This window comes from Gavia stellata, chromosome 7 (genome assembly GCF_030936135.1).
Source record: "Gavia stellata isolate bGavSte3 chromosome 7, bGavSte3.hap2, whole genome shotgun sequence".
NCBI lineage: Eukaryota > Metazoa > Chordata > Aves > Gaviiformes > Gaviidae > Gavia > Gavia stellata.
This window is the reverse complement of record NC_082600.1, coordinates 26,928,932-27,051,922: the sequence shown is the minus strand read 5'-3', so window position 1 is coordinate 27,051,922 and position 122,991 is coordinate 26,928,932. Positions and strand designations below refer to the sequence as shown.

The 122,991-nt window shown below is 48.6% G+C and overlaps 7 protein-coding genes across 9 annotated transcripts; 2 read left to right on the top strand and 5 right to left on the bottom strand.

The window, feature by feature from the left end:
• Positions 1 to 5,447: 5,447 nt before the first annotated feature.
• Positions 5,448 to 11,355, bottom strand: PGF (placental growth factor). The gene is made up of 7 exons (XM_059819840.1): positions 11,290 to 11,355; positions 11,078 to 11,117; positions 10,200 to 10,396; positions 8,659 to 8,735; positions 6,915 to 6,944; positions 6,762 to 6,824; positions 5,448 to 6,002 (listed from the first exon to the last, which is right to left on the bottom strand). The coding sequence occupies exons 1-7, from the start codon at positions 11,353 to 11,355 to the stop codon at positions 5,981 to 5,983; spliced, it is 495 nt and encodes a 164-aa protein (XP_059675823.1). The 3' UTR covers positions 5,448 to 5,980.
• A 10,674-nt stretch (positions 11,356 to 22,029) lies between these two features.
• EIF2B2 (eukaryotic translation initiation factor 2B subunit beta) lies at positions 22,030 to 28,044 on the top strand. The gene is made up of 8 exons (XM_059819685.1): positions 22,030 to 22,192; positions 22,904 to 23,024; positions 23,583 to 23,731; positions 24,515 to 24,678; positions 24,962 to 25,057; positions 25,947 to 26,084; positions 26,776 to 26,842; positions 27,771 to 28,044. Exons 1-8 carry the CDS (start codon positions 22,030 to 22,032, stop codon positions 27,926 to 27,928), a joined length of 1,056 nt encoding a protein of 351 aa, XP_059675668.1. The 3' UTR covers positions 27,929 to 28,044.
• Positions 28,045 to 29,274: 1,230 nt separating this feature from the next.
• On the bottom strand, positions 29,275 to 49,270 carry MLH3 (mutL homolog 3). The gene is made up of 11 exons (XM_059819581.1): positions 46,016 to 49,270; positions 41,916 to 41,986; positions 40,817 to 40,921; positions 38,678 to 38,750; positions 37,955 to 38,026; positions 36,828 to 36,936; positions 33,347 to 33,506; positions 32,115 to 32,138; positions 31,833 to 31,914; positions 30,365 to 30,516; positions 29,275 to 29,744 (listed from the first exon to the last, which is right to left on the bottom strand). Exons 1-11 carry the CDS (start codon positions 49,233 to 49,235, stop codon positions 29,673 to 29,675), a joined length of 4,140 nt encoding a protein of 1,379 aa, XP_059675564.1. The 5' UTR covers positions 49,236 to 49,270; the 3' UTR covers positions 29,275 to 29,672.
• A 2,107-nt stretch (positions 49,271 to 51,377) lies between these two features.
• Positions 51,378 to 53,206, bottom strand: ACYP1 (acylphosphatase 1). The gene is made up of 3 exons (XM_059819527.1): positions 53,117 to 53,206; positions 52,477 to 52,662; positions 51,378 to 52,022 (listed from the first exon to the last, which is right to left on the bottom strand). Exons 1-3 carry the CDS (start codon positions 53,204 to 53,206, stop codon positions 51,807 to 51,809), a joined length of 492 nt encoding a protein of 163 aa, XP_059675510.1. The 3' UTR covers positions 51,378 to 51,806.
• Positions 53,207 to 53,589: 383 nt separating this feature from the next.
• On the top strand, positions 53,590 to 55,778 carry ZC2HC1C (zinc finger C2HC-type containing 1C). The gene is made up of 2 exons (XM_009809451.2): positions 53,590 to 54,822; positions 55,512 to 55,778. The coding sequence occupies exons 1-2, from the start codon at positions 53,590 to 53,592 to the stop codon at positions 55,776 to 55,778; spliced, it is 1,500 nt and encodes a 499-aa protein (XP_009807753.1).
• Positions 55,779 to 59,374: 3,596 nt separating this feature from the next.
• Positions 59,375 to 84,826, bottom strand: NEK9 (NIMA related kinase 9). Of its 3 annotated transcripts, XM_059819395.1 has the most exons (23): positions 84,638 to 84,826; positions 84,173 to 84,202; positions 83,236 to 83,413; positions 80,141 to 80,196; positions 79,180 to 79,250; positions 77,198 to 77,303; positions 74,426 to 74,557; positions 73,350 to 73,460; positions 72,689 to 72,753; positions 71,723 to 71,773; positions 70,433 to 70,625; positions 69,046 to 69,190; positions 67,896 to 68,096; positions 67,472 to 67,518; positions 66,471 to 66,626; positions 65,970 to 66,078; positions 65,237 to 65,398; positions 64,687 to 64,857; positions 64,403 to 64,462; positions 63,637 to 63,827; positions 63,238 to 63,402; positions 62,336 to 62,548; positions 59,375 to 61,925 (listed from the first exon to the last, which is right to left on the bottom strand). In XM_059819395.1, exons 1-23 carry the CDS (start codon positions 84,824 to 84,826, stop codon positions 61,803 to 61,805), a joined length of 2,925 nt encoding a protein of 974 aa, XP_059675378.1. In that variant the 3' UTR covers positions 59,375 to 61,802. The 3 variants fall into 3 exon arrangements, with proteins under 3 accessions (XP_059675378.1, XP_059675380.1, XP_059675381.1); XM_059819397.1 differs by lacking the exon at positions 84,173 to 84,202; XM_059819398.1 differs by lacking the exons at positions 84,173 to 84,202; positions 84,638 to 84,826 and having other exon boundaries at positions 65,294 to 65,398; positions 83,236 to 83,318.
• A 4,658-nt stretch (positions 84,827 to 89,484) lies between these two features.
• TMED10 (transmembrane p24 trafficking protein 10) lies at positions 89,485 to 105,724 on the bottom strand. The gene is made up of 5 exons (XM_059819570.1): positions 105,500 to 105,724; positions 101,039 to 101,159; positions 96,489 to 96,562; positions 92,232 to 92,358; positions 89,485 to 91,756 (listed from the first exon to the last, which is right to left on the bottom strand). The coding sequence occupies exons 1-5, from the start codon at positions 105,722 to 105,724 to the stop codon at positions 91,635 to 91,637; spliced, it is 669 nt and encodes a 222-aa protein (XP_059675553.1). The 3' UTR covers positions 89,485 to 91,634.
• Between the last annotated feature and the right edge of the window lie 17,267 nt (positions 105,725 to 122,991).

Sequence of the window (122,991 nt, the reverse complement as noted above, 5' to 3'; positions counted from 1 at the left end):
CCCGGGGCAGCGGAGCTGCCGGGGCGGCGCTGATTGGCTGCGGATGAGATCATCATCCCCTCCAGCGGGGGGCTGCGCCGGGGGCGGGGCGGGGCGGGGCGGGGCGTGTCCCGGCCGGGTGTGTCCCGACCGGGGTCCCGCCGCCGCCCCCGCCCCGAGGCAGGTTCTTCATCGCTCTCTTAACCTGGGGCGGGCGCCGTTGCTCCGCCTGCTTTATTATCATCGTTAGTCACCATTAATTGTCCTTAATTAATACAGCTCCCGTTCATTAAGTACTGCCTTTGCTACCGTATTTCCTTCCCCCCCCCCCCCCGCAACACGTAATTAGCCGTGTTTTAAATAGCTTTTGCTCTACCTACCTCTGGAAGGGCGCACCCGTTCCAGCAGCTCCCTGCAGACCTATTTGGGGACGCCGAGGGGGGACCTGCCTCTTCCGCATGGCCCCGTCCCAGGGCACTGATGATTCTTTCTGATTTGCCCCTTGCAAGCGCCTGATGCTGCCCCCCAACCCTGGGCTCTCGGCTGGCCCTTTTACCGACTCTTGCAGACTCATTTGGTTTTACAAACTTATTTCAAATATGCAGAGCCGGGAACGTCAGCACAAATGCATTAAGGTGCAGCAATTTTGCACAGTCAGGATCCCAGCTGGTGGTTAACAAATGCTTTGTGCATGGAAAATACTGGTCTTTGGCTTAATCTGGAAGCACGCATTCCTGGCCTGGATTTTTCTTGGAAGGCCAGGTCTGCAGGGCCTGCTAGATCACCACAGTTATTAGCAACGGCGCTTTGCTGCATCAGGAGTGCTCAACCAGTTATGGCTGAGGCCAATTGGTTTGCTGCATCTGTGGGATGCTCACTCCAGGTCCAAATAACTTTCTTTCTGGAGGGGTGGCAGGGGACCTGCAAAGGGAGAAAAGCTGGAATGAAATCCCAGTGATACCCTAAGAAAGACTGTGCTAAGATCAGTTGGGAAGGGGGAGGCATCTGCATCTTTGTCCATCCCTTGCTAACCTATGGGCATGTCCCATAGTAACAGGAAATGTTTCTAAAAAGGTGGTTTCACTTCAACAGGAGCTGGCCCCGTGCCGTGCCATCACAGCCATGCCAGCCTGGATGGGCGCTGCATTCAGCCCCTGCTGGAGCCGGTACTTGCTATGGGGCTGGCCCCAGCCTTTCCCAGGGAGCAACCACATGGCGTCTGAGCCCGGAGCAGAGTGAAGGCCCCAGAGCCAGGCCAGGTTGCCCAAGGGGACACCCATTTGTGGCTGACCCGCTACTTCGTACCCTGTGCACACTGATGGCAGGGGATCTCCCCCAGCTCAGCTCCCCTGGGCAGCTCTCTTGCGCAGCCCAGTCTGTTAACAGAACAGGAAAAGTCAAGCCCGTGCTCGCAGCTCAGCTCAGCGGTCACCACCCAAACACTTGCTTTCTTACAAAGGCCATTTGCTTGGGAGTGTGAAAGACTAATATTGTACCTAAGAGAGCAGGTCTGGTAGGATGCAAAGGGGTCTGCTTTGTGAGACAACCTGCTGCCCAAACACGATCCATGTGCTTGGTTCTTTGGTTTCTTCTCAAAACACTTCCAGGCTCCTTTTTTCCACCAATCTCTGCCTAACAGAGATCAATTTTTTCTGCCCAGCCTGTTCATCCCCCCCAGTCTCTAGGGCCTTTTAATTCCCACCAGAGCCCGGGGACTCCTCCTTCAAAAGTCTGAGCAGGAAAGAAGGGAAGCAGGGCCTGGGATGAGAGCAGGGATGCTGCTGGCACCCACTCACCTGCCTGACTTCAGCAGATCTATGTGGGCCTCTGGCAGAGGACAGAGAGCACAGGTAAACTACAAAACCTAGTGTAAGGTATCAGTAGAAGGGTTTGGATATTGGGGTGATGGTGATAGAGGGATGTGTGAGGAGCAGTTGCTGGGAGGGGAACAAAACCTTGATGAGTTCATTGCCAAACACCTCCTTTAGCCCTTGCAGAGATAAACCAGGTGTTACCCAAAGTCACATCAGGACTGTATTTAAAGAATTTTATTGCCTCACACAGTTAAAGCAGTGTCCCCTCTGGACAGGAAGGGAGAAGCTGGAAAATGGTGGTTTGACCTCCTTTTGGGAGCCCACAACGGAACTTTGCAGAGCCGAGCGGGGCCGAGTTTGGGCAATGCTGGGGTCGCTCAGACCTGAGCAGTCACTCTGCGGGGCTAGCAAGGTGGAGGGGACAAGGGGCAGCGCAGAAGAGAGTGAGCCGAAGGCATCAGCAAGGAGAAGTGCCCCAAGGACTGGCCTGCAAGGAAGAGCCTTGCAAGGGGAGAAAATGTGTACCTGCCCTGAGGCACAGCGGCCCTTACCCGTGGGCTTCCAGTTTCCCATGTCAACGCTAACTAGAGGATGTTAAATTTGGGGTGGGTTTTTTTTTTCGATTAACCTGCTGAAGAGTCCGTGGCCCTTGTGAAGTGGGAACTCCCAAAGCAAGACCAGCATGGATGAATAACAGGGAGGGAAGTGAGAGCTGCCCTTTTTCTCACAGCCTGAAATAGATGCATGAGACTCTCTCAGACTGCTGACGTTGCTGGGTGCAACAAGCAGAAAGATTATGCACAGCTTTGTGAGGATGCAAAATGTTGTAAGTCACAAGTGAGAGGTTAGGCCCTCAGCGCATCTTTATTTGCACAGAAACATGTGGGACACCTGTGCCAGCATGTGCAGGGAGATGCAGTGGGGAGGCAGCGGTCTGCTGGCATCTCAGGATTGGGGAAGCCAGAGCTTAACATCAAAGCTTTAACGTCAAGGCTTCATCAGCTACGATGCTACATCTCTGGGCTGATTGCCGCATCGCCTTTTCAGTACACCCCAAAAATACATGATGTTTTGTTCCTAGTGCAGCCTGGAGCCCAGCTTATGTTTTGTCTCCCCTGTAACTCTCCTTCTAAACCATCTTGCTGCAGCTCTGGCTCCTAAACCCTTATTAAACAAACCTTTGCTCTGCAGGGCTGGGAGACACAGGGAGCCCGGGGATGCTGATAACCCAGTAGCGTCTGCTCCTGCAAGGCAGCTGCCCGTCTGCAAGGGGTACACAGGCAGGGAAGGACTGGGGATGTGGGAGCACAAGAGCTGCACTGTGGTTACTGCATGTCCATGGAGGACCAGCATGGGGTTGTTCTGCTCCCTGCTGGCTTTGGGGCCAAGGTCTGTTCCGGTCCCTTTGCAAGGGAACAAACCCACCCTATAGCCCCGCTCTGCAGCACTGGGGGACATGGGGGTCTGTCGATGTAGCTGACCTCATTGGGGCGCTCAGGGGACACATCGGCTGTGGCGAGGGAGAGCTGACAGGAGCTACTGGTGTAAGCTTCCAAAAAAGGCACAACTGGGAGCAACACAGAGGGGGGACGGGCAGACAGTGGCTGGTCCCCTTGGGAGTGACCATGGGTGGTGGCTACAAGCCCTGAGGCCAGGAGCCTCACTCTCCCCTTCAGGGCAGGAGGCCACCCCCCTGACCCTCATATCACCATTGGGTGCGATGTCCTGCTGGAAGTCCCTGCCACCCTGGGATGAGGAGGGTCCCGAGGGGTCCCAGGACTCTCCCCTCTAGGCAGGGACATGCAGGGGCAGGGAAGGGAGCCAGCCCTCCCCTGGGCACGTGATGCCTGTAGCAGCCTGGGGAGCATCACGGAACTGCTAGGGCTCATTGGGTTCCCCTCACTGGTGAAGCCTCAGTGAAACACTCTCCCGGAGCTGGAGGAGCCCTGACACCTGGAGATGCAGCTCCCAAACCTCCTGTGCTGGTGGCACCTTCCCCTACTCCTGCCCTGCCCCAGCTGTTCCTCTCATCACTGCCACAGCAGGACAGCCACATACCTCCCAGGCACCCACATCACTGCCATCCACCCCAACACCGCCTGCTACAGGAGGAGCAGGGGATGAGGCCGCACAGAGCACCCAGGGGGCTTGGGTGATGCAGGGGGAGAAACAACACGGGGTGTCCATACAAGGCAGGTGCCTCACCCCGCGGGCTCTGGGCAGAGCTGCCTTGAAAACTCTCAGTGCTGAGCAGCAGACAAGGAGGCAACACCAAACACCAGGAACAGCTGTGGTGCCACATGGCCCCCGCGCAGCCTGGGAAGGGGAACAGCAAGTCCCGGTCACCCATGAGGCACTCAAACAGCTGTGGAGGAGCTCCATGGCATGTTGTTGAGGCAGAGCCCACATAGGCTGTGTCCCAGGACACTGTGGATGCCACAAGTGGAAATGGGGTCCAAAAGGGATCCAGCAAGCTCCTGGAGGATATATCCAGCTGCACAGGTGCAACTCGCACAGTCTGCACCACGCTGCATGGTGGCAGTATGGAGGTTCCCATCACCTCAGCACCCACTACTGACTTTCCCTGTCAGGGTACTGTTGCCACAGGGCCTGCCCTGTCCCCATGTCCTTGTGCCAGCCCTAGCTGGCACCAGCACTGTGGCTCTGAGGGACCCTGCCCCAGCTCCAGACTGCCCCCAGCATGCTGGTGCCCCAACTCCCCATTAGGGTTTCCAGCTCTGCACTGCTCCAGGGTATGGCTTGCACAGAGCAGCACGGGATGCATTTGGCAGCCAGCCCCAGCCCCCCTGCAGCAGGGGCAGGAAAGGGGAGAGGAAGAGCCCCAGGGGCATTGCTTAAGGCAGGCAGGAACAAGGGCTGGAGCTGCCCCCTGACCTGGGCACAGACCTGGCTGAGCTACAGGGTCTATCACAGCCCCAGGGAGAAGTTCAGAGCTGTGCAATGAACCCATCCAAACCTCCCCTTGCCATCAGGGCAAGCCACAGGAAAGCAGGAAACAGCAGCATCCGCAGCCATCCTGATAAGGGCCACCAGCCCCCCTACACACCCCAGGATGTTCCCAGTAAGACAGGTCCCCCAGGCCAGCCTGCCCCTGTGCCAGGTGAATGAGCCCCAGTGAGGTGTTTCTTAGGTGGGACCACAGGCAGCCTGGTCCCCACTGTCCTAACTTTGCATCAGCCCAGCCAGGGAGAAGGAAAGCCACAGGACATGTGGACTGGGATGGGACCAGGAAGGAGATGGTGAACCAGAGGAGGTACCAGCCCCACACCATGGTGTGAAAGAGGCAGTTCCCCTGAGGGTCTCCCAGTACCCACCTGAGCTCCAGCACATGGGTAGCCCCAGCCTGGGCAGCAGCCTGGACCTGACCTGCTGGTTGCCCATCTCCAGCCCCACACCAAGAGCAGCAGGAGGTGGTGCTGGGGAGAAGCCCCAGGCCACTGCAGGACTGCCCTCCTCCAGCCTGGGTGGGTGGTCATGGGGAAAAGCCCTGCCTGCAGCTGCCAGAAAGGAGATGGGAGAGCTCGGACTGCCAGCTCCTGCATCTGACCACCAGGTTTTATTGAGCAGGGCAAGACTGGGATGTGGCTGTGAGTATGTGAGGGGTCCTGGCACCACTAATTCCCTCCCCTTTGCCCCCAGGAAGGCTCCCTCCCACCCTGGCACCCTCCTGGGCTGCCCCATGCCAAGGCTGGGACAGATGCAACCCTGCAGCCTTGCCTGCCCCAGGTTTCCTTCCTCCCCAGCTGCATTGGCCCTGGCAGGACAGAGCAGTTTTGCAGCTGCAGCCCTCCAAGCCATCTCCACTCGCCCCCCACATCAGGCCATCCCCAGCCTGCTCCAGCAGCATGTCCACCAGCTCTGCTCCTCGTTGCCCCCAGGATGCCCTCAAGCACCAACGCACTGCTTGAGCTCCTCATCTTCAGCCCCAGGCCTGGTCATGGGTCTTTCTGTCCTGCTGCTGACAGTGCAGACAGGGCAAGGGAGTCCTTGGTTCTGGGATGCATTCCCGCCAGGGCCAAGCAAGAGTCCAGTTGGCTCTTTCCTGCAGGAGTCCTGCTCCCCACTGCTACTTGGAGGGGCATGGCTCCGCAAGTCCCCCACACCGAGGGGAAACGCAGCTGGCCCAAACCCAGGCAGCAGGAGCGAGGTCGGGGGCAGAGCGGAGGCTACCTGCGTGGTGTGCCACATCTGCAAAGAAAGCACGGCATGAAGTGAGTGCTGCCAGGATGGGGGGACACCAGGACCTCCAGGCTCACCCACTCTGCCCCGGGTCCCCCCTCCCTGTGCCCGGCCTCTCCAACACCGAACCATGGGGTAGGGACTGCAGGCAGCCTCTTCACGGGGAGGACAGAGGATGATGGGGCTGTAGGTGCTGGCTGAGCCCCGAGCAGCAAGCTTCAGAAAAAAAAAAATGGGGAAATGCAACAGGAAAGTGCTAGCCATAGGCACTGTACCCCAAAAGCATTCACAGTAACAGTCCAGCCCGTGCTGTTACAGCAAACAGTTCGAGAGAGTCAGCTAAGTGTAAGGAGGGAAAGGGTAGAGTAACCCAAACAATGACTAGCCAAGGACTGCAGGAAGGACATGGCTGGCAGCAAAATGAGGCTGAAACTGGAAATTCATGGATCCAGGAAACGCAGCATAGTCTGTGATGGTGATAGAACTACACACCAATTCACCCAGCCCATCCATCCCCACCCTGGGTGGGACTGGCCAGCTTTGAGCAGCTGAGCCTGGAGACTATCAAGCACCTATTGAGCCTTCAGTAAAAGCTCTGTTTCCCCACAGCCACCCACTGTCCCCTCCATCCTGGTTTCTCCTGTGTCTGCTCTGCACAAACCCCTCACTGCTCATAGCATCAGTAAAGACCTAAAGGCTTAATGAACATGCTCATCCCAAAGAGGTGAACCCAGAAGACACCACCCATACCTGCCCCTGTTCACTTACAGTTCACAGTCTTTACGTCTCTTCTTGTCTTCTCTTCTCTTCCCTCGGCCCTTGAACCTCCTCCTTCAAAAGGAAAGCACCACAAGAGAGGCTGATGTGTGGGAGATGAGATCCACAACCCCAGATGGTAATGCCACCCTTGATGTTGCTTACCTTCCCAACCTCATCAGGTCCTGCCGGGGCCTGCAGGCAGGAAAAGGACAGAGTGAAGCAGTTACTTGGGCAATGCTGTCTGTTGAGTTGCTGGAGGTGGTTTATTGAGATGCCCCAGTGTGCAGTACAATCTACCTGTTATTATTCTTGCTTAAAACAGACCCAATAAAGACCTCCCTCCACGTTATCAAATCCTCAGCCAGGAGCTGACTGCAGTAGGCAGAGAGAAGGCAGAGACAGCAAAGGGGCAGGGGGTGGTCAGCTTTGTTGACTCCCCTGGGAATGTGACATTTTGCCCATGAGGCCAGGAAGCATAGGTTCAGTTTTCAGCTGCTCTCAGTGACAGCTTTCATAGCTCAGCTGGTTAAACAAGATGCAACATCCCAAGTAACACATGGGATTTGCTGCAAAGGCTCAGTAGTGGTTCTCTAACAGTCACAACATACTTGGCTTAAGCATCTCCTATAGGGGCCAAGACCAGGACATCCACCACACCTATGCTAAACTTCAAAGGGAAGTGATGTAAAGGTGTGGAAGGTGGCTTAGGGAGAAGCTGAAAGGTGCTGCAGGAGAAAGAAGTTTACACAGATTCAAAGGCAGCCTGCACAAGTGCTTGTAGGAGATCCCCTGGGAATTACCCTAGGTAGGAAAACCGCAACAGGCTCAGGAAATTCCCTGCATGGAAAAATAGCTGGAAGCAGGAGGGGAAGTAAGACGTGCTTCTTCCTACTCCCCTTTCTGCATCCACTGACAGATGCTCCAGAGACAGCGCAGAGCTGGACAGTCCTTGGGTCCACTCCAGCACAGCCACTCTTACAACTGCAGGGGAATACCGACCCTGTGATCCTCAGCCTCTTCTTCCAGGCAAGGATCATGTCTAGCAGCTGCCCAGCAGAATACTCATTTCCCAGTTTTTGCAATACTAAATTGCCCTGGGATTGTGATAGAAAGCAAACACCAGGATCCCCATGAAGGCAGTGCTGGAGAGGCTCCATGGCAGGGAACAGCTGTGGGCAGCACCGGAGCCACTCCCTGCTCCCACAGCACTGCAGCCCCTGGGTAGAGGCCCTGTCCTGCCTATGCTGACATTGCTTCTGAGGCACAGTGAGCATCCCAAGGGGTTAACTTTGTGCCAGGAGTCTGTGGCAGGTTGGTGCTGTGCATCCATCCTGGACCAGCACTACATATCCATGCCAGGTTCGTGCTGTGCATTTCAAGCTTTCATTTGTTGGCTTGGATGTAAAGCCCCAGTCCCCAGCGCTGGATAGGGCAGCCTCCCTGAAATGGAGGCCCAAGGCCCAGCTTTCACTTGGGCCAGGTATGCCAAGCCACGGAGCTCCCTGCTGAACTGCTGCCTTGGGCACGCTGCCCCACACCTAACACTGGCCTTGGAGCCACCACAGTCACGTGCCAAGGCGGCCGCAGGGATGGGGAGCACAGATGTCCCTGCTCACAGAGCCAGGGTGCCACAGCAGCTCCAGCCCTGCAGACAGCACGGGGTGCCTGACCTGACCACACCACACTATGCACCCCCTTGACTGTGGGGAACAAGCTGCAGAGGCGCAGTGCAGCCTGCAGCTGAGCAAGGTAAGCACCGGCAAACCCCAGTGCGGAGACAGTGCTGTGGGGTCCCAGCACAGCTGGGGTGCCCACAGGGCATCCTTGTCCCACATGCAGAGTGTGCTGGCAGGGTCACCCTTGCTGGAGGGGCACAGGGGTGCAAAACGAGCCTGGGGGTCCCTACCTGCACTCACACTGCTTGTGCTCAGTGAACGCCATCTCCACATACGGTGCCTCCCCGTTTGGCTTTATCTTCAGGAGCTGAAAGAGGAACAAAGGTTACTTCCCGGCAGGAGGGGGCTGGAAGGGCTCCTGCAGCACTGCCTCGCCACCCCAGCTTCTCAGGCAGATGCGTGTCTAACCTGTTCCTCGGGACCTCCAGTAGCAGAGACTCCACCTCCACATGCAGGCAGTGCCGGCCAGGCCTGGCTACCCCAGCAGCTTGGGAGGCTCTGCTAGTGCTGCCCTGTGTCTTCAGGGCTGTAAGTTAAGTCCTATGGTCTTGGGATTTCCCAGCCTTAGAGGAGATTTTTCTCTCTCTGCCTTTGTGGAGAGCTTTTACATATTCAACCACTTTGCACATCTCCCTTCTCTGATGGAAATATCCCCCTAGTCATGTTTTCCAGACCATTCCCATTGCTGCTGCCTCCTCTTGGCACCCTTTCCCACAGCACAGAGCCTGGAGTTGGTACCACAGTGCCTCCCCAGCCCAGGGGGTGCAGGATTTGCCCTGTCACATGTCAGTCCACAGCCCAGCTCAGAGTTCTGGTTGGACATCCAGGGGCTTCATGGGGCATCTTCATCGCTGGTGTGATCCACACAATCCCCCGCAGAAGTGCCTAGCATTGCCACCCCACGCATGGCAGTGGGATCCCTCCTGTGGAGGGAGATGTGTGCTTTGGGAGTTGCCTCCCGTTCACATCAGGCTCTTGCTCCACCTCAGTCAAGATTTTTTGGAGACCCCCCAACCTGCCTTTCAACACACTTTCAACCCCTGAGGGACCAAAATCACTGGTGATGTATTGCAGGCACTCTCTAGTCCATCACCCATGGCAAAGTAGAGCTTTTCCCTGCTCCCTGCAGCAGCAGCAGGTTGATCTCCAGCAGCACAGCACAAGGGCTGCAGTGCGAGGAGAACGGCTGCCTGGTGCACGGGGAAGAGCCGATCGGCAGCTTGTTCACAGCCAGGATCTCCCACCCCACTTTGCACAGCTCCCACAGCGGGGACTGGAAACGCAGCTGGCGCAGCCCTTCACGCTCACCGTGCCCCCAGCACACATTCACTGTCAGCAGCACTGCGGGCATCTCCTGACACACGAGAGCCTCACTTCTCCCTACAATTCAGGGGCAGCGCCTGCTTTGCCCTAGCAGGCAGAGTCACGGGCAACTGGGACACCCCCAGCCCCACCGCAGGACTGGCAAGGCCTGGAAAGGTGACGGCAGTCAGCAAGATGGACCACGCAGAGAGGAGAGGGCAGGGAAGCAGGGAGGGAGGCCAGTACCACCAGGGGTGTCGCTTGGCCTCAGGGACAAGCCCAAAGAGCAGGGCAGAGAGACCCTCCTGGTTTGGCATGCATTTGAGCAGTTTGAGTAAACCCCCTCCCCTGTTATCCATGCTGCTATGATGTCCGGAGAATGTGAAGCTGCAAGTTCACCCTCCCGGCACTTGGCAAGGAGCCCACCACCTCCCTGGTGCAGCCATGGCCCCGCAGCGGCAGTGCTTACCTGCATGGTGACCGTGCTTGTCTCCACGGGGACACAGCGGAGACCCTCGTCCCCACAGCAGCCTCCGCAGCGCTGCAGGGAGACGCACGAGGGTCTGAAAATATACTCCACCTCGTTGGGAAACTCGGTAATGACGTCCACCAGCTGCTCCAGAGGCCGGCAGAAACTACGATTCCAGATCTCCCGAAAGCTCAGGACTGCAAGAGACCAGGGCGAGGAGCTGTAAGGAAGCGCCCCGGAGAGGCTGAGCCCAGCCGACCCACTGCGGGGGCAGATGCAGCAGCCGCGGTGGGGTCCTGCACCCAGCGCGGGGGCACAGGAATGCAGAGGACCCCCTTGTGCCCCCAGTAAGCCCATCACCGCACTGGTGCCGGGGCTCACACAGCCACCACATCCACCCCGACGGGCTCCTTCTCCACCTGCCCGCCAGCACCCTCTCCTCCTCCGCAGGCACCCTGCTTGCCCCCCGCACCCCGCCGCGGCGGGGCTCCCCCCTCTCCCCCGCCCTCCCTCGGCGGGCGCAGAAGCCCAACCCCGCAACGCAGCAGACAACCGTGCCCTGGGGTCTCCCAGCGGGGAGAGCAGAGGGGAGCCGAAGCGGAGTGTTCCTGCCCGGGACCCCGCACCCCAGCACCGGAGGGGCGGTAAGCCCGGGGCAGGGCTGCGCGCCGCTCCGGCCGGCGGCAGTGCTCGGTGCCGCAAGCGCCCGGGGCGGGCTGGGGGGAACAGGCTGCTCCGGCAGAGCTCCCCGCTGCTCCTCCGGGCATCGCCGCGGGGCTCCGGGGGGATAACGGCCCCGGGGGGTACCGAGCCCTCCCCCGGCCCTGCGCGCAGCCCTCCCCGGGCTGCCGCCCCCTCCCAGCCGGGGGCCAACTCACCGGGCGGCTCAGCGCTGGCGGTCCCTCGCGCCTCCGGGGCCTGCAGGGAGGGAAAGGCGGGTGCTGGCGGGGGCGGCACGGGGGCACCCGCCGCCGTCCGCCCACCCAGCGCCGGGAGGAGCTGCCCTGGCGGCCACCGCCACCCCGGGCAGCGGCACCGGCGGGGCCGGGCTGCCCCCGCTCCGACCCCCCTCCCGCACCCCGGCTCTCACCGGGGCGGGCGGCGCCCCCAGCGCCCCGGCCACCAGCAGCCGCAGGAAGGCGCCGAGCAGCCGCATCGCCGCTCCGGCACCGACCGACTCGGTGTCGCCGCTATCGCCCCGCCGCCGCCGGCATGCCGCGCCGCCGCCGGGCCACCGGCCCCGCTGTGCCGCCTCCGCCGCCGCCGGGCCATGGGAGCGCGCCCTGCTCCGCCGCCGTATTTCACCGCCGCCGCCCCGCCCCCGCCCGCCCCGGCCCCGCCGCGGGGCGGGAGCAGGTGCCCGGCCCCGGCGGCCGCGAGGACGGGCGGTGCCGCCGGGCGCGGTGGAGCCCCCCGCCTCCAACGCCGCGGCCCGGCACCGGCCGTTTCCCCATCGGGCTGTCCCGGGGCTTCTCGGGACCGGCCCGTGACCGGTGTATCGCCGGGGGGCGGGGACGCATCGGGGCTGTGTCGGGGCTCCTCGGCTCGCTGGGCTCCCCTGGGTGCTGTCCACCTCTCCCGGGGGCGGTGTGCGCTGCCCCGTGCCTGTCCGTCCACCCCGTGCCCGCCCGGCTGCCCTGTGCCCACCCAGCAGCCCCTTTCCCACCCATCCACCCCGTTCCCCTGCTGTGGCCCGGTCCCCCACCCAGGCACCCCATGCCCATCCATCCGCCCCGTTCCCCCCAAGCTGCCCCATGCCTGCCCAGCCAGCCCCTGCCGCCGGAGCCCTAGCAGGGCGTTTCCAGCCCCCTCAGCCCCACGGATAACATCCCGGTCCTGTCCGCCACGGAGGGCCCTCCACCTTGGGAGGGAAGGGGCACAGCAGTTCCCTGGAGCAGGTCTGGGGCCAAATCCTGCCGCCAATGGTAAACCCAAAGGAGCTCTGTGGCCTTTTCTGTTCTATTTTTAAGCCCCGGTGGCCAGGGAAGCTGGAGCTATGGGAGGTGGGAAGGGAAGAGATGCCAGCGGGCAACACGATCCCCCGTGGGCCGCAGGTCCCAGGGAAATAACAGGCTCTGTGTCCCTGCCAGGATTCATGTTTCTGTCCTCCTGGGAGAACCGGGAGGCTGCTCCAGGGCTTCCCGGCCCACCTCTGTGTGAGGTCTGTCCCTGCAGCATGAGGACGCCAGTGGCTTGTCCCCAGCCCCGTGGGGTCTGTCCCCAGGGGATGCGGGACATGCCAGCCGCCTGTCCCCAGCTCCGCCGGGCCATGCAGGTGGCAGCGGCTCTGGCGTCAGCGGGAGCTTCCAGGCATCGGTACTGCCGAGTGAGTGAGGAAGCTGCTGGAGCGGGACCTGGCAAATGAGCAGGGAGATGCTGCAGAGATAAGCACACAGAAGTCCTGGCCCTGCCGCAGGGTGGGGGTGGTGGGGGGGTGGTGGTGCGGGTGCGCTGCAGTTCATCACTCAGTGGTACAGCACGGCGGCTGCCAGGGGCTGCTGGGGGCTGCCACAGCAGTGTTCGGTGCCTGTTCACGCTCTCGCCCCTGGCTGGGCTGCAAGGAGCAGGCAACATCACTGCTGCGATGGCTGGAGTATGCCTGTGCTCTCCCTCTGCCACCCCACGGACCCCCCTGGGCCAAGGGGACACCCCACCTCCCCAGGGATGGTTTTGAGATGGGGAGCGAAGGCAGTGTTTCCTCCCACCTGACAGCCCGGACCAGAGGCCGCCCTGAGCAGCAGCTGCTGCCAATTCGCTGGACAGACAGAATCCTGTTATTGCGAAGACCGTGACCACACAGGGCCTCACGCCTGTCCTTGCAGGAAGGTCCCTTGGGGCCACTTCTCAGACACAAGGCCAGCCTCTGGCACTGGAGCAAAGGGCTCTCCCCCAGGAGCCGAGTGGCTGGGGAGACCAGCCCTTAATTGCCGAGTGCAATCCTGTTCCTGGTCTGAAGCTATTTCCTCAGAGGCCTTGGGCAGAGTTTACATTCCTGGGATGCGCATCCCCTTTCTAGACAGAGCAGAGACAGGAGCAGAGAAATACTATCTGGACACTGGTAACCTGTGACCAGCAACATCCTCCTGCAAATGGGAGAAACATCCAGCTGGCTGGGGCCAGGCTGTTTGGTTTCCCCTCTGCTGTGCTCCTTCCCCGGGGGCCAAGCCTACCCTTCCCCAGCTACAGGACAGGGCTAGAGGTCGATGCTATAAATGCACTGGTGTGCGCCTTGCACCACCTCCCACCAGGCTCTGGGGAGCAGAGCTACTGCGCTTTGGGAACAAGGGACAGAGGAGGCTCAAGGGACCAGCCAGGGACATAAGGCAAATAGAGACGTTTCCTTAAAAGGCAGATGCCTCCCCTGTGGTGAGCTCTGTGTGGTGACTGCGGGCTGAGAGCATCGCCTGGAATATGCCACTGCCGGCCTGTACCACCTCCCTGCCCCGCTTGCAGTGCTGGGGAGGGAGGCAGGTGGGGAATGGTGGTGCATCCCCGCTGCAGGGGAGCCCTGGCAGTCTGGCGGGGACAGGCAGCTCTGGCACCCAGCTGCACCATGCCATGGCACAGCCCTGCCAGGGAGCAGGCTCACCTCCGTGTCTCTCATACTTTCTGGGCGAGGGGCAAGAGCAGGGGTCCTGGCTGCCCATGAGCACTGAAGGAGCCCAGCACAAGCAGCCACTCTCCCCCATGAATCCTCACCCTGCTCACCACAGGTGAAGTCCCTCTAAGTCCCCTTTTCCATAAAACAGCCCCATTTGAGCATCAAAATCTCCTCATCGGCATCCTCTCCCCTGCAAAATCCCACCTTCAGCATCTCAGATTAAAAGATCCCAACAAAAACTCGTCCCTGTGTTGCTCTTAAGCCCACTGTAGCCAGGACCTCCTGCGTCACCCCCTAAGCCCTTGAAGAACACCCCTGAAATCCTCAGGGAATTATATTTGTGCTGCTGCTATTGAGGACACCAGAGTCAGTCTGATCAGGGCTGAAGAAGTGCCAAACTGCTCATGCTCCAGTGCCTGGCACAGCCACCTCCTCAGGCTGCTGCTGCTGCTGCTCTTGCCCAGCAGGCAAGAGTCTCCCCAGCAGCTACCTACGTCCTGCACTGTGATGGGACTCCCAAGGTCAAAGCAGCACAAAGACGTAAGGCTCTGGACTCCTTGTGCCCACCCTTCATTCCAGAGTGCCCATGTTTCACCCTCAGTGTTTTGTTTGATTGCTTTCCCCGGCCCTCTGATCCGAGTCTTAAGACCCTCCTAAGCTCCCCTATCAGTGAGCGTGGAGGGCTTGGTTCATAACTAATGCTGAGATAAACCAGCTCAATCTTCTGCAGGTTGTGTCTCCTCAGTGGGGACGGAAGGCAAAAGGCAGAAGGCTGGAGACTGGCTGGTTGGAGCTGCATGTACCTGCATGTGAGAGTGGGAATGGGGATGGGCACGGTCTGGCAGGGACTTCCCCAGCACCAGCCTCTCTGCATGCGAAAACCCAGGCCTCTCCGCCAGGAGACTCCTGATGATTTCCTCCAGGAAACATGGGGCTCTCCAGTGCCCTTGCAGGCAAGCAGGGCTGCACCAGTGACCCCTGGATGGTCAGCATTGCTCCTCAAGGAAACAACCTGCAAACAACCTGCCTGGGCTTCTAGGCTCTGAAGGACTCCCCAGAGCCATGCTGTGGCAGCTCCGACTCTGAGAGACGCCGGCAGCCGCACATCCCTCGCTCCTGGCGGCTGGTTGCTGTGGCGTCAGTGCCTCCTCCCAGCCCAGGTGCACAGGGGGATGTGTTTGCCGAGGGGGAGGCTGACAATAGGGGGAAATGGGCCGTGCCGTGCACCCCGATGGCGGTGGCTCGCGGCCCCGGCCGCTGCTGCCCGCAGCAGGCAGAAGCGTCCGGCCTTAGTCAGCCCCGGCCGCACGTGGCAGGAACTCTACTGTTTGTTTTGGTTCCTCGGGAGGGGAGTTCGGCCTCCCCAGGGACCTGTGACTGAAACTGCAGGCACCTGATGGCCCAGCCCCGTGCCTGGCGAGAGCATGGTTTGGCCCCCGCGGGTCGCAGGCACCGGGGCCAGCCCAGGTCCGATACGAGTTTCGGAGGGGCATGGGATGGGCACCAGGGCTGCCCAAGAGCACTCAAAGCAGGAGACCTGGGTGAGGGGAACCTGCGGCAAGCCTGGCTGCTGCTCCCAGGCACAGCTTAAATCCCCCATGGGTGCACGGACAATGCTACCAAGGAGGAGGTCCCTGAGACCACCAGACCCAGGCCCTGGGAAGCCATGGCCCTCAGCACAGTGCTCCAGGAACAGGTCAGCGACTAGATGACCCAGTGCCACTCAGCTTAACGCTTCATCTTTCAGTGCAGGCCTAGTTTAGCGCCGAGGCTGAGCACAGGACAGGGGACAGTCAACTACCCACCAGGCAAAGCTGTGGGCAGGTGGCAAAGTGATGCCAGCAGCGGATGGGAGGGTTAACGATGACCAGCCCAGTCTCCCAGCCCAGCCATCAACCAGCTGTGCCCGGTGGGGAGGTGATGGAGAGCACACAGCGCCGGGCGCAGCGCTCAGTGGCCAGCCAGCCAGGTAGCCTCACGCAGCAGCGACTGGCTGGGCCATGGGTGTTTGCAGGAGAACACAGCCCTGGAGCAGGGCGAGGCACCAGAGAGACGAACCGCAGCCCCAAGCATACGTGGGTGCCTACAGGTAAGCGTTGCGTCAGCAGCCTTCACAGGGTGCGCAGTTACTGCGCCAAAACAACAGCCCCTTGCACATGAGGTGCTGAGAGTCCAGAGCAGGAAGCGGAGACACAGCACCCGCAGCATAGCTCACCCTGCTCTACCCGAGCTCCTCTCCTGAAGCCCTGGGCGGGAGCAGAGCCCCCAAACCCCAGAAAGCCTGTGGGAATTTTTCTCTGGCAGCTGCACAGCGCTGCACTTGGGAAAGCCCAAACAGGCTGCGACCAGGACAGACTGGTGCAGCAGCGTGTGCGTGACCCTCCACCACTAGCAGAGATTAAACACCCCAGGCCCACACGGAGCAGGAGGGATGGGACTCTTCCAGCAAGAACAGAGCAGCCCCTCTCCCCGGGAAAGCGACAGTGGTTACTTTTCCACTGGGAAATCAAGCCTAGCCTGCACATCTATCATGTTTCATCTCCCCTGGGAAAGGGCAGTGAGCATTGAATGGAGAGGAGAGGTGCACGGGCACGAATCACCCACTGCTTTGCCGCTGCCCCTCGCCTCCCAGCTCTCCCGGCCCAGCCAGCCAGTGAGCCGGGGCTGCCAGGCTCCTTTCGGCCCCGCCAAACTCGAACCCGATCCACGCCCAGCCCAGAACTTCTGGCTGCTTATCATGTGGATGCAGTTCTCCTGCTTTTAGCTGTCATAATATTGACACAAAGTAAAATAACAGTGATGGCGAGATTCTGCCTGGCTCTGGAAGGCAAACAGGCGAGGAGACGGGGAGCAGCAGGCTCCGCTATTGTGCGGGACAGGGCAGCAGCCTGGGCTGCTTCCAGGCTCTGCTCCCCAGCATCATGCCCGCTGATAACGGAGGGGGGGACGTGGGATGCGGGCGGAGGGGGGATGGAGGCTCCGCAGCACACTCTCCCTGTCGAAGAGTGAACGTGTGCATCGGCAGGGCTTCATCCCGGAGGCTTTCCCAGAACGTGGGCGGAGGAGTGGCTCATCTCTCCCTTTCCCTGAAACCTGGCAGCCGCTGAATAGCTGCCATCACCCCTAGCAGACAATGAGCAAAGCGAGCCCAGGGCCAGCTGCAGCGCCGGGAGCGCGTGAGCAGAGGAACTGCGGCGAGCTGGCCGGTGACCAGGAAGCAGCCCAGACTGCTGGTGTCACAGACCCCTCAGTGACCACAAAGTGGCCAGGCCGTGCTTTGTCTCGCCCCAAGGGCCTGGCTTCCTGCAGCCACGCCAGGTTTGCCTGGGGGCTTCTCTGAAGCCATCCTGGAGGGGTGGGTTCCTGGCATCACCTCTTCCCTGGCCCAGCCAATCCGCCACGCATCCTCTGAGCGGAGACAGAGCCACGGACAACACCTGCGTGGTGCCACCGAGCTTTCTAAGCCAACCGTGCCTTTGGTGGCACTGAGCAAAGGCAACGCCTTTTCTGGGTATGAAGGCCTGGCGCACCATTAGCGATGCTGGGGTCGGGACCTCCCACCCGGTGTCGCACCGTGCTCCCTCATCCCTCACTAGGGCTTGTTTTCCTACATGACATGCAGCAACTTCCCACACTTCCCTCGCCTCTTCCTGACCAGCTCAGCCTTTGAACTGCCTGCCTCCAGCTGCCTGCATCCCGAGAGGAGACCTGGGGAACTGCCACATATGAACGAGCCGACGAGTGAGGCTCCACATCCAGGGGAGGCATTTGGACGCCAGCTTCCCATGCCTCTCCTGGGAGCTGGGAAGGGTGAGGGGCAGCCCAGCCTGGGCTGCTTCCACACGAGCCCTAGAAAAACCCTCCCGCTTCCTGGCCTCGGTCTCTATTTTTAAGGCTCCAAAAAGGAGGGGGCGCAAATGGTGCACTTGCTGGCAGGAAAGATGGTCCCTGGGCTGGATTCAGAACCGCCTACTCATTTCCCGTAGGGATCACGGACTGCATTGGTACTGCAAGGGTCTGGCTATGGGCTCGGCCTGCCCACGGGTGCTGCACTGACGTGAGGATGAGCCAGCAGCCATTTTCCAGGGAGAGACAGGCGCGTGTACACGCAGGCTGCTGAGCAAGGAACTGCATCAAATCCTTCGCTAATCTGAGGTGCTGAATCCGTCCTGTTACTCCCCATAGCAAGCCCTGCCTGTTTCTCCTTGGCCGCTCAAATAGTTAGGGCAGCCACGCTTCCCTGTGGACCAGTTTAAGGGACAGTTGTTACCAGGGTCATCAGCAAAGATCAGCAGAACACGTGCCCTGGTACCTGCAGCGTCAGCTGTGAATTTCAAGCATGCTAAAACCGCCGATGACTCAGGCAACTTGTGCATGCGCCTCCAGACCCACAGAGCTGAGCTTTCCAGCTATTCACGTACCTGCTTTTGATCACCAGCTGTTTGTTTGGGTTTTTTTGTCTTCTTTCCCTGGAAGCTTGAGTTTTAAATATGCATTCAGCACTCAGTTCAGCCCATCATTTCCATCACCTTCACTTACTAAGTGACCTACTTTCTCCCCTGTTGCACGAAGAAAACACCAGTTTGGGGTCCCTCAGCCCTTCAGCAGATTAACTCCTGCCCCTTACAGCCCTGCCTCCACATCTGTGGCTGTAAAAGCTTTGGGCTTGAGTCATTCCCTCTGTTTTTTATCTCAGGCCTTTGAGCATGGACCTTCCAATGAGCAATCATGTCACACCAAAGATACTTTTGGTGCATCCTTCTCCTTAGACCGTGCTTCGTGTTCCCCCCACTCCCATGTGCTACACCATCCTTAATTGCTCCTCAGTCACTCGTGCCCAGCGGGTGGCTTAGGCAATGGTGATGACCCTATGCTGCTTCTTCCTGTGTCACCTGTCCAGTCTTCACAGTCCATGCTGTGCTGACAGCCTGCCCTGTTGCCCCTGCTGCGCCGTGGCTCCGCTGGCTCTCGCCTGCTGGCTCCTTCCCTTCGCCTGCACTGAGCGTGAGCAGCTCGCTTTGCGTACCCGGGTGTTGCAGACGAGTCCAAGTACTGGAGTTCAGCAAACTCTGATTCCCCTCCCTGGCATTTCATCCAGCCCACTTATCTGCCGAGAGTTTTTAATCCAAACAGCCTCCCAGCACACGATGTTCCAGTGCTCCTGGGCTCTACCCAGCCTGTCCCGCCTTCTCCTCCCTCACACAAGCACTTGGGGTATCACATTCAGCCCCCAGGGATGCAGAATTCAGTGGGTAGAGGGGAGGCAGTAACTCCAGCAGCCATCCCTGACAGTACAGAGCAGGACGCCATCCTGTGCAGGCTGGCAGCTTTCTGAGGAGATGAGCCAGATTTCAGCTCCTCTGCAGGCCCAGAAAACATGCTGCCTTGCTTGGCCAGCCCGCTCATCCCCTGCTCAATTCTTTCGCCCACAGCACCAGCACCATCTGCAGTCGTGTCGGTCTCCTCGCTTGCTCATGCACCAGATGAGAAGCCACAGCAACCAGCTCTGCCCCAGGGGACCTGGATACACCTGGGAAGGGAAGGAAAGGGAAGGGAAGGAGGGTGTGCTGTGCAGGAGGCAGGTGTTTATAGCTGTGGCAGGAGAGGGAGTTCCTACTCTGTAACACCCAGCAGCTGTGGACCACCAGGTGAGTCTCCTTCCAGCTGCCCAGGGATGCACACACGCGCTCCCCACCACATTGCCTCAGCCAGCACAGCCTGCAAGGCAGCAAGATTTTAGCCAAGTACACGCAGACACCAAGATGTGTCTTTCCAGCTGCCCTCCCCACATGCCCCACACACCCTGTGCTGCCACTCCTCTTCCCCACTTCCTCCTTTTCAGTCCTCCTGGGCAATCCTTGCCTAACTCACTGGGTCCTGGCAGCAGCTGCTGGCTAACAACAACCAGATGTCTTGTAGCCACAGTCCCTCCAAGTAGCCAGAGCCTGGGGTTTTCCTTTCAGCTCTCCAGAAAGCCACAGGTTCTGGCTCCGCTCTGCTACATGGGGCTAACAGCTCCCAAAATCCCCATTCAGATGCTTTCATTCATGAAATACAAGGCATCAGACCAAGTGCAAGACTCTGCCCCTCAAGGGACACTGGACTGCAGGCTGTCTTTGGCCAGCTGTGGCAGCAGTGCCTGGCAGAAAGTGCTGTAGGGAACAGGGCAGAAACAGTGCGAGCAGGGAAAGCCTCTGCAGCCTGGCAAGGCACTGAGAAGAAACTGCCCTGCAATAGTTACTGGGACCCGAGCAGGGAATGTAAACAGCCCAGCATCCACAAGGAGGTCATAACCTCAGAGTCAGGTTTCCCTTCCTCTTCTCCCTCCTGCCTAATCTCCAAGAGCTGCTCTGTTTACTAGCAAGATAAGTAAACAAATAAAGGAAAGCTCCAAAGCAATGATTTTTTTTATTTTTTTTTTGGCCAATTCACTGCATGCCCCGGTCCCAGGGTGCACGCGTGGGAGCAGTCTCTGCATGCCATGGCAGCTGGCACACAGCAATGCAGGGGGACGGCCAGCAGCAAAGGCAGCAGCCGATGGGTGCAGGCAGCCCTCCCCTGCCTTGCCTGCAATGTAGCCACACAGAGGGGCAAAAGGGAGAACTGCATTACCCTGCGCAAATGTGGAGCCGGGCAGGCCCTTCCCCAGGGAGCCTCCAGTTTACACAAGATGGAAGAAAACAGACACCTAAAGCTGAGGAGAAGGGGCAGAGGAGGCAGCAGGGAACACAATGTGTCTGGTAAGCACAGCGGTGTCCAGCACAGCCGAGCAAACCCTGTTACCCTCTACTGACTCTCTCCAGGGGCAAAAGACGAGACAAGCTCATCGAGGAGGGAAACTGTGACTTCCAGCCAGAGCAGCACCACCCCCCAAGCACATCCAGGCAAATCCAGATGTGTGACCTTTTGCTAGGTGTTCAAGGGATGTGGTAAGCTTCCTTCCCCAGGCTGGTAGGTGCTCTGGCTTCCAGGCACACAGGGGCACTTGGGGAAGCAGCAGGAAGAGAGCGGGGTGGAAGGACTCTCGGCCCAGCCCAGGCTTTGGGTGAGAAATCACCTGCAATACGTCCCAAGACCCAGCGCACAAACTGTTGGTATCTTGCTGGGGACCCAACAGTCCCTGGATGGCAGCTGGCTGTAAGACAAGTCCTAAGAGGATCAGACAAGCACAAAAAAGATGTGATGAGCACCGAAGGCACTATACGCCCCCGCAGGAAGCACCCCCTGAAAGCTTCCAGCATAAACCAGTTTGCTTTGGTTTCCTAATCTAAAATAACAGGACACAGAGCAGAGCCACAGAGTAAAGCAGCGCCACAATAAGAATGACACCGTGGCTCCTGCCTGCTCCCTGGACACACAGCTCCAGGAACTAGACACAAAGGAGCTAAATTCCTGCCTTATCCAGGGCCGGTTCTGGCTTTGCCAGCAAGAACAATTGGACTGCCAGGAACTGCGCCTTTCCCACCCCATTTGCTTTGGCTCTTTGCATCTAGAACACTGCACAGTCCAAAGTAAATCGCTGCATACGGGCTCTCCCTGCTGCTCGGCACAGACCCGGCTCCCTCCCCCCTGCCCTGCAGTACAGATGCTGCATTCCTTCGCGCAGGCCCTTCCTGACACTAGCCCGCAGCACTCCCCTCCACAGAGGCGTCAACGGCGGGGTGCAGGCCAGGCGCTTCCCCACGCGGAGGTAACCGTGCTGTTCCGTCCGTGCCGGCCCGAGGGACCGCACAGCACACACCTCCCGAGCTGTGCCGGGGAGGGTCACGCCAAGCCCGGCGCCGACCTCAGGGGGCCCCTCCCTAGGGAGGCTGCCCACGCCTCCCGCTCGCCCGGCTCCAATGCCTTCGTACCCCACCGGACCTCGCCCTCCGGCACCGAGGCCTGCAGCGGCGCTCGGCCACCACCGCCTCTCCGTGACGCTTTCCTCCGGGCCCAGCCCGCCGCCGTCCCACAAGCCTCCGCGCGGTGGGCTGAGTCCGGCGCGGCAAGCGGGGTCAGGGGTCACCGCCCGTCTCCCGGGTTACGAGAAAACAGCCCCGCAACGCGCGGCCCCCACCAGCTCCTACAAGCCGCAGCTCACCCGCCAGCCGTACTTCTCATTGGCTGCGCTGCCGCCGGGGGGCGGGAGCACTTTGGCAGCCTCCACCAATGGAAAAGGGGGACGGCGGAAGTGGAAGTGGTGCGTGCGGCTGCGGAGCTCAACCGTTCCGGGGTGCCGCCGCCGCCATGCCGGGTGCTGCCGAGCGCGGCTCGGAGCTGTCGGAGCAGATCGAGGCCTTCGTGGCACGGTTGCGGGGCGGCGGGGAGCGGCCGCGCTCCGAGGACACGGCGCGGCAGACGCTGTCGCTGCTGCGGAAGATCATCGCGCACGGGCGATGGAGCCGGGCCGGTGAGGGCCGGGCGGCGGCGGGCAGGGCCCTGTGTGGCGCCGGGAGCAAGGCGGCGGCAGGGCCGGGCGGCGGCGGGCAGGGCCCTGTGTGGCGCCGGGAGCAAGGCGGCGGCAGGGCCCGGCGGCGGGTAGAGCTGTGGGAGGGCAGTGGCGGTGGGCGCCTCGAGGCCGTCGGGCCGCGCAGCTGCTGGGCCCGGCGCTCCGGTCGCGGACCATGCAGGCCCGGTGCCGTGCCGCTGGCGCTGCGGCCCGGGGGAGCTGGGAGCCTCGCTAGAGCTGCCGGCGGGTCTGGGTTCCCAGTACTTGTCCCGCCGCACCTCAGCCCTTTAACGGTCTGCTGTGCTTATCGGTATCGTCTGTGGAGTTGCACGAGTCTCCCCGCATCAGCTGTGCTCTTTCCTCAGCGGCGTCAGCCTGAGCGCTGACCATTCCAGCAGCAGGTGGTTTCCTTTTTCACTAAACTCACTGCTTATGGTTTTCCCTAAGTTTCGAGTCTGCATTGTGTCCAAGTGATAGTACTACAGAAAACCCACAGGAACCAACTGCTCTGCGAGTGGCTTTCTGCTCGCATCTCTGTACTTTCTGTCAGTGTTGCATTACCGGTGCCAGAGCCAGCCTCTGGCCGTAGGGCTGTGGTGGGGTGGATGTGTTGGTTTGACGCTCGCATGGGTTCACTCTGGGCAGCAATAACCAGGGCCCTTCCTCTTTCAGGGGAGCTCATGGATCTGATCCGGACAGAGGGCCAGAGGATGACAGCAGCCCAGCCATCTGAGACGACCGTGGGCAACATGGTGCGGCGAGTGCTAAAGGTCATTCGGGAAGAGTATGGCAGGTGAAGTGCCCCTCTCTTGCTGCCTGTACCCCTCCTAGGAGCCCAGAACGGCTCTCCTACACAGTGTGTTCTGCTGCTTCTGTGAGACCCCTTTAGTTTCCATCATCCCCTTTTCCCACCTCTCCTACAGAGGGATTCAGCGAGTTTAACATTAAAGGAAACCTGTCATTTTCAGCGTAGCTGATGACACTTCCTCTAGTGAAACTCCACTTGGTGTATGTGTTGTGGGTACGTGAGAACAGTCTGTGCCCTGACTTCAGGCTGTTCGCTCCTTGCGTTCGCAGGAGGGTCCATCCCACTGGAGCAGTAGCCTGGAGCCCACTCCTCATCTCTGGGCTGCAGCATTTGCTCACGACTTAGTAAGGTGCTTCCTGGCAGAGCTTTGGGTGTCTTTCTGCCAGAGACAGCTAGAGAAGCTCTTTGGTGTGGCGTGGTGTGCCTCCTGTGTGTGGTTTTCCTTCCTCTCTGTTCACATCCAGGTGTGCTGTGGGTACACTAGTCAGCCTGCCCGTGCCCTTACACTCGCTCCCAAGGCTGAAGGGCTGCTTCTCTCTGCAGGCTTCACGGGCGCAGTGAGGAAAGCGACCAGCAAGAATCCCTGCACAAACTCCTCACTTCCGGAGGACTGAGCGAGGATTTCAGCACTCCTTATCCTCCCCTCAGAGCTAACGTTATTGAAGCTATTAACGAGCTGCTAATAGAGCTAGGTACAGATGGGTCTGAACTACCCCATGAGTGGAGCTCCTTATGGGATGGGACTGGTGCTTCCCCCTCCTCTTAGGTGGAAAGAAAACAGCAAGGATCTGGGAGGCTTAATATGAAGGAACTAAGGAACTGAAGTCCTGCTGCTCCCAGGACTTAGTTTAAGTCCTCTTTGGTTTACAGGGAGATGGGTGGAACACTGTGGAGGGAACAAACAGTATGGGGGTCTATTGGCCTATGCCTTTGGTCTTCTGGGAAATCTTGAGTTGAGTCCTCTGAAGAAGAGTATCAAAAATATGTCAGGGTTGGTCCTAATCCCTATGCACATATAACCTGACCCTTGTCATAAAGCACTGTGATACATTTTTCTTTTTCTGCAGTGTTGTGACAGATCAGGCACCCGACTCTACTTCTGAGGCCCAGGTTGCCCTGCCTCTCCTTTCCACGTGGTTCTAGTGCTATTGAACTGTAAAACCATTGAATTTCTGTCACTAGTTGTTGTGTGGTTGTGGTGGTTATCTGGAGTCATGCTGACACAATCCACTCCCCTCATGATGGAGTTTTCAATACAGCTATTTCTATGAGTAGCTAGGGAGCACAGGGCATTCAGGGGCCAGCTTCTTGGTCCCTCTCCACTGGTAAAAAGAAGGGGGAGAAAAGCTGCTCCTTCACTACTAGTGCTCATAGCATCACTTTAGTAAAAAATGATCTTGTTGGAGGACAGTGCTAGCAGCACAAGTGTTGCTTTTCCTGGCTGCTTTTCCACCCACAGCTTCCTTCTGTTACAGAGGGCACCACTGATAACATTGCTATGCAGGCTCTGGAGCACATCCACTCCAATGAGGTGATCATGACCATTGGCTACTCACGCACCGTTGAGGCCTTCCTGAAGGAAGCTGCCCGCAAGCGGAAGTTCCAGGTCATCGTGGCGGAGTGTGCGCCATTCTGCCAGGTAAGGCCCGGGCTGGCTGTCTTCTCCAGGCACTGCATTGTCCCATGTGTTCTTACTGAACTCTTGTCTCTGGTGGCAAGCTGAACATTATGGAAGTTCCTCTGCAGCGGGGAGATTGAAGAGAGCTTTTTATCCTACCCCGTGTCCTTCAGTTGGAGGGCTGTATTTGTGCGCCATTGCTTGGTATTTTTGTGGCTCAGACAAGAATTGAGTGCTAATATCTCTACAACTGCACTGCAGGAGCTATGTCCCAGGGGATCAGTTGGATTCTCCCTCTTTTTAGGGTCATGAAATGGCTGTCCGACTATCTAAAGAGAACATTGAAACTACTGTCATGAGTGATGCAGCCATTTTTGCTGTCATGTCTCGAGTCAACAAGGTAAGGAGGGAGGAGGGGAGTTCATGGCAGGTTGGGTGCTTAGGCCTCCCAAACCAGCTGCAGGTCCCAGCAATGATGGATGCATTTCTTCACTGAAGACTCAAAATTGTAATAGTCCCTATTTCAGCTGGGGTGGAGATTCAGTGTGGAACCCCAAGTCAGTACGATGACTAACTGCATGATGATAGGTTTTTCTGCCTTAGTGGCTAACAGGCAGAACAGTTACAAGAAACCAAGCCAGGAGAGCCTCAAAGGATTAACCTCAGTTTTTAAAGAAGATGGAACAAAAAGCAGCATTTCCAAAGGGGAGAAACTCCACTTGCCTGGAACATGGGATGGGTGGTGAAGGGAATCACCAAGGTGTGTCTTCTCAAACAGACCTGTTCTGTACTTTTATAGAGATGGAGACTTGGCACCCTGAACTAAAAAAAAAGTAATACTTTTAACATAATAAAATCCAGCCACACCACTTCTTATCTATATGTTTTAAGCTGCTTCACATTATTCCCAATTTACAGCAAGGGAATTGTTGCAGCCAGCAGTCAAGTTACTTGTACAAAGCTTACTTTGCAGGCTTGTAGAACAACAAGGAACACAGCCCAGCTTCTGCTTGGTGTTCCTTGCAATAGAACATACATTTGTCCTCTGATGTTCTCTGTGCTGGTCTCACCATGCTGGAGTCATGCTCTTGTTAGAGAGGAATGTCTCGGTCCAGAGCCAGTGCCAGATGAAACAGATCAAGCATCCAGCTGCCCTATAACTCCAGCCTTTGGTTGGCTTGCTGTTCTGACAAACTTCTCCAGCTCGTCTGGTAGGGTCCGAGCCAGGAAACGTTCCTTCCCCACTTTGCCAGTGGAACATGCTATCTAATGCTGATTTGCCTTTTAAGGTCATCATTGGTACAAAGACAATCCTGGCAAACGGCGCCCTGGTTGCTGTGAGTGGGACTCACACTCTGGCACTGGCAGCTAAACACCACTCCACTCCACTCATTGTGTGTGCCCCCATGTTCAAGCTTTCACCGCAAGTAAGTATAGCAGCTCTTCGGGGTGCACCTGCTCTGCATAGAGATGGGGGGTGATTTTATGCTTGTGGAAACTTAGGGTGCAGAGCACCACCTGTCCCAAGGTGACGCTGGTAAATGAGCCATCATCTCCCCCATCTAGCGCTGTTACTTCAGATAGGAGATCCTTACCCAAATCTGGCACACATCAGGATCTCCTTGACGCATCCTCCTCTGCCACGTGTGCTGAGTAAGCAGTGCACTGGGTGTAAGGATGTAGATCACTGCCTACTAGAGACTGACATCACCATACTTGTTTTTCTTCAACCACAGCGGATTTCAATTTGTATCTTTAGTATTGAAAAATGTACTGTCAGAGGAGGTAGATAGAGATGCTCTAAACTGTTTCTTACACTCAGTACTTTTTCAGTATTGTCAGATAAAGTGGGAGACTGAGGAAATCACTTCTGTGCTCCAGTTCCTTAGGCTTTGCAGAAGGGCAGCCAGGTCATAGAAGGCTCTAAAAGCTCTGAGGAAAAACCTTTCACCTGTAGATGTTGCAGAGGTTCAAGGCATAGGCATTATTAAACACGTAGTGTCACCTGGCAAGTCATCATTTTCTGCTTTAGTTCCTTCCAGCACCCAGGATCTGTTTTCACTAGGATAATGAGGCAGTCTCTTTTTTCCTGACCTTCCTATACTCTCTCTCATTCAGTTCCCTAATGAAGAAGATTCATTCCACAAGTTTGTATCACCACAGGAAGTGCTGCCATTCACAGAAGGTACTGGTTCTCCTTTATATAGGCTGGTCAAGCTGGTTCAGGCTATAATTTTAAATTGTTTTTTAAATAGCTCACATACAATTTAAACATAAGACTGTCCTGTAACCCAAGACAGAAAATCTTTTCCTATTGTCTTAAGCAGAAACTAGTGCTGGGAACCATCCTATTTCATACATAACTTTCTATTACAGAAAGTTCAGAAAGAAGATTTCCTTTGAACACTATCTTGCACTTCTGCTTTGGCTCTGAAATAGTCAGTGTTTTATTATAGGATTGTGATAATGGTGCCAGGCAGGTGGCAGTTTCTTGTGGGACAGAACAGGTGCCTAACACTGAGGGCAGCTTCCTTTCCTTCCTACAACTCATGTTAACTTCTTGAAACTTTGTTATGTGATCCACTTGTTGAAACCCAGTATTTCTGAAATGGGCTTCCCACACAAACACCTTCTTTAGAAAGGTGTCAGCTCCCAAGCCCATCTTCAGATCGTAAAGTCTCTTTGAAGCTCTGTTTCTATGTGACAGACTTTGGAAATTAAGATATCAGGTTTGGCACTGGTTTTTGGTTTTGGCCTTCTGAGCTTTTGTTGAAATAACAACTTCAGCAGTATCAGGATTCTTGCATTCTAATTGCATACTGGCAAGTTTTCTGGCAATTAATAAATCCACACCAGAGGGGATTTGGGGTTACTGTCAGTAAAAACTACCAGAAGAGAGTGCTGCCACTCATCCAAGATTGCTGTATACCTGTAATTCAACAATATCAGTGGGGAAGTTGGATGTCCCAGTAAAGGATTCGGGATGTCCCAGTATTGACTTTAGGGTGGCATGCGCTTAGCTGGTTTCTTCAGAGGCTCAGGAAGACGTGCAGAAGGCTAAATATACTTTCTTTGAGTTGCTGTGTCTAATATTGCTGCTATTCACTTTACAGGGGAGATCCTGGCAAAGATCAATGTTCACTGCCCAGTGTTTGACTACGTCCCTCCAGAGCTCATTACGCTCTTCATTTCTAACATTGGGGGTAATGCGCCTTCCTACATCTACCGCCTCATGAGTGAGCTCTACCATCCAGATGACTATGAACTCTAATGCCGTGAAGCACATCACTCCACTTTTCTTATCTTTCCCTTGAGAAAGATACAACAGCTAATTAAAGTGTATGTTGCAAAGGCGGGTTGCTGTGGGGAATCGGTGGGGAATTTGCTGAGCACGTCGTCTTTCCTACCCAAAAGCAACAGAAGGCAGAGCTCTTGTCCAGGTATTGATCCCTGTGCTGTGTTACATGCCACCTAGAGCTGCTAACCCACTTTGTTTAAAACAGCAAGGCATGCGTGTAACTCTCTGGGGCAGCTAAGCTGTTACTTCAAAGTGTGCTGCAATAAAGGCTGTTTACAGTGATCTCACTGTTAAGCATGTTTTCTATATACAGGTAATTTGTTTCTTTAACTGGCAGGATTTTTTTCCGGTTTAGTAAGTTGCTTCCACCTATGATACAGTAGCAGGCTTTAAGGTCTGCTTTTACATATGAATGTCATAGAAAGCCATTGGCAATTGTCTTCAAAATGGATTTTTTTGGTAGAATTTTCTGACAATTTTTGGTAAGTTACCAAAATACAAACCAGCTTTTTTTACAGTGCTGTAACGGAAATTCCATTCTTGATGAAAGGGAGACCTTCACAAGTCCCATCAGCTAGCTTGTCTACCGTCCTGTCAGAAGGCAGAGCTCAAGCTCTTGCTTTGCTTGTTGTAGTCTGAGGGTCTTTCCTCTCCTGAACTACTTGAGTTACTGTAATTATTCTTCTTGGGTGGACATCTTGTCTCATTTGGAAAAATTCTTGATTTTTGTGAGGGGCAGCGTGAATGTCTTGGAAATCTCAGGCTCTTGCGGGTCAGTCAGACCACTTTTCCTTAGTCCCTTTTATTAATGTGTGGCAATACACTATACCACAGTTAAGGCATCAAATGAGAGGAGTTCCCACTCCTTGTTTTGCTTTTGATTCGGCAAATGTCAATATCTATCTGATTTGGTTTTAAGTAGGATGTCTGTGATTAAACAAAGACGTCATCTTCTTTTATCGTTCTGAAATAAAGTCTACTCCTCTCCTCTAGACTGAAACACAAAATAGAACTGGAACCTGTAAAATAAGTTTGCCTATTATAAAAAATGCCCTGGGCTATTTAGTTATTTCGGTGGGGGTAAGTTTCTGTACCCTGAGAACATGGGGCTATGCTAGAATTTAGAAATATTTCGCTCAAGAATGCAAACTGCAGGGAGCTGGAGAAAACAGCTGGGTGTGTCATTCATTGCCTAGTCAAATAAAAAGAATGTTTTTTGATCCCGAGTTGGCCTATATGTACTATGAAGCTGGTTGGTCCTTATTCCAACCACTGCCATGAGCCCAAGAAAAGAGTTTAGTGTTAATTTTATTAATAAATATCTCTCCATTTTCAAAGCATTATAAAATACATTAATTAAAAGTCTTGTCTCTACTATGCAGAATCATGCTTTGCTTGCAGAGAAAAAGCACTTTAGTAACTGTGAGTGGCTGTAACTTCTTGCCTCCAGTAGTCAAGCACTGACATAATGGTGCAGGCTTACAATATAATTCCATACTGTTTAAGATGCTTCTCCAGGCTACGAGGGTGGCTCCTCTGGCCATGTTCTCCTGGCTGGTCTCTGCTTCTTAGGTCAGTACTCAGAGCAGAATGTCATTTACTGCACTGGCTCAGAAACTTAGCTCCACACAGGGTATTGTTGTCTAATAACAGGGGGAGGACCTGCATCACACCAACACTTCCAGTCGTTGCAGCTTACAGTCTTAACTTTTTTTGATTAGGGTCTTTTTTTTCCAAATAGGTGCCATGCTTGCGCCATCTTCCGCAGTCTAGCCAAATTAGGTTTATGCTGGAGGGAGAAAAATTAAGAAGCACTAAATCATAACTAAGTAAATGAACTTCAATGCCTCCATACTCTTTGCCCTGATACAGTCATTCCCAAGTTTTTTTAATATCTAATTCAAAGTCACACCTTTCAACAGGATCCAATTTCATAACAATATAGCACAGTAATAGCAAAAGGGAAGGAATAATGATTTTTTTTTTTTAATTTAAATGTTGCTATTTCTTTGCCTTTTTTTCCTCATTTTATAGCATCTTAAACTTTGAGGAAGTAGGCATTTGTTTAATTAGCATCTTTGCCACTAGTAGAATGTCAGAATTTACATGTTTTCCAAGTTTTACACTTAAAAACTGCAAACACTTTAAATATATGCTTAATTTTAAGGACTTGTGGGCCCCATTAAAGTCAATGTGACCGTTCAGATGATGGTTAAGACCCTTGCTAAAGTGTTTGCAGGACAGAGGTTTAATGTTCTAAAGTTTTATTTTATTGGTAACACCTATGTAAAAATTCAAGTAAGATGCAGCCAGTGGTGATGGTTTCAAACTGGTCCATTCTAGTTCTAACACACACATACAGGACCAGAGTGTGGATTATCAGAGGCTTATCTGTGTCCCACACAGTACCTGCTTTTTCTGTTGTAGATGGTCTATGTCTGCAAGAGGCATCATGGAAGGTCTTCCATGAGCACACTGGAAGGGCAGCTGGCAAGATGACAAAGCTTCAATAAGCCTGCAGCTCTCCTCCAAAGTCAAATGCTCATTAAACTTAATAGCTCCTGAAAAAAAAAGATACAAATTCTTGCATATGCTGCCAAAGAATTCAAACCACCCAGCATACTTCCCTCCACAGCTATGGTTTTCACAGAGAACAAGGCAGGTCCCAAAGATTAGCTGGAAGGCTGCAAAGGCAGCCCAAAGGCTGCAGTATGGCAGACTTAGGGCTTAGCTTAATTAAACACCCTGCTGCTGGTTAAGGATCAGCTTTCCATGGCCTAAACTTTTACCTAACCCAAGTCTGATGGAGGGTATCATTATTAGTTTTTGGCTTTTCAGATGACATTGCAAGAGGCAAATGGGCTGCTTTTTTTTTTTCTTTCATGTGTGTGGCAGCTGAAGACACAACCAGTTTACAAATGAAAAAGCATTAAACCAAGATGACAGCTAGTATCAGTTCCATAGGCTTTATCAGTTCAATGTGCCTGCCACTGACAGGTATCAGTACCAAGACCAAATACCAGCTCTGCCACTAAGTCCTTTCTCACAAGTGAGCACTTAATGGCATCCAGAGGAAATCCAGGCAGAACATTAAGGAGTCATTTCAGAGGTGTTTGCAGTTTTTAGCCTTCACAGATAGACAAGACCATGTGCAATCTGTCTTTCAGCCATGGGACTTTCTTAGATATAAAAAAAAAAATATGTATTGTCTGCCATTTGTAGAATGCAGTGATGCTCTGTGAAAATAGATGCTTTTGGTTCACATTTACCCTTTCAGCATAATTTTGTTAATACTGTATATGGCACAAGAACTGCCACAAGAGGCTAGAGCTACTGCAGTCTACACCTGTAAGGTCTGTTCATCTCCAGGTGCTGGAAAGCTATGGCCCCTTAGGAGATGTAAATTCCTACTGCACTCCTTCCAAAAATACTTGAAAGGTCACAGGCACACTTAAACTAGCACTTCTGATACTTACATGAAATATAAAATGCTTTTTGGGAAAAGCATTTAAGTCTTCTTTCCTGCTTGCTTTCAAGCAGATTCCAGCACCTCCCCTTGCCCCTTCACAGAGCTGTTATTTGAATGGTTTAGAGCTCACGTGGATGAGTGCATTTCAGAACTGTATTCTGTGTTTCATGTGAGGGTTGGAAAGTACGTTAGGCCCATACATTAATAAGTCAGTGCAGTATTGCTTGTCCTTCATAGTGCTGTCCATGAAAAGACCATTATCTCCTCATCCCTATGAAACACACAGTCTGTAATCCTGGAATTCCTGCAAACACATTCTGAAACCAGTGCCCCAGGGAGGATGCTGTGTAGAGAAAGAAAGGTTAAAAAGAAAAAAAGAAAGAATGAAGAAAAGTCCAGTTTCCCTACCATGACAGGCCTGGGAAGCTAACACCTTCAGAAACGTCAGAGGCAGTGTCCCTCTTGCTCCTCCTCCTGTGGTCTGCACTAGCTAAAAGTAGTAAGGGAACATCATCTTACTTTCCATTTAATAAGAGAAAAAGGAAGAACTCTAACACAAAGGAAATTAAAAATGAGGAAAAGCTAGTGGATTATCTAGTCCTTCTTGAGGCTTAACACACTTACTCTCTTTGGTTCATGCAGTAAGCTTTGCATTATTATAATCAACTTCAGAAGCAGACAGCAACTCACCTCAACTTGTTCTTGAATAAGCTCCTGGAAAGAAAAAGGTAATATCATCAGTTGCTATTTCTCCCTTTCATTGCCCATACCCTGCTTTGTATAATTTACTGTGTAATTGCCAGAACCAGGAAAAATTATGCCATTGCTAGTATACTGACCACAGCGTGAAAAATCTAGGTGCAAGTCCTGACCTCTCACAAGTATCTTATCAGACTTTAGACTAATCACTTGGTTTCTCTCTGCATCAGTTTCCTATCTGTAGAATGGGTATAAATGGAACTCTTATATCTCAGAGTGCAATGAATGCATGTTTTCTTTAAATAGCTGCCCTTTCTTCTTTGGATAATAGTCCATGTGGACTTGATTTCTGATGTCTACAATGCAATGAATTCATAATCAATCATGAATAGGTGTTACCAGTCCTAATTAAAATAAAAAGGACCGCAGAATAGATCTGCCAAAACGCTCATGAGATCTTGAGGCGTCAGCTAAGAATGAGTGCTCAGGAGGCACAGACCTGATTCCCTCCTCCGCCACTTTTAGTACTCTTTGCTCCCAAACCACCAGGAGAGTGCATTTTGAGTTCTTCCCGATTATAGCAAGGTTGGAAAAGAAAATTTAATCAGATGAATCATCTTCTCTGTTTCTTCTTTTCGTATCAAAACAGATGTATGGCAAGACTGGACTGACTGACAATGGCTCAGCCTAGTGGTTGAACATGGTACTCCAAAACCAATTTTTAAGGAGTCCTTGAAGCAGTTTTGATTGTGGAGAATTGTTTACAATGGAAACTGCAAGTAATCAGTTCAGCAATTTCTTCCTCAAACTGCAGAACATCTGGAACAGCAGCTTTTAGAAAGCTGCACTGCTCAAGTACAGATTTCATGAAAACAACTTCAAATCCTAACAAATAGTATTTCTGTATCAGCAATATTAATCATTTTACTGTTCATTCAAGCATTTACTGTTCATTCAAGAATTCATGAGCAGTAAACTTGAAACATCTGCACTATATACTGTTTTTCTTAGCTTCTCCACTAGCCCAAGTCTGAAACAGTCTGCTATCATTTCTGTTATAGTTCAGGGATTTCAGTTGTGGGACTGTTTAGCTACTAAAAGGGATGGCACCCACATATGCCAAGGGACTTCATTGTCTCCCTCATAAAAGATACTGTAATACCCTGGGGTAGTAACACAGAACAAGACCCAGTATCACAATTTCACCCATATCCACAGCTGACCTCCACAATGCTTTTAGTGACAGGTTGTCTTTTCCGCCGTAATTCATTGGCTTCTCTTTCTATAAAACACAGTGGCACTTTCCTCACTAGAATCAAGGAGCTGTTGGTCTCAGGAAATGATAATTCAAGACCCAAGTCCTCCAAATTTTTATAGCAGCATCTGAGGAAAAAAATTACCAGAAATAAGACATCAACCACAGTAGCTATATCTCCACAGCATACGTAAATATTTCTGTAGTCCCCATATATGTTTCTTCCTGCAATAGTTCCCAATCTCAAAATCCATGCATCGTGAGATTCCAAATAATTTTGCCCTCCTAGCCTACATTCAGCCATGTTTTTGCACTCCAGTCAACTGTGCATATTTCATGTTCCACAGCCACAAGATCTAAGAGTTCCTGTATTATGTGGAGAGAAGCTTTATGTCTAAATTTATAAATCTGTCTTTTGTAAAGATGCATGAGGTGTCTGGTTCAACACGTAAACACTCCAAATACTGAAATTATGCAGCATAAAGACTCCTTTAAGTCTAACCTAAAAAATTGTGATTTCAATTGACACTTAATAGTAAATACTTCTGGTGGAAAAAATATTGTAAGAAATTTATGCAGGTTTAATGAACTTTATATCCCATTAAGCAAAGAGAACCCAGGAAAGAACAACCTCTAGTTAATCTGACATATGTCACCCTGTGGATGGAAAAATACACACAAAAACTGGACTTCACAGTCAGATGAGAGCTTGTCTTCGAAACGAAAACAACTGTAACAATATATAGTTTATTTTATTAACTCAGGGACTAAAACAAAGTTGGTGAAAGTCAGTTTTAGAAAAGAGATTATTTGAACAAAAAAGAAGCTAATCTAAACTCACTAAAATCAATCATGAGAATAATTAGCCTCCATATGGAGATGACTTGTGTAATTCTACCCAAAAAAAGAAGACATGTATAGCCTTCAGCAAGGGCAGAGAAAGACAGAAAAAGCCCATTGTGGTGAAATGACAGAATCCAAGCAGCTATTGAAGTCAATCAAGCCTGTTTTTTTAAAGGGGAAAAAAAGAAGTTCAAGAGAGTCAACAGAACAATGCATTACTACAATGCCTAGTAGACAAATAACAGAATCAAAGCTGCAGGTGAGCCAGAGGTCCACCTGAACTATTAAACAGCAAGCATAGCTGAAGAGAAAGGTTTTTTAGGGAAGTTAATTTATTTCATTACATCAAACTTTACCACAGAATACAGTCATACGCTGCCAGCAACAATAACAACAGACTTTAGGTTTTTACATAGTACTTTTAATTCGTAACATTTTAGTAAGGATAGTCTCAAAGACTGATTGTAAAGAGACAAACTGCCAGTAAATACTGATAAATTAAAAAGAGCAACAATAAAAGCACCAGTAAGCCAGCACCAGTATATTCCAGCACCAGTAAGCTTCTTGAATCAATTCAGTAAGCTTCTTGAATCAATTCAGTAAGCTTCTTGAATCAATTATCTTAAGCGATAACTGAAGATCACAACTGGCATCCCACTTCTGAATAATTTAACCAGTGTCCTTAAAAGAAAGCCATGCCTTTCTGATTTACTTTACCTTACTGATTTTTTTAGTAAGTTTGTGAGATAGCTGATGAAGAAAAGTACGTCACAGAATTTGTTTGGTCTTTCAAAAAGCCTTTGATGCTGTCTCTTAAAAGTGGCTAGAAATGCAAATGCAAAAAGTTGTCATCGATAGAGAAGTAACATTTGTCATGGCTTAGAAACTACGGAAAAAAGGTATGCTGGCAACAGTTGCTCAGTGTTCAACATGACATGAGTCCCTATCTGTATCTTCATAATTGTTTATTAATGATGTGGAAAAGAAGGGGCATGGTCAAGCAGGCAAATTTGCAGAAAACACAAAATCATTTAGGTTAGCTGAGACTAAAGATGATGTTGAACTCAATCAGAACTTAAAACAAGTAGAAAAATGATGAATGAAATCAGTAGGATGAATGAAAAAGGTATAATGAGACATGGACAGAAAAACTGAATTCACTGCTCCTAAAGACAAATAAATGCAAATTATCAGGAATAATTTGATCTATTTGTACATTTTGTGGGCTTCTACATAAACAGCAAAAATAAAAAAACCCCACAACTCTGTATTTCATTTTCATGACCATTCAATAAATAAGCAGCTCATGCAAGCAGCAGTAGCCAAAAAAGCAGACCAAACATCAGCTGTGGATATAATAGACAGAAAATATGGGCACGACTGCCAAGCTACCGTACAAATCAATGGGATACCCTCACTTGGTACATTGTATTCAATTTTGGCCATCCAGTCTCAAAAGAAGATATATCAGAAATGGAAGACATTCAAAGATGAGTGCAAAAATAATTCAAAGTTGAACAAGAGTCATTACAAATATTGTGATGATAGCAAGAACATCATTAAGAGGTGGGAACAACAAAGGCGTCCAAATATTACTGAACTACGAACAGCAATGGTTACGTTCTCACATTTTTCCTGTAAGGCAGGTAGAACATAATAGTGCTTCACACTTTCCTTTGGAATTTCTGGTATTGGCCACTGTCACACAAAAGAGTTACCAAATGGATACAGCAGTGATACTGTTATGATTGGAATACATCCAAAAAGGGCTTTATACCAAACAAGTGTATCCCTGTAATAGGCAACAATCTTAACAAGGAGTGATTTAAAAGCTGTCAAGCTTGCCACAGGCATCACAAAAAAGAGCAGTCTGAGAATAATGAGGTAGTCCTGCAAATGTTAAGATAGAACTTCACCTGAAAATGAAGAACAATGCAGGGAAAAACAAAAAATGCATGTAGCAGGTCTCAGACAGGGATTTTAGGGAAAACCAGTTTGATTAGTGTCCAGTAGGTCTGTAATAATCCAACAAGAAATCTGCATCTAAACCCTTGCAGTACAGAAGTTGACTATCCTAATAGTAGCTAGGTCACCATTCTGAAACATTTGGGAAACAGTGTTCATTAGTTACTCTTGGCAAGCACCTAGGATTAAGGAATGCATTTTTGAAGGATTCACAATACAAACTTTCCATACCCCATCCTGCTCTTCTCAAACAGTGCCTGTTAAATCAGTGACTAGATCAGCACTATGGGCACTGCACTCTAGTGTGCACTCCCAAGTCCTGAGCCCCAGACAGCAGGATCTGTTGAGAGACTGCTTTGCCACCCTCCTGGCCCACACATGAAGGTTTACTTTCCCAGGGAAACCAGAGCACATTGCAGAGGCACGGAGATGGCACACCACAAGTTTTGTCTTGACATGTCGTGACAACGTGCCTGAGAAGCAAACCTATTTTTCTCAGCACAGATACAGCCAATTGGTCTCAGCTCAGGAAAGAATCAACAGCTTCTTTCCTGAGCTTCATGGTAATCTAACAATGTGTAGAGATCTTCCTGGTCCACAGAGCCATCCCCAAAAGTTTAGAGCCATTGGCCGTTACTAACCGTAGAAGTCTTCTTTGTTCTTCTGTAACTTCAATCTCCAAAGGGGGAGAGATGGAGGAGGACAGTAATTTCTTCTTGTCACATGCTGCAGCTTCCTTCTCATAGGAATCTGTGAATGAATCATTTAGAAGTATCCTCTCTTAGAATATTTACGCAGGCACTACCCTTAATGACCCTATGGTTTGGCATGTAATCCTCTGTTTGGATTAAACAGTGACCACAGAATGCCTTCTCCTGAAACTTGTGGAGGACTGGGAATGTCACAAACCAGACATCTAGTCTCTGGGGAAGGATTGGTTAATGCCACTTTGTTTTTTCCCACCAGTTCCAAAAAAGAGTCACCCTAAATAGCAAAAAAACCTACTGATATATTTAGTACCACTCACAGAGAGCAATTTTTCCACAGAAAAGTCTGATGTAAATGGCATTAAAATACTATTCATTAAGCACTTCTCCCTTCAGTCTTTAACTTTTTTTAGTACCTGACCAAAAGGAGCAGAGTTCCTGGAACCCTCTCTGCAGGAACTGCGCAGTATTTATTGATGAAAGAGAAGGTCAATGATTTTTAAGTACTTGATGGATGGCTGTTGTGCTTTTTAACACTGAAACCAATGGCTAATGAGCTTACAGAGAAGACCATTATCCCTTTGCAAACAGTTTCAGATTGTGGAAATTTTAGGCTTTAAGCACAGTATTCACCTAAAAAGGAACCAAATGAACTATGCTCTTTACTCTGCATCCCATGTCTTATTCTTCACAGCATAACCACATAATCTTATTGATGTTGTTCTATTTCCTCTTCATTGTTTTTCCTATCAGTCTTCCTGCTCTTTCATTATGTCAGGAGTATTTTAGTTTGATAGTTCTGTGGGTAGGGAGTGTATCTTCTATTTTTGGAAACGCTGTAACAATTTTCAGCTGCCAACACTATGACTGCTACAGATACTGCATGTCTGCATTCTCCTTGGGATCAGGACAAAGATGAGAAATGAATATCCTATTGGTTCCATACATCCCAGATTTATCCTTATGACAAGTTACGTTAGCAAGCTTTCCCTTTCAGATAGCTTGCTTGTGCTTTTCTATGCATTAATTATCTTTCTTTCCAAGACCATCCGAATCCATACCTGCAATAAGCTGCTCCAAGCGGATCCGTTCATGAGCTGCATGTTGGTCCACCAAAATCAAGAGGTTTCCATCTAAAAATGTACCACAAGAGATGAGAAATAGGCAACTTTGTACTACACAACTGCACAGGTTGGAAAGAATGACCACTCTCTAGAGGCCACATTTAGGAGGTAACTATCAGCCAGTTTTACAGAAATAAAGTGAGGAGGAGTCTGTCTTGGCAGAACATAAAGTCACTACAGAACAGAAATTTAGTGATCCAAATTGGCATTTAAATTAAGGTAATTAGATTGAGTCAGAAACTCTTGTCTATTGACATCTTCATATAACTTCAGAATGAGAGCTGAAGTCACCCACAAACTGTTCTGTTTAATAGTCTTTAAAAATGTTATGAAAACTACTGGTTTTGAATGCCTTTTTTGTACAGCTTCAGCAAGCTTCAACAATGAATATGTCCAGACACTGTGAACAGAGTCTGAAAGATGTTAGTAATTTGAGTACAATCTATTTTTATAGCACTAATCTGAAGGCAGTAGGAACATTCAACAACGTCCAAAATAAAGATAAAGAAGATCCAGGAAATTTCAAGTGAAGACTAACATTTTCCTCTACTCACAATATCATCTCGAGGCAAGAAGAGAATACAAACAGGACAGTGTTCCCTCTGCAGTCTTAACTGCGCTTGACAGCCACCTCAAATTCATGTTAATAACGATTCTTACCTGCCTTTTTATCCATTTCATTCCTAGTGTTGATTAAACAAGCAATAAATTTATTGTCCACTTGCTGAAGAACCTGTAAGATACTCAAAAAAATCATTACCCACTAGTAAAATTATTTTTAAAATGAAGGTAATCAAAAGAAGATGACAATCAAAATGGATCAAGCACAACAAATAGCTAGTAGGATGATTAGAGGAGTGGAAACCACATCTTTTCTAATCCCCAAGGCTTGAAGAATTTGGCCTAGCAAATTCTGAGACTGAGAAGGTATATAATAATTCTTTATAAATACAGTGGGGGGCTACATATGGAAAAGGCAGCAATTATTTAAGCTAAAAGACAATACTGGCAGAAGGTCAAATAACCATAAATCGGTCATGAAACAGTTTAGTCTAGAACTAAGAGAAAGTTTCAAAATATCCAAGAAAATAATTCCAGATCAATTTTTTCAAAGAGAGTCATAAGGGCAAGAGCTCGAATTGTTCTAAGGTGGAGCTGGAAATTTACAGAGTGGATTAAATGCTCATGTAGAAGCCTCCTTGAGTTGGGAATTAAAGCTGTGCACAGCGACTATGAGTATTCGATTTGCTGATATCACCAAAAGAGAATGTAAACAACCTTTTTTAACCTGCCCTGTGTTTAAGGACTTGTGCTGATCATCTGTAGGAGCCAGGAAGTATGGGGTTTTTCCTCATTTTCTGATGCAGAATTTGCCTCTGTGACTTGATTCCACTTTCTCCTCAAACATCAGAAATCAACCAGAGGTACAGGGAATACTGAGCAGGGATGCACAATGCTTTCAGTACCTTATTGTTAGATTTAAATTAACAGATGTGGTGTTAGGGAGGAATTTCTCCCCAAGTCACATAGATAGAGCTCAGTCTGAATTCTCTGTCTCACAACATGTGCATTGTTCACCTCCTAGGTAAAAATGAATAGATGATCCTATTTCCTTGCAGGAATGCAAGATATTAATGATTCTTTTTATTCTTTTCCTGTGGCATGATGCAACATTTTGTGCTTTTTGGTCTTTTCTAAAGAAATTCTCAAAATTGCTATAGGGTACTGAAGGCAGTATTTAGCTTCTTCAGAGATGGGAAGTGATAATTTCTTCTAGCTTCACCTTCTTAAAAACATACAAAAGAAAATATTACGCAGGTAAAATTAAGCACAGAACCACTCAGTAAGTTTTAAAGAACAGTTCTTACGAGGAGTGAACAGAAAAATGGTACCTTCAATTTTCCAGCTTTCCTCTCCTGTCTTTTTGAAACATAATCTGTTTACTATAATAACTTTATTTACTCCTGTTATTCTTGCAGACACAACATAAGTAAGGCAATCATTTGGATCCTTGTCCACCCTGGAGATCGACATTACCATGCCCCACACAGTCAGAACCTGCAATTTCAAAGTCAGCAACCCGATTGCACGAGAATAATGCTAACTGCGCCTGTAAGCCTTTTGTCATTGGGATGCAAGAGAGGGAGAGAATCCACTTCGGCATTTCTATCCAGGCAAACCATCAAAGAACGTAAGTTGAAGCCACACATTTACATCAGTTTTTAAGCTAACATTCAAAACATTTCATAAAGAAGTACTGAAACAGTTAAACTTGATGCTATGATGCCATTTTTAAGAACCACTTTTCAGAGCAGACATATCTTAAAGTGAAATTTCAAGTCTTTCCATGAAATCTGGGATTTGCTTTTGAAACCACTCTGCTGAAGAATTACATTTCTAAGGCCAATAAAAATGGAAGGTACAGGACACAGATTTCAGAAGAATAAGAACTAAGCAAATGCCTACTACAATAAATATAAAAAACTCCCCACTGAAATATAATTTAGTTAATGGTGTTTCTAAGCAGCAGGGCTGCCTCTTGATTTGATTTTACCATACAGTCAAGGAATTTTAGTCACTTGCAGACAGCTGATTAACCATGAGATGATACTAAGATCTGGTATGACATATGTGTCGGCCGGTATCACACAGCAACCAAGAATTTTGTTTGTGCTTGTGAAAATCAGGGATATGAACTGTTTCCCTGGATACCTCTTTCCCACCAGGCAGATATATCAGCAAATCCCATCAGCTGAGTGGGAATTTGGGGGTGAAAACTAGTAATAGATCATATTGTACCTGCATTGAATGAACCATGTCTTTGGTAAAACGATAAGGATACAAGATATTGTGAATTTTCACAGCCAGATTGTCAGCCTGACTGCTGGTCACATCAATGGCAATCTGTAAAAACAGAATTACAAATCAAGCAATAAAGGATATGGCAAAACCCCCAAACACACAAAAAATACCCGCAACAAACCAGCTTTAAGAAAAACTGGAAATAACTCTGTATTTTGACAAATGAAGATTTCTACACAAGAATAGCACTAGCTAAAGATACCATCTGGCAATCTCTTTGCTTCCATCCTCATATACTTTCCCATCTGGATATTACCTGCTAACTTCAATGCATTCAGCTGATTTCAAGTACCTATCAGAAAACCTGAAGTTAATTATCAGCCTACGTGAGCTCTCAATGGATTGCATTACAAAAGATGTATTACCCTGAAATGAGTCAGAGTACATGTCACAGCAACAACTGAACAGAACTGTTCCTTTTCAGAAACTCACCAGCAGGTGGTTTACTACTCTGTCTCTATTGTTTGCAGGTGGAAATGGTTGCATACATATGTTTACACACACACAACATGATGATTAAAGATAATGCTACCTCATGACAACAGAGGAAGTTTTTCTAAAAGCTCCAACATTGTTTCCCTCTCACATGCTATAATCCTGCCAGGCTATAAAAAAAAGTATAGTAAAATATACTTTTAAGACCCGTTCCATCCCAGAGAAGTAAGCTCAGTTATTTTATCTCTGTCCACAAAGAGGACAGACACTGTGTTATACTTTTGCCATCCTTTAACTTTTAATTTTAAGATGACTATCTCTGTAGAGGGAAAGACAGCTTACAATAATGTTTTGCTTTTCAAATGGCATAAGGCAAAAGATTAGCCTGATACCTGCTTCTCTGACTTTGAATAAATCCACAACAATGACTTACATATAAACAGTCTATAAAACCACATAACTGCCAGGTCTACAGTCTAATATATTGCTGAATAACTTATATGCAACTGTTACAGTATTTGCAATTTTGGTCCCCATGTCAGAAAATTACAGAAGGTTAAACTGACTCCTATTTTAGCATGAGATGTGAGATAATACTTACCTCTGGGCAGGGAACAAAAACAGGATTATCCCATTCTGAAAGCAATGACTGGAGAGACTCCCCTTCAGCATCTAGGAAAGAACACATAGATAATACAGGGACTACCACCATCCTTCAGTAGAAGGTACATTGGGTACCTCTACCTCACCCAAGTATTATTTTGGGTTTTTTCCATCAAAAAAGGGGAGAATGTAGAAATAAATAACGGAACATGAGACCGGGCTTCTCTATTGTCTGCTTTAACTAGGAAGGACCCTGTGCAGCATTCTGACTCCTAAACATGCTGCAGCACAATTCAACAGGCCCTGGAAACGGGGCGGGGGGTGAGGGGAAGGAGAGAAAGAAAGACCTGTTTAGCTACCCACTCCTCTGGACAAAGCCACATACCAAAAAGATGATTTCATCCTTTCCACTGCAAAAAAAAATTGTGAGGATTGAAGTTATTTTTCACATTGCAAGGCTGGAACGAGTACAAAGAATGGAGTAGGTAATTATTCTTTAAACTACTGACATAATCCAACAAAGAACTGGGTATTTCATCCTGTAAATAAGTATCCCCTAACCTGCCTTCAACCCTAAAAGATTTTTTTTTCCAGTTCTAGATTTGAGATGACTCACACAGTCCCATTGTTAACAGACCTTGAGTAATTCTGGGTTCCTGTTGGGACATCTGGGAGAATTCTTTGATTTTTTTTTTACCGCGGAACACTGTGTCCTGGAAAGCGGGCCCTACCTCTCAGATCCTGGCTTGCTAGAATCTTCTCTTTTCGAGGTCTAGGAAGGAAGGGTAGCACAATCTCACTTCTAAAGGGATGGCACCTGAACTGAATCCCTAAACACAATATAAATTTACTGCTGCAGAATTACAGAAAGCTATACAATTATTATATTCTCATAAACAAGCGTGTGCTAAGCCCTGTACAAATTAGAGTATCCCACAGATTTTGCAATCTAACATTGAGAAATAACAGCACATATGTAAAAAGCTGAGAATTATCAGACACACTTGCATCAGGAAATGTATTATTTTAAAATATTACCGTGGCTGCTGCAAGACTGTCCTTCTTAAAAATTGGCTGCTGCTTTAATCACATAAGAATTATTTCCAGAATTAGTGCAACCAGAAGTGGTATCCCCAAAGGAAAGAGGAGGCATATAGTAACGTCTGTCAGATATCAAAACACTTTTGACTTCCCTCTGTTAAGATGTGGCAAAACTGTCAGTCTATCACCACTCCTAGCAATACTTAATACAGTTATCAGGAACTTGTAAAACTGAAAACTACAAGTCAGTGAGACCACATGAGATATTGGAGTAAGCCTAACAACATGTTCCTGCCCACCCAGAAATGACTGAATGATTTTACAAACCAGCACTGTTATCAAGATTATTAAGAAAACTGGCTCAGATTTCCAGCACAGTGGTAAACACTTCACCCTTCCTTTGGTACAATTCAGACTTCTATTCTTTGTGAAATAATAATGAATTAATAAAGTTCCTTTCTACTAAGAAATTAAGGGTGTGCATTCAGGAAAAGTGGCAGAGTGATAACGCCAAAGAAAACCAGCTGCATGCTGATAAGCTCAGTATGAAAAGGCTCTATGAGTTCCTAGTCCAGTCCATAGACTTCTGACTGTTGGCTCCATTCCAGTAAGGACCAACGATGGTCCTACCCTGGGGACCCAGAATTCTTTCAAGAATCCAAACTGGCAGCCCAGCACAGGAGAGTAACTCAGCATCCCGTTGTCACAAAACCCAGAATAGAGGACAAGATGGCCTGATGTGATTCCTGGCAAACTGTGGCAAATTGAAGAATGCTGCCTAATTCAGACTTTGACAGAACTTTTATAGATATTGTCATGGAAAAATATTAACTCTCAAGTTCACAGAAGCATCTATCATCTATATGAACAGAAGTCCAGTATTTTATACATGTAATAAACAAAGAGTCATCTCCCTGCTTCTTGTTACAGGGAAAATCCTTGTTCAGGATATACATTGTTCATAAAGCTAGGATTTTCTTGCCCAAAGGCCAGTGAGAATTCAAAGCTGGCAGAGATATTAATATGATTTTTCTGACAAGTTACATCAGAAAAGGTGCTGAGGATAATAATGTATCTACTTTATACATACAGGCCACATACAATTACCATACTTGAGTTTTCATTTTCACTTGCCTCAATTAGATCATTAAAATATATTGGTGTCAGTCAAAAATGTAATAAAAGTAACAAAAAATGCAAACATAGTTGGCATAACAATGAAGACCAAGTTGAACTGGGATGTTAACCTACAACAAATGCACAGCATTAGATTATTCAAAAAGGCATCTGATGGTGAAATGAAGTTTGATAAGTTTTCCTGTAACAATCAGTTTAATCAGTAGAAAGATGCCTAAGTCAGCGTAATTTCCCTAAGTTTGTGTATGAGATGCTGTTCTTAATAAATCACGGGACTATGAAATTCTAAGTCAACACCATAGGGTTACTGACACTACTCTAAAAAGCAAAATGAAAGCATACATAGCAAGTGAAGAAATGATTCCACTCCTGGGTCTTAAGAGCAGTCCAAAACAGTGCTCAACATCAAGACACGAGTGCCATGTTAGGACACAGTTGTGTTTATTCCTATGACTAAGAAGAATTAATATCCTTTGCTTGAAAAACATGTGAAAGAACATGTTTGTTGAACTTAGAAAATCTAAGATCTATAGATGTCCAAACACCTTGTGAAGGTTTGGGAGGTCCGACCTTCAACCTAAGAAAAGCAAAAAAGCTGCAGTAGACATCTCACCAAAGAATAACACCACTGACAGAATTAAGAAAGAGTGGCACCATTGATACGATGGAGAGTAACACCAACGATAAGGCTAAGAAAGAACAATGCCACTGGAGGTAAAAAGATGTGATACAATATACGTCTTCAAAGACTACAGACTGACTATACATCATCTGAAAGCATAAGAGTACGTGAGGTATTCTCTGCATGAACATGAATGCACTATCCAAACATTTTGGACAGAAGATCAAGCTCCACATCTCAGCGCTATGGCTGGCTACCAGACAGCACTGTGGGCAAACGAAATTGGTAAACCACTTCAATGGAACACAATAAATATTAAGAATTATTGGCATCAATTATTATACTTAAAAGGGAATAGCTTAACAACTGAAACACCTATTGCACCAGTGTTTCTATGACTGGTAATAAAGAAGGAAATAACAGACAAAAATTGAACAATCCAGAGGCTATCATGATTAATTAGACAAATATTTCACAGAACTATCTAGAAGAAGTCCAAACTACTTTTTCAAAACAAATTATGCAGGAGAAAATATGGTCTACATGTGGAATGGCTGCATCTTCACTCATAAAATCTGCCAACAGACAGAACGAAGAACAACTTTGAACAAAGATATATCCATGGAAGGGAAAATGACCAAAGACACTATTCTGCTGAGCCAGATCAGGCAGACACAGAAAGCCAAACCTGACAGATAGATCAATGAAAACTCATGAACACCACACCGCTGACAAACCAATACAATGTAGCATCCTGTCACCCCTAGAAATGCCCCATCATCAAACCACCAACAATGCTGTACAAAGCTAAGTGTGAAGGAACAGACTTCCAAAATCTGTGGGAAGGAGACCACACATTCTTAATGAAGAGTTAGATTTTTGTTCATTTTTCAAAGGTTGTTTTACATTTTTTATGCAGTTAGGACAAAATGTTAAACCACAAATTTTTTCTAGTACACTTACTTTAAAGTGTGTCCCTCACTTTTTATATGACAATTATACATAACTGTGATCACATTAAATGTCATGATGCCCAGGCAGCCACCTGTTAATTGACAAGGTGTTGGCATTTCTTTTTGCTGTCTTATTAAAAACTATCTTTTAATATCTTGACTGTTAATGTTTTACTGTCTCCATAGTCTCCAACACTTTCCCATTTTCCATACAGCTACTGCAAGTAAGGCAGTGGATATTTCAGTATAAACTGTCAGGTGCTGTCACCAAGGTATTTTATGCACCTAACAGAACACAAACGGTTTTTCTCATCCCATGTTTACAACAACCACCACCCCTCTTACCATTCTCTGAGACAACATTCACAGCCATTGTTGTTATATCTTGAATGCAGGCAGCTTGAAATCCTTCAGTAGGAGGAGTACCGTAGGTGCTCAGTCCAGTTGCTTTATTGATGTATATTGTCTTACCCGATGAAACATCGAAATCTTGAAGCCAGTCAGAGCAACACAAATCATTCCTGGGATCACCTGTGCTTGTGTTGTCTGCAGAGAACTCCAAGTTACTTGGGAAGGTCATATGTGGAACCTCAGTATCTTTCAAATTTTGTTCTGATGATTCATCTAACATACTTTTATCATTACAGATTATGTTAGTACAATCTTTTTTAGCAGGTAATGATAAAGCACTGCTTGAAGATACTGTGTACTCCCCTTCTATGCTGCTGAGTGGTGATGAGCTGACAGTACTTTTCATGGACTCTGCTCTTGTACTCTCTGATTGCCAGCATGCACCTCCCTTAGAAATGCTGTAATTACATTCCCTCATTTTTTCCACTGAGTATTTATATGTTTCACAAGCATTGTAAAAAAAATCATTATTTGAAGAATCAAGATCAAAAGTGTAGTCATCTTTTCTACTCGAATCTGTTTGTAATTGTTCACCAAGTTGTTCTACTTCTTTGTGGTCACTTTTCATTCTGGACAGTTTGGATGATAATGATCCTGGAGATCTTTTACAACTTATATTGTTTTTACTAACATGAGAGTAATCAGACAACATCAAAGGACTCTGACAAAGGGCTCGTTTGTCCTGTGAAGTTTCTCCACTACAGAATAAAGTCTCTTCCAAAGAACCAAAAACTTGGGTACTATTACTAGAATCTGTATCTTCCAAAGCTGGGAGACCAAATTCACTCTGCTCGGACAACGGAGTTGGTAGTGTACACTTGACTCTCCCATAATATCTCCTGAACTTTTCTAATGAACCCAGCTGTGTGGACAAGCTCAGCCTCTTAGAGGGCTGAGATCTTGGCACAGCTATTTGTCTTCTAGTGCTTTTTATAACTTCCTTATGAGGAATACCTGAAGAAGTTGCCAATGACAATTCTGTAACATTCGATGTCTCATAATGTCTTTCACTGGTGGCAACAGGCATAGCTATCTCCTCACTCACCTGATTTGACAAAGTTTTGTTCTCTAACCACTCATTACCATCAGCCATGCATACTTCTCTGGTGTAAGGAGGTGTATATTCTTTATTTGTATTACTGGAAATATCCTTAGCATTTAAAGACTGAATCGGAAAATTCACTTTGTGGCCAAAAATATTCTTGGCATTGACAGGGCCAGGTCTACACTGCATGTTTAATGCAAGATTTGTTTCTGTTTGTTCACATTCATGTGGGGGCTCATTTTGCATAACACGTGTTATGAGGCCTGTAGAGCACAATTTTAACGGTATTGAACTAACAGGCCCTCTTCCAACATCATCTATCACTGCAGCTGCTTCACTGTGTCCTCTTCTTGCATTACACAATCTCATCAATGAACTCCCAGAGACAGTCTCAGGCCCCATTGCTGTTTCCGTAGGGTCTTCTCTCTCAGACAGCGACTGAGTAACATCATTATTTAAGATACGGACCATACTGCTTTTCTGCACTACTTTGCCTTGCTGGCTTCCCACATCTTTTATGTAATTCTCTGCACAATGCTGCAGGTCACCACAACTGTCTGTTTTTCTTGTTTCTGATCTGGCTCCTCCACTGAAAGAGGAACAGATATTTTCTGAAGATTTCAGGTAAGTATCAGACGCTTTTTGGGAACTGTTAGTGTCTTTTGGCTCCTGCTCTGAGATATTTGATATAATGAAATCAGAAGCTGTGTCATCTTTGCTGGGCAGTGGAATCTCCACTTTGTTGTTTCTACACGGATCAGATGGTTCAGCAATCTTCTGATTTGGGGTGATTTCAGTTTCTTGTAGATTTTTATTTGGCTCTATAAGGTTCAAAGATTTTTTTCCAGTCACGTATTTCCTTTTTACATCTTTTGATTGCAAGTTATACATTTCATAGGAATCCACAATTTCATCACATGCTTTCTTAAAACTGTCTTGGATGCTCTTCTCTTCAGAGAGTGAGGGCTTCAGAGCTGGAGTGTTATACAAACAAAAGTCATTATCTTCATTAAATTCTCTGATGTCCTCACTACACGGTTCAATAAATAAACGCTCTTGTTTCAAAAATATTTTCACTCCTTCCTCTACACAAGTTAGAAGAACATCCCAGTTCTGGAACTCGATTAGAGTTTTTGCAGGTTCCAGACACACATCATAGTCACTGTACGCACAGGTCACATTGAGAATAAAGATCCCATACAACTCTGGGCCACAACGATGGCGACCAGGACTTGAACTAGCCTGTCTGCTCACAGGGCCACTTCTTGCCTTGCAAATGACACTTTCTTTTCTTAATAAAAAATCAATTAGTTTATGTAGTCTTGTCTTTAAAACAAGCCTTCTATTCACATACAAGAACTGCATATTCTTATTGTAATGTCCTTCAGTACTGATATAACCACTTAGCCCAAATCCCCCAGACTTATGGTTTATTTCTCGTAACTTCTGGGATCTGCCCAGTCCATAAATTTGACAAAACCGAGAGTATACATCTCTTGTCTTAGGGAGCTGAAGCACCATAGAACAAGAAGCATCGTTCCTTAAAGAAAGTGAAACAGAGGGATGCATCAGCGAAATAGCCTCTACTTTCTGTCTCACTCTCTCAAATTCCAGCACAGGATCCATACACTTTCTCCTCACCGGTAACTGATGGAACAGATTACACACGGTCACTGTAGTTCCACCACTTGGTCTGCTCAATTCAGCTTCACAGACTTCCAGTGCTTGCCCATTATGAAATAGTTTCACAAATGTTTTTGCTGTCCTGCTGGTTTTAGACGAAACTTCCACTACGCTGGCCATGTTGGCTATGCTTGCCACAGCCTCCCCTCTAAAGCCATAGAACATGAGGTTCTCCAAGTCTCCCACTGAGCTGCACTTGCTGGTGAAGTACCGCTTTCCCATTGCATTTAAGTCCTCTCTCCCCATCCCAGAGCCATTGTCCACCACCTGGATCTTAAAAGCTTCCAGATCCACCCTGATAGCTACACATGTTGCTTTGGCATCGATGCTATTGAGGACAAGCTCCTCAACACACTGCCCCAGTGAGTTGATAGTCACTCCAGAACGCAGCCTGGCTCGCACATCTTCCACCAAACATTTGATCATGTCAAAATCAGGTAGATGAGAAACTCAAGAAACTGCAGGGAGCTCACTCCTCCATGTTTCTTAAAACAACTCCCTGGGTAGAGAGAAAAAAAAAAGAGGAAAAGAAAAGAAATACAAATTAAAGGCCTGAAAAAACTTTCATTTATCGCATTTACCCTCATAAATATACTTTTGTTAGTTTTCCTGGTATTAAGAGGCTTTTTCTGTGATTACTTTCCTGCTCAGGCTTTGACTACCAGGGTAAATGGTCAGAATCTGAGTCTATGCTCCTTACTAACAACATATGTGATTCTCAAACTTAACATACCTAAACCAAACTCCAACCATGATCACAGAATCACAGAATCACTAAGGTTGGAAAAGACCTGTAAGATCATCAAGTCCAACCATCAACTAACACCACCATGCCCACTAAACCATGTCCTGCAATACCTCATCCACATGTTCCTTGAACACCTCCAGTGAGGGTGACTCCACCACCTCCCTGGGCAGTTTATTGCAGTGTTTCACCACTCTCTCAGTAAAGGAATTTTTCCTAATATCCAGTCTAAATCTCCCCTGGCACAACTTGAGGCCATTTCCTCTTGGCCTGCTGCTAGTCACTTGGGAGAAGAGAAGAGACCAACACCCACCTCTCTGCAACCCCCTTTCAGGTAATTGTAGAGAGCGATGAGGTCTCCCCTCAGCCTCCTCTTCTCCAGACTGAACAACCCCAGTTCCCTCAGCCGCTCCTCATAAGACTTGTGCTCCAGACCCCTCACCAGCTTCATTGCCCTTCTCTGGACACGCTCCAGCACCTCAATGTCCTTCTTGTAGTGAGGGGCCCAAAACTGAACACAGGATTCGAGGTGCGGCCTCACCAGCACTGAGTACAGGGGCACAATCACCTCCCTACTCCTGCTGGCCACACTGTTTCTGATACAGGCCAGGATGCCATTGGCCTTCTTGGCCACCTGGGCACACTGCTGGCTCATATTCAGCTGGCTGTCAATCAACACCCCCAGGTCCTTTTCTGCCAGGCAACTTTTCAGCCACTCATCCCCAGCCAAGGCTAAACTCAAATGATAAGGCTAAACTCAAATGATCTGCAAGCAAAAGGCTTCTGCCTCCCTTTGTGTCAAAAATATATAGAAGGTATCACCAAGAAGCAGGCACAGAGCTCCTTCCCCTCTTTTTCAGCTCAGTCTCCTCACATAAATCCACAATGCTTCATTCTGGCCAAGGAGCATCTGCTGTGATTCATCCAAGAAAGGAATAAAGCCGACTTGGGAATGGGTGTGGGATGCCGAGTAAGCTGTTTATGTGAAAGAGAACCCACTATTCTCCAGTCCTGTCCTTGACGACTACTGGTTTCCTACTGGTATTCGAGGGGACACCTCTGCGCCCCTCAGGCAGCGCTCCCCATGCAGCTTTGCAAGCGCTGCTCGCCCTCTCTGGGGATCCGGTGCCCCGCGGTGTGACAGGTTATCCAGGGGCTCCCTGGCCCCAGGGGCAGAGGAGGGCAGCCGAGACCCGCGCCCAGGCTCGCTACCGCACGCTATCCCCGCGGTGCGCAGGAGGAGCGGACAGGCTCGCCCTCCCCCACCGCCCGGGCCCCTGCCCGCTCCCTAGAGAAGCAGCGTCCGGAGACAAGCGCCCGCCGGGACGGGGCGCTGACAGGAGAGGCGGCCCCGCTCCACCGGCAGCGCGGGGCGGTGTGTCCCCACCCCGCCCCGCTCTCACCCCCTTGGTACCCGCTGCTCTGGGGACGGGGCGGCTCCACAACGGCCGCGGCGCGAGACCAACCGTCGCGGCCCGCCGGGCCCGCACGCGGCTGCTGCAGGAGGGCAACGGCAAGCGACGGCCCCGGCAGTGAGCACACGGCGCCTGCGCAGCTGCGGGCGGGAGGCGGTGGGGACGGGCCTGGCGCCCGCAGGCAGCGCATGCTGGGAGCTGTAGTTCCCGTCCCAGGCCGGGCCGCAGCGGGACCAGAGCAAGGAACGGCTGCGGGAAGCACAGCATCCCCCGGGCCTCCTCCCTCCCAATGGCACCAGGGGCTGCTCCTAACACCGCACGGTCCCGCAGGGACAGGTATCGGCAACAGGATCACACTCGAAGGGCCCAGTCCACTCAACCCCCCTACGACACACCCTTTCCACACGAGAAGCTCCAAGCAATTTTATTCTAACGAAAAAATAAAGTTCGGAACAAAATAAATTGTTTCTGAGGCATTTAGAGCACAGAAATAATGTTTTTAGCAATATTTGGTATTGGCATTGATTTCCTTCATGTGAGTGCAACACTATACTCATGTACAACCACTCAAAGCCCACTCTGCACATACGTTCAGAAATAAAGAGGCGGTGTCCCTAAACAGCCCATTTAATAAAGATAGCACAGGTCGTCCTCTACCTGCCAAAATTCTGTGAAAGGCTGAGAGTTAGACTAACAGTACAACGAATGAATAAATTAGAAATGTAATAAAATAAAGTTCTCTAGAGCTTAATATTGGCTGACTGAATGAACGGGGAAGAGGGGAAATGTTCTGTGAGGGCAGCTCATGCTCCAGCTTTTGCTTATTCCTGGACAAAGTTATTTCAAAATCTGGAAGTCCTTGTGCTCCAGCGCCGTGATCTTCTTCTCATTGCTGAACTCAGCTCGGCTGATGTGGGACTGGGGACTTCCTATCTTCCTGAGCCATTCCTGCAGCTCCCGTACCCTGGCAGTTGGGCCCTGAATTTGTCCTTGCACGGTGCCATGGCTAGTGTTTTGGACCCAACCAACAAGTCCTAGTCTCTTAGCCTCCCCCTGAAAAGACAAGGCAAAGCAAAATGAGATTAATCCAAACTGTAAGAGAGCTACAGAATGACATTCACCAACAGGAGTCAATTTTATAGGTAAGACACAGACCTCCAAGGAAGTTCCTGTGGCTCAGGCAGCAGGGAAGTAGCAGAGGATTCACCTGACTACTCATTATATTCTTTCACATGAGAAACTGGGGCCGAAAGGCACTTTTCAGTCGTGCTTACATTAACACAGCAAAGGCCACCAGCAGCACTGAGAGATGCCAGCCCCCATTCAGAAGCGGCCAGAGCCCGGGCCATAGCCACGACCCAGGCCGTCCGCGGCTCAGCCCCACCGAGGTGCCCACAGGAGCCACCGCAGCCCCGGCAGCGCTGACAGAGGGCACCACGCACCCCAGCTAGCAGGCCGCCCCTCAGGAAAGGGCGCGCCGTGGGACCCGCCACGCCACGTCCCTCACCTGGGTGTACTTGCGGAAGAAAACGCCTTGCACCTTGCCGGACACCTCGTAGTCCACGGAAACCAGGCCCTCGCCCTCCGCCATGGCGGCACCGCCCGCCTCCTCCTGCCGCTGCCGCTGCCGCTGCCGCACACCCCGCTGCGCCTGCGCGGCGCGGCTCGCGCTGGGGGCGTAGCCTCGCCCGCTCTTGGGACCAATGAAGAGCCAGGACCCTCAAGGGGCCGGGGAGGGGTTGGTCCCTCATTAACCGCCTCCGGCCAATCGCCCTTACCCGGCCATAGAGGTGGGGTCCTCCAGGGAGCGGGGTGGAACGGGGGCGTTGCGGAGAAACCATCGAGAGGCCGCTCGCCGGCGAGAGCGGCGCAGGAACTGGCCTTCGCGTGCCTGTCTCTAGGCAACAGCCGTCAACACGGCGCCCGGGGCGGCGACAGGCGGGGGGCGGCGGGCAGAGCTCCGCGCTGCCCCGGGGCGAGGGTGGAGGGCAGGAGGAGGAGGTGTCGGGTCTCTCGGGCGATGGGAGACCGATGAGCGAAACAGGAGGCGACGCAGCTTGCCGAGGAGGCCGGGCGGAGCTCCGGCCGCAGCCCCGCAGGTAACCCCCCGCGCCGCCGCCCGCAGGGCCGGCCTGCGGCCTGGGTACCTGACACACTTCGGGAGATGCGGTAGAACGAGCCACGGGAAGACTGTACTGAGCTTTACCGGACGCCTGCGCGTCAGACCTGTGTGCCATATTGGCGGATCTACAATGCCAAAACTGAAGGGACACGTTACGGGAAACACCCTGGGGGAGCATAACAATTTCCCTGGCAGTACAGCTTATTTCTGCTGCTACAACAATGAGACAGGGCTCAGACCGAGAGCGAAATAAAAGCGTACCTTATTTTTGGCTGCCTAAACGATTGGGGCTGGAAGAGGCGTCATGGGAGATCCCCAGATGGAAGGAACATAAAGATTTACCGAACCTAGAAAAGTTACAAAACCTTTGCTAATATTTATTATAACCTGTCATTGTAGCTGCTAGGTGTAGACTGTTAGGAGACAAATTGTCCAGTTTTGGCTAAGATAGCCTGTAATGACTTTGCTTCTAACCTCAGGCTCTTTCTCAGGAACTGAATGGCTTTGTTTCCACCGGTGGATTCTGTGGTGGCAGCTACTAAGCTTGTTCCCAGTTTCCAGCTAGAACACCAGAAGAACAACTTTCAGCATGAACTCATACCTGAGAAAGAGAAAAGTTTAAAGGATCTCTATGCCCGAAAGAGCCGAAGCCATTCGTATTGTCTTTCTGCAGAAAGCAGTCAACATAGCTCCAAGCATGGAGGCTACTGTTCAGCTGAAATGCAGAGCAAGTATCTCACGAGCCAGATCAAGACTCTGCCAGCTAAATCAGTAGCCAGATGTAAAGAAGGAGTGGACCGTGCATATCCCCTGAAACCAATTTTTCACCACAAGGGTGTGAGCATTCCAGCGGTCAACAGAGGACAGCTCAGAAGTTCCCCATACATGGAGGAAGTTCCAAATAGTAGGCCTATCTCAAAGAGCAAAGGGAAGCCTCCAGCAGGGAGGTCTCAGCTAGCTGCAGTGCTCTCTCCTTGTACAGCAGAGCCTAAACAGTCAGCCTCACATCTATACAGGAGAGAGCTGGCCTACATCCTAAAGTTGGAGGCAGATGGACGGAACCTAGAAGAGGAAATTCGAAAGAAAGAGGCTCTTCTCAGAGAGAAGCTGAGGAGAACAAAGGAGGAGCTTAGGAGGATTCAAAGAGAGAAGGAGCTTGTCAAGGTAGAGGAGAGAAGAGACAGAGAAGCGGAGAAGACCCATGAGCGAAAGGCCACAAGGCACCCTGAAGAGAAAACCTTCAGAGTTGCAGTCAGGCCAGGTGATGCTGGGGGTAACTTCAGTGGGGCGCAGTCTGCAGAGGCCACTATCCCCAAGCCTGGCAACACCCTCTGCCCTCAAGAGCTGGCTATAGGGAAACTCAAGAAGGAACGGCTGGTGGCCAGCAACAGCAAGATTAGAGACTGCATACCCATGGAGCGTTTAGCCTCTTGTTCACAGCTGGCCCTAAAACATAGCCCTTCTCCCTCTGCCCTCTCAGACCAAGACTCTGGTGCCCACCTGTCCACAGAGGTGCTGTACATGCAGGCTGCCAGTGCTCTGGAGCAGGGTGGGCTTGGACAGTGCAGCTTCTGCGGACGTAAGTTTCTCTGCACCAGGCTTGAGAAGCATGTGAGTATCTGCAGCAAGAGCCAAGGCTCCAAGAGGGAAGTGTTTGACTCCAGCAGGGCCAGAGCTAGGGGCACAGAACTGGAACAGTATCAGCAGTGGAAGAGCTCAGAGAGGCCTCAGGTAATGTGCAGTCCCCTTGCCTCCCTCGATCCACATCTACTCACGTTCCTTCCATCTCAACATCTAATTCTGTCTGAGATGCAAGCACCTTCACGTGTACACAGGGCTAAGGGATACTATCCAGTTATTGCCTCTGAAAGGTTCTTGTCAAATGGATGAATAGATCCATTTAAAATCTAATAGATGGGGGGGGTGGGGGTCCTAACTGACTTGTCTTTGTAATGTGTCAAGGGGTGTACTCCTGGAGAAAGCTCACTCCTTGCTGTAGTCAGGATGCTCGGGATGCAGACTGGGTCTGCTGCAGTAAAGCTCTGTGACATTAGGGGCTGCAGGGAACTGACTGAAAATCCAGGTAATAACACAGGCTATTAAAACGAAGGCAGTGGAAACATGCAGCTTTGTTCCTGCAAAGCAGCTATAGCAACCCTCTCCAGTTCCTTGGCCCTACTGCTTGCTTTTCTGGTTATTCTCAAGCTCTTTCTAAGTATTGAAGTCTCCATCAATATTTCCTTCAAATCCTCCTTGGTGCTGCTCTTTTTGATCCCCTTTGTGGGACTCAGCTTCTCAGGGAGGGTTTTACATCAACAGGGAATGCCCGGACAGGTGACGTGAGTTGGACCCTGTACATAAGATTGAGAATAGAGGCTGACAGTGGTGCCAGTTGTTCTGACCGCCTTTCCCTTCTGCAGAATAAGCCACCCAGAAGGAACAACTGGAGACAGAAGCATGAGGTTTTCATCCAGACCCTGCGCCAGGCCCGCCAGGTGCAGCAAGTCCTCTCCAAGGGAGGAAAGGTGTCTGACCTGCCCCCATTGCCTCCCATCGAAAACCCAGACTACGTTGCCTGTCCCTACTGCAGACGCCGATTTGCTCCCCAAGCAGCTGAGAGACATATTCCCAAATGCAAAACCATCAAAAATAAGCCCCCACCCCCACCACAGAGCAGGCGCCACTGAGGCAGTGTCCAGCTGTACCTAGTGCTGTAATTCCCTGCCTGTTTTCTGCCAGGTTTCCAGCCACAGACTCTTGTGCTTTCCCTAGTCTCAACACTGGCTGTGAGCGTTGAGCTTGTATGTACAGCAAGTGAACAGCTCAGGACGTATAAGCAGAATACTAGAACTCGTGCACCTTGAGCTGTGCCCTGGGTTGCCCCACACAGGATGGCCCTCCAAGGGCTGCTTCTCCCATGCAGTGAGCTCAACATGGAGTCTCAGTGTCGGTGTAAGGCTGCTGCTGTTCAGTCAGCCGAACAGCAAAGAAAGGCTGTTGCTAGAGGCTGTCAGCAGGACAGCAGCAAGGAGCAAACCAGCCATCAGAAAGGCGCTGTTCTTCAGGATCATATTTTGCCTTTAAGTTAGGGAGGCTTGGGCTGCTTTTTTTTTTTTTTTAATAGTGGTGTCTGATGTGAAGAGAGCTGCTCTCCTTTAGCTCATCAGTGGCTACAAACTCATTTTTTTCCTTCTCCAAAGGCAAAGAATAGCGCTGTTCACAAGAAGAGCTGGGCCAAACAGAGCATCTGCCTCTTGTTTGCTTTACTGGTCTGTAGGTGCAGATGTTCACCCCTGAACGTGCTAACAATGACAGTGGTTCTAGTTGGCGTAGCATTTGTATTGTAGCTACCTACAAAAGATCGGCGTGTAAGGGGTTCCTCTTCGCCCCCCCCCCCCCCCCCCCCCCGAAAGGACTCTACATTCTGCAAGACTATTTAGCATTTAGACAAGGCATTTGGAAAAGTCAGAGGGAGGGGAGGAAGCTATGTAAGCAGTTAACTTTTTTGCAGCCCACAGACTGCTGTGTTCTTCCATCCTTGGTATCTGTGCTAGATGACAGGATCCAGAGCTGCTGCTTGGTCATTGCTCATGCTCTGTCCTATTTGTTGTAGCACCGCTCAGATGAATAATGAAAGCTGTTTAGGTAGGTTTATTTCACACTTGTTCTGCAGCAGCGTTTATTTAGATGCTTTTCTAGAATGCTGGTGACAATCCTGGGGCTACGTCTTACCAGCTGAAGAGCTGTAACATTCCCATTTAGAAATCCAGTGTGACATTGTTTGAATTAGAAAAGGAAAACTGGCAGGAGTATTATTAAACACTTCCTCAACACAAGAAGCTCAGAATCAGAAATTCAGGGAGTTAGAAAAGATAGCAGTAGCAGGCACTTACTGTTTGAGTCCGTATGTCAATTCATGTGCATAGAACAGCAGAGATACTCGGAACCGGCCGGGCCCTTGAGGCAGCAGAACAACCATCCCAACGTGTTACTTACCACGTACAATAGCTGGGACTCAGAGTTGGGAAAGGACGGAAGAAGAAATACTTACTTAAAGAATAATGCCATGCAAGATCAAAAATAGGTCATGAATAAGCTCAGACTGGAAGTTAGGTTTCTAACCAGGAGAGGAGTGAGGTAATGAAAAAACCTTCCAAATAGATTAGCACAGGCAAGAAACCTACGTTGGTTCAAGATGGACTTGAAGATTATGGAAGGGAGCATACGGCAGGAGTTAGAAATTAAGGATTGTGATACAGAGCATTTGTTCCTATATCCAGGCTTCTTGTGAAGAACAGATCAGTGACAGTTCTGTGCCTCAGCGTATTGCTTCGAGGAGCTGAGAAGGAATTTCCTTCCCACAGCAACCTTCCCACGATTCCTAACTTGGCTTCTGATTTTTTTTTTTTTATTTTTTAATTTCCATTCAGCATGTTTAAGAACTGCTACAGCTAAAAAAAGCCAAACACCCCCTGCCCCCAGACAGTACACTAAGGAACTTCACATCAGAAAACCTGTTAGCTGTTTCACTTGTGCATTCAGGGTTAAATCGACAATTAGATTTAATGTAAAAAACCTGGAGTTTTCCTGCAAGCCAAGTTGCTAGGGACCTCTAAAACACAGGGCTTGCACCCTTCCTTGAGTCATCTGCTTCTTTTTGTCTTAGTTCCTGCAATGGTAGGAAATTATGACAAAAATATACCCCTTCTTTTGCTTTCTTCTTGAGATGTAAGGTAGTTCTTGGTGATTTTGGCCTCATGCTACAGGCCTTTGTTTGTCACACACTTTTGTGGGTCTTTCGGTGGACCAGACTCCTGAAAGAAGTTGGAGAGCTGCTGCCCTATAGATAAGTGGGCAGAAACCTTAATCCCTTGGCACACCCCATGGTTTTCCATGAAGGTCCCAGAAAGGGTCAGTGCTACACTGTGCCAGCCAGGTATAAGAACATACAAACCTAGAGAGGAGAGAAAAAATGAGACTCAAAACAAGGGAAAATAATTTGCTATGTCCAAATTGATCAGAGAAGCAAGACCAATGCTCTAACTTCAGAGCTTCGAAATACAGAATAGCAGGGGGTGACAAGGTAGGAAAGAGGTAAACTGGAAGCTTTATACCAGCCTCCTTGAATGAATGAAAGGTGCATCTGAATTAAAGAGTAGTTCAGAAATTCAGTACCAGTGCCGGTCTTGTAATATTAACTCTGCTTCCCTTGCAGTATGTTTTATTGACTCTGTTTAGCGGACCCTAGAAGTCAGCAGAGTGCAAATGGTGACTGGGGTAGATACACATTAAAAAAATCCTTCTGATACTGTAAAATAAATCCATCTGTTGGGGACTTGTCTTAAGTGACAGGCAAACAGCTAACACTGAGATTGAAATTGTAGATTAAACAAAAGTTACTGAAATTAAATCACCAGGCTTCATTTGTTATCTTTGTTTCGGAGCTAACCATGGGCAGTTCACCTCTCTTTGCTGAGCTATTGTTTCAGGTCAAGACAGACAGCAGTATCAGGGAGTCTCTGATAACTGGTTTAAAACTTAGTAACAGTTTAGCCAAAACATCAAGCTCAGCACAGAGATTTACCCTGCTTCTTTTGCTATCGTGGTTAGTGTTGCCCTGGCACTACTCAGGCTACGTTATTTACGCCAGCTCAGCTTCCTCTTCTGCCAGTGCAGAACAATCCCCCCTCTCAGAGGCATGCTGCATTTTCAGTATCCAAATCTCTGGTTAATTTTAAGTCTTTAATCCAGCTTTGCCTCTCAACACATTTCACAATTTACTAAAAACCCTGATAAAATGTTAGAAGTGACAGGCATTAAGTACAGTGTGCAGGAACAGTTGGCTGAGCAGGCGTCAGGAAGGTTCTCACTGCTGTAGGTCTTACTGCTCGGTAGAAGCTGTTCTGAGAGGGAACAGGGACTTCTTCCCTTTGAGCCTCTCTCTTCCCATTACTCATTTCCCACTTGGCACTCAAACTGTTGAAATAAACATACACACAAAAGCCCCCTGACGTCACTAGGAGGAGATGCAGCAGCAAGAGAAGAGAGTTGTTTTGTTGTTTGTTTATTGGTTTTTATTTTTTTTTAATGAAGGGACACAGAACCTGACTTTTTTTTCCCCATAACAAAGAACCTGCAAGCCCCTTGGCCCTCTTTGTATAAGAAAGAAAAAAAAAAAAAAAATCTAACAACAGAATGCCATGAAGCCAGCTGACTATATGCATATTTCCCCTTCCTCTCTTGGGAAAACAAACAAACAAAAAAGACTCAGAACACAGGAGAATGAGTTTAAACATTTATTTAAACAGAAACTCCAAACCACTACACCCTTTAACCTTTCAAAAAAAAGACAACGACAAACTAGTTTTCAGCCAGAGTGTCAGAGCAGGCATAAGTTGTGTTCCACTATAACAACTCAGTAGCAATACTAGCAGGAGACCAACACATACGGAGCTAGCGCTGCAAGAAGGGAAGAAGTAAAGAGGGTTTAAACTGCTCAAAGGCACTTCTGCCCACTTGCCCTTCCGTTTTCAGCCCAAGATGAAGGTGCTGGCTTTAAACTGCTTTTTTGGTTGCATAGCTGGCTGGTGTGAAATCTGTGGTCTGTAACAGGCACAACCTGGATAGCGTGAATCCTCTAAGGCACATATGAGATTGCGGAGCACAGGGCATCCTCTGTCAGGGACCCCAATCCTCCACTAGATCCAAGGGGAATCCAGTCTGTGCACCTAGCTTCCCAACTGCAGAGCATTGAGAAATGAGGATAGCAGTGCACTGCAGGAGAGCGACTCCCATCAGCTTGGTGCTTGCTTATTGGACGTGGCTCAGGCTCAACTCTTCGCTCCTCAAAGGCACTGCCGCACCGTGACCAACTCAATCATTTCCAACCACACCACTCTCAAGCTGGGACCCTAACCTGAGAACTGGCTCCAACGCACATGGGGGAAAGGAGAGCAGAGTCACAAGGGCAACCAAGCGAAATGGCCACGCCAGGGTGCCTGACGCTCATCACCTTCCAGGAGGGCTGTCCTCCTAGCCTTCCTTCAGTAATGACGATGGGCACAGCAGTATGATCCTTGCCCTAGACACTGCACTGGAGAGACTGCACTCGGTTCAGCTCCAAGATACTAGCAATAGGCACCGAAGAAGTATTTAAGGAGCGTTAAGTTACAAGCAGAATGGTTTGGCATCCACCTCTGGAGACAAATGGGGAACGCTGGCTCCCCCGTAACACTCTCTCAAAAGAAGTCCAGGAGAGGTGATAGGATATCAAACTCCAATAAACCTAAGGCAATTCTAGTGACGTGACATGCCATGGATGGGGATGGGTTTAGGATTTAAACCTAATGAAATCACAGCCCCACTCTCACAGCAAAGGTGAGAGGGACTCAGGACTCCTTAGAGGCGTCACGTAAGGCAGGGGAAGCTAGCTGCTCCCAGGGATCCTACCAATCCCAAAAGCTTAGTTCAAAGTCAGTTTGCTAATAAATTTAAGGGGAATAAAAGTAACATCATTCTCTAATAGGAAATGAGGAAATCTTGAGCATCAGACCCATGCCTCTTCCCATATCCAATTTTCTTGGGAAAGCCTCTCACTTCTAGAAAGAAGGTGAATTCGGACAGAGACTTGATCATTCATGGTCATTAGGGAAGGCTGCATCCTGTGACCACGGCATTAATGACCTATTCTGGGTAGGAAACTGCATTCCAGGTTCATCAAAACACTGAGTGGAAAAGCACCGATGCTTCCCACACCCACACAGAGGGTGGGCACCAGGGGGTGAGCAGAACAGAAGCCAAGCAGGGAGCAGCTACAGGCTTATGCCAAGAAACCACAAGCTCTGGCACCCAAACCAAGTTGAACAGCTGGAGCAAGAAACCTGTGACTTAGTCTGAGGCGCAGATGCTTGTCATCTGTTTGGGAAGCAGGTGGTCTGAAACTGAGAACCAGAGATCCTATCTCAGACAGTCCCCGCTACTGCTATTGGAAACAATACCTGATTCACTCCTCTCGGTGCATTGCCTGGAAGTTGGAAAGCTCCAGGCACCCAGAATAAAGCCTTTAAACTCTGTCTGTACAGGCCACTGGACACAGCCATATGGCCAGAAGCTGTGCCTCGAGGCCAGGGACATGCTGTCTACCATTACCTCCCTAAAAAGAAGATCTCCACTGCCTCCAGAATGAGACACTCTCTGCTCCCTCTGCCCCTGAGCAGAGGGGAGCAGCCTCACCAGCTGGGCTTTACCATGTGGTAGGGAGAGGATCCTAGTCCTTCACCCCTCTGAAGTGAAGGTGGCGAGTCTTAAGGTTCAGCCAGCTTCAGTACAAAACATGTCTCCTCCTTTCATCTAGAGATGCAGTGATGAATACTAGGGTCCCAAAGGCAGCTCCCAAGAAGCAGTGAAACAATGAAAGGGCCACAAGCTGCTACTGGAGCCATCGCCGTAATGGGGCCGTTCTGCCTCACGCGCAGAATTGACAGATAAGGTACAAAAAGGAGCTGCTGCTGCTTCAATCACTGAGCTGGCCTAGAGCTCAGGGGCCCTTCCCCTCTCAAACTCACTCCTAGTTCATATCAAACGTACATGGGTGCTGCTCTGGAGCCTCCGGCCTCGCTCCTTGTCTGCGAGTGACCTGAAGCCAGGAAAGCCGCTCTCTGCATTCGGTTAGTGTGCTGTGAAGTTAGATGGATCCCAGTGGGCTCAGGAGACTAGAGGCTGGAGCGGCACGAGTCCGTTCCCAAGAGACACCAGGAATCTGAATCCAAGTCAGGTTTTGGATCCACTTCCATCTCCTCTTTGGCTGTCTGTGTTCCTTTGGAATGAACTTCCACCTGCCAAAACACACAGCAGTTATCCAAACAACTCTAGGACTAGCTGCAAAGAAGCTAGGACCCACACAAGGCACAGTTCCTATTCTCCACAGCCGTTTAGGACTCTCGGCAACATCTGGCTGCCCATCCCTTCTCACCAGGAGAAATAAAGGGGAATCCCAGGTCCCTCAAGGACTGGGCTGTCCTCACAGGAAACTGTCTTCTTGGCTTCATTCCTGTTGCTACTAGCAGAGTCTGCATCAGCAGCTCAAACAAGAGACAGGCACCGTGCTCAGTCCCCCCATTCTGCTCTAAGAGAGACATCTGTTAAGAGCTGCTTCCATCTGCGCAGCCTCCACAATCTACACAGGAGCCAGGATCAGTGTAGTGAGCCCTGAGCATGGATGTGCACCCAGGTGATGGGTCCTTACCTGCTGCATTCCCTCTGTCCCCCTGCAGAACCGCTGGAGTTGGGCACTCAGACGAACGGTTTCCTGCTGTAGCTTCTTCTGATCATCCAGACACTGTAAAACCAGGCCTCGGAGGTGTGTCACCTCCACTTGCAGAGCACTGCACATGCAGCCCGCAACAGGAGATGCAGCCTTCCCTCCACCACACGGCAAGGTTGGACTCAGGCAAGTAGGCTGCAGAGACATGGAGGGAAGTCAGGCCAGGTTTGAATGCAGGGCCAGGAGTTGTATATGCCACAAGAAGAAACCATGCACAGGAAGTGTCACCCCAGCTCGTTCCCCGACTTCCCAAACTTCCAGCAGCCAAGGTCAGCAAGCTACTAGTCATTATGTCTTCAGTACAAAGCCACTAACTTCCTCCTTTTTCTGGCAAAGCTGCTCCAGTCCTCCTATCACCGAAATCCATCTGGTTTACCCCCCTGTCCTTAAGCTTGGGATCTGTGCCTCCTCTTGGGACAGAAAACTCCTGGAATAAAGTAGCCTCACAGGTTGTCATTTCTCAGTGAATTTCTACATCAATTCTTCTTCTTATCTCACAGCAATTTCTGCTTGCTAAATTTCTATCTTCTGCTAGGCTTCTGGGCCCTAGGCTTCTCTTTTTTTTTCTCCCAATTGCATCAACCAAGTTTTTCCACAGAACTGATCTCATTATTTTCAATCTGACCAAGCCCCAGCTTTGTGTTCTAGATTCCTGTGAATTGTTCTCTTTGCAGCATCATCTCTGATTATCAACAGCCCTCTTTTCCTCATCCAGATGAATTAGGCGAATCCAATACCCTCTTTTCAGCTCTCCCCATAACTGAAACATTGCCATTTATGGTCCCCAAGAGCTTTTGGCCAAGCATTCATTTGGATAACATTACCCAGGGCTCCATTTTGGGCTTGTTTAATCCAACAGGTTCCTCAGAGGCCACTTTGAGTCCTTGAAGTTTCTGGTAAGGGAGAGTCTCCTTCTCAGGCTCTGAAGATGCCATGCTCAGAGGAAAGGGGCTGTCAGGCATGGGGATGAATTCAGCGTTCTCCAGCTCCTGGATACACAAAAGCAGCACTGTCAGGCCTGCCTGCTTTCCTGCAGCTGACTTCATCTCCTCAACCAATGCACCAACACCCTCTTGTGGTAAAAAAGGCAGCGAGGCCTAAAGGGCTCCCTGCACAGCACAGCTCCGAGAACCTTTCAGAGCACCCCTTAAAGGTGGAAGGGGCCACTTGCTTTTCCCCAGCCTAGATCCCCATTTTAAGGCATTTCTGAGACACCGCATTACCTTCCGCAGCCAGCCAGGGCACGAGCTGCTGTCAGCACTGTTGCCTCCCTTAGCTTCTGTGGTGCTGATCCAGCCCCCCAACTCACGATCTGCTTCCATTGTTCCCCGAAAGCCTCCACTGGGACTGGGGGTCTCTGCTTCTTGTTCATTATCCTCTTCCTCTCCTCCTCCAGTTGTGCAGCTCTGAGCCACTAGCAAACAAGAGTCAAAACTTTATACTTTAGCCGCCTCTGCTATTCCTGCTGCCAAACCCCAGCTGGAGCAGAGAAGATGCAGGAATTTGGGCTGTATGGCCACGGTGAGAGCACAGGCTAGTGGCATCTCCCTCAACAACTTATCTCCTAACACTCCCTGCAGGCCTCCCCAAAAGGACTTGTGGGCAGAAGTAGTCTTTGGCAGTTTCTTGGCCCCAGCCCTCCCACAGGTCCAAGAAACTGGACCCCATCTCTCCAGCAGCTGCCCCATAGCCTTCCCCTTCCCTTATCAGCTCCCTTCAATGAATTCCTCTCAGCTTTTCCTTGTCAAATTGAAGTTCCTCAACTACAAAGGCCTCTTTGCATCCATGTTCTTCCTCCAATGTTCCAGCTCTCTTCCTCAGCTTTAGGCCATCCTTTCCCATGCATGGCACCAATTAGATTTCCTCCCTTTGATCTCTTCTGTGAGGCCTTTCAGACACAGAGAAACCATGCTGCAGGACCAGACTGCACACACTCGAACTAAGCACTGAATGGACTTAAACCACAGCTCCCCAGGGCAGGTTACTCACCAGTACCAATGGACAGGCCACTGCTGTTGGATCGGATTGTTTTAGAGTTCAACACCTTTTCTGCAAGGAGAGAAGCACACTTTCAGCTGGAGTGCCACATGGAAAGAAAGACAACTCCTACAAAGGCACACAACAAAGCCAATGCAGGCCTAGAGCTCAGAGCAGCTTGCCACATTCCCCCACAGCAATCTGGCCTGTTCCCAGGCAGGATTTAGTCTAGGTCCTATCAAGAAACACATCATCATAACCAAGATCCCAAAATTTAATCTTAAACTTACACTTACCAACAATGATGATGGTGTGCCAGCCACGGCACGACAGGTCTGGAACGTGATGCAACGATCCAAATATTGGCCGAGGCCACGAGGTACAAATATCTGAGCCATGAGCTCTCTCTGTTGATGTCATTGCCAGACGCCCATTCCCGCCGTTACCCCAAGCAAAGATATGGTTGTCTGAGAAAAGAGAGATTCAGGATCCTCAATTCCCTCCCTCCCTCTTGGCCTGTAATTGCTACAAGGATCACAGCCTCTCTGCTGTAACTGCTGTCCCAAAGTATCTAATCTACCAGCTCCATTTTGCCAGTGGGAGAACAAACCAATAACGAATCTAACAGGCAGTCACCAAGCCAGCACTCTGCAGCCCTAGGGACAGCAAATTCTTGGTGCTGCACTGGGACCACTAACAGGGCCAGACAGCCCCAGTTGAGGAGGATTTCTTTAATTCAGTGCAGCACTGCAGGGGTGGTCTAGGAAATGATCAGTGGGAGCCAGTTAACCACCCTGCAGATCTAGTTCAAAGGAACCCATCACAACTTTGCAAAGACCCACTCACCGTCAGTAGCAGCTATGGTGAATTCATCTCCACATGAAACCCTGATCACCTGCTTACCCCCCAAGGGGCCTCCCAGCAGGTTAATTCCCAGGTGCTTCTTATAGTCCCCAACACCAAGCTGTCCGCACTTGTTGGAGCCGAAGGTCAGCAGGCGGCCTCGCTCTGAGAGGAGGAACGAGGAGACAGTCACAGCGAGGGCCCAACTCTGGAAGCAGCCATGCATGCAGAGAACTAGCAGCAATAGCCCATAACCAGGAAGGACTCTGCTGAGAAGCCAGCCAGGCTGTGAGGGGACAGTACCGGCCAAGAGGAATGGCTTCAGCCTGGAAACACCTCCCCAGTTCCTTTTCCTGTTGCTCCCCTTTTCTGACGCTGGGAGCTGGGACTCCTCACAGCCCTCTGACTGGTGTCACTTGGGCAAAGCCTAACTCTGTCATAAACGATTCCTCCACTATCCCAGAGCATGATTCTTCCCCAAACGTGTTTTTGTCTGTTTGGTTTTGGGGTTTTTCTCCCCTTTAAAAAAAAGGAAGGCTTGCCCAGAAGCTGATGTTACTGCTTCAGCTGGCCAGGAGGCAACACTGCTGAGTAACAGGAATCCTGGGTTCCTGGAGTAGGCATGACCCCTGCTACCAAGAGCACAACCCTCAATGTCAAGGGCCAGGCTGAAAGGGCAAAGCTGATGTAAAGTAATCCAGCAACCAGTATTCACTTCTTAATACATAGGGCTCACCATCAATGGAAGCTGTGTGTGTCTTCCCTGGAGAAATGGTACGGATCTTGTAGAAGGACAGCTGCTTGGCCAAAGTAAGGGAAGTGGCGTATGGCACCTCACAGTACGTCTGAGAAAAGACATGTGGGTAAGCACAGACTGAAAAAACCACACATCCATCAGCTAAGACCTACTCAAGCAGGTCTTGGCAGACCACAACATTAACCTAGACAGTCCCAACATGGGTATGGTAAAGAACTGCCAGAATCTATGTCACTGACTAAGTCACCCTGGAGCAGCTCGCTATCTGTTTCACTACTTCAGATCTGACATAAGCCCACAGGGCAGACAGGAAACTGAGGAACAAATTGCCTCTTCCCACAATCCCAGTATCCGTTGTCTTGGATTGGAACTAACAATTGGCACAAAGCTAATGAATGCTTTGTCACTGTCACAGGACCTCCATTTCCCCATATATTACTGACTGCTGGGAGCTGGAGCCAGGGACCCAAATGCACTCACGTCATGGTTGATTATCCCTGATGTGCACTGATTCAGGCCCAGCTTGTTGAACTCGTTGAGTCCACATGCCAACACTTTGCCTGTCTGGGTGAGCAGGAAAGTTCCATCACAGCCACAATGAACGGACACAATGTTTAAGGTCTTCGGAACATCCACCTATGGGGAAGAAATATAGCCCAAGAAAATCAAAATCCCAACACCTACTACACAGGAGCTGGCACATGGAAAACATATGGGTTAGAGCAGATGTTCAGCTAGTCTGGGCACTGACAATACCCAAGGCAGTTATTTTGAATGAAGGTGCAAGACTATCATAAAGTCTATAGCATACCAAAACTCCAGTCACAATGCAGAAATTCAGAGCATTCTAGACCTTGTGTGCAGACACCAGTGAGCCAGCACAGGAACCAGAAACGTAGTGCACAGGCATCCTGGCCAGCTGGGGTCTACAAGCAGCAGACCCAGTTAGCCAAGCAGGGCTGGGCCTGTGCTGTGTGGGTGTGATACTGTGTGATCACAGGTATTGGCTTCCAGGCACATCCTTGTTGGCTTCTAACCCCCAATGGGTTAAATTACCTCAATTACCCCTAGCACCGTATTTCAAGAGAGTTTTACTTTCAACTCATCTTTAACTCATTATGTCAAATTCAAAGACTCCCAGTTGTTTGCATTGCTGCGAGTTTCCTCTACAGACCTGAGGTATGCAATTTGGTATTTCCTACTATGATTTCTACAACATTGAGTTTGGCATTTCCAGTTCCAGCTTGGAGATCAGAGCAATGAAGCTCTAAGTCATGATGCTGGCTGGTTTGGCAGTGGCATATCCCTCTGCCATGATCTCTATGGACAAATGAAGCAAAATAAAGTGAAGTGAAAACCCTTGCAAACTCTATGATACCTGAGAACAAACACCTGAGCCTCAGACAGTTAATATTTCCAAACAGCAAGTAATTTGGATTTATGCCCACGCAGATTTTGAGAAGAAGTAGTCACAGCCCTACCTTCTGAGGGGTGTAGTGATCTTCTTCTGAATCCAAGCCCAAGCGCCCTGCATCAGTGAAAACACTGCAGTTAGAAACGGCCTCACAGGGTGCCCAACCCTAAGAAATGGTATTGTCTCTCCATAGTCCCAAAGGAATCTCCCTGCAGAACTAGAAACCTGCTCCCCTACATGCATCATTGCCTGCTAATCCTCAAGGTACTTCAACCCCACTCACAGAACAACTGCCCTACCCACAAGGAAGCCAAGCAGCACCCTAGAGCTTCCCAGAGTAAAGTCCCAAGGGCTCAGTCCCCAATTTCCCATTCTTACAAGGAAAGAAAGCCCCAAAGAGACAATGTTCTTTGCATTTCACACCTGCTCCAAGCCGTTTTCTGGAGCAGGCATGCCCCAGTGCCTTTAGGTTCCAGGGAGACTCTACCTACCATACTCTCCACAGCCCCATGTGTAAACTTCTCTGTTCCTGGTCAGCACTGCCACATGGTTATCTCCACACGAGACCTGCTCCACAGGGTTGGTAAGAAAGAAATCCAGCTGCAGGGGCTCAAGCACTTCAGAGCCATAAGCCTTGTCAACGCCAATGCACCCATAATAGTCCGAGCCAAAGGCATACATCTGGCCCTCATCTGAAGGACACAAGGGAAGCTCGGTCAGCACACAGAGCTTGTATTAGGCTGCATATTAACCTCTTAGGACTCGGCCAGAGCAACCTCTTTTCTGTAATCATCCTCCTTGTTAGTGCAGAATAATATCATCAGGAGAATATGGAATCTTTTCTTGTTCACATTAAGATGGATGATCTTACACCACAACCCACAGCTATTTCAGGCCACCTGTGTCAAAAAAATCTTGGGTTGAACCTGCCACTTTCTTTAACAGAAACCCACAAATTGATCCTGTGGCTCCCTAAGTCACTCCTCCAGCACACTGAGCATCTGTGCTTATCTCTTGTCTCTGTTTTTCCAGCACTGGAAAAATAAGCTGGAAACTACCTTGTTGAGAATTATGTTTTCATGGGTAAAGGGGGATTCAAATTCTTCCCTAACAAACAACACCACGGTTAACACATCTTTAAAAGTATGAGCAGGGTTAGAACTAGACAGCTACCAGGTGTCAAGCTTTCTGAATTAAATAGCAAATCTCAGATACACATCTTTTATCATTGGGTGACTCTTTCCCCACACAGTCCAAAAAGAGTTTCAAACACATTTACATTCTTGACTTCAGGCTCCTCTGCCTTTGATACGGGCATGTAGGGAGGCAACACATGCACTGGTAAGAGCAGGGACTCCGCACAGCCACAGGCAGCTGTGCTCAACACCCAGCTTCATCACCAAAAAGGAGCACATTCTTAGCACAACACCCAGCCTTCTTGGGAGTCACTATCTTCCTCTGTATAATAATGTTGATCTACTACCTCCACTACTGCACCTACTATCCTCAAAACTGAGGGGTGAGTAACATACGGGACTTTCTCCTTTGTGCACAGAACTGCTCTGCTAATCTTATTGTGAAGACAAAACATCTCCACAGCACAGCAGGGTGAGGGCATGGTGGCCCTCTTCCAGCTCTCACCTGTGATGCACACTGTGAAATCATCTCCACAGGAGACCTGCCGAATGGCTTTTCCCTGAAGCTTCTCAACATGCTTTGGCTGCCGGTAGGAGGCTCTGTCTCCATGTCCCAGCTGCCCGTGCAACTTGGTGCCCCCCTGCATATTCTGCAAGACAGAAACATCTGGTAAGGTTATGTATCCACAACTCCAGAGATGGTGCCAATAATTACAGCAGCTCGAATGAACAACAGAAGACAGCAAAGAGCAAGAGAAAGTGTGTTAGCTACCTTAGGGAAGAGACTGCTATCTGCTATGTGGCATAACAGCAGGTAACATTCTAAATGGCAGCACAGGCTTTCAGGCAGTTATGCACTAACAAGGAGTGATCCAGTCTCAGGCCACCAGCTGGTGAGGAATCACCACTCCTTTCTCATCTGCCAGGCTACAGAACCCGCTCCCTGCTGCAGGACTGACATTCACCCTCTAGCTTTTTGACCAACTTTTCCAAATCCTAATGGCTGCAAAGAAACCCATAACATGAAACAAATGTCACTGAAGTGGCCAGACCTAACAATTCCACAGGAAAAACAAAACAACTCTGAGTAGTGTTGAAGCTAAAACTAAAATATTAATAGCCACCGGAAAGTTTTCAGTGGCCATTCTTGCAGGAACACCCAGCAAATGACTTCAAGTTGCTCTCCTCCGGTTTGGATCTCCTTCCTCTCTCACCCACGTACCAGTATTTTCTAATCTGTCTTAACAGGTTCTCTATCATCAATACAAAAGCCCGTGGAAGCGTGGAGATGCAGAAGACCTCTATGTCACTGACCATCTAAGCCCAAGAAGACTGGATTCAATTGTTTTAAATGCATTATATGCCAACATTTTTTATTCACTTTAAACTATTACAGAATTTCCACTCATCATAAAAAGCAGAGTTGTTTAGTATATTTCTAGTTTCATCCACAAGTTGCCTCACAGATGACATCTGTATTACAATGAGGTCACTCATCCCACCCATTCTGATCTCAGAAAACCTTCCTCAAATATACACAAGCCAACAGAGCATCACAAAGCCTCCAGTGCATTTCTAGTAGTCAGGAAGGGGAAGAAGAGATGTTTGACTAGGTGTCTGGGCTTACAAGTCCACCACCTACAACCCTCAAGTGCACAGCAGGTCTCCAATACACTTCCTGTCATGATGGAAAACTTCTCCCAAAAACACACTTGGCCTGGGAGACTTGGGTCACCAGCAAAACAGATGGCCTCACAGTGTCCACTGCAATCAGATTTCTCCTTTTCCAAGCTGCTTGCCCATCTGATTCTACCAGGTTCATGAATGGTCAGCAGTGGATCTGGACTCTCCTCTCCCACCCTTACCCCCTTCCTGCAGTTTCTCTCACTTACCACCCAGGTGTAGAGCTCCTTCTCCACTGTCACCACAGCAAAGTGAGTGTTACCAGCACACACCTGGCGTGCACTGCAACCACTTTTGATGGCATCCAGCTTCTGGGGGGTGGACTTCCCGCCCCCCCAAACATACACCTCACTAGTGCGTGAAGTCACCACTGCAATGGGAGCCTCATTCATGGTACTTGACCTGCACAAGACCCCCCCCCCCAAAACATACATGCTTTTAATAAAGAGTTTGCATTCACTGTCATCACTCATTTTCCTACTGTTGTCTCTCAGCTTCCCCTTCACAACCATTCATGGTTTTTATTTTCACAAACTATTCTCTTCATTGAGTGGTTGTGAGGCCTCAACTGCTATGAACACTCAAGATCAAACCTGTCTCAGAGCAACAGAGAAAGTAGCCTCCAGAAAGCATTTTAAAAAGCCTACAATCCAATTTTATGTCATTTAAAAAGACCAGGCTTTCACTGAATAGCCAGGGAGCTGTTCTCATTTGCGAAAAATGAAAGCCTTGCAAACCGTCATGAAATCTTGCTCAAAATACAGAAGCATCCAGAAGCTTCTAACTTCCCTCTCTCGTCTTTATTTAAATTACAGGCTTCCATCTGAGGGCAAAAATATAACTCTTTGATGCAGGTAAGAATCAATTCACAAGCAGACTGCAAAATGGAAGTTGTAATCAAAGCAAACTGTTTGCAAGCAACCCATGAACTGGAACAACTTCACATGAAGTGCTCAGATAGTACTTACAAGTTTATGAGGAAGAAAAGGTCAATTTCCATCTAACAAATCAACAGAAAAACAGCTATACATGTCACGGAAGCTATCTGCTTCACAGAGCAACCCTGCTTACAGGCTTGCTGGGGACTGTGGAGAACCGCATCATATATCCAGTTTTATGATAGATATTTGTATTCATTTAACATTCAATATTCAGACAGTCATATTTTTCCTGCTCAAGGGAATCTGTGTGAAAGGAGTGACCTACATTACATCCTCAGATATGTAGGCTGTAAAGACTATATCCTCAGTAGGACAGATTAGAGCTGTATGGGACCTGCCGAGGTAAGGCTCCAGCCATACATAAAAGCAGGATATAAAAGGCAGAGTAAAACTTGGGACAATAACCATGTAATGACTATGTCAAATTCCCAGCATTTAGGGATCTTCCAAACTATACTATTCCATTAAAGTTGTCACAGACTAACACACTCAGCAAAGTTCCTCTCTGGAGAGCTGTTCTCTCCAGACCTCCTTTCAAACACATGCCCAAATAATTACCTTGGTCGCTTATTTGGCCCATTAAGCAGTGTGACTTTCTCTTCCATCTCCCTGCCAAAGAAGAAAAAGCATCTTAGGAAACAGTAACATTGCCCAAAGCAATTTACTGACAAGCAGCACACACAGACTGCTTTCCTTTCCAATAAAGTGCTGCTCCCTCTTGGAGGAAATGTGGCATCTGTTTACCAGCTCACAGCAATACACAGTAAGTAGGGCAGAAGTAATGTACCATATAGCTAACAAACTTCCAAGAGAGCTGAGGACAACAAACTACATATATACCAGAATGTGGCCAACCAATACCCATATTGCAAAAGAATGATCTTAAATGACTAAATATTATCAGGATTCGGGCTTTTACCAGTGCATACAGCAAGACAAAACTCAATTTGCTGACCACCTTGGTATAAAGGACTAAGTCTGCTGTCCCCAAAGCAACCAATGCGGGATCCAAACAGTCCAGAATTACGGTCCACCTTTCATAAAAGAGTGTGTGCAGGCTGATGGTCAAACGAAGCTAAAATGGGCCACTTTCAATGCAACTCTCTAAAGAAGAGAGAGGCAACAAAGGGAGAACGCAAGGGTCCTTATATTGCATGACATGTATTTTGAAAGGCCTTTTCCAATGACCATAGGAGGATCTCTGTGACCCTTCGTTCACAGACATCTAAAGAGCAGGAACCAGCATTCTTCAAAGGAGCCTCAGAAAGGGATGCCTCAAGGTTCTCAATACAAAAGCTTCCAAGACGAAGGATGCAGAGACCAAGAGAACATAGGGATTGATCAGAAGACAAGACAGCAAGAATGTGCTTCTCTCCTAAAGACGATGAAGTGTACTTCAACAACTGCCTCACGTCAGGCCAAATTAACTTAAGGACTTTGCTGCAAAAGCATAAACGCCACTAGTCTGCACAAACCCTCCTGTTCTGACACCTCTCCAGGTTTCAGGCAAGACCATTTGATTACCTCCTGCGTTTGCTGAGAAGGGGATGTTCAAGCAACTCATCTGCAGTGGGTCTCTTCTCTGGATCCTGAAAGAAGCGAACAGCAAGTCATTCTCTGGGAAATGCTCATCATCTACAACAAAATCTTGGGCCAGAAGACCTCATTCAAGCCTGCACGGACCTCTTTCCCTGAATCCCTTCAAAAGGGAAAGGAACTAATTCAAATATTTGGAATGAATAGAGATAAATGCCAGGGATGTGCAGGAGGGACTACCACACTCTGAAGGTATCAATACGATGTTTGCTTTCAAGAAATTAATTCCCTACAGCAAGCCAGAGTCATGGTCAGAAAGTCAGAACCTTAAGAGACTGTACTGAGATGATGCTCCCACCTCTGCAGCACTGCATTAGAAAATAATTGCTTCTGCCAGCCCATTAAATAATTGTCATCGGAGTAAACCCAGCACCCCTCCAGAGCTTGCAGGACTGCATGGCATCTTGAGACAAAGCTTTCAGAGGACCAGAGGAAGCCCAGCCTTAGTGATGCCTCAGGCCTCACAGAAGTTACGCTGCATCAACAGCCCTCATGCTGAAACAGGCCTGTCATTCCCCTTCACCCCTGAATTCAATGGCTTAGGAAGCTGGGAAGAAGTGTCTGAAAATTAAAAAAGTACTTTGCCAACCTGATCAAGGCAGGAATTCACCATCTGGATCAGCTCCCTGGAGTAGACAGTGGAATCAACTTCCATGGCACGATTTCCCTGCACGATCTTCACACAAAGGTTCAGGGGATTCTAGGCAGAAACCAGAAACCAGCTGTAATGGAGCTGAACTGGATAATGTGTCCAATGGGGAGAGATGCTACAGGCCACCACTATTTTCTTCCTCTTTCTCTGATTGGGACACATCCTTCTTCTTCCCTCCCTAGTAGGTTCTGCAGAAACATAATAATAATTCCTGCAGAAATGCTACCTCTGATAGCTAGGACTCGGTGGCAACATCCAGCTTTTCACCAAATTCCCTAACAGTGGAGGGAGGATAGGTTTCTCTCTGCATGGAATCTCCTATGCAGCATATTGCCATTGAAATGCTGCACAGCAGCAAAGTTACTAGGGACCTGGTAGCCATGAAGAAAGGAAGTCAGGAAAGGATGGTATTTTCACATGGGCTCTTTAAGGGTCACAAAATCTTGCACCATGGCAGCTAACAGCTTTTCCCATCTCATGGCACAAGCTGGCAAATCCCATATGCCAACCAGCAACACTCCCTTTCACCCTCTCCATGCCAGCTTGACCACACTTCTCTTGCACCTAAACTTTGAGAAAGGGTACCAGGATTAAATCCTATGAAATCCAAAGGCTAGAATTTTTCCCCACAGAATGCTGCACAGAAAATCCACAACTGAAAAAAACCAAAAAGACTACACAATCACAAACTTCCTCCTTGTAGAGAAAAGGATGTTTCATTCACAATCATGATACAAATTAGCACAGTTTGTATTCTGCATCTGGTAAACCCAGGGCTGCAGACAAGGGTGGGTTTGGCAGAAGCCAGAGAGGCACCTGCAGTGCAGGGTAAGGGAAATCATGCAGACGTTTTCTCTGGCTATAGTTGGCACTCCCAGGCCACTCTTTTCTTGATCAGCAAATTTAAACAACAATGAAAGAAAAACATGAGTTAAGAAAGCTATGAGCCAAGTGTGAATCTCAGGGTGATAAAAAAATAGGATTACTCAGTCCATCCTGGTTTGCAGACTTACAGTAGCATCAAAGGTCCTCTTCAGAGTAAGCAGCTCAAAGATGACACAACCCACAGCCCAAATATCTGATTTGAAGTTGTACTTCACACCCTGGCAGAGTTCTGGGGACATGTAATATGGAGTTCCCACCAGCTAGAAAAAAATAACATTTAAAAATCAGAAATGATCCAGCAGCCTTCAACTTCAGCAGCTCTGTATCCATCATGTTCACACAGGCCCATGAGCATCAGAGCTAGACACAGCTCTGAGACAGCACTGAAGTGACACAGCTGACACACCCCACCAACGTGCTAGAGGGATGGGAACAAGCACATTTCTTCCCTTCTCGTCCACAAGCCTGTGCCTGCATCTTACAAGCTCCTAGACACCTCTCTGCTCAGATCCTGATGTGGTATATACTTCTCAATAGAGTAGTAGTCATGAGAACGCAGCAAGGACTTGCCCCTCTCTTAAATATACTACATTTAGAGGTAATCAGGGGCTTATGTACTGACCAGGCATATGGAAACCCGCATAAGAGGTTGAGGGAAAAGGGATCTAGCAAAGCTTCCAAACACAGATGCCAGCCCATGGCTATGGAGCCACTCCATCTGATCACAAGGTACTGCCAGGACAAAGGCTACTCTGTCTCCAACGAAAGAGGGGTTACTTTTGGGTCAGTAAGTAGAAAGCTGGCATGAGTCCACCTGAAAGGCTTTCACTTCAGAAGCGGGCTTTCCTGAACAATTGGTTTAAAACAAACACCCACCACCACACACAAAATCCCAAACCCCAGCATTTAAATACAGAAGCCCTCCCAGGTACAACAGAAATAGTGGCATAGCTCAGTCACAACGAGGAGACACAGAACATCATAAAAGGTGTAAGAATGAAGCTTCCAGATGAATGGAGCTCATTCCCTAGCAAGGAACTAGACAGTGAAATAAAATGAAAAAGAATTTAGAAGAAGGGGAAATATCTATAGCTGCTCTCTTTTCAACTCTCTCAGCAAAGCTCCAAGGACTACAAAGCTTGCCTTTCATTAGGGTCTGCTAGTACACTAGATACTTAACAGGCACATTCAGAATCTGCCATCTCCCTTCATTTCCCGTTACAAAGCACGACAGCTAGAGGCACGCGAGTCCTAGCCACGGGCAGGTTTAGAAGCCCACCTTGTTGATATGGAGAACTAGGACACCGCATCTCAACCTTTTTTGAGCAAAGGACAACATAAGCTTTCTGTAAGAAAGACACAGACATATTTTCTGTATCTTCCTCGGGAAATGGGAGAAAGAACGATAAATTAAGAAATCAGCATTTAGTAAGCAAGATGTAAACATTTTAAAAAAATCGTAATTTGACTGTTACAATTACAGATACTGACAATAACATGTTTTGCACTCATTTCACAAAAAATTACTTCCAGACTGCCACTGGTCATTAGATCACAAATGGAGCAACCTGCCCAGAGCACAGCCAGCATATGGAGAATGAAATACAGTTGAAGGTACATAGTTCAAAGTTTTTCAGAAGTGAAAAAGCAAAAAAAGCTTGCAGGTGTAGATGAACACAGACAGGCAAAAACAAACCTGGAAATTCATGGCACAGACTGCACTTGCTCTGAAAGCCAGACGGCCATGAAAAATGTGATGAAACAGAAGTGGTTTTGCTGCAGCCCAGCTTGGTGAGGGCTTTATGCAGTAGCCTTGAGTTCCCACTTACTATGCAACTGCACAATAGTGCTCATGTTCTGGAAGGAGGTCGGCAAGTATTTAACTACACACCCTAACAGAACACCAATAGCTTGCATTAAATCTAATAACACAGCCTGGTAAGGGGAAGTGCAAACTGGCTTGCATCCCAAACTGTAATAAAGGCCTTTAGCAGGCAGGAGCTCCAAACAACGTCTCCCTTTCCAAGCCTAGTGCTCACCACAGAAATTAATGGAGCTGGGAAATCCAAGCCGAGCCTTTCAGGTGCCTGCAACACAGCTTACCCTGTGTCATAACTCTGGCTGCGAAACTGCTTTCCGGAAGGGTCTGGAACAAAGCCAAGCTTGACAGCCTTCTGGTAGAATTAATCTCTCCTACAAAGCTTTGCCTCCCTCCAAGAACATTACCAATAAACCATACACCTGGTTACCATAAGAAGCACAAGTGCCTTTCTTGCTTCTTTGTAATTCCATTCAGAGCCTGAGTATTAAAGGGATAGGAGACATATCTATGGCACGGTGCAATGTCAGGCAAGCACATCCAAGCCATCTTAGATCCAGCTGAGGCAAGATGCCCCTGTTAGCACAGCAGCATGACCAAATTAATTTAACTTGGTAAGCTGGGCTTAACTAGCCCAGAGGGAGAGCGCTGTACTGATGTGACTATACTGCTGTCTCTGTACGTTCGGATATCATCTCCTCTATGTTACATAGATTCACCTTTGGAAGTACCATGCCTAGGTACCAGGGAAAGAAGTGCTCTCTAGCACAGCTATACTGGCTCTGGCACAATTCCATGCCCACACTGGCACTTATCTTTAGTCTATTTCTGCTTTGCAGAGAGACAGACCTCCAAAAGGTAACCCGGGAGTAAGGATAACTGCAGGCTGCAACACAACAGCAAATATGCCAATGTTAGTGAGAAAAATTGAGGGAATGTTGAGGGAAATTGATGGGAGATGGAAAGGGAAACAACAGAAAACAAGCAGCAAGAATGTACAGCATCCCTGGTCTTCTGCAAGGCATGCAGAGATGAAAGAAAAACGCACCTGAGTTTGCACACAAAGAAGGCAGATACTCACAGTCTCAGCCATAGAGTACTCAGAGTTCAGCTTCTTTGCCAACCCGTAGTCTCCCAATTTAATCAGGTTTGCCTTGGTTAGAAAGATATTTAATGTCTTTATATCTCTGAAAGGTGAAAAAGAAATGCAGACACTCAAATATATTTCTGGATTTCAGTTTTCCACACACTCCCCCCAAAAATGAGGTACTTGCTACTCTGCCAGCACACTCTCACACACACACACACACACAGAGCTGTCCAAAGGCAATTTCACCCCAAGTACTGGGGCAGTACCTGCAGTTATCCATGTTTTATCACATCCCCACACAAACACAACACAGTCTAAAAAGCTCAGGCTCCAGACACCTATGCAAAGGCCACAGATCAAAGATAGTTCTTTCACCCCTCTCAGTCTCTTCTCATATGAAGGTCATTGAGCAGGTCTTATTTTTCCTGGTTTTATAAAAAGACCCAAGGCAGGAGTTGCTGAGCTTAGTAAAAACATAAATGTATGCATGAATATGTATGTATGCAAACATAAACACAGACACAGAGGTTGTGAAACAGATGCCACTCTAGAACTTAAGCATAACATCCCTCTACCTTACACCTCAAGAACAACTCTTTATAACATGATGTACTAGGCTCAGAAGATCAAAAGGCTGATGGCCACAAAAACGCTGAATTCCAAAACTCGTTGAAAACACTTTCTCCCAGAGAGAATAATTTATATGTAGTTTCACAGATCAGTATAAGAGGCTGCAAATACAGAGAGGAAGCCCCCACAGTATGATATGCTTCCCATGGCCAATACTTCAGGACACCCCCTTTTCCTAACGTACCATCAACAACTTCCCAGTGTAGATCAGGACAACATCAAGTAAAGCAGCACTTTGCATTCATCCACTTGGGGCATCGCAAAGTCCTGGGTCACTCTGACAATGTCTGCAGCAGAAGGAAATCACTGCAAACATTTAAATAACTGTTGAATCCATTACTATGGAAGGATTTGGGGCTACACATGTTCCTAGACTGCGAACCCTGCTGCAAAGGTGGGCAACAGAGGTGGTAAGCAGGAAATCACTGCAAAGCAGGAGAGACATGACATCTGCTTTAGGTCAAAAACTTAGGTACTACTTTGTTGAGTAAAGGGTACCAACCCTTCATGAGCAAGGCTTGCCAATTACCAGAGATTTAGAATGGCAGCAACCGGATACTATCCCACAGAAAACATCCTCACCCAGCTATGCTCATTAGTTAGAGAAGGATGTTGTGCAGCACACAATCCAACCATGCTGGAAACAGAGTGTGCGGTACTCCCCAGAACATCACAGCCTCCTTGAAATACACATAAACCATGAAATTTACCCCTCCCAAACAGAAAAAGGCAACAAAAAGGGTAATTAGCTACTCATTAAAATCTCAGAGTCAATGTCAAAATTACCAGTACCAGCTAACAGGCTATATTACTTCCTTAAATAACAGGCCAAAGAAATGAGATTCAGCCAAATGCAGGACAAATCTTTGCATGGGTTATATTACAGCAATGCACCAATGCAAAGTCTTCATCACTGTTAGCCTCCAGGAATTACAGAAGGGTGTACATGTTGGTTTGAAGCTACTGTGGAGTGGGTAGGAAGTACCTTTGGCCTGTGGTAACTGCTCTTCCTACCCGCTTTAGCAAATACAATTTATATGCTATGGCAATAAAGGGCAAATTTACTTCCTTCCTACATGGATTAACTCTTTGTTCACAAAGCTGCAGCGTCAAAGACAGCAATTCCATTTTCATATACAAAATTTCTCGCACATTTATCACAAGACTGTTTCTAGCCCAATTCTTTACAGAAGTGATACTTAACATCTAGGCAGTCCAGCTATGTTTTGGAGAGAAGCTCAGTGCTTGCTTTAGGCACAGAAGCAAAGGCTACTCAAAGGAGTTCTGCGCTCACATCCATGAACCACATTGGTTACCTCAGCTTTACCGCATGCCACACATACCTGTGAAGAATTCCTGCTCGATGAATGCAGCTCACAGCTGATGCAATTTGAAAGAGATACCAAACCACCATCTGCAAAGGTAGGAATAAAAGCCTTATGTGAGGCTCAAAACCTCCCCCCCAAAACCCCATATGTCCCTGTCACACAGAGACATAGCAAGAGGGCCTGACCATACCATTTAGACACTCTTTCAGGAGTATGAAAATTTAGAATTTCCTGTTTTGGAAATCTCTGAAAAGATATTCCAAAAGGTAGATTGTTCTAGTGCTGTTCATAGTGTCTGTCCTGACAAGTGTCACAGAATTCAATGAATGAAAAGACTTAGGAATGACAGCTAATGATCACCTGGGAAAGACCTACAGTTGGGCTCTCTAGAATGTGAATTATGATCATTTAATAGTCACCATGAGCCAGAAGGCTTTAAAAGTCATTATATAAGATAAATAAGTGTAATCATTAACCACCTCAGCATGAGGTGGAAACAGACAACAGAAAGTAAGTTTAAAAAAAAATAAAGGAAATAAAGAAAAAGAAAAGGAACAAGAAAAAAAAAATCTACGGTGAGACAGATTCAAGGTAATTACTCAGAAAAGAACATACAAAATGGTTAAGAAGAGAGAGAAATTGAGTACCACCAGGAAGAAACACAGAAAGAGGTTTTAAAGTTAAGTGTTAGCCAAGATGATAAGGGGACCAAAGTCAGTTGAGCACTCTCTTTCATTATTCCTCCCTTGGAAGCTTACACTGCTTATAGACAACCAAAAAGGAAAATAACAAGTTTCTGACAGTCCGTAAATGCTTACAATATTCAACAGGAGAGGAAGGATGTCAGTCCCCAGATATACACAGAAATTCCCCACAGGCACTACGTAAAAAAATGTTGTATAAATACTCAGATAACCAGACAGATCCTCAGAACATTAGGCCAGCCCCGTTGCTCCCTCAAACCAGACCAAATTACCTCTTCTTCAAATAACTTGTCTTTCTGCCGCAGAATCTTATCGTAGAGGTTCCCTCCTGTAATTATAAGTGAGTGAGAAAGACAGAGAGGTTCATCTTAGTTAATAGCAGCAGTTACTCTGCTCAGGTACTACTGGGAATACTTGAATCCCCTAAGAGAGCTGATGAATCACTACAGCTCTCCCTGAGCACTCTTCACTTAAACTGGTCAGGCAGTCACAAAATTACATTCTTTTTCCATCTAACAACTTCACTGGCATATCTAAGCTTAAGCAGAGATGATTCTTTTTTAACACCACCAATTGATACTCTCTGAAAAGTGAATCAGTAAGATAGGCTAACAGTCCCTACTTTTTTACCTGTAAGTGCTTCTTGGGACATGTAAACATTTATAACCTGTACACCAAATCATGTGAGATTGTCCTGCTCAGCATTACATATAAATAAATAATACATTTAAAAAAAGAGAAAGAAAGCAATTATAAGTTCAGAGTAGTCCCTGAAATCACAAGTTACTACCTTTTCCCACTTACTGCCCAGTTCTGACCTGCCTCTCTCCTTCACCTGCCCTGCCAAATACATCGATGCAGAATTCACAAAGCGTTGACAACAGCAGCACCACCAACAGAGGCCTGACATCAGCAGACTCTTCAAGGCACCTCACAATTTCACGACGGTAGACTGAAAATCAAGGAGAGCTAAAAGAAATGATGCTGACGGCTGCGGGCAGTGACACCCTGTCAGATTAGCATCCTACCAGTAAATCTGAAATCTCTGATCACATCCTGTTGCTATTCCATTTCCCAGTTATCATATATTTTTTCCTAATAGTAATGGAACATCAGGCCCTTTCCCATCCTCACGGGTACAGTGCAAGACAGCTTTCTGCTGTATGATCTCCATGGGCCTGTCAAGTTGTAGATGTCCAGCGCAGGTCGCAATGGCTCCTTTGCATCCTTGAGGGACTTATTTCAGATGTTAGGAAGATTTTTCTGATATCCTAATTAAGATTCCCTTCACTTAATTTCTTCTCATTCAGCCCTGCTATAACCTCTCAACATTTCTTTTTTCTGCCTTATGTTCACATTTGCAAATTATCTACAAATCACTCTTCACTTTCACAATTTAACCAAAGTATTCGCTTCCGCCTCTTCTTAGGAACCTCCTTCCTAGCGATTCAGGCTATGCAGGCTTTTAGTAACTGCTGTTCCCCATCTCTGATTTTTTGCCATCTTTTTTGCAGCTTTTCTGAACTGAAGAGCAGCATGACAGGTACTACATCGCCAAAATCCTACACAAGGAGACAAATTAGCTCGACTCAGACAACCAATACCTCTATGCACACATACTAAAAACAAATTACTTTCTTCTTTGTTTCATCTTATCACATCTAACCTTCTGACATTCTATTCTCTCTTCAACAAATATATTTTATAGGATACTTCTTCCCAAATCTATTTCAGATGTATTCACTGATGCTATCCCATGATAAATCCAAGTCTTAAGGTACCATGATACACATACAGAACTAGAGGCAAATAAATCAACAACTTGGCTTCCTCCCCTGTAAATTGGGGACAATATTTACTCAAATTTGAAAGTCTTTCCTAGATGTCCAGAAGATAGGTGCCAGTTAAACAGAAAAAACTTTGGATTCTGAGGAGTGTCTGATAGCATCTAGTCCAGCCTTACTTTTAAAATTACTCACAAATTATCTTGGACTTGTACACTCTAAAAAAAAAAAGCCACAGAAACAACTATTAACACATTGGCAAAAACCAATATCCATAAGTCTAAACGAGATTCCCTTTTTCTCATGCCCCTAGTTCTGTACTGCTCAGACATATTCAGGCAATGCAGGCTATATACTCATCTCTTGCTTATTGTCCCAATCTAAAATAAACAAGTTTGAAGACGTTAATAAACATGTACAGACATCAGTACTATGCAGCTTCTCTCTATGTCCTCCAGTGAATTTATAATGGCCCCAAGCATGCAGTCTTTTTGGGGCAGCTAAATAACTCACACAGAGTACGCCTAAAATAAATGGTGCATCAAAGAGCTAACATTCCCCTACCCTTGCACTGGACTCCACCCTGCATAAGAACAAAAAGCAGAGAAGCAAAACCAGTTTTGGCCAACCTGTCAACCAGGGTGTTTGACACACTTCAAAAATACTTTGCACAACTCTGTTGTCCTCCCCAACCTGCTCCAGTGAAAGCAATCTGTCTAAGATGATAACAACATGATGATAGCCTTTTCCACCAAAAAAGATTCTGCTGATGGGCTGAGGCTTAACATAACCCCCAAACACACACAGGCTACCTAGCCAGGGGAGCTGTCCCACTCATCCAAATAGAAACCATATTGCAGTCCTAGGTAGGTATTCTGTTCTAGCAGTGTTAGCTGTATATTACCTCCTCTTCCAGCTGTCTAAGAGCATCCGCAACTCAGACCCTCATATCGAATCCATCTACCTCTCCATCCCAGCTGGGACTGTTTCCCCTGCAAACTCCAAACAATACCATCTGACCTACTCTTGGATGGAATTTTGAAGTTTTCTCCACCACCAGAAGGATCGGATTTTTTTTTTTTTAAATAGTAAACATAGAATATGATAGCACAAGGCAGGAAAAAGTCCTGATGGCAGTGTGCCAGTAGTTTTTTATGCTTTGATTTATAATTGCCAAAAGAAGAGGTCTATTTAAGAGACGCTACTGAAAAACAGCCCCACTCTGTACTGGCTGAGAGGCCTGATATCCTCATGGTCTTTTCCCACTGTCCTCCTAAAAGAAGACAGCAAGGCGCATTAGAAGTGTACATTACCAATAACCCACTTCTTCCACTGCACCAGCTACTCAGAAGACTTGAGAAATCATTTACCACCTGAACTGCCTGCACTAACTACTGGCCTTCTTTCTTTGGCACCTGAGACACAAATCAATCAGAAGGGTTCTCAATCTCTTCTTCAGGAGAATTCCCCTCTGCTCCTCTGCTCCCCAGAGGACACCCCAGGAATGCTCCCTGGAGGTTCTGCAGGAAGGTGACTCAGCAACGTGGCAGCCGCCTGCTTGTAAATGGGAGTAGGGATCTCACCATTACAGTACTCCAGCTCAATCAGCAGCGTGGTGTTATCCATGAAGTGATTGTAGTATGCGATGATGTTCTCATGCTGCAACAGGGCAAGGATAACGATTTCGTTCAAAGCATCACGACGCTCCTTTTCTGACAGCCGGGTCAAGTCCACCTCCTTCCACACTACAAGTGAGTCATCCTGAAACACAAAAACATCTTTTAATTAAAAACACACTACTATGAAGAGAACAGTATGTGCCTTTATAGCAGGAAATTAAAATTTCAGGGAAGGTAAAAGAACTGTCCTGTTTCTTACAGATTTCAGACAAAGATTCTTCACAACAGTAAGTTTTGAGGTTTTCTGTTTGTCGCTAGGAATAGTGATGGCCTGAAGCCATCTTTCTAGCTGACCAAAGCACTTGCTTTGAAAAAAATTAAAAAAAAAAACCAACACAAAACCCATACTACAAGATTTCCAGGGAAAGACAGAGGGTTTGTTTTGTTTCAATAAAGACTAAACATACTCTGTTTCAATAAAGGGACAACAGTGTATTTCCAATCCCATAACTCTAGGATATTGTACAAGACCATAAGCCATTACAAATACCTGGGCATTCCTAAAAAAAAAATTAAAAAAAAAAAATCAAGGAAATGAGAACAAATTTAGTTCACCCTTGTTAGGCCCACCCATGCTGTCAGACACGCTATGAGTGATCTGTTAAGTGAACAGCATTCACTTAGAACTGTTCGAGCCATGACGCCTCAGGGTGGCCTTCCCCCAGAAAAAACTGAAGAACTTCCCTTGGAAACCAAGTCAAGCGCTTTCTTTGACAGCCACTAAAAAGCACAGCTACGATTGAACTGGATGGGATTAAATGACTTGGGAGCAACGGGAGGACTGGCTTTTCAGCCAGTTTCCCCCGATTATGCTGCAATGCTGATCACGCGAGAGAGTTACCTGTATGAGATGCCCCCATGTCCTCTGTGACTGGAATAAAACATAGAAAAATGAGGAATCTATTAGCGTCAGAAGAGTCTCCACGTCTCCCAACGGAACTTCAGGGGACCGAGAGACTGGCAGCACTCGAATGTGCCAAAACCCAAACCCTGCACCCCTCAACACCGAGGGCCGAAGTCGTGGCTTGGCACCTGGGCTGCTCCCGCCAGGGGCTGCCACCCGGAGGGCTGCTGCCACCCAGGGGGCCGTCACTCACCCCGGGGCGCAAGCCCCGCGGCGGCTCTTCGGGCGCCGGGGCCTCCAAGCACCCAGCCTCCGGAAACCGCCCCGCTCGCCCTGACAGCGGCCCCCGGCCCTCCCCGGAGCAGCCCCCGGGGCCCCCTCCTTGGGGGGAGGAGGAGGGAGAGCGGCCCCTCTCCCGCTGCCCGGCCGGCCCACCCTGCCGCCGCCGCCGGGGCAGCCTACCTCGGTGCGGCGGTAGAGGGTGGCCTCGCCGAAGGCGCCGCGGCCCAGGGTGCGGATGGGGATGTAGTGCAGCTCCTCCTGCTCGCCGGGCAGGCTGCCGCCGCCGCGGGAGCCGCCCCTGCCCGAGGACTCGCTGCCGAAGTCGGAGCTGATGGAGTCGCAGTGCCGCTCGTACTCGCCCAGCGACATGGCGGCGGCGCGGCCCCCCTGCGGCCCGGCTCTCCCTCAGCGCGGCCCCGCGAGCCCGACGGGCTCCATGTTGGCTCCCGCCGACAACCCGGAACCGCTTCCTGCCGCCGCCGCGACGACCTCCCCGCTCCCGCCTCCCGACGGGGCCCTCCCCGCCGCCGCCTCCCCAGAATCAGAGTCTTAAAAAGTGCTGTGTGCAGTACGTGTGATGTGTGTGGTGCTCGTCCCTACAGCTGGCCTGAGGAGATCATCCCCACTGTGAATTAAATGCAGATTGTCCAAGCCGTCTTCCAGTTGCCTCACTCATAAAACCTCTGGAAAGCAGAAGTTGCCTCAACTCTTGACAGAGAAGTGACTTTACTTCCCAAGAAGTCAAGCGTTCAAGGTTATTTTCCTAAAAAGCTTTCAGTTATATTTTGGTAATAAGAAAACCCATCTGAAGTAACTGATTCATATCAAAAAAAGTCATTACTGTTTCTTACCACACAGATGTTAACTTTTCTGTTTGCCTAACTGTACTACACGTAATATACATTACTGAAAAATAATTTCTGCAAGGGAGAACACACCAATAAACACCACAGCTGTATCCCTAGCTCAAAGATCTGCTGGAAAGATGAGGGCATCTCCGGTGGATACAAATTTCACACCATTAATAAGACGTAGCAGTGTCCCTTACCGTGCCACTCGTGATTCATGCCATTTCTCTCTAACCAAGAGGAAATAAACTGAAAGCTTCATAAACAGTATTTTAGATCTGGAGCTGCAATCACTTCTCTGTCATAAGGAAGTATTAGCAACCTTAATCCTAGGTAAGTGATTTATTTTCTTCATTGATAATGCACACCATCATCATTTCAATGTTTTGTTTCCAAAGTTCAGCAGTCACAACCACAGACGGGAAAGCAGAGTTGAACAATGGGGAACGTTCACTTCAGGACAGGTGATCCTACACTTACAGGAGATGTCAGGAGCTGAAGCACAAATCCCTAAAACCAGGTACAACAAAGCCTGGTTAGCTCTTATCCCACTACCTCGCGAAGATGCTTTATTGCTCAGAGCATGAAACAACGAGCGGGGTTCCTTGCAATGTGGTGAGGGTTAAAGAGCTGTTCACCATTATACGCACCTATTTTGAAAGTGAGTAACTTATCCATCAAAGTTTGTTTGCTGTGCATTGTAACTATTCCCATACAAAGATGTTGTCCTTCCAAGCAGCAAAGACAGCATGTCAGTTTTAGAATAAAGGAGCTTGCAGGAATGCATGAGAAAGCTCAGACATGTTCTGCTAAGGATTATTCACTCACTCCACTGCAAGGGGAGTACCTGGCAAAATGTCATCTAGCAAATAATAATAATTTAAAAAAAAAATCTAGATGGCAAAATCTCACAGGAATGGGATTAAGGAATCTGGAAGAGCTGTAGAAAACCAGAAGACTAATTGAAAAAGTCAATCTTCGTTTTTCCAATTTGAAAAGTAGAGTTAGCTTGCCCATTATTATCATACAAATTCTTCTATAAAACGATTACAGTAGTAGCTACAATCAGGTTAAGCCACACCACAGCATTGCCTTTACTACGCTTTAAAAAGCAGGGCAGAAATTCTCACAGCAAGATGCCCCTAAGGAAGGAAGAGCTGCTGCCTACTCAGGTTTGTTGGAGTATGACTGAAGAATACACACCCGATTTTACACTGAATTTTTCACTCAAACGTTTAAAGAAAACACACCACCTAGAGGCAATGTGCCATTCTGCCTCTTGCAAAATGATTACTGAAGAATGAATTTGGGTAATGGTAGGAACACTCTCATTTAAACCAAATCATAGCAAGTATCAGCCTCGGTTCAAAGATCTCATTCATGGTTTTCAGAGTCAAGACAATACACTGATTATGTTACTAACAGAAGGAAAGAGCAGCCCACACTGAGAAGGAAGGAATGACAAGGCATCTACATGGTTAATTATAATTAAGACGACAACACCATGAGACTCCAGTTACATATGTATAGCAAATATCTTACACCTGGGGGAAGATTATCCAAACAAAGTATATTCAGAGGGAAATAAAAGACCAAGCAGCTGGTATGGATGAAAAAACCCTAGAGTGTAAAGCTCTGCAGCAGATCAGACCAGAGCTGCAAAGGGATATAGCTGGAAAACATAAGCATGGCCCCCCCTTTGCCTGCCTCGGCTGTGTGGCGGCTGTAGGAACAGCATCCCCCATAAAACCAAGAAAAAACAAGTTCATCTCATTACAATTCCAACAGAACCTCCTGGTGCAGCTTATGCAAAGACCACATAATGCAACCGATTTAAAAACTCAGGGTAAAGGTACCTCAGGAATATCAGCTATCAAAGGAAATTAAGTGACAGAGGAAACCGCAGAAGTGAGACTGAGCAATGTGAGCATGGTTCTGTCGTTGCTTTCTTTGAGTAATGTACCCCCAAAGGAAGTTATTCAACATGTACATTTTACTGCAAAAACTGAAATAGAACAAGTCAGATGGGTCCTTCAGGACACAGCAACCTTCTCTAAACATGAGCTACACAAATGATCCTCATAGCTACGATCCCTGGGATGGACACCTGGAGACCACAGGTCCTCTGGCAGGCTGTGTCAACAAGCTGGAAGTGCAGAAGCTAATGCATTGAGTTTAAGGTGATAAACCACATGGACCTCTGGCTACAGAGGGAGTAATGAGGCATCAATTACTGCCATTTTGCAGAAAGTTTAAGTCACTTCAGCTGCAGCTGAAACAGAGCAACTCTGAACTCCTGCCAGTGCAAAGCAAAACAGGCTTCCTACAAACACTGCTGAGCCAATACAAGTATTCTAGTGCTGCAGCAAAAGCTTGGGCTCACCTGTTTCAGGTTTACAAAAAGGTCCAAGAAATGCCAACAGGCAGTTTTTTAAAATCCTCTGCTCCTTCCACCTTCCTCAGAAAGGCAGGCCTGCCAGAGCCACCGCCAGCGGTGGTCTGGGCGAGGAACAACAGAACAAGCACAAATCTGACAAATTTTTCAGGTGGAGAAGGGGCAGCAGACAAAACTACCAACCCCAAACTCCTGCAGTCTTCACCAGATCCGACTTTTTTTCTCCTGTGAAAGATGTATCCATTTCAGGTTTGTGCTCTCTCCTTCCCAACAAGCCACCTTCAACGTACGGGAAGTTCATTTCCCAAAGACTTTGTTCGCTAAGGCCCTCTCAGGCATTTACAGGACGAGTACAGCAGAGGGACACAGCTAAAGATATGAGGGAGACAGAAACACATCACATGAACTGGCAGGGGTGAAGAGAGGCCATGCTACTTTCCTAACCCTCTGCTGTAGCACCCTGTGAAATGCACAGGCAGGAATCCTCTAATGATGTCACCAACCAGCTCCCAAACTAGTTCGAGTCGAAAGTTCCTGATCTGCCAGTTAGGAGACAACACAGGTGTTGTACACTTGGGTTGTTTCTCACATACCCGAGCAGCTTGTAAGAAATGAGCAACAGAGTGGGTAAAATGCTCATCCCCTCACGCGTGCATGCACACAGCAGCTGCAGCAGGCACTTTGTACAGAGTACAGCCTACACTGGCATAGCAGGAGGGGGAATACGTGAAGATGTATACCTTACTTAGGAATACTCACACGCTGTGTTAAGTAGTGTGATAATTAAATAGTTAGTCACATTGACAAGTGGGTGGAAGAGGCTGGAAATGTCTGATGCAGTTTGCTACAGGCAATTATAGATTTACCAGTGATGCATCTGTCATACACAAAGATGGGCTCAGACTCAAGTATCTACAACAGCTCAACTTTAGCCCATTTCCCAGAAGTAAAATGGAATGAAGACAGCAGCTCTGCATCCACAGTGCTGTAAAACAGCCCAGACCCACCGCCAACCTACCGCATGAGAACGGCTGTACGATTTCAGATACTCAAATATTCATCCAGGCAAGAACTTGCAGAGGCTAATCCTTATCCAAAGATCTGGGAATTTCCCTTCTTGAAATTCTCCCTAATACTACTAACTAGTTATGTAGCACTTACGCGCTCCCAGTCCTGTTACATGGCATATCTCACTTGGCTACTGCATGACAAAAGGCTCGCAGGCTCAGCAGAGACCTGACAGCAGTTTGGTAAATACCTAACCACTCTCTTCAGTAAGCATCTGCCACTCACATAGGACCAACTCATCTTTGCAACAATTTAGAATTTCCTCTAAAGCACATAACTGAAAGTAATTCCATTTGTCTTAATGAACTAGACTTTACTTGGGAGCTGACAGTGAAAAACTGGATCTTGTACTCTAGACCACCAGTCCTGTTTCACTATCAGCCTCAAAATTCCTAAACATAGAGGAATATAATTAGGAAGGGGTGGCGGGGGGGGGGGGGGGGGGGGCAGTGCGGGGAGAAAGGGAGCAAATGGTAACCTGTATTAGAGACACCTCGCCTGCTGTGCTGGTCCCACTCCGCAGAAGCCTGTGCAGCCAGTACCTTTCCCGAGTCTGGTATTCTCAAATTCTTTACAAGTTAACTGTTGCTAGAGACACCCAAAGGCTTGCGGGGGGGTCTGTGTACTTGCTGCTTCCTGCGACAGGTCAGCTTGCAGGAAACAGCAGTTGGGAGGAACGTGCACAAAGAGGACAAGACTCACACAGGCAACGGAGGTGGGTTGTTCTTCCCCAAAGACATTTTATTTGAGAAAGTTGACAAAAATCCCCCAACCAGTCATTACAGGTAAATCCACACCAGTCCCCCACACCTGCTCCCCAGTAACCATACCAGTACAGTGAAGATCAAAACACAACACCGGAACAATGATAGTGTAACGGTCACCTGGGGAACTTAAGGTCTCACCACCATTTTTTAAGATAAAGGTATCTTTCTACTCAGATAAGGACAGGGAGAGCATAGCAAAACAGACAAGACTGGAAAAGCCCCTTTCTTGTACTGTCTTTTCAAGTTATATAAAAACAAAAGCAAAACCTTAACAGATCTACAGGCTTCAAACCGTAGGACCTAAAACTACCTTCAAATGACTTTTGTAATTCAGTCCTGTGGCATCACTGCTGTTCTGCACTGTTACAGCTTTCAAAACATACAAGGATAAAATGGATGCAAGGGCAGAGGACTGGACTTGGGTTCTTAATATGGCTTTATCAAAAAAGAAACAAATGAAAAGCAATTTAAGCATTTGCCAGTGGAACTAACAACTCCAGGAACTTGGCAATGGCAAAGGGGAGGCAAAGTACTAACGTATTTAGATGACAGGAGGTCATCTTTTCATCCTCTTTCCCATTGCCTCACCCTGGACAACCATTTCCTTCCCAGCAATAGATCAGATTCAGGTCAGAAATTAGAAAACCATGCTTTTTTCAAAATGGTAGCCCAGGCCCAGGGCCACGACAACCCTTTCCCTAGCCAGAGGTGTCTAGGCACATGACACCAGAACACAGTGCTGCTGAACCATTTGCTCTGAAAGAATGCAGAGAAGGTGAAGGAATTTTAATCACTGCCTAAAAACTGCAGCAGGTAAGTGCAGGAAGTTAACCAGCCTGTTTTTTCCCAGCCTGGCTTATTTAACATCATGCCACCTGGACAGCTGAGAAACGACAAGAAACTGCTTGCTCTCTCTGTAGTACCGCATTAAGAGAATAACAATTCCGTTGAGGGCACAGTTCAGACTCGCCCCAGACACAGAAATAGTCTATTCCTACCCTGTACTGCTTTTCTGAGTTCATCCACACTCTTCCAACTCCACTGCCAACCTGAAAAGCACCCTTGCACCCTCAGACCTCAGCGCAGGGTACAGGCCCTCATGCTTCACATGAGCAGCAGCCCACCCTACTTTGGGGTCTCACAAAATGAGATTCAGCCAGCTGCCTGCTTGATAAACGCTACCCTGTCAGATGAGACAAGTCTCCTGCTTAATGTAAGACCAAGTTTCCTAGCGTAACCTGCTCCTTTGCTCTGTGACTGTATCTGACTGAGGCCTCCTGTCTGCACAAAAGGCCATCCCTGACCAAGGCTTTCAGGAAAGCTGCTGCATTTCAGAACAAGAGAGGCACATCCAAGACAAACACATGGCACAAGGGTGGGACCAAGGCTGAACACCTTATTTGAGCAAAGCAGGCTTCTCCTTTCCAAGATCAAACATGTTCCCAAGCCCTCCTTCCAAGGCTCCCCTTCCTCCAGGCTGAACCATTGTACACTCAAGTGCCCTGACCTGTCAGCACAAAGACACCAGCTCCCACAAGGAGAAACACAGAGGTCCATGAAAGGGACCAAACCTTGGACCTCCCTCTATCCTCAGGCTCTGTTGGAATGATGAATCCTATTGCTTTGCACTCACCTCCATTTGCACGAGGCTTAGATCCCAGATGGTCAAAACAGGGAATCCCCCGCTCTGCCCCGGTGCTAGCTGCATGGCACCTAAAGAGCTCAGCAGGGTCAAGTGGCTCAGAGTAACACTACAGTCACAGACAAATGGGAGACATCATCAAGCCAAGATTATAAAAGGAGAACAGACAGCGCAAAAACTCGCTGCAGCTGTCATGGAAACATCTTTTTTTTTATTTAATCTCTGCCCCAGGAATCCCCAAACCCATCACAACCTCCCCCACCCTCGACATCCAACAGGATTTCACAAGTCCCCCGTTGCCTCCAATGTTTAGGCTCCCCTCCCCCTTTAGGGTCCAAGTATCTGCAGAAAATCTCCAGTCAGTGGGTATCATCTGTGAGATGGCTCCAGGGGGCCATGGCTGGGTCCCAGCGGTGTCCAGCTGGGTCTGAGAGGAGGGGGAGGAGGACTTGCTCCTTTACTCAATCAGTTTCTTGGCCTTGAAGAAGCGACGCAGGTAGAAAACCTGCCAGGTGGCCAGTCCGATGAGACAGCACATGGAGAAAATGCTGAAGTACAGAACCCGGGTGTTTGTCGACTCTGAAACAGACAACAAACCATTGCATGGGAGTCTGACATCACAGGATGCGCCTCAAGAGGACAAAGTTCCCAGGATTTTCTCTCCCCACCCATGTGAAACTTCAAAGGCAAGACATCACACAGCATGAATGCAAGGGCACCAAGCATCTGCAGTACTTGGAAATAAAAGCAGAGGGAACGATGAGAAGGATTAGAGGGAACAAGGCGAAACTCTAGCTAATGTGCGACATTAAATGGTACAGAATAATGCACATTAGGAATGGAGACAAAAAGAAATTATTTCTAGAGATTGGACACACAAGACTCAGTGACTGCTTCAGAAGGAGAGAAATATCAGAAGGTTTCCCTTACTAGGAACAGAACAGGCAGAGACCACCATAATTGCTTGATCTCCAAATGCTGTCCTAATAACACATTCAGTAGAAGTAAGGGGTTTTAGAGCCCCATCCCTCTGAAGGAGCACACAGTCTCTTACCATTCGTGTCCCTCATCTCCTCTTCTCGTTTCTTCATATAGGCAAAGTCGTTAACAATGGACTCTGAAAGATCTTCCAGGCGCCTCAGTTCTACTTCCAGAGGCTTCAACTTCTCCACTTTAGCAATCTAGAAAACAGAAGAGTCAGGCAATCACTGAGACAAAACCAAAAGCTCCCACATGGGCTTTTACTGCCAGTTTGAACCACTCCTCCTCACATACTACAGATCTGGGGCATCCTTCCCCTAGGGAAACACCTCTACAAGCCAGAAACTACCGTTGCGTAAAACACTATCACTTCTCCCACCTGTTCTCTGAAACACACTTTCCTACTACCCCTCCTACACAATGGAGAAGCACAGTATGCAATACAAGCACATTTCTTCCTTATTTGGCCTAATGTTAGCTTATTCACAGTTGGCTTCTGCGGAGTCGGTAGAAGAGCTTGCCACATGATTAAACCTCCAGTGAACAGAAGTCACAGACTGAGATACAGGTGACTAACTTACATACGCGTATGATACTGTTCTATAGGCATACAGGGTATTAGCACGGAGACTCACTTTGCTAACTGTTGCCACATGCCCCAGAAAGCCCAGACAGCCTGATTACCAGTAGCAGTGGCTTGATTACACCCACAAGAGCTCAGGGCTTGCATCACTTAGACTGATAACCCTAAGGGCAGCATATGGTCTTGGTAGGGGCCATGCAGCTAAAAGTGCTCCAACTGCCTCAAGCCACCAGATGACGCTGCTGGAATACTTATGGGACGGCTGTCTTCGAGCCAGTTTGAAAGAAAAACACACTTCTCATAAAAGCTGGTTCTACAGGACATCATTTTTGCGCAGAACATGCAAGCCACAGTCCTACAAGTCACAGACTTGTATCCAAAAAGCAAAATCCACAGGAAATTCAATTAGAAAGCACAGTCCACAACAGAAACTGTTTAAAGTTGAATATGTAAACATGTGTCCCTGCCCCAATCCTGGCTGTAATCTGACTACATATTATGTAAAATCTGTGACACAAGGATGTTACTCAAAGGAAACTAACTGCAATTCCTGCCACTGCTACAGTGTAGGGTTTGGGTAACTCTGGTTCTTGTGTAGAATTTGTCACTATTACCAACGAGTGACAGGCCCCCACCATGAAGGCCAGATGCTGTGTCTCCAGGTAATGCGGCAGAAGAAAGATGTGCTACAGAAAACACACAGAGCACCCACAGCTCTCACCGTTACACAGGATTACTCAGACATAAGCCACAGAATGGCATCCCTCAGTGGGCCAGGTGCCGACAGGCAGGCAACAGGGCACCCAGGGTGCAGGCATCCCCAAAACGCTGCTTCCAGAGGGTGTCAGAGCCCATCTGAGGGGATGCTCGTGACCAGGCCAGTGCTAGCTCATCAGCCATTTCACTGAAGGGTCTTCCCATGACCCGCATATCCTGGCAAGCAGCAGGCCCTCAAAGCAGTCATCTGAGAATTTTTATGCTGAGGCGACCTATGCATTACAGGTCTGCCAGGGCAGCACTGTCAATTCGGAGTGAGTTTTTGAGGAGGGGTAGGAAACAGCAGGTTAAACCCCTCCTGCTTTCTAGCCAATAGGTTGTACTGACAAAACCCTGTGGCCTGGACACATATCTGCCAGCAGAACTTTGCTGAAGAACTGGCACCAGAGTAAGTGTGCCTATGGCCCAGACTCTGCTGACAGCTAGAGCAGCAGGTCTGTAACACACACAAGGTCTCAGATAGCTCTACTGACAAGCTAACCCTGCCTTGACTGGCTCCATTATCTTCCTGAAGGGCGCATTTCCTCATTCACAGAGGGCTACAAAGGTTCCACTAGGAAAAACCAAGGCTTGTCTGCTCCATCCTGCATCCCTTCAGCTGCTCTTAGTAAGTGTAGCTATAAACATCTGATAGCTACTTTCAGTCCTGCATGTACTCCAAGACGCACATCCTGGAACCTCCTTCATCCTTAGTGAAGACAATATGCACAGCTGCTCCAAGGAATTTCGTAAAAAGCCCACCAAGCATCTGTGATGGTGGGACACCATCATCCTAGAAGGAACATCTAGACCACCAGAACAACTGAGACAACAACTCCACTGAACTTCTTGGGAGTCACTCAAAGATTCATCAAAGCCTAACTCCCTTCCTAGCATAGAAAGAGACATGCTATAACCAAGAATTGGCAGGGAGTAGCTGATCTGGAAAGGAACCTAGATCAGCAAGCCTTCTTGGTGCCCTCTGAAAAGTCTTTTCACTTTTCCCTACCTTCATTTCTACTTGTTGAATGGAGAAAGTTATTCCTCCCTACCCCAGAGAACTAAGGTATGACATTACCTTGCAGTTAGGTTTTCTAACATAGCTCACTCTCCCAGTTGCTTTGCTCCAAGAATGTCTGGATCTATGAAAGCTTATGAAGCCAGACTCAGACATGACCCCTCCTCTCACTGCATATATCCATGCACAAGCAGGACTCAGTGACCTTCGTTTAACTCCCTGCATCAAGTCTCCTTGCAGCAGTTCAACAAGAAGAACGAGGGGGGGGGAAAGACAGGTCACTGGTACCTTACAGGAGATGAACATCACAAGCAAAAGGCTCAAAAAGGCAGCAATTCCAGCAGAGAAACCTGAGCAACAGGCCTCCCCTCTGAGGCCTTACAGCAACCTGTCGAGTTAAAACCCACAAACACTACAACAACCTGGGGAGAGAGAGGATGAAAAAAAGAAAAAACACTGCAAAGCAGTGTGGCTAAACATTCGTAGCAGCTGTACAAACAGTGGAACAGTCTGAGTCTTTTGCAGACATGCTGCTCAACAAGGCTCAACACAGTCTGCCACTCTCAGAGGTCCTCACAAGTCAAGAATGCTTGCCAGCACTGCTAAGATCTGCATTTGGTATCAGGTGGGACTGCAAGTCTAAACTCTTCCCTTATTTGTTCATGGACCCCTTCCATTGATCTAACTACGCTGACGAGCATAATGGATACTTATTTTTATTCCAAGACCGTTTTATCAGTACAACTAGTGAGTACATAGATATACGGGCATAAGAGAACCTTTCTGCATAGGGACAACGCTTCTAAGTAGCACTACAGTAATGTAAGTCAGAGCATGCTGCAGGATTGTATTTAAAGAGATTCTGTAAATGTAATCACATAATCCTCCCAGTTATGCTCTCAGGGGTCATCCCACAAGATTTCAACATCTTGTAATCCTTCAGTAGCTGGTTGCCAGAGAGCTGGCCCAATGATTGCTCTGCTCTTCTCTGACCCCAAGCACTTTTTATTCTCCACGTAGGATGTGCTCTAGACTGACTTAAGCCATGCAGGACCAGCGAGCCCAAAGCTCAAAAGGATATAAAAACTGCAGCATGCTCATCTCAGAAATTTGTTTGTTTTCTAACTGGCACCATACACAGCCTCCTCTGCTACCCACTCTCCTCTCTAAGGCATCTCCTACACTGTTGTGCGCAGTGGACACAGCAATCATTTACAGGAACCTTTCTTTGCCAACAACTTTCATTTTCTCAGGCACAGGCTCTGTACTGGGTGCTGATTGACTCCAAATTCTAGTGAGCCAAAAGCATAGTAGCAGCCATTAAAATTCAGCATCCAAACCAGCCAGGACTGTCCCATCCACAAAGCAACTGCTATTTCATACAGCTGGCTCTTGGGTCTAAGAAAGCTGTATCCTCCTGAGATGGAAACATTTAGGCTTTATGCCTGTTTGCAATGTCACGCCTTAAAACCAAATACCCATTTCACACCAGCTACTACTCTGCCAAACACGTTTACACTGATACACTGCTAGTTCTTAGAAATGCACAAGCATCATTTCAGGGCTGTTGAGCCAGTACATGTTACAGAAAGGTAAGAACAGTAACAATGCAACTTGACCTTTAGGAGGATCTGATATTAACCTAAAATGCCCTCTGCTGCTGGGGCTGGGAAAAATTCACATCTCAGCCTCTTGTTGCCTCTAATACCTATGCCCAGAAGCTGGGTCATGCTGTGCTAGCAAAGAAATTCACACATTAGGCTTCAGTTCCCAGAGTACAGAATTAATTTTAGTTGATGTTTGTCTTTTTTTTCCTCCCCTAACATACAAAGCTTCACTGGAATTGTAGGTTGCAGACAGGCTTTCATCACCGCTGGGAAAACAGCTTCCCATCATGAGCCCCAGATCTACAAATGGCATCACGTGAGTGCTGGGAAAGGGGAGCCTGCAGTGCAGGCAGCCAGGGGACATACCTCCTCGTAGTTCTTTGCTTCAACTCCATGCTTCATATCCAGAATCACGAGCTGGTCCGGCATCCTCCCTGTTCCTGGAAGCATAATGAAAGGATTCATTGTGCGAAACATTCAGCCTGCCAGGAAATCACCAGCTCTCCCCACCACTGAGGAAGAACTCACAACATCCCTCCCCTCCCGCCATGTCTGCAGCTAACTGTGGAGGCAGCACAGTCCAGCCTAAAAATACAGAGACTTCACAATAAATCCTGGCTGAAGGAGAGCCTCGCAAAGATAATGAGAACAAGCTGTAACTAAAAGTGCTAAGTGTGTGTGGGATGCAAATCGCTGTAAAAACTGCAGAGGATTAGAAGATGAGTATCAGCTGCTATGAGACAGCCTGACAAAAGACAAGTCACCAGAGGGACAAATATTCGACTGGGAAGCCTACGTTCCTCCTAGCAGGAAGTGCACCGCTAACTTGTCAAGGTTACTGGGGTTGTAAATGATTTTACATTCAAAGGAGCAGAAGGTAAACTGCTCTAATTGAGGAATATGGCATATGGGGACTACTGATCCATGCATGCTGCAGTATCTGCAGAAACAAAGGCAATCCCTTTACCAACATATCTTTTCACAGAAAGAACAGCTCAGATGTTCGAGACCCACACTGCTAATGCAAACCCCAAGATGGCAAGAGGCTTCTGAAGCCAGGAAAACACCACTTCAGAGAACTGCCAGCTGCAGCCGCACACACAGCGAGTAGGATAAGGCTGCAGCCAACAGCACAGTAGGTATCTTCTAAGGCTGTAGCCCCCAAGCTAGGGACACCTATGGCTAATAGCTTCTTTTAACTGTTACAAACTGTCACATCTGAGAACATTCACAAGAGGGGGAAAAAAATATATAGGATAGCCATATAAGATACCCAAAAGAATGCAGCACGTCAGCTGACCCAATTATCATATTCCACTATACCACCCATGAAGAAAATGTCTGTACATAACACATTCCCAAATCCCAGCATGGTGGGGCATACAGTTGTCCTCAGCTGGCTGCCAGCAAAACATGAGGTCTGAATTCACTTATACTACGAATTTCAGAGTCTTTATCCAGGAGCATGTCCAATACTCACACTTTGCCTTAGGAGGCTGCCAGGTGGACATTCCCTCAGTCCACAAACAAATTCAATGTACAGGTTACACTGGGTCACTCCAGTCGGAGCTAGGAAGATACTCCAGATCTTCAATACAACATCCCCAAATTTTCTCTCTATCCACTGAACAGGTTTTCAACACCAAAGCAGAATCACCTCCACCTTCTACTGTCAGCAGAACATGGAATAGCCTACTGACAAGACGGTCCATATCAACTACAAACTGTTTCTTAAATTTCCTGAGGGATACAGCAGCTTGAAATTCAAACCCAGCTATGTAAAAGCCTAATGGATAAATGAGGATTAGGATGGAATTTTTCTGTTTTCTTATAAAAGACCGGTTGCTGTAAAACCAAACTAAAATCCCAGCACTGTTCTTTGACAGACAGGCTGTATACAACCACCCAATGCTCCTTTCTCCAACCACATGTTTTGACCACTTATGCCATAAATATACCAGCATGCCTACAGACTAGCAGGTAGGACAGCCAACAGTAGCTGCAGAAGAAAACTCAAAGCACACAGTTCAGTGAGAGGTTTTTTTAATGTTGTTTAAATTACAGCAACTTGGGTGGAGAGCTGGAGCTTCCAGGAAGAGATGAGAAAGATGAAAAGGCCAGTGAAGAGGAGAACAGAATTGGAAGGATTAATTTGTCAGGCTGGAAGGGAGAGCTGCCAAGAGGCAGTAAGAAAGCAGAAACCTTAGAGCTGCTGGGTGCAAAGGGATGGAAAGCAGACATCCTGCAAGAGGTTAACATTGTCAGGGACTGGCCTGGAAAAACTCAAGCTGCTCTTCTACAAGTTTACTGAGCCCAAGGCACTAGGCAGCTCCTTTCATGCTCATCATATCCTCACTAACTCCCTGCTCCTCCTGCAGCCACGGCTCGCCAGAGCAGACTGGATCAGCAGCAAAGAGAAAAACAGTCAAGTCCCAGAGACCTCGAACTAAACTGATACCTACAGCCCCCAGGAGGTCTTCAAGAGATCATCTCACATGAGCACAGAACTGTTTCCTGGGAGATAAGGGGAGCTCCCAATTTGCAAAGTCAGTGGAAAAACAGGATGGTTGAACTGGATGTCAAAAAATTTTCCCACAGGAATTCCAGAAAAAATGAGCCATAACACTCTTAAGAAAGTTCAGAAAGAGAAGGATTACAGAAGGAGCAAAGAGGTAAAGATTAGCACACAGGAAGAGCCCTACAGGGGAGCATATAGTGCAGGCCAGGCTGTTCATCTCAGAGATTAGCCTACGGTACAAGAGTAAGCGTGCCTGGGCACAGAGCACTGGTGAGGAAGACAGGACCATTCCAACCTGGAAGAGGGGAAAAAAGCCTATCATGTAAACACCCACAGCTCCAAGAACCACGCTAAAAACTCCTCCACTCCGATAAGGTGGACCTTCTAAATAGGATCTCCTTCTTACTTCCTCTTCCTCATTTCTGTGGTTAAGGATTGAGAAATCTCAGTTGCTTAGACCCCTCAGGTCCCAACGGCTCTGAGCTTCCTCTACCAACAGTTTTTCTCTTCCAGTACTCCACCAACATCCTCCTTGGCTGCCACACTACAAGTCCTGACCACTTACTTGATGAGACTGTAAAAAAACCCCAACCTTTAAAGAGAAACATGGGGATAAAACAGCACTTGGTCAGTTCCCCCATTCCCATGCTGACCTTATAGAGGAAACGAGGCACTTCCTTGTAACGTGGTTACTTCTTCCACAGTACCTTAACCAAGTCCTGCAGATGATCAAGCCTCACAGTGCCACCTCCCTTACTTTAACACTTCCTTGATTTTCAGCACAGGCATGGGAAATCTGGAGATACTCACCATGCAGCATCTCTCTTTAGCAAGGAATTTGGGGCACCTGGGTCCAAAAAGAAACTGGCAGCTTGGAGACCCCTAAAAAGAAAGCCTCCAGAAGAGGATCCAGCTGCTCAATTGAACAGCTCTAGATTTTTGCATCTCAACACCCGACTGGTCATCAGGTAGAAGCTGCATTTAGAAATATTTTATCCTCATCAGTATGGAAAGCTTTAAAACAAACCTGCAACAATACAAGGGAGCCAGGGAACAAACATTTGCTACAATCAAAAGAGCTATAAGGGGCTCAGTCTAGGCAAGAAACCTCTGGTCACAGAGTTTCCCATTTCAGTGTGTGATCACATGGAAGCTATGAAAGGATTTGTAGGACTGTCTGGAGACTTCCCGAATACCCAGGTGTCGGACAATAAATAGCATGAGTGACTCCCAGATGAGTCACTAGTGCCTGCATGTCTCAATGTGTTAAGGAGCATTTGGAAGTCCTAGCTTTGGAGTGAAATAAAAGCAAAACCCTGAGCATTTGGGGTCACTGCCTTATCTGTCAAATAGTATAGAAGAGGTGTTACAAGCCAGATGATCCCTCCTAATCCCAGCAAAGATGATAACCTTCTCTTTCTGGAAAGTTCTCTTCAACTTGCAAACTATTTACATCTTACACGTGGAACAGAACAGCAAAACAGAGGTTGCCTTTCAAACAGATGTGAGGAATGCTGCTAGCAACCGGTCTGTGAAATGCTCTGGGGTCTTTTAGGATAAGACCTAAGAAGAACCAGGTCCAGGGAGCAGAACTCTGACAATGACCATGAAAAAATGTGAGCACCTACAAACTTGCACATGCTCACACCACTGCAAATGAGACTGGAGTCCACGTGTTGACTGTTTTCAGCACGTTTGTCCTGAAGTTGAGCCCAGACACTCAAAGCAGCACATGCGTCACACTCACAGGAAACGAGCCTCGGCGCTCGTTAGGCAACCATCCCTGCAGCACAAATGCAAGGCTGACGTCCTGCTCGTTTCCCCTTCCCTTTATCGACCACTTAGAGAGCAGTTGCAAGTGCAAACCAAGGCCCTGTTCTCTATACACACACACACTCCTCAACCCCAGAACATGGTTGCTAACGTAACGCAGGATTGCTGCCAAGTACACATTGTGGAGAGATCATGTTCCACCAAATGGGAGAGATGGTCAGCTGGGGAGAAAGACAGGGTCTTGGAGTTGATGGCATCCTGCTCTGTCCTGGCTCAACTGCAAGATGGGGAGAAGCATGAAAAGGGCAAAAGAGGTGTGGTTTGCTCCCAGGTACTGCCGCTCATTGCAACTGTGGTGACCTCTGCAGGAGGAACACACGATTCCCCTTTCAGAGGAAACCCAAGTGGTCTACACGACAGCCACAGAGGATTACTTAACTTCAAATGCAACACGGACAGCAGATATTCTGCAGTGAGACTGCCCACATCCTCCTGAAGATCAGCTTTAAAAGTCAGTGTTCTGCGGACCACACTCAGGATCGCTTTACCGATAGCCCTAATCCACATATCTACATGAACCTGTTTGGAAACTAGAAGCAGCCAACAGACCTTTCACTTCACTTACCCACAGGAAGCTTGCTCTCAAAGCAGGCCTCAAACATATCATAGTCTTCAGTGGTGAAGGCAAACTTGCCCTTAGTGGCATCCTCCTTTGCATACAGGATGTGCCCAGCTGAGTCTGTTATCTGTAAGAGAGACAATGAGGGTAAGAAACAGGGCTTTGCTGCCACGGGTTCAGGCTGCCTGTGCAGGAAGAGTTCTCCTAGCTTCCCCTTTGGGTCTGCTGCTTTCTCCTTTCAACAGTTTCCCTCCTTCCTCGCGACTATATCAATTCCTCCCCACCTCATCCCCACTCCAGGAGCTGACAAAGTCAGAGTGCTTCTAAGGTAATTACTGACTCTTAGATTAAACAAAAAAACCCCACACCAAAAAGCAAGCAACCAACCAACCAAAAAAACCCCAAAACCAAAAACCACACTAATTCCTCTTCCTCCTATAACCCCTGAATATAGACTACATTTAGGCACTCTAGCTGAACCAAACTGAATTCATTGCCTTCATTTTGCAAGCAAAATTCATAAATTCCCATAGCAACAGAGATACAGGGAAGCCTTATGAGACAAAAAAGACTCATTCCCCAGAAGATGAAATGGAGAAGGGCACATCTATTCCTCTAGAAATGAACCATCAGTACAGCCCTGAGTTATACAAGGTTTGGGTGCCAAGATCCATAAAAGTGGCCACTTCAAAGGACAATTCAGACTACACAGACAGAATAATGACTGCTTTGCACTAAGTCTAGGAAATTACTAAGAATAGGCAAAAACTGTAGAAGGTCTACAAAAATGCTTCAACAAAGAGTCAAAAAAAAAGGACACGCATTTCATGACGCAGACTTGAGAATCACTGTGCTCAATTAAAGGCTCCATCCAGTTGAAATACACTGACAACGGAGAGGCATGAAAAAAAATTGAAGACGTTACAATACTGTACAAAAATCAACAATATGCGTTCCACTGGAATGCCTCCCAGTTTCTCACAACTGCATCCCTCAACAGGTATGTCTGAAAAAGCATGGGTGCTAAAGTTACTAGGGGTCTTTGAAAGTCTTAGACATGAAGAGACTGAAAAGCTTGGGAATAATTTTAAAGGTATATAAGACAAAAGTACATAAAAGAATTTGTGGTACGGAGAAGGTAAATCAGAGATTCTCCTTTACTCCATCTTACAACAGAAAAACAGCCTTGTTTCCCTGTACAAAGGCCATACAAAAGGGCTATGCACCCAAAACTATTCTAAGGAAACACTCTTCTTTCTTCGTATTAGGACACCTAATTAACTCCCTGCCACAGGATACCGCTGATGCCGGCAGCCTGCTGGACTCGGAACAGGTGCGGACCTTCATGTGGACAGTGAGAGTTGCTGTATTAGGCAGCAAAAATAATAAAGTATATAGAACTTCATGCCTCAGGGTATAAACCATAGCAGGCAAGACTTTAGGAACAAGTTTCCTCTGCATACAGATTATCCCATAATTGTCCATTACAGGATTTGTTGTAGCTTCCCCTGCACCATATGCTATTTGTCAGTGTCCGAGCACAACGAGGAGCACTGTTCTCCTCCCTCACTGCAGTTCGTCAGAGCTCTACCTGTATTCAAGTGGCGAGCAGATGAAAGCACGCCTGTGCAATCAGGAACAGGCAGCGTGTTGCTATCCCCCCCTGCCACAAGCTCCCAACACAAGCCACCTCCTGTCCGGAAGCCACTAGACTATCGGAAGCACCCAGCTCAAGTCAGCAGGCCCTTTTGGAGTGCCAGGCTGTCTGCATCTGACCATGCAGACATGGTGTAAAAGCATGCGTTTTGGCCAACACGTGGTGCACACTATTCAATGGAGCGGTCCTGATTAACCAAGACACTAGCCTCATCAGGGTGGTATCATATGATCTGCATACTGGGTTCTCCATCCCAAGAAGTAGTGACAATAACACAGCAAGCTCTCAAATGTCCCCTTTGTTTTGAGCACTGTTCCTTTAGGGCTTTCTAGAGACCAGAGCTAATCTTTAGCTAGAGGATATTATGCAGCTTGATCCATTTTTGCCCTTTCCAGCTCTAGCAATAGCCTGCTCATGAACAGGATTCTGGACAGTAAAAGCTCTGCTATCTGCTTTCATCAAAATTGAATAGCGTTACCCAGATCAGCCAAATACACTGCTCATTCAGCCGGGCCCACGGGGGCGGGAGAAGCTGCTAATAGCCCAGCCAGAACGCTTGTGGGGGAGTTGACCTGAAAGGGTTTTTTCATGCTATTCTAACGTTATTTACGGTAACGCAATCCCCTACAGACAGGGCATTGTTCGCCCTTGACAAACAGCCTGAAGGTTCCCCAAACCGCCAGCCTCGACAATGGGCCAGAGGCACGTGGCCAGGCCCAAGCAAGACCTCAGCCGCCCCGATGCCGCCCCTCCGCAGCCAGCTGGCAGAGCCCGCGGATTCCTCCAAAACAGAGGGTGCCACTGTTAGTGCTGGGCTATCACACACACACAAAACTTAGCTCACTAGCAGGAACCGAACTGAGCCCAGCCAGGATTAACTACCAACTTCCTATGTTTGGTGGCCCGATCTGGGGGACCGAAGCAGGCCATTCAGTGCAGAAGGAGCGAGACCATCTGCAGACGAGGTGTCTTCACAGAATCACAGAACGATAGGGGTTGGAAGGGATCTCTGGAGATCATCTAGCCCAACCCCCCCGCCAGAGCAGGCTCACCTAGAGCAGATCTCACAGGAATGCATCCAGGCGAGTTTTGAGTATCTCCAGAGAAGGAAACTCCACAACCTCTCTGGGCAGCTTGTTCCAGTGCTCTACCACCCTCAAGTTAGTCTTGAACTAACTTTCCCCACACACACTTAGACACAGAAAGAAGTATGCACCTAACAGAGGGGTTACAGCACTTGCAACAGGCCCAGCATGTTGGGAGGCCACAGCATACCTGAACAATACGAAGGAAAGCAAGAATTGCATAGATTACTGTTTCTCCTTTGTAGTTTTTCAAACTAGTACAGGACTTTATTTTATTTTGTTTTTATTTTACAGTCCCAGTAAAATAGAGCTGCCACGAGCAGTCCTACCTGGATACCAGCTTCAGCAGCAAAGCCAGACTTAAGACCCAAGTGTGGGATTCATTGTTTCACCACCTCCCTAGACAAGTCCTCTGTCATAAAAATGAATTTTGGAAGGGACCGCAGGGTCAATTGACCTAAGACTGGGCAACCAGAGAACCAGGATGCTTGATCACCGAGTGGTAAGAGACAGACAGGAACAGGGCACTTGACCTGAAATACATGTACCTTGCCAGGCACACAGGCATGTTTCCTCTTACAAATGACATAAGAACAGCAGAACAAGATTTTAAAAAAGCAAGACTCCAGAAACAGCCTTCTCTAGCCATAACCAAGCACAACTGCCAATAACCCAAGGCCTTTGGGTGTCTGTCGGCAGATGCTGGAAGGGTAACTTGATTTCAGGAGATCTCAAATACTCACTGAGTAGTACTGAGTTCAGAGACTCCTGAGCAGACCATCCTGTCTCTGTTTGTTTGCACACTTACTTTTGAAGCCTTTGGGAGCTTAGACAAAAATCAAAAAAAGACAGAAAGCCGTTATGACTGATTGCATAGCAATAGACCTTACCCAGCTAGTTGGGAAATTTGAAGAAAGCCTAGGGAAGGCAGATTGCAGACAGAATTATAGTGAAACTGTTGAAGTTTTAATAGCTGCTTGTCACATAGGTGTATTAGTCACATGTATTCTGCTGACCCTTCCCCTACACTCCCTAAGGATCTTTTAGGAACCCTTTCGTCCGCACAGCAAACACCTGCCTCCTTAAAATCCATGCTGGCCACAACACAGCAAGATGGGAATAGCCATTTTGTGTACCAAAACCTTGTTTCTAAACCCTCACCTTGCCCGTTCCCTGCATCCTGCTGCTCCATCCCGCCGTGCCAGGCCGTATGCGGGGAGGGAGCCCTCGGAAAGCCACGTCACCGTAACTCTTTCCTCCTTACACAGTGTCAGCAGCCTTAGGACGGCCTTATCGCAGTGGCCCGTCCCGCCAGCTGCCACATAATCCACACGCTGGAGGCCTCTGGCATGGGGATTATACGGCGGCTGGTGGGACGGGCCGCCGCGACAAGATCTTTGGGGACAAAAAGCTTGAATTTGGCTCAAGCCAAAATCCTGCCCCACTCCCTTCCTACCCAATACCCAGATGGCAAAGCCCCTGGGTGAGCTGGTGGTCCCTACCACAAGGCGAGTCCTGTCTCATCCCTCCCCCAACGCGCCACAGGCAGGAGGCCAGGCCCGCTGCAAACCCACGCGGGAGGTGGTGTCACGCGTGGAAAACGTCACCCACCCCACGCCCCGCCCCCGCACGGTCGGGGAGGAGGGGCCACGCCGCCCGCCCCGGCCTACCCCCGCTCTCCCCCCCCCCGCCCCGCCTGCCGGGGCGCTGCCGCCGCGGTCGCACCTTGAGGTTGGCGGAGGGTCCGGTGGAGGAGCCCGGCGGGGCGCCGATCTCGTACTCGCCCGTGACCAGCGTGTCGCGGTGGATCTCCTCCCGCAGGCACTTCCGCGCCTTGCCCGGCAGCTGGAAGGAGATGGGCCGCGCCGGGCCCACCAGCAGCAGCAGCCACAGCAGCAGCAGCGCCAGGAGCGGGGCCTGCCCGAGGCGGGGGTGGCCAGGCAGCGGCATGGCGGCGGCTCCGGGTGCGGCAGGCCGGGCCTCCGCCTCCGCCACACGTGACCAACGCCGCCGCTGCGTCACGGTGGGGGCGGGGCCGGGGCTGCGGGCGGGGCGCGCGGAGTGCGGGGCCGCGTGCCGCCTCGCGGGTGGGGGCATCGCCCCGCGGACCCCGCGGGAGTGGGGGTTCAGTGTCCTCCTGACCGCCTCCTCCTCGAGGTGCAGATTTACTGGGCTTAGGTACTGAAGCGTGTCCCTTCGAGTGGGCTATTTAATGATGAAATAAATGATTAATGAAATTAGTTCGTTAGTCATGGGTGGTAATGATTAATAATGATTTCATCCATTAAAGAAACGAAAAACTTAAAAAAATCAAACTGTGCTCCGATGCAGAGGAGCGTACTGAGGCTGGACAAGCAGTCTGAACTTCCTAGAGCCTTCCGCACAGCTGGGCGCTCCCAGCTCCCTCTCCGGGAGATGCACTGGCTGTTTCGTTACTATTTTTTAAAATTTCTGAGTGATTTCCCTCTCGCCTTCTTCAGCCAAGAAAATTTTCTTTTATCAGATGTCTCACTTCTTTGCAGCATCCTGCGAATACGATAGTGGCAGAGGTATGCAAATGGTTTTGACAGCAAATGAAATTACGCTGATTTTTAAAGGTATTCGGAGGATTTTTTTTTTCTCTCCCTTTCCACTATATGCTCAGATCCACTTTTTCTTTTTTTTCTTCTTGATCTGTTTGACTCTCTAGGAGCACAGCATTAAATCACCCACCAACCAGCATTGGACCGCTGCTTCCCCTGGCACCACACCAACAGCTTCCCTCCCTTCTCGGCACTGGCCCTGCCGCAGGAACCGCGGGGAGCGGCACTGCCAGGGAGAATGTGCGCCAGTGGGAGCAGCAACTCGCTTGGGTGTGTTGAGATGTAAGGAAAGGTGGGGAGAAAGAAACGCATAGTAACATTGCTAGACAGTAAAAAAGCTCTTTTATTTCTACTAGCTTAAGTTTAAAAAAAAAAAAATTACACCATTGTTTCACTTTTATTTCTTAAACATCACCGGTCCTCTCTCGTTGGGCAAAACATGTCTTTAATGACAAGCAGTAATCAGGAGTCGGTACAAACGTCAATCTTAAGAGGCTTAAACCAGCAAACTTAATGCCTGGATGCTCATGCAGAGATCAAGACAGGCCACGCCATGGCCAGAGCATTTCAAAGAACAGCTTTGTGTCTTCACATCCTTGTGCTTGTATTTACTGAGACAATACAGTGAAGCCCGCCCTATGAAGGAACAGAAACTAAGCCCAACTGTACAGTGATGGAGTGACCTCCTTGCTTGGAAGGAAATAAAGAGAACCCTCACAAAAAAACCTCCCATCACTAGACCTTTGCCCTTCATTAAATGGCATTTTGGGGAACCACAATTTTCCTTAGCAGAGCATGTATCTTTTAAGTGAAGGTCGACTGTGCTCAAATATTCAGTCCATTACTTTACTTTAAGCTCCAGTTTATTGTTTGAAATTGAATTTATGGTCACTTGTTGCACATTTCAATACATCTTTATTTTTCTAATTGGTTCGCAAACCTTTCCTTACTTGGACAATTAAATTATTTGGAAGCTTAGCCTTAACAAAATAAATATTTAGCTCTTCTTGCAATATGTCAAAGTATATTTGCACAATGAAAACATTCTTTCCATTGCAGCACTTAAGGCAGAAATACATATTATTTCACAAGCTTTAAGAAACCCAGATTCCTAGAATCTGAAGATATGAAATGTCGTAATGTTGTACCACAAAATTCCTGATGAAACATGCACAGCACAACAAATCTCTCCGTGCAGAACATTCCTCATACCAATGATACGTACCCAGCTTTCTAGCACATTTAAAACATTCAATAATGCCTTATTTTCTGGGGCAAATACCAGAGAAAGGGGCTCATGCATTTTAAGGTAGATTCATTTTCTAAAATCAAGGTGTGAAGTCAACCATCGAAGAGCAAATATATTACTGACTACAATCCCTTCCTATTGTGGCTGTTTTGTCACGGTACATTTTTAGATGAGTTACATCTGTGACCAACAAATTTATCCCCCGGTTTCTGTTGTAGCCTTCTCTCATGTGGATGCGTTATGCTAGAAACTGCCACACAGGCAAGTTCAGATCTAATTATAAAACCCCATCAGAGATGTTTTAGTGCTTTAGCATGTTGTGAAAGAAAGTGGTACTGAGCTGCTGCCAGTCTCTTCACAATCCCCAGCTTTTCATTCTTTAAAGCACTTAAACATGCAATGGGGAAACCTTCCCTGAGTGGGCAAAGTAACTTCTAGCAGAGGGAAAGCATTTTAAGATCCCTTCAGCTGCAGGTTTAGAAATAACAGTCTTGCAGGGACATGCCTTAACGTTTCCACATAGTGGAGGCTGGCAAAACGAAATGCTTCCTGTAATTCTGAAACACTTAACAAAGGAGAAGAGGAGATTGATAACTAGTTACACAACTGCCAAGATGAAGCGATGACCTATTTCAGCCTAATCTGCTGTGTTATGCATTGTGGGAGCTTGGCAATTAGCTGGAAGCAGGTATTCATTCTCACTGCCGCTAATTCATGGCCAGATGGGTGTATCCCCAAAGTAAATATTACCCTGTCATATGCTAATCAGGATACATTGCCAAAATTTAAACCATTTTGGTTGTCTATACATTTCATATTTCCAAATATCCCTAATGCAGTTTCATTGCTGTCTTGAAAATAATGAAGACAGCAATGAATTACTCAGTTTTCAGCCCCGTGTTAACAAAGGAGCACTGGAAACCTTTGGGTATCTCCATAGTTTGAGGCAGCAATGGCCACTGAAGAAAATACGCCCTTTCCCACCAAATTTCTGATTTTTTCCCAACTGACAAAGAAGTTCATAGATTGTTGGCAGTAGTCAATTTTTGCCATACCAAAATATATCTTTTATCCACCGTAAATGGTAGAAAACAACACTAATTTGCTATCTCCAAGAAATAATGTGTCTGAATGTGTGTGAATGATGTAATTAGACTTTTTTTTTCTGTTTTGGCATCAGCTGCTGTGGCATTTCTGCATTTTCTTCTTTTAGACAATAAAACGTGGAAACAATTTTTTGCTTAAAAACCATTCTAGACTTACTTTTATGCTCTAATCCTTTTGCATTCTGCCTTGCACCTGGCAATCCACTACAAGCTACTGAGAAACTTCTATAAAAACTACGTATGCTTTACAATGCTAACTGCTGTTTTTACCAACCATGCAAAATCATTCATCTGCTTCTTCCAGAAAGTGCAAGTCCTCTTCTTTTAAGGGGCTATATTTGAACTCATTGCTAGGAGATAACCATCACAGTCACCATCGTGATCACAATCCAGATACGGATGTTATTCAATCAACTAAAAATCAACCAGTGGCTAAGCAGCCATAAAAGAGCATTGCGCTGCTCTGCCTCCCCTGTAATCTGTCCCAGAGACCCCAGGTACTGTGTGCTGGCCATATAGTTAAAATATATGGCATTTGGGTAAGATAATAACCTTCAGACATCAAGAAGCATATAAGGTAATTCTAGCTGCATTTTGTTTGAGGAGACGAACTATTGTTACAATATATTTATACATACCTGTTTCCATTTCACCCAGTGGCTGAAGTTATTTCTACCTGAAGTAAAGACTGGGAACCTTGGGCTTAAAAATCCTGCATAAATGTGAATTGGTTTTGCTCGAAATCAAGTGTATGGGGCTTAACCTAAACCATGAGTTAATCTAGGGAAACGAAACATCCTTCATCAAAGATAGCCCAGGTTCAATCACATACAAACCACTTTGAGGAAGCGAGCGTTTACAATACTTCTCTCTTCTCTCCCCAGCGCTTTGCCTGCTGCCAGGCAGGTTTTTGGCTTTCAAGCAATAGCCTGGCAGGCTCGCGAGGCTTCCTCCTAGCTTTTTGAGGAAACCTCCCACCTCACTTCCCAGCAATTTTCACCTCCTGCCCTTCTGGATCTCGAGGGGAGCCAGTTCCCCTTTCCATTCCCAACAGGCGGCTCCAACCGAAGCCCTGAGTCTCCCACAGCCCCAGCAGCGTGCACCACGCGAGCTCCCCCTGCTCACCGGCAGCTGCGTCGGGATGAACTTTCCCAGCAAACACCGTTAAAGAGTCCACCTAGAAACCTCCACCCTCTGCAAGAAGCATGTGGCTTGTTACCTACTCTCAACCTCCCAGCCCCTGTCCTGTCCTCCTCTGATCTCTGCGATAACCATGCCTCTGCTCAGGGTGGGTAAGAAATTGCTGTTTACATAGACTTTCAAGAAGCTCTACAAAACGTGGCATGCAATTTTGTTACCTAAGCCACAACTCTAAAAAAATAGAGGCTTGGGGTACTGTCATGTCTTAACAGGCCAACTCTCCAACGTTAAGTCATACCACTATTTTTCTTTCAGTTGTGAAACAGTGCAGGCTCAGGACAACACGAAAGAGCCTATGTTTCAAGGTTTGGGGCATAACTATACGGTTACTTTTTCTTAAAATACTAAAGCTAAGATCCATCTGATCAAACACCCATCTCTGCATCTGATGGGACATGGGGGCTGCAGCCTCTTTCCAAGCGATGGAGAGAAAGAGGTTATTCTAGAGAGACGGTCATCTCGTCCTGAACCACACATCTAACTCTGGTGAGGTAAATCCCACCCTAGGTTTCTTCAAACTGTATTTATCCTGAAAACAAGGTCTAATCAGAAGTTACATTGTGTATTGCTGCTCTGCACAAGTCTGACTGAGCAGTCTCCTCACCCATGAAACAAATGAGTGAAACGAAGAGATAAAGCCAACTTATAATGAACAGCACCTTAAATAAAAGGTGGTTGGCCATGCTAGGTCCACCTCCCTGCAGATCAGGTGGAGTCCTCGCTCACCTCATCCCTGTCAACTGCTGGGGACCCCCAGACCACCTCCTCCATTGTCCTCTCTCTGATAATGGCTAGTGACAGACACGATATATTTACTCCAGCATCAAATCTTTACTAGTTAGAGCTAGCCAGAGGACCTCAGAAGAGGACTCACTATCCTTTTTAAAACATACATTGACTTTTAAAAATCTGGATGTTCTTACCAGCCATATACATTTCAGTGCTTTTTAATATTGCTGAATTCTTGACTTAAATGCCTTCTAGTCTCGTTGTTCAATGTCTGTGAAGGTATTTCCTTGAATCAGTTTCAGTTTTTCATAACTGAAAGCTTATCTGTTATAAAACTGGTCCTCCAGTTGTACCTGATGGAAACATAGCCAAGTCAGCTCTCAAGGAAGGTGGGGGAGCGACAGTGACTGAGAGAAATACATGAGTGGGTACAAGGAAATGCTTGTGTACGAGTGTGTTTAAAAGCAACTCTTCCAAATGATCCCCATGTAAGATGAGTTGTGACTTCAGTTCCATTTTTAAAAGAAAAATTCTGAACTGAAATCTTAATGTAAACATCCAGAGAAACTTTCACATGTCAAAAGTAATGTGAAAAATACCCAGGAATTAAAAAATAAATATTCTTGTGTAGGCTTTGCACATGATAGCAGTAAGCTTTTACTGTGTAGGAAGCCTGAAGTCTTTTTATTATTCTGCTGTGGTGATGATTAAACATCATAAATGTTGCGGCTCAGAGGCTGGTGCCGTCGAAGGAATTTTGTTTTTTTTTAACATGGGGCGGTCTACACGACACTGGGCCTGCTGGCTGCAGATGGAGTTCAACTATCATCAAGGCGGAAAAGGATTCTTGCTCGTGAGTTGGCGAGCCTCATCGAGATGGCTTTCAACTAGATTTGAAGGGGGAAGGTGATGAAACCAGGCTGCCTAGAGATGAGGCTAGGGGTGGTGTGCCGATGTTGGGGGCGAAATCGATAGCCCAGCTCAAGTGCATCTACTCCAATGCACGCAGCACGAGCAGCAAACAGGAGGAGCTGGAAGCCATTGTGCAGCAGGATATCTACGACGTAGTCACCATCACAGAAACATGATGGGACAACTCGCATGACTGGAGTGCTGCAATGGATGGCTATAAGCTCTTCAGGAGGGATAGGCAGGGAAGGAGAGGCGGTGGGGTGGCTCTGTATGTTAGGGAGAGTTTTGATTGTATAGAGCTCAACAGTTGTCACGACAAGGTTGAATGCTTGTGGGTAAGGATGAGGGGGAAGGCTAACACGGCAGATATACTGCTGGTGTCCCAACCAGGACGAAGAGGTGGACGAAGCGTTCTACAAGTGACTGGCAGAAGTCTCACAGCCACAAGCCCTTCTTCTTGTGGGGGACTTCAACTTACTGGACGTCTGCTGGAAATATAACACAGCCGAGAGGAAACAGTCCTGGAGGTTCCTGGAGCATGTGGAAGATAACTTCCTGACGCAGCTGGTAAGGGAGCCTACCAGGGGAGGTGCCCTGCTTGACCTGCTGTTTACAAACAGAGAGGGTCTGGTGGGAGAAGTGAAGGTCAGAGGCCGTCTTGGGCTTCGCGACCATGAAATGATAGAGTTCTCAATTCTTGGCCAAGTAAGGAGGGGGGTCAGCAAAACCACTACGATGGACTTCCAGAGGGCAGACTTCAGCCTGTTGAGGACACTGGTTGAGAGGGTCCCTTGGGAGATGGTCCTGAAGGGCAAAGGGGTCCAGGAAGGCTGGACACTCTTCAAGAAGGAAATCTCAAAAGCGCAGGAGCAGGCAGTCCCCATGTGCCATAAGAAGAGCCGGTGGGGAAGACAACCTGGCTGAATGGGGAGCTTTTGCTGGGACTCAGGAAAAAAAGGAGAGTTTATCACCTTTGGAAGAAGGGCCAGGCAACTGAAGAAGAGTACAAGGACCTCGTTAGGTCATGCAGAGAGGGAATTAGAAAGGCAAAAGCCCAGCTAGAGCTCAATCTGGCCACGGCCGTAAGGGATAACAAAAAATGTTTCTATAAATATATTAACAACAAAAAGAGAGCCAAGGAGAATCTCCATCCTTTACTGGATGCAGGAGGGCACATTGTTACCAAGGATGAGGAAAAGGCTGAGGTACTTAATGCCTTCTTTGCCTCAGTCTTTAACAGCCAGACCAGGTATCCTCAGGGTATTCAGCTCCCTGAGCTGGAAGACAAGGATGGAGAGCAAAATAAACTCCCCATGATCCAGGAGGAAGCAGTTAACAACCTGCTATGCCACCTGGACACTCACAAGTCTATGGGGCCTGAGGGCATCCACCCAAGGGTGCTGAGGGAGCTGGCAGAGGAGCTTGCCAAGCCACTCTCCATCATTTATCAACAGTCCTGGTTAACAGGGGAGGTCCCAGACGACTGGAGGATTGCCAATGTGATGCCCATCTACAAGAAGGGCCGGAAGGAGGATCTGGGGAACTACAGGCCTGTCAGCCTGACCTCGGTACCAGGCAAGATTATGGAGAGGTTCATCTTGATGGTGCTCACAGGGCACGTGCAGGACAACCAAGGGATCAGGCCCAGCCAGCACGGGTTCATGAAAGGCAGGTCCTGCTTGACCAACCTGATCTCCTTCTATGACCAGGTGACCCGCCCAGTGGGTGAGGGAAAGGCTGTGGATGTTGTCTACCTGGACTTTAGTAAAGCCTTCGACACTGTCTCTCACAGTATTCTCCTGGAGAAGCTGGCGACTCGTGGCTTAGACAGGTGCACTCTTTGCTGAGTAAAAAACTGGCTGGACGGCCGAGCCCAGAGAGTTGTGGTGAATGGAGTCAAATCCAGTTGGCAGCTGATCACAAGCAGAGTCCCGCAGGGCTCAGTTTTGGGGCCGGTCTTGTTTAATATATTTATCAATGATCTGGATGAGGGGATCAAGTGCTCCCTCAGTAAGTTTGCAGACAACACCAAATTGAGCAGGAGTGTTGATCTGCTCGAGGGTAGGAAGGCTCTACAGAGGGATCTGGACAGGCTGGATCGATGGGCCGAGACAATTGTATGAGGTTCAACAAGGCCAAGTGCCGGGTCCTGCACTGTGGTCACAACAACCCCGTGCAACGCTATAGGCCTGGGGATGAGTGGCTGGAAAGCTGCCCCGCAGAAAAGGACCTGGGGGTGTTGATTGACAGCCGGCTGAATATGAGCCAGCAGTGTGCCCAGGTGGCCAAGAAGGCCAACAGCATCCTGGCCTGTATCAGAAATGGTGTGGCCAGCAGGAGTAGGGAGGTGATTGTGCCCCTGTACTCAGTACTGGTGAGGCTGCACCTCGAATCCTGTGTTCAGTTTTGGGCCCCTCACTACAAGAAGGACATTGAGGTGCTGGAGCGTGTCCAGAGAAGGGCGACGAAGCCGGTGAGGGGTCTGGGGCACAAGTCTTACGAGGAGCAGCTGAGGGAACTGGGGTTGTTCAGTCTGGAGAAGAGGAGGCTGAGGGGAGACCTTACCGCTCTCTACAACTACCTGAAAGGGGTTGCAGAGAGGTGGGTGTCGGTCTCTTCTCCCAAGTGACTAGCGACAGGCCAAGAAGAAACAGCCTCAAGTTGTGCCAGGAGAGGTTCAGGCTGGATATTAGGAAAAATTTCTTTATGGAGAGAGTGGCGAAGCATTGGAACAGGCTGCCCAGGGAGGTGGTGGAGTCACCCTCACTGGAGGTGTTCAAGGAACATGTGGACATGGCATTGTGGGACATGGTTTAGTGGGCATGGTGGTGTTGGGTTGATGGTTGGTCTTGATCTTACAGGTCTTTTCCAACCTTAGTGATTCTGTGATTCTGTGATTCTGTTTGTGACTAGAAGCTCTATATCTTTAAGGACTAATTTTAATTATTTTTAACTTCATAGCTATTTAACATTTGTATCTGTCCGTTCTCAGATCTTTCCTTCTTATACGTAGCAAGTAAGTATGGGGGAGGGAACACCAAGACAGGAGGGAGCTCAAATCCCTATTTTAAACACAAAATTAATCTCAGCTGTAGCTATGGAGCCAGTATTTCTGAATGATACTACCTCGTATCACCTGGTAATAATAAACAGAGGACATTTATGCACAGGGACACTATATATTTCGAAGATATCTTCATGCTAGATGCAATGGAGAGTACCAAGCCAGGTTCTCCACTGAAGACAACCCTTAATGAATTCTTCCAGACTGACGTTATTTTTTTCAGCTCAGAACACCCTTGCTGATTATTTGAAGATTTACATGAAGAACATTCCTTCGTGCAACTCATCACAGTGGTCAGCATCTAATGAATGGTTTAATGAATATTACCTCGTATATATCAACAACAGCGCAGTTGAATGCTACTCAAGTTGCCAACTCTTGGGAGGAGCCTTGGCAGCAAAGGAAGCAGTTAGATGGGATGTTTATTGGATGCCTTCCACCAGCTGCACTGTGTGGTGGCTCGAGTGCTAGATTATAAATATTTCCCCTTGTGAAAAGGGGAAGTTGGCTGGATGAACACTGATTCAGCAGGACATATTCATAGCCTCGGCAGAAACTAGTGTGTAAGAAAGCAGGAATGGGAAGCATTGAATTAGGCCTGGGAAGTCCCCTCTCTCCACAGGCACGTGAGGAGAGCATTTATCCCTGGAAGCTAGTCATCATGGCACATGGGCAACAGGAATATTAATAACTCCTCTATGGCAAGACTTCTGCAGGGCAGGATGGCTCACCCAAACCACAGCCTCCGTGGCCACTCAGTGCAGATGGGCAACTTCTGCATTGCAGAGTTCCTTCTGCAAGGGCATGCTGAGCTGCTGGGCTGAGTAGGGGTGCTGGAGGCACTCCAAAACCCAGGGAAGAGGTACCTCAGGGATACCAGTTCTCTCACTGCTGGCCTCATCATACCAAAGACTGGTGGGCCTTGTGAGCCCTGTCGGTGCACTGGTATTAGTGAGTACCAAAGATATGGATGACCATTGCACACAATGTCTGATATGGAGAGTGTTAATAGAGAGGCCTTTTGGTGAGCAGCACAAAAAAGGCCTTCTAGCTGGAGGAAAGGGAAAACCAGGCAACCAAGATAGAAAGGATATGCAATCACATCCGTCCTGCAGCATGGCTAGGAAGATCTGATAAGGATCAAGTGGTAAGAGCAACGTGGAAATTTCCTTTGGCCTGCAGAAGACTTCCCAAGAGGAGCAGGTCACAGGAGAGGTGTCAGAGCGGTGGGATAGCTCTGGAGTTTGTCTCGGTACTGGCTTTGTGCAAGTGGCTCTGACTCACCAGGGCAATTCTGGACCAGGGGGGTTTCCAGGAGACTGGGGCTGAAATCCCCAGGGATGTTAGTCTAGACAGGGTGCTCTTCCCTTTGACCTCATTGAGGGCCTCAGCTTCCTCTTTATGCAAGTAATACCAGCTGCCAGGACAGGTTATTTTGGGCTACAGAACAGTTATGAAAGAGCAATGTGCTGAGGCTTTGAGGAAAAAGATGCTCCTATTGTAAGTATCCTTTTCAGACCACAGTTGTGCCAGACTGCTCCTTGCTACTGCTCATGGGAAACAATTTTCCTTCCTGACGTCTTCTAAAGAGACTCAAAGAGCCTGAGAATGGCTCCTTGCCTGACGCCGGGCGAGAGCTTGTAAAATGAGCTCCAATTCCCCCAGGATAACCGGAGGGAAATCCCAGTCATTAAATCTTACATCAAGTGACGTAAGAGGGATTGCAAATTAATCCTGCTCCCCATTCATCTCATCCCAGCAGAGATCCCACTAGTAAAAACCAGTCCTCCAACAGCCCCAGGGGAATCCCAGACTGTATCATCGTGCTCTCCTGCCCTTGCCTGCAATAAATACGCCTGATATTCAATGTTCATGTGTTACTTCTTCCATTCCTCAAGAGCTGGCGTGCAGGAGAGGGCACGGGCGAGGTGTGAGTGCAGTGGAAGCACCAAAGGCTTCCCATATTCTGCGCTGTTGAGCCGCGCGACCCTCTCTCCACTTTCCCTGCAGCTGGTCCATGGCTGCCTCACCTGCCTTTGGTGTCTCGTAACTCCTCAGCAACAGCCAGCATGGTCTGAGGTGGGTGATTCGTGGCTTGTGGGGAAAGGACATGTTTTGCGGGCCCTTCTGGCCTGTCCCATCCTTGCGGGTCCCTTCCACCTCTGTCTTCTCTGTTCTCTCAGAGACTTTCTGCTACTAATAAACCAGCAATTTCAGAGAAATGAAGGAACCTGGTAACCTGGGCAACCACAGGATGAATGCCCCCCGGCCAGCCAGCAGGCAGCACCGGGAGCTCTGCCTGCACATGGAGTTGGCGGCGTGGGCAGCACTGGGCAGGAGCCTGCTCGGAGCAGCATCGCAGGGGCACAAGGCTGCACTGGATCATGGGGATGCAGATGTGGCTGTTTGTGGCAGGGAGGAGTCACAGGGACTTTGGTACCAACCCAGAGAAGCTGGATTTTGCCATACAGTCACATGAAGCCCTTTGATTCCCAAGCACCCTTTCTGAACTACCTCACTGAATACATAAAACCAACCTGTGCCACTTCAAGTGCTCTGGTGTGCTGTGCACACCTCCCTCGGCCTTGTCATGGGCCAAAGGAGAAGAAGATAACAGAGGATGCAGGGACATGCCAGTTGTTCTGCACCATGTGGTTGACATTTGGATTGCAGGGCAATTCCTCAGAAATCGGTGAGATAAGATAATAGGCAGCGATGGATACTCAGCAAACAATGTCCCCAAGGAAATGCGAGCAACTTCCAGGTGGCCTTGGCAGGCTGAGGGCAGGACTGAGTGAGGAGGGACCCCACAGTGTGACACAGGTATTCCTCCTCTCATCTGGCCATTTCGCCCCTGTTGAGCTATTCAACTCCAGGAACTCATGGGGGAGATGAACACATTTCATTTGCTCTGTGGGGTTTTGGGGTTTTTTTCAAGCTGCTGCAGTGGCTGCCTAGCTCGCCTCTTGCCATGCTACTATATATAACTGTGATTCCTGCCTCCAGGAGCTGGCTGGGATCTGAGCCACCTCTCCAAAAGCAGAGATATCCAGCACTGTGGTGTGACAGAGGTGGAGGGGGAAGGTGGCAGACCTCCAGGGGATGGGCCATAAATTACTTTCACAAGTGGGCACACATCTCTCAGACCAGGAAAGCAATTTTAAACCTTTTGTCCTTTTTTTTCTTTTTTTTGGTTGCTTTTCCATAAATAAAGATTAACGTAGAGATTTTCTCCAGGTCTCTTGGCATCTTCGGTGTTTGACAAATATTAACTCACTCACCTTCCCAAATCCTTATCCTGTCAGCTGAATGCGAATGGAGAACATTAGCCCCAGAGAAGAGGATGGGACACCAAAGCACCCATGCAGACACGCAGACGTCAGGGAAAGATGTGCCCAAGGTCACAGACCAGGGCCATGTCGCACCATAGCGGACAACTGCATTCCTGGCTCCCTCTCCTCTGTACAGACCAGTAAACCAGACGATAAAAATCAAAGCCAACGTGTCCAAAAGAGAGAGCTGAAGTTAGACACCTCCATCTGTGTGTGCTTTGGACAATGACACTACTATTTTTACCTAGTATTCAGAGGCTTTGAGTAATTGCAGTTTCTTATGTCAGCAGTGAAAGGCGCAGAACTTATCTGGGTGTCTATACAGGGATGCAGATGACTGTTTTCCAGCTTCTAGCCTAGGCTTTTGTCCTGGCTCTTTTTTCCTGTTCGTTTTTTTCTTAAAGGGGTCCGAGTCTCCACGCAGTGTTTCCTGAATCAGCTTTTCCAGTACTACATTGCCTAGGGCTCCACCAGGTTGCAAAGTCAGCAGCGATGAAGGAGGGCTGGCCAGCTCTGCGGGTGACCTCCCAGGGTACAGCAGCAGCGCTAGGTCCCAGCCCACGGAGGCATGTTTACTCGAAAGCTCTGGCAGAAGTATTCCTGCTCCCCTGCTTGGGGGCTTGGCCCTCTGAGACGCGTCAGTCCAGAGCTCAGCCTTCGCAGCAGCCCCGCTCCGACCCCCGCGGTGTCTGTGCTGGGAAGGCGAGGGTCAGCGAGGCGGTGAAGCCCAGCTTGCGTGCGAGCACTCTGCCCGCATTCCCAAAAGGCAGCGATGAGGCGTGAAGCGGTCCCCAAGGACCTTCGGTAGCTGTGCCCCCCCGCCCCGCACCTCCTCCTCTTCCACACATCTATCCCCTGCGGCCACACACCAGCCTCACTGACGGAATTTACTTGAAAGCTCTGGCAGGCTGTGCCGCTAATGGCAGAGCCCTGAGCCGGTTCCCTCCGTCTCCCTGGAGTCCCTGTGCAGACGTATGTGCACGTCACCGCCTGCTCTAATTTTATCCGTGTTTGATGGAAGAGACGAACTAAGCAGCAGGGAGGCAGCTATTTTGGTTTTCTCTGTGGCTGTGGGTTATATAAAGCATCCTGCCATGACCTGCATTGCTCGGGAGCTGCTTCACTTTCCCCGTCTCAGCCACCACGAACCTGAAGCCGAGTCCTCCACGCGCACGGCAGCCGCATGGGCCAGCCAGGTGTGCCGCAGATGTGTGCGTGCGGAGAGAGAGCGTGTCAGCAAGATTCAAGGGCAACCATCTATAGAGGGAGACTGGGTCTTCTCCTTGCCGTGTGGTGTCACATGTGCTCAAGGGCTTCACCCATTCCAGCATCTGCATGTCACACGCGCTCCCTGCTAGTGTGGGCACAGGCACAGCCGGGCAGCAGTCTACCTGGAGTGTGCAAGCTTTGGCGTGCCATGCAGAGCACTGCTGCTTTCATCTCACCCAGGCCGGAGGAGCGGCTCCATTAGGTGGCAGCAGCAGCAGCCACAGCAGGAGCAGAAGCAGGAGCAGCAGCAGCAGGAAGAGCAGCAGGAGGCTGCTCTCCCCATGGGACTTCCGCGGGTGCGTGGGAGGCCGGTGGGACCATGGAGGAGCCTGGCAGGGCCAGCCCAGCACCCAGCGCTGGGAGCCGGGCAGTGTGCTGGGGGACCCATGGGGTGGAGGGGATGTGGGGGGCTCCTGCCCTCGCTGCCTGCGCTTCCTGACACTCTGGGGTACCGTGGTCTGACACTGTGGCTGAGCCCCTGTGAGATCCCAGGGGCTGCTCCCTGCGCTGACCTTCTGCACGTAAGGCATGATGCGGTAAGCAGCCAGCGGCGATCCTGTGCCGTGCTAGCTGACCGCAGTGCCTGGCCTCTGCGCAATAGCTATTTCCCAACTGCGGGGAGCGGAGGCATTATGCAGGGCTCCTCGCCCGTGGGGGCTGTGGCTCCTCCATGCCTGGCCGTCCTGGGCGGTGGCTTCGTCAGCAATGCTCCAGTGCCTGGTCCCAGGCTGGTGAGGCAGGGCAGCAAGCCTTGAGCTTTCCGGTTTGGGAATTTTTTGCAGGAGGTGGTGTGACCAGGACTCCTTCCTCCTCTGTCTTGCACAGGCAGGGTCTGCCAACATCTAGGTTAGGTGCTGGAGCCCACTGCCTGGAGGGAGGTTTGGGGAATGCCTCTTGCTTTTGTTTCTCATGCAAGTAAGCAAATTTAATAGCGCAACATGGATTTGGAAGCTAAAGTAATTAGGACATGTCACGAGGCCACTTCACACCTCCCTGCTCCTCCGCTCTCTAGGCCCTGCTTCCCCTGCACCCAGCTCTGCTGCTGACTCACGTCAAAGCCGCCTTCTCCCTAACGACTGAGGGGTCAGGCCAGGGCCCAGCCTGCTCCATGGCTCTCCTTGCTCCCACGCAGTTCCTGCCGGGCCTCCCGCGGCGGCATCGGCAGGACGCACCCACTTCCTAAAGAGTCACCTCCTGGGAACACCGCCGAGCCTCCGCGGTGGCCACGGCATCCAACGTCCCCCGCCCCGGGCGTGTGCCTGCCTGAAAGCCCATGCCTGCCACCCAGCCGCTCCCGAGGAGGCACTGCTGGGTGCAGGATAACCCACAGTGCAAGGGGGCTGTGATCCACATGACCACCACCTACACACCCAAGGAGCTGCTGGCTGGGATGGTAGAGCTGCCTCCTCAGGGACCTCCCGGCAGGACCCATATCCATCTTCCTCATGCATCCCCCATCGGCGCTGGGAGCCGCGCCCCCCCCGGCACGCTTCCGCAGCCCCTCTGCCAGCACGCTCCCCAGGGCAAGTCCTGGCCCCTGGGAAACTGGCGGGTGCAGAAGGCATGCCGGAGGAGGGACGGGCGTGCATGCAGGAGTGTGCATGTGCACACGTCAGGGAGAAGGAAGCAGGGCTGTGAGTGCTGGAGGCGTCGTCAGCGCCAGGCACAGGCTGACAGGCAAGGGCTGCCGCTCCCGTAGGAAGTTAAACTGTTTCACAACAGTCACGATCGCAGCTCACAGCTTACTCCAGAGTGATCCCGCTTGCTGAGGAGGGAGAGGACAGTCAGCACAGACAGAAGTGCAGCCCAGCCTGGGATACAGGGGAGCATCCCAAAGATTACGCGGATGGATTCAGTGTGTGTGGAGGGAGAGGATTTGCAAGGAGAGCACAGCTCCTCTGCAAGCCCCTGTAGTGCTGTCCAGGCAGTGCACGCTTGGGATGCAGTGAGAGGAGAGGAGTGGTGCTATTACGCGGCCCCCTGCAACGCTGCTGCCGATGTACCTTGCTGTGAATGCTGCCCGGCAGGGGCAGAGGCCACTAAAACCACCAGAACTGGCACCAGAGCAACCAAGAAATGCACAAAGAAACCAAAATGCTTCAGGGAGTGAAAATGTTATGGACTCGGGATAAACTGAAATGGGAGAACAGCCACCCACCCACCCCTGAGTTCTGCAGGGACATGTGAATGCATTCAACTAATACACAAAAGGGCAGGTGAACCCCCTCGCCAAGCCCTCCTGCTAGAGCTCAGATGCAGCCTGTCCTAGTGAGGCAATTCAGTAACAACTTGCCTCAGGCTTGGACCCACAAAGGCTCTGCAGATAACTGGAGTCCTATTAGTTCAGGGTCATCTGTGTGGCCGTGGTTACACTTTTTTGGTGCCAGGGCTGTTTGAAGCTGTCTAAGCAATCCCAACTTCTGGGCACTCGCTCACATCCTCTCTGTTGTGCCAGCGCCAACACTATACGCAGCTGCTTGGCAAACCAAATCCAGGAGTTGATCTGGCAGAAAAGCCATCATCTTCTGTTTTCCAGGGGTTAGTTGTCTGCCAGTGCAGCTCACCGCAAGGCTCCAGAGTAGCGATGTGCACCCCAGCTTGGCTCGGGAGGTGCTGGCTGTTACTCCCAGATTTGGATCAGCTGATTTAGAGGGACTTGGGAAGCTGCCAGCACCGCACCCCTGCATCATGCCTGCACAGCCGAGTACCTGGCCGCCCAGGTTGCAGCTCCGCCAGCAGCCCCAGCCCAAGCCACTCCTCCTGGCATGGGACTCAGCCTTCTCCCTGCACTGGTTGCTGACTCCTGACTTGCTCCCAGCCGTTTCACCTTGCTAAACCGATGGAGGACTGATTGACAAAAGGCAGCAAAGGGTTTTCTGCTGGGGTAGCACAAGAGGGTGGCTCCTCACCCCACAGCAGAGAGCTGGACCCGGCAAGGAGCGAGAATGGGGTCCCCCCGTGGGAAGGGGACCCTGGCAGCAGCTCAGCCTGTGGCAAGCCTGAGCAGCAAGCCGCCCGAGCTGACACCCAACCTGCCAAAATAAAGTGCTCCGTTTCCAGCCAGATCAGCTCGCTGAACTGGCTTGCCACACGGCTGCGTGCCCCTACGGCCAGCACAAGGGAAAGACATGGCTCAGGCAGGAGGGGACCAGGAGCGACACAGGGCTGCGTGGCTGCGCTGCCCCCCAAATCTCCATCCGCTTGTTCTTGCCCCGCGTCACTGCTCAGCTGGGCTGGCATACCGCAGGGCAGGGTGGGTTTGGGAAGGAGCAGCCAGGGCAGGGCTGGGCGGAGGTGACTTGAACTGCTGCCGTGCGTTGAACTTTGTCCTCTGCCCCCCTGCTCCTTCCCTGTCCTCTGCCCCGCTGCTCCTTCCCCATGGGTGAGGTCCTGTGGCAAACGGGGTGGGCACCCCAGCCCTGGCAGGGCCACTGACCAGCAGGATGGAGCATTGGGGCTGCCTGGTTGACAGAGATGAGGCAGGAGCTAATGAGGAGGAGGACACTGGGCTAATCAGCCTCTGTGGCTCCCTGCAGCCCAGGAGCTGTGAGTGTCCGGGCCAGCAGCCCTGTTGCCTGTGCCCTGGGCTGGGACAGGGCCAGAGGGCAGACAGCCTGTCCTGGGAAAAGGGGAGCAGCAGGATTAACTAGCGGTGTTTTTCCTTTCTCACTTCAGTGTGAAATGTGGAGGAGAAACCACTCCCCTTACCATGGGTACTAGCTGCCTGGACAAGATGCATCTCAGATGGAAACGGAGCACCCCCGGGTGCTGCCT

Coding starts and splice junctions, on each gene's coding strand:
- PGF (XM_059819840.1), bottom strand. CDS start 11,355: ATGCGGCTGCTCGGCGCCTTCCTGCGGCTGCTGGTGGCCGGGGCGCTG. Junction 8,736..10,199: donor CAAGCACGGTCACCATGCAG/GTAAGCACTGCC, acceptor TTCCTCTTTCAG/CTCCTGAAGATAAAGCCAAA. Junction 6,945..8,658: donor CACAAGCAGTGTGAGTGCAG/GTAGGGACCCCC, acceptor TCCTGCCTGCAG/GCCCCGGCAGGACCTGATGA.
- EIF2B2 (XM_059819685.1), top strand. CDS start 22,030: ATGCCGGGTGCTGCCGAGCGCGGCTCGGAGCTGTCGGAGCAGATCGAG. Junction 23,732..24,514: donor CGAGCTGCTAATAGAGCTAG/GTACAGATGGGT, acceptor CTTCTGTTACAG/AGGGCACCACTGATAACATT. Junction 24,679..24,961: donor AGTGTGCGCCATTCTGCCAG/GTAAGGCCCGGG, acceptor CCCTCTTTTTAG/GGTCATGAAATGGCTGTCCG.
- MLH3 (XM_059819581.1), bottom strand. CDS start 49,235: ATGATCAAATGTTTGGTGGAAGATGTGCGAGCCAGGCTGCGTTCTGGA. Junction 41,987..46,015: donor GAATGTTGTCTCAGAGAATG/GTAAGAGGGGTG, acceptor GTTCTTTCCTAG/ATGCTGAAGGGGAGTCTCTC. Junction 36,937..37,954: donor CTTGGAGCAGCTTATTGCAG/GTATGGATTCGG, acceptor ATTCATTCACAG/ATTCCTATGAGAAGGAAGCT.
- ACYP1 (XM_059819527.1), bottom strand. CDS start 53,206: ATGGCACACAGGTCTGACGCGCAGGCGTCCGGTAAAGCTCAGTACAGT. Junction 52,663..53,116: donor CATCTCCCGAAGTGTGTCAG/GTACCCAGGCCG, acceptor ATTGGTCCCAAG/AGCGGGCGAGGCTACGCCCC. Junction 52,023..52,476: donor TCTTCCGCAAGTACACCCAG/GTGAGGGACGTG, acceptor TTGTCTTTTCAG/GGGGAGGCTAAGAGACTAGG.
- ZC2HC1C (XM_009809451.2), top strand. CDS start 53,590: ATGGCTTTGTTTCCACCGGTGGATTCTGTGGTGGCAGCTACTAAGCTT. Junction 54,823..55,511: donor AGAGCTCAGAGAGGCCTCAG/GTAATGTGCAGT, acceptor TCCCTTCTGCAG/AATAAGCCACCCAGAAGGAA.
- NEK9 (XM_059819395.1), bottom strand. CDS start 84,826: ATGTCGCTGGGCGAGTACGAGCGGCACTGCGACTCCATCAGCTCCGAC. Junction 67,519..67,895: donor ATGGGGCTGTGGAGAGTATG/GTAGGTAGAGTC, acceptor TCACTGATGCAG/GGCGCTTGGGCTTGGATTCA. Junction 63,828..64,402: donor TGGCCTGTCCATTGGTACTG/GTGAGTAACCTG, acceptor CTTGTTTGCTAG/TGGCTCAGAGCTGCACAACT.
- TMED10 (XM_059819570.1), bottom strand. CDS start 105,724: ATGCCGCTGCCTGGCCACCCCCGCCTCGGGCAGGCCCCGCTCCTGGCG. Junction 101,160..105,499: donor GACCCTCCGCCAACCTCAAG/GTGCGACCGCGG, acceptor TCTCTCTTACAG/ATAACAGACTCAGCTGGGCA. Junction 96,563..101,038: donor TGAGAGCAAGCTTCCTGTGG/GTAAGTGAAGTG, acceptor TTATGCTTCCAG/GAACAGGGAGGATGCCGGAC.